The sequence below is a fragment of the Eleutherodactylus coqui genome, chromosome 13 (assembly GCF_035609145.1).
Source record: "Eleutherodactylus coqui strain aEleCoq1 chromosome 13, aEleCoq1.hap1, whole genome shotgun sequence".
In the NCBI taxonomy this organism is placed as follows: domain Eukaryota; kingdom Metazoa; phylum Chordata; class Amphibia; order Anura; family Eleutherodactylidae; genus Eleutherodactylus; species Eleutherodactylus coqui.
The window spans coordinates 70513652-70653557 of record NC_089849.1 but is presented as its reverse complement, the minus strand read 5'-3'; the positions used below and the strand labels follow the sequence as shown (position 1 = coordinate 70653557).

Genomic DNA, 139906 nt, shown 5'->3' with positions numbered 1-139906 from the left:
TCCTCACTCGCTAAAGAAAAAAACGTTTAGAATAACAGTGAAAACCGAATAGCGAGGAGTTGTGAACGACAGTGCTATCTCTCCCTGAGGTCTGACGCACACGGGCGGATTTAGCTGCGGAATCCGGAGCAAGCGTTTTTAGAAATGAGTCAACAATGCAGTTTAATCCCGCAAGTATTTATTTATAAGAAATGCAGCAATCGCATTGCAACATTTTTTTGTAATGAAAGAATACATTATAACATTTTTTGAAAATAAAACTAAAAACCGTGGAAGATTTCAAATGACGGCTCAGTGCTCTGCACTTTTCAGCACTAGAGCTGTCCACGGAAATGTAGCAAGACCTGGAGATTTTCCGGGCGTGCCACTAAAGGGGTTAAACAAATACTTTGCTATAAGAAACCATGGGATGAAATAGCATAATCTACTATACCACTTTTTTTTTTTTGCATGTTAACATATACCAGCCAGATGGAGGCCATGAAGACACTCTTTTGTCCTCTATCAACATATTTGGTATGTATGTTGCAAGCTTCCCCATTGTGCATGCTAAAGCTTACAACAAAACTTAAACGGAGCAGAGCCCAACTGTGGCATTGGCTATAATGGCATTCTGTAAATAAAAATGTCACTTAAATATATGCCATTATAGCCTTTGGGTGACTTAACCCTTTGCAATCCAATTTTGGATTCAGGGTTTCCTAGGGGGCTTTCTCTTTCTGCCATTATATAATGGTGCCATCTGCTGGCTAGAGCCAGTACTGCGGTATGTGACATGCTGGAGAGGCCCCCGACAACAGAGCGGCCAGTAATCTACAGTAAGAATACCCTGCCGGACATCTTCCGACATCAGAGCTGTACAGCCTTCAATCAGAATGTCTTCAGACGTCAGACAGTGGATTGGAAAGGGTCAAAATATTTCCAATTGGGGGTTCCACTGGTTATTCTGTGCTCAAGAATGCAGCAGAGCATAGAGACACGGCTATGCTCTCTCCACATGCCCACCCTGTGCAATGAACACAGTAAGGACAAGCACAATAGCAAGGAAAAGGCCAATAGCAATGAGGAAATCACTTGGCATACAGTAGGGTATTGTAGGAGTATGAGCACAATTCACTTTGGAAAAATTATTGTATTGGGGCATATGCCCTGGGTGCAACAAGGAAGAAAGATAGAGGGTGCTGACTGCCGCTGCACACTGATATGTTACCTCCATGGCTGCCACCTCTTTCCTGACTGCTCCTGCAACCTTGTATGGCACAGTAGAGCTGCTGCAGTGTTGCGTCTCCCCATCCTCTGCCCCACACACTAAAGAACTGGTTGCTGTCTAGATGTTTTAGGACTATAGGATACATACATGTATAGTGTGTGATTTATACCTTACATTAATTGGTAACATAGTATGTTACGCTGGAAGGAGACAATGTCCATCTAGTTCAGCCTTTTTCTACCACCTCTTGTTGATCCAGAGGAAGGGAAAAAAAGCCAATGAGGCAGAAGCCAATTAGCCCTTTTCCTCCCCGACTCCATAATGGCAATCAGAATAATCCCTGGATCAACGGGGATATGTGGTGGTGGGGAGGTGGTGGAACTTTAAATGTAAGGGGGAGGACACCAAATTGGATCTTTGCCTCAGGTGCAGGAAAACCTAGCTACCCCTCTGCAGTGAACCATATATGTGATTCTGGGAATACCCCTTTAAGGTTTCTTCTCCCACAGTGGTGTTCTCAACAGAAACTTGAACTTTAGCACCAGGTATCTTAGTTAAAAAAAAGTGCCATCAATGACACTTTTTTCCATTAAGTATATAGAACCACCAAATTCTACCGTTAAGCATATATTCACATGGGCAAGAGCGATATCGGGCCAAGTTTATCGTGCTTGCCAACATGAGATTTTCGTGGGCATGTCAAGTCTTTGGCCTCTTAATGACCGCCCGTACGTCTTTTGACGGCGGCCTTAATGGACTTTATTCTGATGCAATTGCCTTTTTACAGTGGCTGAATGAGAAGCCTGTGCCAGAGAGCCGGTGCAGTCTGGCAGCTGCTCAAACAACAGGGACCAGAGAAGCCTCCGATCCCTGCTGTCTAACCTTTATATGTCATGGTCAGTGCGACCGCGACATGTAAAAGGCTGACAGAGGGAGGGGGTTCCCTCTCTCACCCATCGGACCCCCATGATTTAGGGGTCCCAATGGGTCGCTATTGTACCTGGAGGCTTGAATATAGCCTCCGAGTCTGCCAGCTACGGTGGTCTATTAGGCTCAGCCTCTGGATGAGCTTTAGAGGCTTTATGATACACTGCTATACTGAAGTATAGCAGTGTATTATAAGAATGATTATGGTGATATTTAAGTCCACTTGTGGAACAGAAAAAATAATTTAAAAAAATAGCAAAAAAAACCCTGTCAAAACCCCACTTTACTATGTAAAATAAAATCACAAATCTGGTATTGCTGAGTTCAAAATGAATCAAAGAGAAATGATTGTACAATACTGAACCCGCACCGTGCACGTCATGAAAAAGATGGCAGGAATAGCTAGTTTTGCCTATCTCTCCTTACAAAAAACGGAATAGAAAGTGATCAAAATGTCACATGGATCAACACATGGTACCATTTAAAAAGTACAACTCATCCCCCCCAAAAAATAACCCTTTCATAGCACCATTGACAAAAAAAAAAGGAAAAATGTTAAGGGTTTTTAAAAAAATATATCTTTTTTTTTTTTTTTTTTTCTTTAATTGCTGCATTCAAAGTGGAGAAAAGTTGAAAAAAATATGTCTATACATAAATTTGGTATTGGCATAATCATACCGAACTGCAGAATTAGGGCTTATTCCGACGTGTGTATATCGGCCGGGTTTTCATGCCCGACTGACATACGCTGTCTCTCTCTGCAGGGGGAGGAGGCGGGCCGGGAGCAGTGCATCGCCCCCGATATACGCACGTCGGAATAAGCCCTTAATTTAACATATTATTTATACTTCACAGTGAACGCCTTTAAAAATAAAATTAAAAACCATGCCAGAATTGCAGATTTTGTTAATCCTGACTCTAGAAAAAAAATAGAACAAAAAGCAATCAAAAGTGCCCCATCAATGGAAAAAAAGGGGTTTGAGTGTACAAAAATAGCAAAATATGAAAACACTGAATAAACGTGCTGATCCAGAGAATAATGTTCTGTTATTTATGTTGTATTCTACAGAAACTCAGCGCTCAGATCTTTCAGACTGCCAGGGCGCTCTTACACGAGCGTTTTATCACGTTTACTGCACGCGTATCGCCGCACGTGCGACAGTATATGGGGATTTACCTTGGTATTTATGTGTGTAATATGTGCCAAGATAATGCATGCCGTGTTCTTTTTTGCGCGTGCACTTTGTGCGTTATGTGTGCAAGGCACCATTAAAGGTAATGTGAAGTTTGTTACCACGTATTATGTCGTAAAAACTGTGGACGTGAGAGCCCTCAGGTCAGAGGAATCAAACATTGCAGGTCAGAGGAGTGTCTGCGCTTTTCTTTTGTATGTGTTAACATCGCCCCCTAGTGTACTGTTGCTTCATTGCAGTCAAAAACCAAGTAAGGCCTTGTACATCTGCTATAAAGTAATTGAGAAACTGACCTGCACTTCAGCACACATTGACCTCAATGATACAAAAATGAATAAACTGATCACATATCTCATTTGGTCCTAACATTAGAACCACAAATTATGTAGTCCCCCCTCATGCCACGTAAGCAGCTCTGACCTGTCAAGGCATGATGGACGTCACCAGACCTCTGATGGTGTCTGGCGGTTTTTGGCACCAAGACATTTAATAGAAAATAGAATCATCCAGCCATGAGGTGCGAGGGTTACTATAGGAGAGACTATGGGCCTCATTTATCAAAGCTGTCTAAGGCCTCGTGTCCACGGCACGCACAGTGGAATCTCGCAGCGGTTTCCACCCGTGCCCACAGCCATCAGGCCAAAATTGTCATTATACTCATCGGGCCGGATGCTGCGGATCTTCCCTCCGTCGCGGCTGGATCTTCTTTCTTCTGCCCGGTGGATGTGCTCAGCTCGCCAGCAGCGGGCCGTGCGCATGCGCTGTGCACACTTTTAAAAAAAAATCTGCTCTATCACAGATCCGTAGCACAGCACAATGACAGCTGCGGGTGTGCCGCGGGTCTGGACTGCTTCCATTGACTTCAATGGAAGCTGCAGGAGATCTGCAGCAAAATGGAGCACGCTTCCCCGACAGCCCACTTGTACTCCAGACTGGATTACATCCTAGTATCAACCTCCCTCCTACTGACGTTAACCCAGATAAGACACATTCTGTGCTCATGGTCGGACCACGACATAGTACTAGCTTCCATGATCTGGTCACCAAACGCCCACATAAAAACCAGATAGCGTTTAACCCTTTCCAATCCAATTTGTATTCTGGTTTTCCTATAGGGCTTACTCTTTTTCTGCCGTTATACAATGGCACTATCTGCTGGCTAAAGCCAGTACTGCATGAGGTGAGACGGATAGGCTCCGACAGCAGAGAGGCTGGCAATATACAGTAAGAGAACCCCGATGGATGTCTTCCAACATCAGAGCTGTACAGCCTTCAATCATAATGTCTTCAGAGGTCAGACAGTGGATTGGAAAGGGTTAAATGAGTCACTGTTGAGAGACCCAGCGCTCTTGCCCCAAATAACAAAAGAAATCACTGAATATTTCGAACTAAATACCGGGCAGGACTCATCTCCTATTTGGACCTGGCTAGCGCATAAGGCCTATATAAGGGGCCAACTGATTAAAATAGCATCTAGACGAAAAAGGGGAAAAGGACAAGCACTCCTTACTCTAGAAAGAAAGCTTCTTCTCCTGCAAACACTGAATCAACAACATCCTTCCCTGGCAACGACTAAAGCCATAGAAGATACTAAATTACAGATCAATGTACTTCTTTCACAGCAGGTCGAAAAAGCTCTCCAATGGACAGGGGCGACTTACTATAAATACGCTAACAAACCAGACTGTCTTTTAGCAGCCAGTCTCCGACATAGAGCGAGAGTTAACAATGTCTATAAATTAAACACAACGCAGGGAAGGGTAACCTCCAACCCCTATTTAATATAAAACACATTTCACAAGTATTATGACACACTTTACAAGGCCCAAACAAGTAAAGTTCCACCCCCAGAAGCATCATTCTTAGGTGCATTGAATCTACCCTCCCTAACAAGTTCTCATCTAGCTCTACTGAATTCCACTATATCTGAAGAGGAAATACTGGACACTATAAAAAACCTTAAACTAGGAAAGGCTCCCGGCCCCGATGGCTTTACTGCCCTCTATTATAAAAAATTTAGAGATATTCTAGTACAACCCCTAAAAAAAATATTTCAAAACCTACTGAAGGGAAAGATCCCACCTAACGAATTCCTAGATTCCCAACTCACAGTTATCCCGAAGGAAAATAAAGACCACCTGTCACCAAGGAACTACAGACCCATCTTGGCTCAACCAAGATTATAAAATACTTACTTCCATTCTCGCCACACGGTTGAACCGCTTGCTCCCTGTTTTGGTCCACAGAGATCAGGTGGGATTCATACCAGCAAGACAAGCCTCAGATAACATATGTAAGGTCCTAAACGTCATAGATCACGTCTCCAAAATGAACACCCAGATGACTCTACTGGCGCTGGATCTAGAAAAAGCCTTTGATACCTTGTCATCGAACTATCTCCAATGGGTTCTTCAGCGTAATGGAATCAGGGGGCCTTTTCTTTCCGCTATTTCAGCCCTTTACTCAACACCCTCCACATTCCTGAAACTTCCCACCACAAAGGAAACCCCCATTGGAATCCACAGAGGGACTAGACAGGGCTGCCCCCTCTCCCCGGCCTTGTTTGCTTTAGCCATTGAGCCACTGGCAGTAGCAATACGCAATAACCCAAACTTGAGAGGGGTGAGGATGGGAGACTCCGAATATAAAATAAGTCTATTTGCGGATGACCTCCTCTTAACTCTATCCCAGCCTTTAACGTCCTTACCAAACTTAAAGGGGTTGTCTCGCGGCAGCAAGTGGGTCTATACACTTCTGTATGGCCATATTAATGCACTTTGTAATGTACATCGTGCATTAAATATGAGCCATACAGAAGTTATTCACTTACCTGCTCCGTTGCTGTCGTCCCCGTCTCCATGGATCCGTCTAATTCTGATGTCTTCTTGCTTTTTTAGACGCGCTTGCGCTGTGCGGTCTTCTGCCTGGTGAATGGGGCCGCTCGTGCCGGAGAGCTGGTCACTGCGTCGTCATCGTAGCTCCGCCCCATCACGTGTGCCGATTCCAGCCAATCAGGAGGCTGGAATCGGCAATGGAACGCACAGAGCCCATGGTTTACCATGGGAGAAGACCCGCGGTGCACCATGGGAGAAAACCGCAGTGCATCCCTGGGAAAGGACCGGCGGCCATCTTAAGGAGAAGATTTTTTAAACTCCTTATTTCGTCGGATCGGTGAGTAGCAAGCGGTTTAAAAACCGCTTTAATTTGCTATTTTATGCCTGGGGGTGACAGGGGGAATGGGGTTATTTAAAATTGTGATGCTTGCCGCGAGACAACCCCTTTAATGTGTATATTAGATAAATGGGCCAATCACTTGGGGCTTCGAGTAAACATTGACAAATTTGACATAGCCTTTATTAATACCCCAGATAACCTTAAAAATTAATTAACCTTAATTTTCAATTCCAACAGAAGCAACATTACATAACATGTATAGGTATCAACTTAACCACCTCAATTCAGACACTATATAAATGGAATTATCCCCCCTTAATCAAAAAACTCGTAGCGGATCTAGTAAAATGGGATAAACCCCATCTCTCATGGGTGGGAAGAATAAATATAATCAAAATGGTCACACTACCACGGATACTCTACCTCTTCAGATGCTTACCAGTCCCTATCCCTATGACTACTCTCCGCAAATTTCAACGCACCATATTTAAATTTATTTGGGCCAATAGACGCGCTGGAATTAGATATAAGGTAATGCACTGGTAAAGTCTGGGAGGTCTCTCGGTGCCTAATCTGGTCAAATACTACAAATCAGCACGAATAGCCCAGTGGGCAACCTGCCTGGCTAATGCAGTTGGCCCACTTTGGGTAGATATAGAGAAAAGACGCATAAACCCACACTCTATACTTTTCCTGACCTGGTCCACAAACCCCCTCCCCCCAGGACTGCTCCAGATGAGCCCCCTCTCATATTATTCTCTTCTACTGTAGAAGTACATGCTTCAAGTACAATCTCTCATCTAAAATCCCCCAACTGTTACCAATAATCCCTAATCCGCAGTTCGCCCCAAGTCTTGATCTATCCCTCTTTACATGGTGGAAAACTAATGGCATAACTACACTTAACCATTTCTATAACAAAAATAAACTTTTTACTATACAACAATTTATATCCACTTTCAAACCACCAACACAAGAATACCTTAGGATCAACCAGGTGTTCCACTTTATTCACTCCTTATCTATACCTCTCACACTCCCCCCACTCACCCTGTTCGAAAAAATATGTACGAGAGATCCCTCCCAGAGAGGAACCCTTTCAAACATTTATGGTATGTTAAATAAGCCTGAGGCCGAGGAAAAGTTAATGTTTATGAGAAGATGGGAGGAGGATTTGGGGATGGAGAGGTCCCTGGAGAGATGGCGGCAATGTTGCACCACGATCACGAAGGGCAGCCATCAAGTCTCTCTCATGGAAACCTCTGTCAAAATTCTCCACAGAACATACCTGGTCCCACAGAGACTACACTGCCTGTTCCCATCCTCCTCCCCGCTCTGTTTCAGAGGATGTCGAGTTTTAGGGCGCCCACCCACTGGCGTTTTTTTTCACTGCGAAATTCGCAGGTTTTTTTTTTCTGCAGGGGGTCTATGGGACTTGTAATGTAAAAATCGCGATCGCGCAAAATCGCGATTTACCGCGATATCGCGCGATCGCGATTTTAGCTTTGCATGTCCCATAGCCCAAAGACCCCTGCAGAAAAAAAAAAAACGCTGCGAATTTCGCAGTACAAAAACGCTAGTGGGTGGGCACCCTTAGGTAGCATGATTCATACTTGGTGGTCCTGCCCGGAGGTGGCGAAAATGTGGACACAAATACATAACCTGTTAACCCAGATGTTTATAGGTCCGATAACTAAGTTACCCACAGTTTTCCTCCTGGGGGATCGTTGCCCCAGGATTAGATTCAGAGCCCATAAACTCATACAGATTATTTGTATGGCCGCAAGGATCCACATCGCCTCTAAATGGAAATCGCCAACTCTTTCTTTTCCAGAGGTGATTAATAGAGTCTCTACAATTATGACATAAGAAAGGATCCACGCTATCCGGACGGATACCATGGCAAATTTCCTAACCACATGGCAACCTTGGATTAGCTATCTTGCCATCCCAGGACTGCATTACATTTCCTCCTCTACTTAAAAAATATTCCAACCAAAGCCGGCTCCAGATTTCTAGCATGCCCTACCGTGGAGATGATGTGGATCCTTGACGACCCCTTGGTTTACACCCCCTGTTATACCCTCTCCTTATACTATCATAGGAATAAAATGTTATACTGAAAGCAGAATGTACACTAAAGTAATAATACTCAGCCCCCTGTGCGGGGACATAAGACTATATGTTACTGTATTATTCCTGAAAATACCTCAATAAAATCCGTTGAAACAAAAAAAAAATGGAGCATGCTGCGATGTCTTCCGGGCGTCTGCACACCGGGAAAAACATCACATCCACATGCATTTATTTGCCCTGCGGATACAAATGCATCCCTATGGGCTTCTGGAGCTGCAGATCGCCCGCATGGTAGACACGTACGGATTTTATAATTAAAATCCGTACGTGGACATATGGCCTAACAGTAAGGCTGTATCCGCGTGGGCAACAGCGATATCGCTGCTAGAAAATAACTGCGGTATCGCTGCTATGTACATGCAATTTTGTAGCGTCAGTGATGCTTTTTTCTTGTTAAAGTGTAGCATTGCGTGGCTGCTACATGCGATTTTCTCACACGACAAATTGCAACACACAAACTTCCAATTTTTGTGCGATACGCTTTTTACATTTGAAAATCCTACTGACTTTCGCGTTGAAAAATAATTGCGTGAAAAACGCTAGAGTGTATAGGCCCTAAGACTAAGAGGAGGAGAAGAAAAATGTGGAATTAAAAGGTGCAACTCTCACATAAAAATATTCTAATGAGTTGTAAAGCCGATTCTTCTTTATTAAGCAATTTAAAGAAACAGCCAATATTATAACGCGTTTTGGAGATGCAACCCCTTCTTCAGAAATAACTGTAAGAAGAATTAGATAGGATTAATGGGGCGCAATGTGAATGACCCAATATACCATAAAACCAAATATTCATGAAAGGAATTCATAAATAATAATGCAGGCAGGGTGAATTGTGTCAATCAAATAAATATACCTCAAGTCAAAAAATGCAATAATTAATATCAATCATATAATATTCAGGCCTCATTGCTCACTTGTGCAGGAAAAAAATGTAAACTGTGTAGTATCTCTGAAGACAGGGATAATTAGGGGGGCCTAATTGGGATGGGTACATGGGGCAATAAAACTGGGTATCCCTCCTCCTCCCATGCTTGCTGCAAACCCGACACTTTTTGGGGGATATTTCTTGTCCTCAGTGGTAGGGATGGGGTGTAAAAAGTGGTGCTCTGTATTACAGGTAGCGGTCTGAATAACGCCGCACTCACGCAGCCGTAGGTGGAATCCGCTTGCGGAGGCCCGCAGCAATCCCAGCTGTTAGCCCGGCCATGGCCCTGCGTACGGCCACGTAACGTACTGCGCATAACTGTGTATTCACAGAGGCGGTCATGCGCAGTACAGTTTTTTTTTGTTTATATTTCCCGCGCCATCACTTAGTGATGACACGGGTACCCGCAGCCCGTACACAATGTATTTACGTATGGGCTGCGGGTATATCCGCAATCATAGTGCACAATGTCCTCTAAGTCGCGGATATCCGCGGTAAAATGACCATGCTGCATTCTGTTTTCTGCAAGTGGATTACATAATTCCAACACGCTAATGTGAGCGGAATTGTGTAATCCAGCAGATTACCGCGGATCAAATGCATGCAGAATCCGCAATTTCTATCTAGTCGTGTGAGACCGGCCTATGGTAGATCACTACCTTTTTATCATGTGACCGGGGACCGCTGAACGAGGCCACTGGTCACTGCTCCAGGCTCTCGGTGACCTTTGGTAGCCAGGTCAAGGAAATTTTAAATATCCCAGGCCCTCCACGGCTTCTGCGCATGTGTCCGGCATTTTGGAGGAGGATCACAATGCGGTTCAAATGTGGAGGCATCCGGTAAGAAGTTTCATCTCCCCTCACTGATCCCATCAGTGAGGGTAGATTAGACTTCAACTTTTTTTTAACTTTTTCGTGATTGCCATTATACATTGGATAACGGCGATCATGTGATTTAATTTGCTTCTGTCTAATCCCACAGTGCGCTTAGCTTATTGTTTTTGTAAGCCGATCATTTTTTTGCACAGAGGTTGGGTTTATATAAAGATAATGAACACCCTATACAGTCACATCCCAAATAACTAACTAGCTCTTACCATTCTTTGAAAGCGTCCTACCTTTTTTTTAAATTGTATTATGAACAAATTTATATAAACATATTATCAGGGGCGTAACTAGAGGATCAGGGGCCCGAGTGCAAAGGTTTAGCTCGGGTCCTCTTTCCCCCCACACCACTGTACCGTTACCTATGGCCTCAGTAATAATAGTGACCCCACAGTGGCCTCAGTAGTAATAGTGTCCCCAACAGTAGCCCCAGTAGTAATAATGACCTCTACAGTGGCCTCAGTAGTAATAGTGAGCCCCACAAGGGCCTCAGTAGTAATAGTGACCCCCACAGTGGCTTCAGTAGTAATAATGACCCCTACAGTGGCCTCAGTAGTAATAGTGACCACAACAGTAGCCCCAGTAGTAATAATGACCTCTACAGTGGCCTCAGTAGTAATAGTGACCCCCACAGTGGCCTCAGTAGTAATAGTGAGCCCCACAAGGGCCTCAGTAGTAATAGTGACCCTCACAGTGGCTTCAGTAGTACCAGTAACCCCCACATTGGCCCCAGTAGTAATAGTTTCCCACAAAGTGGCCTCAGTAGTAACAGTGACCACCACAGTGACCGCAGTAGTAATAGTGTTCCATATATCAGCCCTAGTAGTAAAAGTGACCTCCACAGTAGCCTCAGTAATAATTTTGACCCCCACAGTAGCTTCAGTAGTAATAATGTCCCCTATATTGGCCTCAGTAGTAATAGTGACCCCCACAGTGGCCTCCATGGTAATAGTGTCTCCCACAGTAGCTATATCGGGGTTCCTATATATTAGAACAAGTACTAAGGCTGCACCCATAAATAATACCCATAAAATATAAAAAAGTTCAATGGGGGCTTCACACTTTTTCTAGTAAAGTTATTGATTTCATGTAGTATTGTTTAATGCAGAGTATTAGGGGCCTGTAATATTGCTAGAAGTGTGAATGTAAATTAGTATATGCAGCGACAGAATATAGTTCATTATGATACAATGTGGTTATGTTGCTCACAATTGTTATATTGACGTGATTAAACCAGCGCAAATATGAGCTTGTTAACCAGATCCAAGCTGTGAAAATGCAAGAATTCAATGAATGGCTGAGCGCTGCCTGTGATTGGCTGAGCACTGTGAACAATCATAGGCAGTGCTCAGCTGTCATTCAATGAATGGCTGAGCACTGCCTGGGATTAGCAATCAGACACAGCGCTTTCAGAGAGCTTCAGAGCAGTGCCTGGGAGGCAAGCGGCAAGACGAGCCAGCGGCAGAGAGGTGAGTATGTATTTTTTTTGTTTTTTACATAAGCCAGGGATGATATTCAGGGAAGGGCTTATATTTCAAGCTTTTCTCAAAAAGTTACAACAGTGGTTGCCTGCATCCCATTGCTTTCAATGGGGCCGTCGGAAGCAGCGGCAGTCCCATTGAATGCAATGGGAGAACATTGTGCTTCTTTGCCACAGCTGTCGCAGGGGATTCTTTACTCCCTGCTGTAGTCCCCTCATCACTGAACACTGTGACAGTGCTGTCACAGTGTTCAGTGATAAGGGGACCTTTGTGGAGTAGCTACTCCAGTGAACGGGCAAAGTTTCATGTGCAAACTTTGCTGGTTCTTGCATGTTCAGAGCAGTGAGAAGCACATCACTTTCCACGCACATAAGCTTGCAAAAAACATACCTGTGTGAACGAGGCCTTAGGGTGGAAAAATTTAAGAAAAACAACTAATATAATGTGGTTGCATAAGCATGCGCACCCTAAAACAAATATTTTGTTGATGTACCATATAACAGCATTCAGTCTTTTTGGGTCGGTGTCTATCAGTGTGGCACATCTTGACTTGGGAATCTTTACCCACTCTTCCTTGCAAAAGCTCTCAACCCACAGATACTTCAATGGGAGTCAGGTCTGGGCTGTGGCCAGGCCATTACAAAACTCTGATCTTCTTCTGGTGAAGCCATTCTTTTGTTGCTTCGGAAGTATGCTTTGGGATGTTGTCGTGCTGAAAGGTGAAATTCCTCTTCATCTTCAGCAGACGCCTAAAGGTTTTGTACCAACATTGACTGATATTTGGAACAGTTTATAATTCCCTCCACCTTGACTAAAGCCCCAGTTCCAGCAGCAGAACAGCCCCACACATAATGCTGCCTCCACCATCTTCACTGCGGGTATGGCGTTCTTTTGGTGATGCACAGTGTTAGCTTTGCACTAAATATACCTTTTGTAATTTTGGCCAAAACGTTCCCCCTCGGTCTCATCAAACCAGAACACGTTCTTCCACAGACTTCTGGTAAACTTGATGCAGGTTTTAGTAAAACATAGCCGGGCTTTGTTAGAAAAGGCGTCCAACTTGCCCTCCTACCCCACAGCCCAGATATATGAAGAATACGGGAGATGGTCGTCACATGCACTACACAACCAGTACTTGCCAGAAATTCATATAGCATGTTGCCAAAAAACCCAACCAAACAAAACAGACTTTATATTAAACGTGTGACCATGCAGCCCCTGGAAAAAGCATCAACAATGTGGCCTCTTGGCCGCCTCCCGCACCAATTTTCTTCTGGTCTTTTCATCAACTTTTGAGGGACGTCCAGTTCTCAATAATGGCACTGTTCTGCCAAATTTAACCCACTTCTTGATGACCATCTTCACTGTGTTCCCTGGCATATGTAACGCCTAGGACATTTTGTGGTCATCGTCTCCTGACTGATACCTTCCAACTATCGAATCCCTTTGATGTGCTGTAAGATCTTTATGGCTTTTGCTGAAAAATACAGCTAAGAAAATGTCAGAAAAATCCTTTTAGAAGAGCCGAACTCTATATGGGGTAAATCAGAATCCTTTTACATAATGGCAGCGGAGTGCTGACTACTATTAACATGAGTTTAAATGTGATTGGCTGATTCTGAACACAATCACTACCCCAAATACAAGATCGTGTTCACACGTATGTGGCCACATGATTTTAGTTTTATTATTTAGATTTTTACACCCTAAAATATTTCAGTTTGGTTCTCCAGGAAACTATACAGATAATGGATCACATTAAACCTGAAATGATTCATCTTTCTCGGATTTTTAACATGACAAAAACATGGCATTTTAACAGGGGTGTGTAGACTTATATATTAGCCAAGTAGTATGTGGTACAGTATGTAACATTAGTGGAGTGTGCTCTTCTTCATGAACAAGTTTGCTGATTGATGGTGTTGCATTGATTGTGCCTTCTTGCTTTGGTCATGGTACTATAGCTCCCCATGCAGGTATTCTTCTCTCCTCCATCTGGGGAACCCCATTCTATGTCTCCTATGAGTGCATATAAAATTATAAATGTGGTCCCCAGGCCACCCCTCAATGAGAGCTGCTGCAAGAACAGACCCCACTGTGGTGGACTTAATGTGACCATGTATTACAGTCATTGATTGACTTTTAAAGGGGTACTCTCATCTGAGCCCTTGACCACATGCCTTTTCTTCTGTTTGCTGGCCAACGCATTCAGGCACTAACTGGTGACCGGTTTTATGTAAACAGCCAACTGCCTTGTGTGAAACCAAGGACTTGACTGGGGACTTCACCTATATAATGCCTGTGCAGAATACTAGCAACGTAGAGATATATGCCAGCACATTATGGAAAACTGGGCAAAGAAAAAGTATGGTAGAGATATCACAAGAAAAATAATATATAATAAATACTATTACAATTGGTACAATGATTAAGGTTAATTTAGTATACACAACATAAATTTATTTCATACATTTACTCTATAGACTTAAAGGAGTAATCCCTATACTTGAATATCAGGAAAACGAAGATCATGATGTAGTGGCCCTGTCTTATGTTGATGCACTGTGCAAAATTGTTTTATTTCCAGTCTGTGTGTTGCACAGCTGCAGCGCTTGAGAGGTTAACGTATGCAAAAATCCAAAGCCTGCATGTAAATGTATCAAGTCTGTCATGTCATGTGGTATGAGAGGAGATTATAAAAGTGAGTGATTGAGAGCCGGAAAAGGTTCCATCTTCTAAAGCTGCTAGAGAAAACACAGTTCCACCCTTGTGTGTTGAAGATGGAGGAAAAGGAGAGATTTCCCAATCTGGATGTGAGCTGGATGTGAGGAGAATGAGCCCCAAGAGAGAATTTTTGTGAGTAAAACTTTCCTTCAAGGCCAGTGCAGAGGTACTATCTACTCTTCTATTTTTCTATGTGGACGTCTGAAGTCTGGAACACAGCGTAGAGGTACACCCTTTATTTGTCATACCCACATGTCCCCCAAGGCTGGATGCAGATACTACCAGATAACAATCTCTGTTCACACATGTGCGTCTTTGAGCCTGTAAGAGCCGTGTGGAGGTACTGATTTCTAAAGTCTTCATTTGCCTGCATTGTGAAGTCTACAATTGAACTGCCTTGTATTGTTTATTCTTTATTCAAGTACAGTTTATGCCGGGCTCTGACCATTCCCAGAGACCCGTGGTACTTAAGAAATGTCTGTGGCTGAATTACTTATCCGCCGACGGTCATACCGGTGTGAGTGTTGGAATGGTGGCGTCACACCTGACAACTATCCCCGTTTTCCAGTTTGGTGGGCATTCCCTATCCTAGGGGAACCGAGGTGGCCTGCAGTGCTACTCTGGTTGGGTATTATTGTAGCTTGACGCCACCAGCAAGCACCTTACAAAACTCTGCTAATCCGGACCTAGAGGTGTGACAGGGGCGTTCCTGCCTGCAAGCCCTGTCACACCCCTAGCATCCAGTGGCGTCAAGGTACAATAATACCCCCAACTATAGCACCAATTATCTATGATCTCCTCAATTGAGTCATTAGACCTGAGGTAGGTTGTGAACTTGTGGACATGATATGGGTGCACAAATGTGGTGTATTACACACGTGAAATTGGCTTTAGTATTTGCTATGCCAAAATAATCTCCCAATTCCAAGCATTACCATCAGCTAATGCCAAGTTATGCAAGTAAAAAGTATACAATAAAGCTATAACATAGCCCAAATATTAACTAAAGTTATAGCAGATCTTGTCTATATGATATTACTATTAATGTTACTCCAATTTATGCTTCTACAACTAAATACAACATTTATAATTTCTCCATTTAAACTTTACATCATTATTATCTGTAGTTAGTTTTATAAACTGTGCAAACTGATGAATCAATTACTATTGAATTACCGCACAGATTAATAGAGTGATCAACAGTGACCTCCAGTGGTAAGAACCCAAACTGATCTTTGAAAAAAAATAAGTGAAGTTAAAGGGGTTGTCCCACGCCGAAACGTTTTTGTTTTTTTTCAATAGCCCCCCCGTTCGGCGCGAGACAAACCCAATGCATGTGTTGAAAAAAAAAACCGGATAGTACTTACCCGAATCCCCGCGCTCCGGTGACTTCTTACTTACCTTGCGAAGATGGCCGCCGGGATCTTCACCCTCGGTGGACCGCAGGTCTTCTGTGCGGTCCATTGCCGATTCCAGCCTCCTGATTGGCTGGAATCGGCACACGTGACAGGGCGGAGCTACGAGGAGCAGCTCTCCAGCACGAGCGGCCCCATTCAACACGGAGAAGACCGGACTGCGCAAGCGCGTCTAATCGGGCGATTAGACGCTGAAAATTAGACGGCACCATGGCGACGGGGACGCTAGCAACGGAACAGGTAAGTGAATAACTTCTGTATGGCTCATAATTAATGCACAATGTACATTACAAAGTGCATTAATATGGCCATACAGAAGTGTATACCCCCACTTTGTTTCGCGGGACAACCCCTTTAAATCTTCACAGCAGGACATATAAGGGCATCCTGCTCACTGCACGGACCACCCCAAAATGCCCCTTTTAAATATAATTTATCTTAAAACCTGAACCCTTTGAAGTTTGAATTAGAAGACTAATCAGCAAAAATTGCTATTCTCAGTGTCTCGGTATATATGTCATGTCTCCATCATAAATGGAAGTGGTGGGCAAGCGCCACAGCTCCTTAAATCTGATAATGCAGTTTATTGCACAATCATCCAAGTCATCACAAGTTCCCTAGTGAAACAAAAAGAATAAGAAGAATAAGTTTAATAAAAAAAGTATATATTTAAAGTTTAAAAAAAGAGTAAAGGACAATAGCTGTATAACTATCAGCACAGGTTTATGAGAGATCGCTCCTGTCAGACCAACCTGATCAGCTTCTACCAGGAGGTAAGTTCTAGACTGGACCGGGGAGAGTCACTGGATCTTGTGTATCTGGACTCTTGCAAAGCATTAGATACTGCGCTGCATGAAAGTTTGGTATATAATGAGAATGTATGTAAGCTAGAGATGAGCGAACGTACTCGTCCGAGCTTGATACTCGTTCGAGTATTAGGGTGTTCGAGATGCTCGTTACTCGTGGCGATGTTCGAGTTACTTTCACTTTCATCTCTGATACGTTGGGCCCCTTTCTGGCCAATAGAAAGACAGGGAAGGCATTACAACTCCCCCCTGCGACGTTCAAGCCCTATACCACCCCCCTGCAGTGAGTGGCTGGCGAGATCAGGTGTCACCCGAGTATAAAAATCGACCCCTCCCGCGGCTCGCCACAGATGCATTCTGACAGAGATCAGGGACAGTGCTATTGTGTTGGAGCTGCTATAGGGAGAGTGTTAGGAGTTATTGTAGGCTTCAAGAACCCCAACGGTCCTTCTTAGGGCCACATCTAACCGTGTGCAGTAGTGTGGAGGCTGCTTTTTGCAGTGTTGCACATTTTTTTCTTTTTGTATATCGGCCGTGCAGAGCATTGCGTCCTGCAGTAATTATACATACTCCAGGGCCAGTAGTGGTGGTGAGGCAGGGACAGAAGACATATATTGTGAGGCAGGAACAGAAGACATATATTTATTGAATATAGGCAGTGGGCCTTTCCCAAAACATTTGGGGAAAAAAATCTATTTGGGCTGCCTGTGACTGTCCTCAGTGTACTGGGTCTGTGCTGGGTGTAGTTGTCCTCCTAATTCATACGCAGCCAGCTAAGTGTTACAGCAGGCTTGCGCAACATTATTTCCTGGCTCTGTGTTGGCTGTTAAATCACCGCTGTATTCCAGTCCACAGTGCAACAGTCTGCAGTTATTTTACATACTCCAGGGCCAGTAGTGGTGACGCAGGGACAGAAGACATATACAGTGTATATAGGCAGTGGGCCTTTCCAAAAACATTTGTGGAAAAAAATCTATTTGGGCTGCCTGTGACTATCCTCAGTGTTCTGGGTCTGTGCTGGGTGTAGTTGTCCTCCTAATTCATACGCAGCCAGCTAAGTGTTACAGCAGGCTTGCGCAAAATTATTTCCTGGCGTTCCGTAAGCCAAGTCAGCCTCCAACCACAGGCCAATAAGCGGCACATTTAATTACAGCTTTCTGTTTCTGCACTACTGGTAATATACCATGCTGAGGGGTAGGGGTAGGCCTATAGGACGTGGACGCGGGCGAGGACGCGGAGGCCCAAGTCAGGGTGTGGGCACAGGCCGAGCCAGTGCGGTGGCCAGGGGTAGAGGCAGGGCCAGACCGAATAATCCACCAACTGTTTCCCAAAGCGCCCCCTTGCGCCATGCCACCCTGCAGAGGTCAAGGTGCTCTACGGTGTGGCAGTTTTTCACAGAGACGCCTGACGACCGACGAACAGTGGTGTGCAACCTTTGTCGCGCCAAGATCAGCTGGGGAGCCACCACCACCAGCATGCGCAGGCATATGATGGCCAAGCACCCCACAAGGTGGGACGAAGGCCGTTCACCGCCTCCGGTTTGCACCCCTGCCTCTCCCCCTGTGCCCCAACCTGCCACTGAGATCCAACCCCCCTCTGAGGACACAGGCACTACCGTCTCCTGGCCTGCACCCACACCCTCACCTCCGCTGTCCTAGGCCCCATCCACCAATGTCTCTCAGCGCAGCGTCCAGACATCGCTAGCGCCACTGTTTGAGCGCAAGCGCAAGTACGCCGCCACGCACCCGCACGCTCAAGCGTTAAACGTGCACATTGCCAAATTGATCAGCCTGGAGATGCTGCCGTATAGGCTTGTGGAAATGGAGGCTTTCAAAAGCATGATGGCGGCGGCGGCCCCGCGCTACTCGGTTCCCAGTTGCCACTACTTTTCCCGATGTGCCGTCCCAGCCCTGCACGACCACGTCTCCCGCAACATTGTACGCGCCCTCACCAACGCGGTTACTGCCAAGGTCCACTTAACAACGGACACGTGGACAAGCACAGGTGGGCAGGGCCACTATATCTCCCTGACGGCACATTGGGTGAATTTAGTGGAGGCTGGGACAGAGTCAGAGCCTGGGACCGCTCACGTCCTACCCACCACCAGAATTACGGGCCCCAGCTCGGTGGTGGTATCTGCGGGGGTGTATGCTTACTCCACTAAACCACCCTCCTCCTCCTCCTCCTACGCAACCTCTGTCTCGCAATCAAGATGTGTCAGCAGCAGCACGTCGCCAGCAGTCGGTGTCGCGCGGCACGGCAGCACAGCGGTGGGCAAGCGTCAGCAGGCCGTGCTGAAACTACTCAGCTTAGGAGAGAAGAGGCACACGGCCCACGAACTGCTGCAGTGTCTGACAGAGCAGACCGACCGCTGGCTTGCGCCGCTGAGCCTCCAACCGGGCACGGTCGTGTGTGACAACGGCCGTAACCTGGTGGCGGCTCTGCAGCTCGGCAGCCTCACGCACGTGCCATGCCTGGCCCATGTCTTTAATTTGGTGGTTCAGCGCTTTCTGAAAAGCTACCCACACTTGTCATACCTGCTCGGAAAGGTGCGCCGGGTCAGCCCACATTTCCGCAACTCCAAGACGGACGCTGCCATCGGTTTATTCTGCCAGTGCACCGATTGCTGTGCGACGTGCCCACACGGTGGAACTCTACGCTCCACATGTTGGCCAGGCTCTATGAGCAGCGTAGAGCTATTGTGGAATACCAACTCCAACATGGGCGGCGTAGTGGGAGTCAGCCTCCTCAATTCTTTACAGAAGAGTGGGCCTGGTTGGCAGACATCTGCCAGGTCCTTGGAAACTTTGAGGAGTCTACCCAGATGGTGAGCGGGGATGCTGCAATCATTAGCGTCACCATTCCTCTGCTATGCTTCTTGAGAAGTTCCCTGCAAAGCATAAAGGCAGACGCTTTGCGCTCGGAAACGGAGGCGGGGGAAGACAGTATGTCGCTGGATAGTCAGAGCACCCTCATGTCTATATCTCAGCGCGTTGAGGAGGAGGAGGAGGGGGAGGAGCATGAGGAGGAGGGGGAAGAGACAGCTTGGCCCACTGCTGAGGGTACACATGCTGCTTGCCTGTCATCCTTTCAGCGTGTATGGCCAGAGGAGGAGGAGGAGGAGGAGGAGGATCCTGAAAGTGATCTTCCTAGTGAGGACAGCCATGTGTTGCGTACAGGTACCCTGGCACACATGGCTGACTTCATGTTAGGATGCCTTTCTTGTGACCCTTGCGTTACACGCATTCTGGCCACTACGGATTACTGGGTGTACACACTGTTCGACCCACGGTATAAGGAGAACCTTTCCACTTTCATTCCCAAAGAGGAAAGGGGTTCCAGAATGATGCTATACCACAGGGCGCTGGTGGACAAACTGATGGTAAACTTCCCATCCGACAGCGCTAGTGGCAGAAGGCGCAGTTCCGAGGGCCAGGTAGCAGGGGAGGCGCAGAGATCAGGCAGCATGTACAGCGCAGGCAGGGGAACATTCTCCAAGGCCTTTGCCAGCTTTATGGCTCCCCAGCAAGACTGTGTCACCGCTCCCCAGTCAAGGCTGAGTTGGCGGGAGCACTGTAAAAGGATGGTGAGGGAGTACGTAGCCGATCGCACGACCGTCCTCCGTGACGCCTCTGCCCCCTACAACTACTGGGTGTCGAAGCTGGACACGTGGCCTGAACTCGCGCTGTATGCCCTGGAGGTGCTTGCTTGTCCTGCGGCTAGCGTCTTGTCAGAGAGGGTGTTTAGTGCGGCTGGGGGAATCATCACGGATAAGCGTACCCACCTGTCAACCGACAGTGCCGACAGGCTTACACTCATCAAGATGAACAAAGCCTGAATTTCCCCAGACTTCTCTTCTTCACCAGCGGACAGCAGCGATACCTAAGCAATACGTAGGCTGCACCCGCGGATGGAAGCATCGTTCTCTCTCACCATCCAAAACGGGGACATTTCTGCTTCATCAATCTGTGTATAACATTCATCCTCCTCCTCCTGCTCCTCCTCCTGAAACCTGACGTAATCACGCCGAACGGGCAATTTTTCTTAGGCCCACAAGGCTCACTCATATAATTTTTGTAAACAATTTTTATACGTTTCAATGCTCATTAAAGCGTTGAAACTTTCACCTGAACCAATTTTTATTTTAACTGGGCTGCCTCCAGGCCTAGTTACCAATTAAGCCACATTAACCAAAGCGATTAATGGGTTTCACCTGCCCTCTTGGTTGGGCATGGGCAATTTTTCTGACGTACATTAGTACTGTTGGTACACCAATTTTGGGGGGCCCTCGCCTACAGTGTAATCCAATAAATTTTTAGCCCACCTGCATTAAAGCTGACGTTACATCAGCTGTGTTAGGCACTGCAATGGGATATATTTATGTACCGCCGGTGGGTTCCAGGGAGCCACCCATGCCGTGGGTCCACAGGGAGTTGTAACTGCATGTGTCCACTTCTAAAGAACCCCAGTCTGACTGGGGCATGCAGTGTGGGCCAAAGCCCACTTGCATTAAACATGACATTACCTCAGCTGTGATGAGCACTGCAATGGGATACATTAATGTACAGCCGGTGGGTTCCAGGGAGCCACCCATGCTGTGGGTGCACACGGAATTCCCATTGCGGAGTTGTACCTGCCTGTGACTATTTATAAAAAAACGCAGTCTGACTGGGGCATGCAGACACCTTGACAGAATGAATAGTGTGTGGCACATAGGTTCCCCATTGCTATGCCCACGTGTGCAGCTCCTGATGGCGGTGGCACAGGATTATATTTCTCATTGCTTCTGTACAGCATTGTGGGCTATCGCCCCGCCCCTTTTAAAGAGGGTCGCTGCCTAGCCGTGCCAACCCTCTACAGTGTGTGCCTGCGGTTCCTCCTCATGGTAGACGCACTTATAAATAGACATGAGTGTGGCGTGGCATGAGTGCAGCTGAAGGCTGCGCAGGGACAATTTGGTGTGCGCTGTGGACACTGGGTCGTGCAGGGTGGGGGTTGGGCAGCATGTAACCCAGGAGAAGTGGCAGCGGAGTGTCATGCAGGCAGTGATTGTGCTTTGTTGGAGGTAGTGTGGTGCTTAGCTAAGGTATGCATTGCTAATGAGGGCTTTTCAGAAGTAAAAGTTGTTGGGGGGGGGATGGGGGGCCCACTCTTGCCGCTATTGTGGCTTAATAGTGGGACCTGGGAACTTGAGATGCAGCCCAACATGTAGCCCCTCGCCTGCCCTATCCGTTGCTGTGTCGTTCCCATCACTTTCTTGAATTGCCCCGATTTTCACAAATGGAAACCTTAGCGAGCATCGGCGATATACAAAAATGCTCGGGTCGCCCCTTGACTTCAATGGGGTTCGTTACTCGAAACGAACCCTCGAGCATCGCGATAATTTCGTCCCGAGTAACGAGCACCCGAGCATTTTGGTGCTCGCTCATCTCTAATGTAAGCGGGTAAGTAACTGGTCAGTGATAGACGGCAGAGGGGGGTTATTAATGGTACATACTCTGAGTGGGTCACTGTTACTAGTGGGGTGCCACAGGGGTCGGTATTGGGTCCTATTCTTATTATTTTTATTAATGACCTGATAGGATTGTGCAGTAAAATAGCAATATTTGCAGATATATAACTATACAGTAATTAACACGAGTGGTCAGAATTTGGCTGCAAGAGGATCTGGATAAGTTGGGGGCCGAAAATGGTGAATGAGGTTTAACACTGATAAATGTAAGGTTCTGCACATGGGCAGAGGAAATACATGTCACCATTACACACTATATGGGAAACCACTGGGAAACACTGAGAGGGAAAAGGACTTAAGAGTTTTAGTTAAGTATAAACTTAACTGGAGCAACTAGCGTCAGGCAGCTGCTGCCAAGACAAATAGGATCACCTGGCACATCAAAAGAGGTATGGGGGCACAATATGAGAACACTGTTCTTCCTTTTTACAAAGGTTAAAGCACTTTTTTCTCCCCTGTCCTCCTGCACACAGGACCTCCGACACATCCTATACATCTTTGGAATCGTGTCACCCCTAGGCATCCTGTTGTCCTATCCAGCCGAATTGACGAAGGGGTTCTTCCCCGAAACGCGTATTCCATTGCTGGTTTTTAATTTCTGAAAAAATAATAAAAAAGAAGTGCTTTCACCATCACACATTGGACCTTGATCTACATCTTCTAGCAGCTTAGAGTGTTGCGCCTCCATACCAGTTCTTTTCACATCCTTTTCGCTACACTTACGCCCACACTGGTGGAGCGTCATCTGGTTGGCAGCACCTCCACCATTCAAAATACTCAATCATTGAAAACTCTTTGTACTCCATAAATATTCCACTACCCTCACTGGGTCTTGCTCCACCCTCTTTTTTCATTTCTTTTACTTCCTTTTTACAAGTCACTGGTCAAACCACACATGGAATATCGTGTACAGTTTCGGGCTCTGGTATTTAAGGACATATCAGAGCGGGCAACTAAATTAATAAATGGAAACGGTGGACTACAATATCCAGAGAGGCTATCAAAATTGGGGTTATTTAGCTTAGAAAAAAAGACGGCTGAGAGGCGACCTAATAACTATGTATAAATATATCAGGGGACAATGCAGATCTTTACTTCCTCCTCTTCTGTTCACTATAGGAAAGTTTAAAGCGTCTATCGCCTCCATCACTATTCGGATCTGTTTTGGATTACACTGGAGGTACTTTCTATAAACTTCAGTTTCTCAACGTTAGCACAGTGTTATAACAGAATGATGTGATGTCATCAGTTTATCATCAAAAAGTGCACGTAACACTTTGTGACATGTATGTCTGGGGCTCAGGCATTACAATGTTTCTGTCACACAGAAGGTATGTTACACCAAACAGCCAATAACCAGTTAGTATTATTTATAGTACCAGGGTGTCTGGTGGCACAATGCGCCACTTACTAATGTAATATATAGTAAAGGGATTGGAGTGGTCAAAATATTTCTGTGCAAATAGAGAGCTATTAGCATTATTTACAAATTTGCTGAACAGTGCAAATAAAATGAAGACGACGATGTCAGTAAACGTACAAAATAGCAAAACCGATACTGCAACATTTATACCTGTGAAGCTTCTGAAGGGATTGGAGTTGGTAAAAAGTGAAATTGATGGATTGCTGTATTGATGTAGCGTTTAAGGGACCAAAGAGTTACAAATACCATACTGAGCCGTTCGCACAGTTTTTTGTGTGTTTTTATTTGATTGAAATGTAAAAAGTTTGGCACCGTGTTAGCCAGTAGAGCAAAACGCGATTGTTCCCAGCAAGAGAAACCAAGTAATCTTGTAGATATGATTCCTTTTAATTGCTAACAAAAATACATGATGTTATAGCGAGCTTTCCAACCTACTTAGGCCTCCCTCACACAGGGCGTTTGCAGAAACGCAGCGTTTTTCAACACTGCGTTTACTGCAGATTCCGCCCCGTTTCAGTAGCGTTGGCATACTTTATGCCAGTGTTTTGGCTGCATTTTCAGCTCTGCTGAAAAACGCAGCCAAGAATGTTGAAAAGAAAAAAAAAAGCAATACTCACCTAGCCGCTGCAGTCCGGGTCGCAACCGCTGGTCTCTGCCGCTGATCCGGGCTTCCTCTGCACTCCCAAGTCTATTGCCGTAGGCCAGGTTTGAGAACCCCGCCTCCAGCAATAGAGTGCTGTGATTGGTTGTCGGCGCTGGCTCGATGCCCAATCACAGCCCTTCATTGACTGTCTCAGCCAATCAGAGCTTGCCGACGCTGATTGGCTGAGACAATCAATGAAGGGCTGTGATTGGGCATCGTGCACGCTGACAGCCAATCACAGCACTCTATTGCTGGAGGCGGGGTTCTCAAACCTGGCCTACGGCAATAGACTTGGGAGTGTTGGAGAAGCCCGGATGAGCGGCAGAGACCTGGACCGAAGCGGCTAGGTGAGTATTACTTTTTTTTTCCTCTAACAAACTGGGACAGATTTTCAGGGTAGGGCTTCTATTGCAAGCCCTCACCCCGAAAATCGGCGAGCAGTTAACGCTGCCAAAAACGCGGCACCAAGTGTTGCCGCGTTTTCAGCAGTGCTGAAACCGCTGCCCATTCATTTCAATGGGTGACGCAGGGCTGAAACCGCCCGAAAATAGAACTTGCATCGCTGTCAAAGCGCAACGTTAGAAGGCGCTGCGTTTTCAGCCCTGTGTGAGTAGCCCCATTGAAATGAATGGGAGTGCTGTACAGCGTTTAGCGCTGGGCTGAAAAGGCAGCGCTAAATGCTGTACAAAACGCCCTGTGTGAGGGAGGCCTTAGGGTTCTACCTCAACCATAATGGAATAGATTAAAAAAAAAAAAGCATGCGTACATATATCTTCGGATCTATTTCATTATGCCTGAAGAACCCTAAGTAGGTTGGAAAGCTCGCTGTAACATCATGTATTTTTGTTAGCCATTAAAAGGTATCATATCTACAAGATTACTTGTTTTTTTCTCGCCAGGAACAATTTATATATTTTTTTATGAGTGAAATTGTGCGCCAGTCAAGGATTCACAATTAGATGAAGGCTGGACTGGTGTTGGCGGCATTAGCACTTGAGATTACATGATATCACGTTCAGCAGATGTGAAGATAGCGGTGAAGGACTATGCTTCAATGTTGTTGTTGGTCAGTGTGCACCGCCAGCTATGCATGTGTAAATTTGTGAGGTGTGATTTATTGGACTCTCCACACAGGTGTGCAGCTGTGTCACAACCAGCTACAAACTGCCAGACTGAGTACTGGTGTATCCATAGTAACTGAGGCTGCAGGGGTTTGTAGGAGGATCTAGTCCGCTCATAATCCCTCATCCAGTGCACAAGGATGAAGGACCTGTGATGACATTTACCATCGCGTGATCAGACTCTGCTGGTTTTGGACCTACGATGACATCAGTCCTGTGATCAGGGGCGGAGCATGTTAAGCAGAGACACACACACACACACACACACACACACAGAATTTGTTGTTAGCCCTTTGATCATCTTCAGCCACCGGTTTTAGTCCATTCTACCCTGACCCTATCAGCGTTTGTGCCTTTACTACAAAATTTCTGTACTTGGATGATCATCCATGTACACAGCAGGCTGCTAAAACTAAGGGAGGGAGATCCATTTAAGGGAACCTGTTAGCAACTGTAAGCACTAAGTTATGAGGCTTATAGTTTAGCTGACTAGGAGTCTGGGAAGCCGTTTCATTCTCACCTGCTCCCTCAATCCCAAGTAAGTCAGCACGCATCAGCAGCTTGACTCGTGTGTATGCACCTCCCATAGAGGTGAAAGGAAGATAAAGGCACAGAAAGAGTCAAGTTGCTGGCGTGCCCGGACTTTGCCGGGAATGAGGGAGCGGGCGAGAATGAAACCGCTTCCCAGACTCCTAGTCAACTAAATTATAGCACTGCAACATAGTTCTAGGTAGGTGTACAAAAATGCTGCAAAGTAAGAATGCTTTCAAAACTAGAAAATGTTAGTTTATTTTTTGTCAATTAACAAAATGAAAACTGGAGAAACAAAAAGAAATCTAATACACATCAATATTTGGGGCAATCGCCCTTTACCTTCAAAACATCAAGTTTTCTAGGTACACTTGCCCAAAGTCAGGGATTTTGTAGGATTATAGTCAGGTGTACAAGTATGGTTAACCAATTATACCAAAAACTTATATCATATTCATGTGTAGGTTGAAATATAGCCATTAACTGAGAGCTCTACCCCGCCACCCCCAAATCTTTTCACCCGAGTAGGTAATTACTCGAAAAAAGCGATACTCATTCAAGTAATTGCTCTAAACGAGCACGTTCGCTCATCTCTAGTTTTAAACTGTTACCTCATTGGTGATATTTTGAGAAACCAGGTCAGAATCTTTCACTAATACTTGCTAGTATTATCCTTCTGCTTTACTGTCGATACAAGAATTTTGGTGACCGTGAAAGGTAAAGTGATCTCATAACAGAAGCCGGAGGGCTTATTCACACTTGTCTTGTGGCTGTCATGCTGGCATTGTGGGTAATCTGGAGTTATTTAACAAGAGAGAGCCTATACAGTAAAGTGTACAGTGCTGAATCATAACTGGAAGAAGCTGTCATGTCTGAGCCAGGAGGAGAAGATGGAGAAAGGTAAAGGACTACAAACAGAGAAGCTATCACCTGGATACAATTGCTCATGGTATAGGGCAAGGGTATTTATATACACAGCGCCAAATTATTTGCGGATGGCGCTAAAGCAAGAAATGTCGTTATGGTGAAGATTTTGTAGGAAGCTACTGAGTATCTTTTTTTTTTTTTTACCATTTTAAGACCAGCCCCATGGAGTATTTTTAATAGTACAATTTAACGTACCTTATAATGTATTAAAAGCTTTTTTTTTTTTTAAAAGTTTGTGCTGTGAAAAAAAAATAACACAATTGCGCCATTGATTTTTGGTTTTACGTTTAAAGGCTTATTTTTTGTGGGGAAACCTGTAGTTCTTGGTACCTTTTTGAGGTAAATCAGACTTTTTGATCACTTTTTATTCAATGTTTTTAGGAGATTGGAAGCCCAAGTAACCACAATTCTACCATTTTTCTCTTATGAAGTTTACCAAGTGATATAAATACTGTATTCTAATAGTTCAAACGTCTATGAACTTGTCGATACTAATTATGCCTTTTCTTTCTAATAATGTGAGAAGGAGGGGGTTTAACTTTAAAATAAGCGAATACATTTTTATTAAATATATGATAAATGGTTTTTTTTAAATCCTATAAGGGGGTTGTAATCAGATGATCACTTGCACAATATACTGCAATACTTCTGTATAGCAGTATATTTTGCACTTTAATGTTTGGTCTATTAAACCCTGCCAGTGTCAGGATATAATAGACTTTAACACGTAGCAGCCCAGAGAGCCTACACTAGGCTCGAGGCTACCATGTGAACCCATTATCACCTCACTATCTTGGCGTGGGGAGGCTAATGGAGCATTTTGACAGCACCTGCCTCCAAACCAGCACCATTTGGAGGGGGTTTTATTGTGAATTCCTGTGCAGAATTCACCGTCTTATTGAGAAAGGGCGCATTCCGCAGTGGAGACCGCAATAAAATTTAAATTCCGCACTGAAAGTTCATTTCCGTACAGGTTATTTACGCAGCTTGTGAACGACTTCAAAATCTCATCCACTTTGCTGCTACTGTAAATGCAAACGAAATTTCTGTGTGGAGGATCTGCCTGTGTCACCAAGATCGACTGCTTCTCTCCCTGCAGGGAGAATCCAGCACAGCCCGTCTGACTCAAGAGCGCCGTTACAGCTCAGCTCTAAGTATGGGCCAATTGAGCATGCTTGTCCCGGGTGACCACTTCCAGTTCATGGTATCTGCAATAAACTTTTGATAGTGTTGTGGCCCTCAGTGCACTCCTGTAGTCTCATTTGTCTATCTCAGGCATAATCAGACTTTAATTAGGATACTGTGTGGGTAAAAGAAAATGGGTTTGTATTCTGTGATGTAAAATAAACAGCAATACAAAAAAAAAAACCTGTATGCTGTGCACCGCATTTTTTTTATTTTATTTTTTTGAATGCAAGCTTTATTTTGTTAAAGCACGTTTATTATGCAATTTTCCTTTAAGTGAGCGTTTACTGTGCAATATAGTGTCATGCAGAAAAATCCACGTGTAACATGTGGACTTTGATGCGATTTTGAAAATGGCTTATTTGTGCTAGTAATACTGCATCAAAATCCACATTTAAAATTGAGTAGAAAGGCTGAAGGGAGACAATGTCCATCTAGTTCAGCCTGTTTCCACCCCCCTTGTTGATCCAGAGGAAGGCAATAAAGCCCCAATGAGAAGTCAATTCGCTCCCTTGGGGAAGAAATTTCTTCCCGACTCCATAATGGCATTCAGAATGATCCCTGGATCAACGTTTTGAAGTTCCTATCTCACTCAAAGACCCGGATCAACAACCTCGCTGGTTACTTAATGTCTATATCCTGTAATATCATAGCGCTCTAGAAAGGCATCTAGTCCCCTCTTAAACTCCTCTAATCGATTTTGCCATCACCACGTCCTCAGGCAGAGAGTTCCACAGTCTCATCGCTCTAACAGTAAAGAACCCCCTTCTGTGTTGGTGATGAAACCTGCTTTCCTCTAGACGTAGCGGATGCCTTCTTGTTATACCTGGGTATAAACAGATCATGGGAGAGATCCTTGTATTGTCCCCTCATGTACTTATACATAGTTATTTGATCGCCCCTTAGCCGTCTTTTTTCTAGAGTAAATAATTTCAATTTTGATGCCTCTCTGGGTATTGCAGTCCTCCTTTACATTTATTAATTTAGTTGCCCTTCTTTGAACCCCCTCAAGCATTCTTCCTGAGCACCGGTGACCAGAACTGTGCGCCTGACAAGTGCCTTATATGGTGGTAGAATAATGTTCTCGTCCCTCGCTCCTATACCTCCTTTAATGCACCGCAACACTATTAGCTTTTGCAGCAGCTGACTGGCATTGGTTACTCCAGTTTAGTCTACCATACACTAGTACCCCCAGGTCTTTTTCCATCTCACTTTTCCCTAGTGGTACCCCATTTAGTGTATATTGGTGACATCCGTTTCTCCTGCCCATGTGCATAACCTTACATCAACATTGAACTTCATTTGCCATTTTTCTATCCAAGCCCCCAACCTATCTGGGTCCATTTGCAGCCGTACACTGTCCTCCTTTGTATTACCTTAGGTGGAACCCCAATCGCAGATATGAAACCACCCTAAATTGTTCTTGTTTTAACGGTTTGCAAAAGACTATGAAAGTTTGTAAATGTGGTAAATAAACCAAATTTACAATGGGAAGGTGAATTGATTACAACTGTAGGGTCACATAGGATAATGGACAAAACACACACAGCTCTGACTGGTCACTATGGGTAACAATGCCAGATTTTCTACTACAGAGATTAGTTTTGACTCGTGAATGCATCCTGTTCACAGCAATGTCATAAGGCAACATTATGCAAAGTAATTCAAACAGAGCCAGTGGTAGCTGAACATATAATTTATTGGTGTGCAAGGCAACCAAAATTGTTATTTCCTACAAAAATAGATTGCATGGCAGCCCAAATCACTGGGAAGCACAAAAACCCAATAAATTCAAGATACCCAACATCTAGGGCAGCTTACACCACATTGTACAGTATAAAAACATTGATCCTAAAATAATTCAATAAAAATATTAAAAACAAAATAAAAAATAAAATCAAATTTGGCCATCTTCTTCCAAGGAATGCACAGAGGGAAAGGTGTAAGGCAGTAATATTCATAACTTAAACTCTTTCCTGTAGGAATAGCTAAAGAGACATGTGCAGAATGAAGGGCGTATGGCCACAACGAGTCCAAAACATGGAGAAAAGCATATTGTCTTGTAGCTTGCTCTAATCCAAGGGCCTCAAAAGTCAGTAGTGTATTCACAATGGGTCGGCTTGAACCCAAAATATCAGCATATCAGACGTCATTCTGCTTTAAAAAGACAGATAAAACACAGATTAGTCTTGCAGACAATACATTTGGTAACAGTTTTAGTTCGATATCACAAAATACTTCAAAATGACCTAAACAAAGAAATGTAAAAAAAAGTTATTTTCCTGATTGGGGTTATTTTCCCAGTTCTGTTATCTATACCAAACAGTATTAAAAGGGGTATTTCAATCTTAGTCAAGCAGGATTTAAGGGGCTGGGATAACTGAAGCAGCTGAACTGATTATCCTATGCGGTTTCAGTAAAGGCCCATTTACACGTAAAGATAATCGCTCAAAACTTAAGGTCCATTAGCACCTTCATTTACATGTAAGTGAGCCTCCGGGAGCTGTATGCAGAGAACAGCAGGTGGTCTGTTCGCTGCATTCAGCTCTTTTGTTCTGCTGCGGGGCTGCAAGCTGAATACAATGTAATCAGCGCTCTCGTGGAGAATACAGCACCATGGACAGCAAAGACAGCATGTGGTCTGTGTTAGCTTCTCCCCGGCTGAACGATAAATTTTATGCTCACCTAAAAATCCTCGTTTAGCCGAAGAGTATAAGAAAGGAGCATTTACAGACAAGGATTATTGCTCAAACGATGGCTTTTGAGTGATAATCATTGTATTTGAATGGGCCTTTACTCCCATTTACTTCTAAGGGACATATGGAAATAGCACGGATCAGCTGTTGGAATGGTTTCAGTAACTGTCCGCTTGTGGCTGCGGTGTACAGCCAAGTATTACCATATTTGTCACAACAGACTGAGATGGTGGGACACAGAGTCCCAAGATGGAGTATGTCACCATATGATGCTCCATTTAGTGCCCATTAACTCCATATTATAGCTTTTTCTGTCTGATTTATACAGAATATGACAGAAAAAAAGCTGTATGCCTACACATGAAAGCACAGGCACTGTAGGGCCTCATGGAAGCCTATGTTCCCTTATTACAACTCTGTACAACTTCAGTTAACTTTGTAAACTTCATAAATATCCAAACTTGTGTAGATTCTCATTTTCCAAATACAAACAAATACGCTGTCTTTTTAGTGAACACATTACTAAAATATCACCAATGAACCCTTAAAACCATCTCAGAGTGAGTCTCCTAGAGTCTATACTGTACCTGCTCCATTACTGAGCCGGCCTCCTACAGCGATTTGGCGGGAGTTTCTTTCCCCATAACTCCTGCAAGAAAGATTCCACAGCTATTAAGTGACGAGATACCCTGCGTAATAAGCGGTTCTATCTATACTTTGTCAGATAATGCTATATATCAGGTTGACCCACAGAAAAGAGGAGGTGATGTGAGTAAATGTCATGCTGTGCGTATATGGCTAAAATCCATAATGAAAAAAATCCAACATGGATTTCAATAAAAACTGTGGCAACAACCCAAGCGGGAAATTGTGCCACAGCTTTTCATTACTGGGAGCATGGATCTACACAAGGATTAGCTGCTCATTCAACGGGGTTAGTCCACCTGTGGAAAATTAAAAAAGTGGATTCTGGATCAAGGAGGGACATGTCCCTTTGCTATGCAACACAGATTCCAAATCCACGCAGTACAGACCCTGCTGCATGTGAATGGATCACTTGTTTGATATATGTCTGCAGTGAAAATAATCCAGAATCATCATGGATTCTGCGATGTCTGCAGAAAAAAAAAAAGCTGTGTAATTAGGGTCTTAGAATTTTATTTCCTTCTACCCAAGCTAGGAAGCCATAAAAAAAAATGTAATGGCGATATATGATGTGATCAGATGTATCTGAACTCCAATCAATAGACTTAGGCCGTATTCACACTGCTGAGTGCAAGTTGCATCGGACATCACACGGACACCCTGTCGGTATGCTGTGTAATGTGGGGGACACAGCACGTTTGCACGTCCTCTCTCTTGTCCAAGAAGAAGATCAGAGTAGGACATGCAGCAAATTTCAAACTCAAGACTATTGGTCCAAGTGAAAAATGACAAGTGTGAATGAACCCATTAAAATGAATGGGTGCTTTTCCTGAGCAAGTTCTGTTCATCTCTAACTCCGACAGAACTTGCATTGGAATATCACTCTTGTGATTGCAGCTTTAAGAAGTACAGCAGTACCCAACACAACACCATCCACGTACATAAGCGTAGCATAGTCTGGTACAGCAGCAAAACCCCTTTAAGTGGACGACTAAAGCATGGAATATCAAGAAGTGTAAAAAATGAGAATTGCTACTGCTAGCATCTTAATCAAGTAGATCTACAGAGATATGGATAAGACACAAGGTGCACTTACGTTCGAGAGCCTTCTAGAGTACTCTGGATCTCTTTCAGCATGTCTGTAAGGATAAAGAACATTGTAGATACCAGTTAAGGTGTATTCACACACGACGATTTAGAAGCTGTAAAAACCGCCCCAAACACGGCATCAGTACAACACATAAGCTACGGTCAATATGATGTTTGGTGAGACAACCCCTGTAATGCCTTCATGAACACAATTGGCCATTATAAAAAGGTTTTCTGTATCACCCACGTCACTGTCTTACATGGCTGTGCAAATTAAATATTTAAAGAGCTGTTGGATTGCTGTGAATGTATTGCTCTCTTTAGTTACTCAACATGCATTAAAGGGGTTGTCCCGCGCCGAAACGGGGTTTTTTTTCCCAATAGGCCCCCCGTTCGGCGCGAGACAAACCCAATGCATGTGTTAAAAAAAAAACAACACGTTTAGTACTTACCCGAATCCCCGCGCTGCGGCGACTTCTTCCTTACCTTAGCAAGATGGCCGCCGGGATCTTCACCCACGATGCACCGCGGGTCTTCTCCCATGGTGCACCGTGGGCTCTGTGCGGTCCATTGCCGATTCCAGCCTCCTGATTGGCTGGAATCGGCACACGTGACGGGGCGGAGCTACGAGGACCAGCTCTCCGGCACGAGCGGCCCCATTCACCAGGGAGAAGACCGGACTGCGCAAGCGCGTCTAATCGGGCGATTAGACGCTGAAATTAGACGGCACCATGGAGACGGGGACGCTAGCAACGGAACAGGTAAGTGAATAACTTCTGTATGGCTCATAATTAATGCACGATGTACATTACAAAGTGCATTAATATGGCCATACAGAAGTGCTGAACCCCACTTGCTTTCGCGGGACAACCCCTTTAAGCAGTTTCATAAGAAAAATCAGGAAAATTGATTACATTTAGTGCAATGGAAAAGCTGAGGAGTGGGCCAAAACATGCAGTTCAGATGCCACTCACTTTTCAAAGGCCTTTCAAAAGTGACAGTTTGCAAGTCATTGTGACCACTCTACTATTCCCAGGAACTTAGTCAGGAGGCTGTCTAGTTAACAAACAACCCCCTCCACCGCCAGCGGAATCCACCGCTACACACAATGTGGTCCCAGTGTTTGTTGTGACAGTTGACGTCACTGAAAGTCAGGCGACTACTGCAGTGTCAGCGCTCACATCCTGAGTACCATAGCACCAGGCGTTCAGAAACGTGACACTGCAGCTTCTGATAGGCTGCAGTAGTCACATGATTACCTAAGACATCTGTCACAACAAACACCGGGACCACAGCGGGGCTGCAACGCTGGATTTGGCGGAGGGGCAAATCTAGTCCAGTTTATTATTTTAAAACATGCAGCCCTATTGAAAGGGGGTTGTCTAGTAACCGGACAACCTCTTCGAAAAAAAAACAAAAAACGGTTGACCTACAATTAAAAGGATATACTTATGACATTCACAGGTTATGCCAGAAAAGTGCAATAGATTCAATGATGACCTAATTGACCTGGCAGGGCGAACGGAAGGACAAGAGCGGAGCTGCAGGGAACTAGGATGAAAGAGTGTAGGCTACTTTATTATTTCTGGACAAGGCCAGCAAGCCAGTTTTATCCGGAAACCGCATTTAAGGGGTTAAAATAAACTGTCTCTCTTTGGTTTCATACATTACAAGTATGACAAATATAATGTGTTATTTATGGCCTTAGAGAGACAGGCTTACAATTAAACAGTTCTTTATTATCCTACAGAAGAGTAATTGGGTGTGTGTGTGGGGGGGGGGGGGGGGGCACTAAAACATCTATTAGATAAACAGCTCAGATTATAAAGTCTGATAAATTATAAGTTAGGGGTACAGCTGGGCTCTTCAATCTAGTGTGCTGCGCTCTGCAGACATTTTTTGCTCCCCATCAGGCGTCTGAACACTTGTCTGGATGGGTTACCTGAATATGCTGCTGGACAAATCCGCTCTCCTATTAGGTAAATAACAGTGATCAAAGAATACAGGGGACTAATTTATCCCCCCCCCCCCCCCCCCCTACCATTCAGCAGTGACTGATGGCTGACTGCTGTGTATCCATACATACAGCAGCCCAATCAATCATTTTGACAACTCTTATGAATACAGTACAAAACTTTTTGATCACTCCTAGTTTGCTTAATAGCACAAACTCTTTGGGGTCATTTTGGCTACCAGAGAAGTGGACCCATTGCCGTAATATACCAAGCCCGTACACAGGACAGGATAATTAGGGGAGGGATTTGCTTTAATATTTTCATTAAATAAATCCTAAAAGAGAAACCGCAGCAGAATTGTCGCCAGTTGTGGACCAATTCTGCACATTCAGCAGACAAGTCATAGTCTACACAGGTCTCTTACACAAATCTCTCCTGTGGCTCTTTCGTGCATTTTATAATTTTTTTCTCTACTTTAATTCGTACTTCCATCATTCTCTAACTTATGTGATGTTGTATCTGATTCTTAGAATTAGTTTGGTCAACGTCTTAGTCCACATTTATGTTGTAAGCCTTATTTATAGGATACATTGTATTATTCTTAATCCTAAAACTTAAGAGCAGCTAAAAACTGATACTATATGTAACATACGAGTAATTTGTTATTGAGGACTGAACCATTTATATTAACATATGTGCTGGTGCTGCGGCCGGGCATGCGACTGCCTGCTGATATGCATGTGTGTGCTGGACTGCGATCACACAAGGCTGACCATTATCAGACTGCGGTCGCCAGCATGTGCAAACCCATGTGCATTTGGCCACCAGTGCGAATGCTCGCATTCATGTCCGGCCTCTTTACTTTAAGTATGTTCCAACACTGTTAAAACCAAAAAAGCCTTCTTTTATCAAGCATATAACCTAGTGGGACGTGTTAAGTCCTCTGAAACGTGTTGAGTTTCCTGTAAAGACTGTATTGTCCTTTATATGGAATAAAAAATGTTTTAAAAATTACAAAACAAAAAAAATGTGAATCCCAATCTCCAGGGAATTGTGACCCGTGTGACAGATTATAGAATTGAGGAGGTCCGCTGGCTCTTGTAAACTCCTCAAAGTGGTGTCATTTTCCCTTTTCACCTACTATCCACTCGTACACCAAGTGTGCAGGATTCTTTTATAACCCTTTCTTTTCCCGCATCTGTGACACAGGTACCGGCATACCCTGGGCTCTTCATCGGACGCTCTCCCTGTGAACATGGCTCTTCACAGGGATTAGGTGGTAGAACAGATGAGAACCATATTGAAGGCAAACTAGGAGCAGCAGCCCGTCGTCGCACGGGCAGTCCACCCCTGGTGAACCCTATATATTTTCAGCTGCACCTGTCATTAATATAAATATACTCGCGGAATGCTGTCCTAAACCTCTCCAAGTCCTATCCTAATGCAGCAGGATGCGATTGTATGAATGGTATGAAGATCCCATTAACTGGCGCTCCATTTAATAGGCCACATCTACTAAGCACAGCAGTCATACACTGAAGACAACTGCAAGTTATAACATGGATAAAACCCTACTTTAGCAATACCGCTAATCGGTGATGCACCCTGCGGCAGTTTGGTCAATGTTCATGAAAACATTCCAGTGATGGCCGTAACAGCCGGATACTCACGCTCATCATTCAGCAGTGCGTGCTCCATCACCTGCCTCCGAGATCTGTGCGCTGAGAGAAGACAAAACCATTAGACAGCATTTACACGGGCGATAGTCACAAACTACTTCTGTGCCATTGCAAGAGGCACAAAACCCGCATGTGAAAAGGACCTGTCATATCAGAAGTGTATGTGCTGATCGTTTATCCATTTGAAGGGTTTTAATTTGAATTCCAGCAGATTTCGTATTCAACAATAAGCTCCTAAATATCCTATGGAATCTAACAGAATATCCTGATGGAATACAGACTATTATCGACAAAAGAAGACTACTCCAGACCTTTTGTACCAATAGAAGCGAGTTAGCAGAAATAAAAAGTCCTAAGGTCTAGAAGATACCACAAGTCCCAAATATTTGAATTTATTCACTATTTTCAGCTGCATATGTTCCAACGGATAGTCCGCCGGCAGAGGGTCTAAAAGTACAAACAGATTTTCCCCAATTAATAGTAAGACCTAACATCTTACCAAATATATCAAAAGATAGACATAATAGGGCCCATAGATTTATTCACATCTCCCGTATAAAACAAGTAGTCATCTCCATACAATGAAACACGTTCCTCAATTTATCCATGATGCAGTCAGACTATATCATTGTTTTATCAAGCCAGCCAGGAACTCCATTGCTAAGGCAAAGAGAAGAAGGGGGTACAGGAGACACCCCTGACTTGCTCCCCTAACACCATCTGTCCAGAAATACCCTCACCTCTTGCCCATAGCATTGAATAAAGCAATTTAACCCATACCAAAAGCTTCTCGTCACAGCCCAGCCTATGAAAAGCCCAAAGATAATTCTACTCAATGCTGTCAAGCGCTTTGGCAGAATTAAGTGAAAAGTGTTAAATGAGTCATGACCGAAAGTAATCTTTTCACAAGTACCTTAGCTAAAATGTTTACATTAGTAGTCAAAAATACTGGACGATAAAGAGTCAGGAAGAGGCAAATCATTATCCGGTTTAGTAATTAAGACAATTATAGCATCTGTCCAACCCAGGCGACTTCATTAGGAAGGAGGTTTCAAGTTTTACCATCCACATGTAGCAGCCCTTGTACCCTAATCTTACAGGGATCAGTTGAGGTCCCAGCAGCAAGACCGCCAGTGATCACACTTTTGACATACCTTAACAAAACCTCTAAGCAAATTCCATAGATTAAGTAGAATGTGTAGTGAAATATGTAAAAAGATCAGTTAAATGGATAATGAACTCTAGATACAATGAATGGGTGTTCTCCTTACCATCTGTACTGGAATCACTCCGGCTGGACATCCTGCAATGACAGGAAAACAGTATTTTATTCTCAGTCATTTGGTATCGGCAACTGCTAAACCCCAGGCTTCATATCCATGAATGATGCAACAAAGCAATATCAACTACTTGTGGAAACCACAATCTGTCCAAGTTACTTGCCTAGACCTTTCGTTTTGCCTTTCTGTGCTGCCACTTCTCTGGGACCTTCTATTTGCAGATGGTTCTGGTGGATCAACCTTGCATCGAGGAGCAATAAGCCAGCATGTGGACAGTGAGAAACGCTCCATTTCCGACGGAGATATAAGGTAAAATCCTTAAGGAGAAATGAATATGTATAAAGTCACATAAAATACAGCAACGCTACACATGGTTATCCAAAGTGAGAAATGGCTTTAAAGAATTGTGACCTTCAGAACGCAAGCTGCCACATACCTTGTCCGGACTTGGTGAACACACAGGATGCTATTCCGCTTACATCTTCCTTTCGGATACAGTCATAACGCACTTGCGGCTTAAGATGAGGCAGTGAAACTACCTGGATATCTCCTAGGTTGGTAAGAACAGTCAAGTGATTTTCAACATGTTCCTCTGCCCGACAACTGCCAAACGTGCACACCGCGGCCTTCCGCACCCGGCAACCTTCTGTGGCGGTCAGTTTCAGCTTTAATTTACTGCTTACTTTTGGCAGAGTGAAGACCTGTGAAATGTATCCGATTGTCAGATTGTAGCTGGTAAAAACCTTATCCAATCCACTCATTACCATCATTCCTACCTTAAACTGTTCTTCAGATATGACCAGCAATTGGTGGCTGCCTTGCATATCTGGGCTTTTTGAAAGGTCATGAGCAGCTTCAAGAGGTTCTGGGAGGGGAACGCTGTGACCATCCAGAATTAGGATCCCCACTACTGGGGCTCTGTGCATAAGTTGGATTTCTTTGACTGGAACAAAGCATAATCAGAGATGTTCTTTCTATAATCACGTAATCCTGTTCACAAACGTTACCCCCCATTGTCAAACTTCACAAAACAAATCCCAAATGAGGTCTTACTCTGTGATGCAGACACTGCCTCCTCCATCCGTCGCTCCGTTGGGGGGACGCGCAAAGCGAAAGCGTATACTGTGCCACCATTAGTTCCAGCCCATAATGAAGGACAATGTCGGATATCTGTGGAGATGAACTACAAATAACCAACCTAAAACCAAGCCATGGCATAAACACTTTTGAGAAATTGTAGTTACTGTGTAGAACAACACTAAGCAATAGCACTAATGACAAAAAACGGACAACTGCTGCAACCCCTTAAAATCTCAGTTCAACTCTCGAACCACCTCACTATGTTTAGCTCCATTGTGCGAACTACAGCCGTTCATGTTCCATAGTCACCCGTCTCATTTCATTGCAGTTCTGGAACTACAATGAAAGACTGAATATACAGAAGCGTAGACTTAGCAGAACTAATATTAAAGCAGTCCTTTGTTCCCAGGGACACATGTCTAGGGGCCAAGGTGGGGAAAATGATCAACTGGTGCCATCCTTTTGATGATATAGCCACCGATCCGCCTCTTCCTGAGGCCTCTCTATTCTTCCAACATGGCCAAGACACTCCTGTCTCTACTCTATACACACAGTGCATTGGTAGTCAGACGCTGCATCCTTATCGGTCAGCGCTGATCACATGAGCAGTGCTAGCCAATCAGAGTAGCATGCAATTTTATAGACTACCCCTTTACCTTCTGCATCACTCCATTATCTGTAGTATGTAAGCTCGTTGGAGCAGGACCCTCACCCCTACTGTCTCCATCAATTGATTACTTCATGTAACCGAGGTCTTGTTTTATTTCCCCTATATTGTAGGCGCTGCAGAATATGTTGGCGCTATATAAATAAAGATTATTATTACCCGAAGTAAACCAATCACTGGTGGTACAAGAATAGCAGCGGTCATCTTGGAAGTATGAAGATCTAGCAGGAAGCAGCAGGTCGGTGGCTGACGCAGTAAAAGGACAGCATCAGGTTATACACCCCCTCCTTCCTTCCATCACAGTTCCCATTAAGCTGCTCAGCAATGGGGCCGATTTAGTTCGATGCTGACAAGTGAAGGAGGAACCTACCTCCCCAGGCCTCTGCTGCAGCAGCACATAGTACAACAAAGGAGACTTGCATGCTAGAGCAGCAGAGAGCTGAGGACAGATAATCCTCTTTCACTGTCCACTGCCACCATAAAAGCTTCAGGGAGGGAGGAAGAAAGGGGCAAATGTCCTTCTCGGCTCCCCTTCAATGTTGCGTTTACATGTCAGCGCTCCCCCTTCTGCTCAGCTGTCAGGACAATGAGGGAGGGGGAGATAAGAGTGTCTGCAGGCTGCACAGTTGTCCGCAGGAGAGGCTGCTGATTTTACACCTTCTGAACTCCCTTTATTAAGATTGTGTGGTTATTAATATATAAAAGTGCAGAATTTGCACACATTTGTATGTAACATGTATATTTGTTGTGTGTGATCTGTGTACATGTATATAATGTATAAGTGTGTATGTGTACATAATGTAGCATGTTCACATCATTAGGCTTTCCATTTTCCCGTTCCATCATGGAAACAAGAGCCGCCCAAAGCACCCCATCAACTATAATGGGGTCTATCTGGTTTCCATCCTCATTTCCAGAATGCTGTGCTCTCGTCTGGTATCTGTCGCGATTCAGGCTTACAAAAAAAAACTGACGCAGCGCCATGTCTGTCCGCAGTTTTCGAATCATCGTGAATGTCCGTGTGACTTTTGCAGACAAAATTGTAACTGCGGATGCCTTACATTAGTGCTGTGTGCACATTTCACAGCTAAATTGTGTTTTCTTTGCTGTGATTTTTGAGAAACTGCAAAAAAAAAACAAAAAAAAAAAAAAAACGAACTTGTGCCGGACCGGGAGGGTTGCTTTTATTTACCGTATATAGAGACCACCACCACACTGGTCACACGTGTGTCTATCAGTTGCCTCTTCTAGGCAATTCTTTCAGTTTACTTTTGCATTATGTTTGCTAACTCCCCTATTTCGCCTTTACAGCTGGTAAAATGAAATGTATTAAATTAAAAAAAAAAGGTGGTCAATAACGGTTTTCTACCATATAAAGATGTGTTAATTTGTGTAATCGATGTAAGAGAACAAACCAATCAGGCAACTTTGCAAATGCTGCGCACCAGTTTACAAAGTTTGTTCTACATCTTTCGCCTATTCACAACCAGAGTTGCATTCAAAATTTTGCAGGTTTCTAATTTCACATCTCACGACTACCCCTGCTGGTTCAGTGGCTACAGGGAGTTTGCTCTGCTAGTTTACATTTCAGAAAGAACTAAGTTTTTTTTTTTACCATGCACTATACAATAATGTGATGAAGAAAAAGGAAACTCCCACATAATATATTGTTTAAGAGCCAATCAAGGGAATTCATTAAGACCAGCGTTTCTTAAACAGGTCTTAATATGAACCGCTGATGAAAGAAGATGCACATAAAACTTAAGTGTCCTAGCTTTTCAGGAAAAAAGGCATGTGCCAAAACTTACGACTTAAGCCCATTCTGAGGCAATTACCAAGGTTTAAAAAAAAATTTGCATTAAGAGTCAGCGCTGCTAACTAATTCCAGCAGCAACCACAAGAATTCAGAATGCAGCTTTGGGCTGTAATACATTTTGTAGCTCTACATAAGAAAACCATTTACGATTAGTCACCCTTTTGTGTAGGCTGTGTCCAGAGCAGGCCTTATGCTTTAACTTACAATGGAGAAGAAAAAAAAAAAAAAAAAAAATCATAAAAACTTCCTAGCCTACATAATGCATTTTCCATTCCTACTGGGATATATAGCTTACTGTCACGGATGAAGGTGTCCGCAAAATACAGTGTGCGCACAAACCCAGTGAAGGAATCTTCTGCCGATCGAGCTTCAATCTTGCGCTGTACGGGGGCCAGCTCCATGTCATGCAGGGCCTCACGCTCTAAGCGGTCATTTGCCTCCTGCACCTGACAAACAAGACAGAATAGGTCTGAGTAAACAACCAATTAACAGATGTGGGTGCAGCCTCCTGGATCTGCACCTATGTTCAGAATAAGAGGGGGGGGGGGGGAGGGATCTACCACATCATACCCCCTGGTGAGGCAGCCGCCGGCTGGGGTATCTGGACAGAGAATGAATGAGTGGTGCTCATGCTTGTGTCCCCTTGCTCAGCCGTTTCTCTAACTCTCATAATAGTGAGGCAGGTAAGATATGTAGCCACAACTTTGTTCATTCTCCGACCTGGATGTGGTTGCCACCCTACCGCCAGGCAGAACGGGTAGCATTCTCCATATACAGTGGGGGGGGGGGGGGGGGGGGGGGAGACGGAGTATTTAGTCAGATACCAATTGTACAAGTTCTCCCACTTAAAAAGATGAGAGAGGCCTGTAATTGGCATCATAGGTAGACCTCAACTATGAGAGACAACATGAGAAAACACATCCAGAAAATCACATTGTCTGATTTTTAACGAATTTATTTGCAAATTATGGTGGAAAATAAGTATTTGGTCAAAAACAAAAGTTCATCTCAATACTTTGTTATATATCCTTTATTGGCAATGACAGAGGTCAGACGTTTTCTGTAAGTCCTCACAAGGTTGGCACACACTGTTGCTGGTATGTTGGCCCATTCCTCCATGCAGATGATCTCAAGAGCAGTGATGTTTTGGGGCTGTCGCTGGGCAACACGGACTTTCAGCTCCCTCCAAAGGTTTTCTATAGGGTTAAGATCTGGAGACTGGCTAGGCCACTCCAGGACCTTGAAATGCTTCTTATGAAGCCACTCCTTCGTTGCCCTGACGGTGTGCTTGGGATCATTGTCATGCTGAAAGACCCAGCCACGTTTCATCTTTAGTGCTCTTGCTGATGGAAGGAGGTTTTTCACTCATGATACATGGCCCCATTCATTCTTTCATGTATACGGATCAGTCGTCCTGGTACCTTTGCAGAGAAACAGCCCCAAAACATGATGTTGCCACCCCCATGCTTCACAGTAGGTATGGTGTTCTTTGGATGCCACTTAGCATTCTTTCTCCTCCAAACACGAGGCATTGTGTTTCTGCCAAACAGTTCTACTTTGGTTTCATCTGACCATATGGAATTCTCCCAATACTCTTCTGGATCATCCAAAAGCTCTCTAGCAAACTTCAGCCGTCCCTGGACATGTACTGGTTTAAAGGGGTTGTCCCGCGGCAGCAAGTGGGTCTATACACTTCTGTATGGCCATATTAATGCACTTTGTAATGTACATTGTGCATTAATTATGAGCCATACAGAAGTTATAAGAAGTTTTTCACTTACCTGCTCCGTTGCTAGCGTCCTCGTTCCCATGGAGCCGACTAATTTTCGGCGGCTAATGGCCAAATTAGCCGCGCTTGCGCAGTCCGGGTCCTCTTCTTTTCTGAATGGGGCCGCTCGTGCAGGATGCCGCCTCCGTGTAGCTCCGCCCAGTCACGTGCCGATTCCAGCCAATCAGGAGGCTGGAATCGGGTTGAAAAAAAAAACCCCGTTTCGGCGCGGGACAACCCCTTTAAGCAGGGGGACACGTCTGGCACTTCAGGACCTGAGTCCCTGGCGGCGTAGTGTGTTAGTGATGGTAGTTTTTGTTAAGTTGGTCCCAGCTCTTGTTATTGACCAAATACTTATTTCCCACCATAATTTGCAAATCAATTCGTTAAAAATCAGACAATGTGATTTTCTGGATGTGTTTTCTCATGCTGTCTCTCATAGTTGAGGTCTACCTATGATGACAATTACAGGCCTCTCATCTTTTTACGTGTGAGACCTTGTACAATTGGCATCTGACTAAATACTTTTTTCCCCCACTAAGTGCCAATCCAAGAGGTTGGACCAGCATCTATCAGACATTTTAGTGTTGAGTTTATTTAATATCAGTGCAGTCAATATTACACTTTGCTTGCACATCAGAGATACCCAACAAACAAGATGCCACTATTACACTTTTGCACAACAACGTATCTTCCGTGTCTTGTAAGAAGTGGGCTGTGGGGTTTTATTGTAATTAGAAAAGAATTCATACTAAATAGCTGTCTAGTGTCCAGCTTATAATCACAGCACATAACTGCATAAGCATCATATAATTACCATATCCTGTGCATATGCCATAAATGCCGAAGTTGGGAATAACCGTTTAATTGAACACATGCTCTAAAAACCTTGATGCGTAGTCACCATCTATCCGGCTCCGAGACACTTCCCTTCATTGGTGCCCAGAGATGTCCTTTGTACAGTATATTTGTCTACATATGTTCCACCCTCCATGGAATATGCAGCGGACGTTGAAACACGTAGGAAGCCCATTATATTCCAGCGTTACATTTTTTTAAAGTTGGGATGAATGCTTTAAAGGGTATAAACAATTCACAGGATATGTGATAAAGGAATAATGGCTGGAGGTCCAACCGCGGTTACTGACAGGAATCACAAAAATGGCGCGTCATGAGTCACCCTAGTTAATGAAATGGTGGTATGACCACCGCTCTCATCCACTTCTATAGGAATGGAGGAGATAACAGTGCATCCTTGTTAACGAGAGGAATTCTGGGTGCACCCCATATATAATCCCTGGTACCCAACGATCAAACATTTATCACAAACTCTAGCCCGGGAATGAATGTCTTTACCTCTAGAAACTTTTTATAATCATTCCATAGTATAGATTACATCTCATTTAAAACAAAACAAAAAAACTTCTGTATAGAATCCAGTTCTTACTTTAGTTGCAACTCCATCCCTTCGCTTATTGACCTGGCTCCGCCGGATGCGCCTAAAAGATTGGCGCAAAGATTTTTTCAGCGACTTCACCCGTGACAAAGGCCCTTCCAGGGCTAGCTGGTCGCTGGCATGTAGTGTGCACCTTTAAAAAAACAGAAATGGTGGTTTAAAGTTGTACTGGTCGGTTAATAAAGGCCCTTCCTGGCTACAGAACTTTTACTTCTGGGCCAATGTTACCTCTGGGTGAGATGAAAGGATAAAACACTACGCCACAAATTATTTTGGTGGGTTTGGAGTAACATACGTTTTATGCAATACTGATGCTTTATTGCATGAACCATGAGGGAAGGCCTTGCTGTGACTACTGGGGAGTAGGGTGAACTTGCTTCAACTACTGGTACAGTGGAAGAGTGATCAAAAAACAGTTTCTACTACTAAGAGGGAATGTGGAGGGGCAGCAAAACTTCAACATGTCAACTTTGATACGTCCGTCAGGTTTTACACAAATTCCAAGGTTATTTTTTTTTGTTCGTGCAGACCCATTGTTAACTCCTAGACCTGGCTAGAAAGGTTTTAAAAAATATATAGGTTTTACGATTACTAGCAAAATTCCTTTGATTGTGAAGCAGCTTACTTAACCATCACTTGACACTTCCGCTGGAAGTCATACACTCCAAATCCATGACTGGTACCAAACGCTAGCAGCCTCCATTCAGAATGCAGTGCCAAGGAAGTAACAGCAGCAGGTGGTTGGCATTGTACCAAAGCAAAAGGCTGAAACCCAGCAGGGAAGCGCACTGGGTCCTGTCGTGCATGAAGCTGCTCATGGCCTTTCCAACGATACCCTTCCTGTTCCTGTAAGAGATCCACCAGAGTACGCTCTACCGTGTGCTGCGAGACCTCGTCATTCAGCTCATGGACAAGGATCTTAGGAGACAAATACAGCACAGAGCAGATATAACTATTATGATATAAAGGTCACATTATAAATAAAACTTCATTGGCAAATCTACGTCCGTAAATGTCCAATCTACTTAAATATCACATTTATCCTGCATAGTTGATACACTCAGGGGAAAAAAAATACACTATCAGAATTGCGGGTTTTTGTTTTTTTATTTTTGGGGTAAAAAAAATAAATAAAAAGTAGATCAGTCTAAGGGGGTAACAGTTAAAAAGCAGGCAGTCTCATTAAGACTTGGGGTCCCCTTCTATGAGCCGGAGTAGAACCCTCTCTGGTAGGCCAGCCCAATGATTTCAATAGCCAAGGACACCAAGAAGAAACCTTTAGCAGGATGCCAAAGCTAGACCTGTGGCGATTGGCTGAGGAGAAGAGAACTCCTTTAACTTTTGAAACAAAACAAGATTTTTAAAGACATGAGAGGCTTGTATTTACCACTGAATTTTTTTTATTTTTTTATTTAAGGGGCAATTGCTCTTAACCCATTTAGACCCGGCCTATTTTTGGCTTTAAGATGAAACATTTTCTTTTACATTTTTGCACCGCTGCTTTCCAAATGAACCTCATTAAAATGCATTTAACTACTTCCTGATCCCACTGGTAAGTTTCCTAATGCAATGGTTTGATTGCTTCTATAATGCTTGGGCATGCTCTATTTTGCAGAGCATTATTTCCTGTCTGTGAATTGACAAGCAGTCTATTTAAGCTGGGCCCTCGGCTGCCACGATAACCACTGGCATCCAGCAATTGCATCACAGGGGTCCCAACAGGGAAACAGAGGGAACTCCTTCGTTTTTTAAACTCCCAACCTCTGATTCCAGCCATTCAAGTAGGTCATCAGCCGGACATTACAGCCGGCTACCCCCGCTGATAGCACAGGTACCACTCTTATTTCTGCAACACCAGAACATACACCTATGCCGTGTTGTAAAAATGGGTTAAAAGGACAAATCTAAAATAAACTTGCCCATCCTATCAGTTTCAGTCTAGAACATGCAGAAAACCCTGCATCTTGTAGAAACCTTACTGAGCACACAGGTATTCATTTCCCCTGATCTCTTCCATTTGCAGTTGGCTACAGGACAGTGTTTAATGCTATTCTGTGCCTCCTATTGCGGACCCGGCTGCAGGAAGTGTCTGATTGCCGCCAGATAGAAATGTGAGAAGGAAGGTGGAATAGCTGATTGAATTCCTTCAGCGATGTGGATTATCTTAGCCACTCGGAGCCATTTTGGTTGAGCAAAAGGATCACAAATCCACTGAGCTTCCGAAAGTACAATTCTACAATACAAGATTTACGTTGCATTTTAGGTGGGCCCTCTCCAGGTTCACTCACCTGCCCGGCAGTTCCACCTATAGACAGGTAGCCACTATATTTACATAGGTAAATCTTCTGAATTCCCAGGCGGGGATCATCACTGTACGGGTCAAAACAGCCAACCTGTCACAAGTCAAAGGAGGAAGATGGTAATTATTTTGGTGTTGCCATTTTCACCAAAACAGACATTAAAACAACTTTTTGCTATCTTTAAATAAAAATAAAAAAATTCCAGCCCCTATACAAAGTACAAAATCACTTCAAGAGTATTTTTATACTCTCATGTCTTATGAACAGTTTCATAAAAACAGGTTACATATTAGTTTTCTGCTTAATTTTCAATAGAAATATATTTAAAATTAGTCAGGGAATTGCACTTACTTTCCGCAGCGGGGGCCATTCTTCCTCTCCCTGGGAGTTGAGGTTCTCATTTGGGTCCATGTCAGTCTGGAAGACTCCCACGGTGCTCATTTTGTACATCAGCTGAAGACAAATCCCAGAGGCATCCCAGAAACGCACAGTGCCATCCTCATGCCTGAAAATGAATAGATTGACATACTACTTACACATTTTATTGCTTTCAATATAAGAAACATAACATGCTTGCAATTCTGATACCTTTTAATAACTGACTGGAATACGTAAGAGGCCGACTCTTTAAAAGCAAGCTTTCCCAAATAAAGTTCTGGCATGGTATAACGAAGTATATAAAGATACACATAGGTACACAGTTTGTCTGAGCATGCATGTGATCTGAATGAGGAAAGGGGAGTAAGGGTATTTTTACACAACATAAAGGCAACGATTAGCGCTCAAATTTCACTCAAAGACAATCTTTTGAGCGATAATCGTTGTGTGCATTTACGCGCTCCGAGAACTGCTGTGATCTCGGAGCGCTCAGCTGGTGTCCCGCTGAGTGCTCTACATAGAAAGACAGCTGAAGTGCTGTCTTCTGCATACTCCACTCCTGCTGTGTTCTCCGAGCGGGATACCCGCTGAAACAATAGTATCAGCGATATCCCGCTGAGAACTCAGCGTGCGGCACTGATAAGGCTCATCAATGTCTTTCAGCTAGCTGAAAGAAAAACAATGAGCGAATAGTTAACGAAAACTGCACAATGGCCGCGCGTTTAGGCAGTGATTATTGCTCAGAAGACTGCTTTTAATAGCGATAATCGTTGTGTCTAAATTGGGTTGAACAAGCTCCAATTGATAAGCACGTCAATCAGTTTGTTTAATTCTTTTTTCACAGGCAGGGAATCAGCTTCTGGGGCTGAACGATCGTAATTAGGATTGAGCCCATGGACCAACTGTACATTTCCCCGAACAAACTTTTTTTTGGGTAGCTGAAAGTCCCCAATCAGCCAATGAACGAGCGTCCACTCCTTTGTCCCCTGATCAGGGTCTTTTACACGGTCCAATATTCGTATGAGCGAACGTTTGTTGCTGATAATCAGGCAGTGTAAAAAAGGGTTTTAATCCACTGCCAGCAACTTGGTCTCCCCAACAACAGAAAGATTGGGCATGTAGAAATCCAACTACCCAATGCTTCACTCATAACATCTGCTATTGGGGTAGAGCTCGGAGGTCCCCTACACATTAGATGGTCGATCGATTCTGCCTCAGAGTTTGGGTGATATTAATCCAATGTGTATGGCCAGCTTTGATCCTCAATTTGTCCACAAACGAGCAGTGCAAGTTTTACTGCCTCTGAATTGAGGTTCTTGGGGGCATCAGCTCTCTGACCTAATCTCTAGATTACACAACACAATATACATCCTTATGACAAATTTAGTCCCACGTTAATAAGGTCAAATTCATATTCATATACTGTCTTTAGGTTTTGAAATGACCTTTTAATAGAAACTTTTATATGTTTTGTCATGGGCTACAAAAAATGTTTAGCCACAAGTAAAGGAGTCTTTTTGTAATAAGATCTTATCCTTGCTTTGAGTTTCTGTCCTGTTTCTCCAACAGAGATCCCCAATAGGACATTTGCTGCCCAGGATAAAGTACACCACACTGGATTTAGAACATGTGACTGTCCCAGGGAACTTAGGTCACCACCAGAAGTACACGTTTGCCTTTTTTCCTCTGTATTGCAGCAGTTGACGTCTGGGTATTCAGGTGGCTCTGGCGATTTGATCGATTGAAGTAGGATGGTAACAGTGATTTCAAAGTGTCCTTTTAGGATGGCTTCTGTGATCTGCTCTGTCTGTTGGTCTGGAACAGATCCAGTTATATCCGATGTCCTGGCTGTAGACGATGGACATTTTAAATGTGTTTGGGGTGGAAGCGGTTTTAGTTGGAGGTATGTAGACCAATCCGCAGGTTCATTCTGAGTTGAAAGGTTTAGAATTTTGATGGAGTTGTCTAAAAAGTTATTTGTTTTAGTGAAATGAAACTTTCATGATACTTTATTAGTTGTTATTCCGAGTCTATAAGTGAGACTATGTAATGGAAGAAGGCCAAAAGGTTTGATGAACCAAAAAAGTCGCATTCCAATTTTGCCATGAAAGTGCTGGTGTATTGCAGTGCCATTTTACAGCCCATTGTATATTGTACTTCGCTAAAAGTTCATCCTTGCGTGGGATTGTGACACAAAAGTATTCCACAGCCATGATGGCACCATTGTAGAGGGAACCTATCGTTAATAGCTTATTTAAAAGCTTGTTGGTGTCCTACAGATGGCTGGTTGCATTTTTTACTATTGGTTTAAGAACACCCTCTACTCGTCCAGAGAATTTTCTTAACGAAAGCTCCCACATGAGAACGGATCGGTCTCCCTGCCTCCGGGATTCTAGAACAAGTTCAAAAGTTTTTCAATTCTGCAGACAGGACTGACTACTTAATACCCTCATATATTTAAGTTAGGTCTTCATCCAGTATAGTATGGCGATTCAGGCAGCTGTCTGTTACATGTAGTCTGATGTGTTCATGAGGACCATAAGATCATCTGGCTGGTTTTGTAAGGTATGAATAAGCCCTTTTTCCTGTACACGGACACTAAAGGTTTTTTTTTTTCTGTTTTCCAGGATTGAAGACTACATGTCTAAGGAGTCAATATATTTGTCCAAATTGGTGCTCTAGTCAGATTGGGGGTCCCCAGTCTTCCTTGGTTGGAATAATTGTCTTGCAGCATGGGGGTAGTTGAGTTCTCCCTCTGTTTGCATGGGTTTCCTCAAAATATTCCAGATTCTTCCCATACTCCAATAAAATATTACCGAGTCAGAGAGCAAGATCCAAAAAACTAGACTATATTCTTTGTGGAGTCAAATAAACTACAAAAGAATAGGATTAAAAAGAAAAACAAAAACACACTCACCCTGTTAATAGCAAGTCCCTTTGTCTTGGGGCTTCAGCCAAGTTCACCCCACCATCAACTGGCCATGGCTGTAATGAGAAGAGATAACATTTAGTAACAAAAGCCAATGGATGGTTAAATACAAGAACACAGTGCCGCTAGGAGGAGTCTACTGAATATGGACACCTAAGTAATGGCATTTAATAGGACCCTCTAAATCCATATTCAACTTGCTCCCTCTAGTGTTAAACTATGGGTCATGAGCATGTCATTGTTTATAAGGTGGTTGAAAAAAAAAATTCTGTTAGACTCCTTTTACATTTAAGACTGCCAAACGTGCACAAAAAGCATGAGAACTAGACCTCTGCACATGGGGTACCAAGACTGTCCTCTAATGACATGAGAAAATCACTGCTGATCTCCAACCCATAATCTACAGAGACAGAATGAGATCTTTCCAGATTTACTGACCTCTCATACAGCCAGTCACTGAACCCAAGGAATCTGATCAGAAGTGGAGTTAATGAAAGTACGTGGATTTTCATTGATCCGTTCACATTAGTGTGTAAACACAACATGTAGATAAGAGCGTGAAAAATATTGCAGTGTGCTCTATTTCACTGCATATCACGCAGCGTGAACCCTATTTTTTTCTATGGGTGCCATATTCAACTCTATCAATAAGCAATAAGCTTATGAGCAACGATACATATGCAACCCTGCTAAATGACAGAGTTGCAAACACAAGAAGTCACACTGTGAATGACCACGTGCGTGAGATACGCGGTCATACGCAGTGCACACGTTGCCATACACAGTGGTAGCCAGCTCGGCCGGCACCACAGAGACAGGTAACACACTGCATGACCCACGTAGCGTTTAACACATACGGTCATGTGAATGAGCCCTAATACCCATTACACAAAAAGCCCATGCTTATAAACAAAAGCTTGACTAATACCAAAGTTTAAATAGCATCTTCTGAAATTAAATGGGCATTAACCCTTTCCAATCCACTGTCTGACGTCTAAAGACATTCTGATTGAAGTCTGTACAGCTCTGATGTCGAAGACGTCCGGCAGGGTATTCTTACTGTATATTACTGGCCTCCCTGTTGTCGGGGGCCTCTCCAGCATGTCTCATACTGCAGTACTGGCTCTAGCCAGCAGATGGCGCCATTGTATAATGGCAAAAAGAGAAAGCCCCCCCCTAGGAAACCCTGAATCTAAAATTGGATTGCAAAGGGTTAATGACCAATTTAAATTTACAGCAAACATTAGGAATATTCCTGACAAATCCCCGCAGACGTTTCCTCACCATGTTGGAGTAATGTGTGTTCTGCTTTCTGCCTGCACTGATAATTCTTTCCCACAACTTCAGAGGAATAGAAGAGATATGGTAAGAGCAAGTGATTGCCGAGCAGTGTAAGGAAACCAGGTAAGGGCACTGAATTACTGGCCAACCAGGGGTCTGCAGATCTATAGCCACAAGCTCTTCTTCCGCCAGAACCAGAAGTGCCCGTGGGTCATCATGATCTAGATACAAAAACATTTACATTCAGAAAAACACATTAAAAAAGTGGTTTATGAGACTAGGAAAACAGATTTGATCTTTCACCAGTCTTGTCCATGGGTTGTGTGCAATATTGAAGCTTAGTCCATCTTCATGCAATACCAGGCACAGCCTATAAACCAGAGTAGCCCTCTTTCTAAAGCCCTTTTTTTTTTTATATATAAACACAACCACATACAACTTTATTAATACTAATCACATTTGCTCCTGGAGCTTTTGATTCAATATCAGTACCTCAATGCTGCTCTTTATACCCCCATTTTTCTGAACCCCAAAAACCGATAGTCTTAACTTACCAGCTGATGGATCTGAATTGCAAATTACTAAATGATCAATTATCCTGGAAGTGAAGTCAAATGCTATTTGTTGGCTACCATGGACCACAGAGATGCTGTGCCTGTCTCCATAGCTTGCCATTGGCATGCCACCTTGGAACACAATATATGGTGACCTGAAAGAAGCATGAAGCCATTTACTCGCGTCATCAAAATCACAAATCCTGAACAGAGTACTACTGCCAATAATGCCACATCTTTTACTCACCCTCTCCGCGACGTCACCCACGTTATTTTACAAATTGCTTTACAGCGGAAGGGACCTACGAAGCAAAATAGGAATTAGAATCAACTATTGCCAATGTCCGCTGCGGTCTCTTATATTTTTAGAGTGATTTACCATATGGCACTTTATTCTCCATGGGAGACTGTTGTATAGGATCACCAGTTGCTTCCCACTGACTGTAACTCCCATCGTTGTGACAACTTATAATTTGTTGCGCACCCCGACACCAGAAAATATTTTCCAGTTGCTAGGAAAGAAGTCAAAGAACAGAACGTAAGCGGTTATGAGGCTTCAGGTACATGTAATGTACACACTATGCATATGGGCCCTCCAGCAGGTACCTGGGTGCCAAGAAAGTGTTGCACACTGCGGCCAGTTGTTACATCCCACACCATCATAAGTCCACGACTGTAGCCAATCAGGATTTGGTCGGGGTTCTTCGGATGCTCTTGCAAAGCTTCCACCGACTCAAAGGGGCGTCTGCTAGCATACTCATCTGGAAGACTGCAAGTAAATGGGAAGTAGTATGAGCATAATTCTGACTCTTAGGTCAAAACAAACAGCAAGTAAAAAGTGCACCATGCCGCTTACCCACGTAAGGCCATCTCATGTCCAACGGTTTTCTCCTCCAGGACTTTCAAGGATGGTAGCGCAAGGGTGAAAACACTGCCCCCTTCTGTGCCCACATATAGGCGTTCTCCAGATGAGTGGGCAAGAACCACCTTGATCTGTGTTACACTAGGAGGTGCCCTGTTAACATATGAAGGACAACATTTAGGAAATCCAGGAAATCTCAGTGGGAATGGTGAGCGGTGTTAGGCCCTACTAATCTTATGATCTGACGATGAGTCAACGAGAAAAAAAATAAAACAGAGAACCCCTTAAACCCTTTCCAATCCACTGTCTGATGTCTGAAGACATTAGGATTTAAGGCTGTACAGCTCAGATATTGGAAGACATCTGTCGGGGTTCTCTTACTGTATATTGCCAGCCTCTCTGCTGTCAGAGCCTATCCAACGTGTCACCTCATGCAGTACTGGCTTTAGCCAGCATATAGCGCCGTTGTATAACGGCAGAAAAAGAGTAAGCCCCCTAGGAAAACCAGGATACAAATTGGATTGGAAAGGGTTAAAAAGGGTGCATTCATACACAGGACTTTGGTGCAGAGCCACACTAAACTTCATGTCAGAAGCTGTACCATTCGGTGCAAATTTTGACATGCATCTGCAGCAATTTCAGCCTTTCAATTGAAGGGATGAAGTCTGCTACGAACTTCCATCATAATCTGCACCGATTGAAGGAGAATATAATGCACAATTTGACATGAAATTTTGCCCATTTTTTCCACACCAATTCCACCATGTGAGAATGTACCCTAAACAAGGACCTGGCACCTCTCCTAACAGGTCTATCTAAATAAATACGTGTATTCCCTATGAAATAACAGTTATCAAGCATCGTTTATTACAATTCTGCATTGTGCCTTTCCCTTTATTCCCCTATCAGAAAGCTCCCTACTCTCTGCTCATGTTCAGCAGGTTCCCCTGGAAAGACAAACTATCCTCAATCACCATTCCCTATAACAGTCACTTTCAGGATTATAGAGTCTGGTTTCTGTAGTTTGCTGAGCTTGGTCATTTCATAGGAACAGGACAAGCTGGTTTTCAATGCCAGTCTAAACGTGCCCATGATTGGCAAACAAACAGTACAATCAAACTAGTCAGGAGTCACCAGGGAATATATGACACAGGTCAAACTAACTGCTTAAAAAACAAAAAAACTGTACAGATTCTTTACAAGGCTCTGTTCACACCTCATTTTCACCAATGGAAGTCTTCAGCATATGCCACTGTATATAGGTTATCTTGTCTTTTGTATAGCGCCAGCTTTTTCCACAATGCTTTTAAGTAATTTATTTATTACCCCCACCAAGCTGGACGGGCTGAGACAACAATGCAGGGATTGAACTCACAACCTTCAGGTCATGAGTGAGAGCATTTCTGCTGCCTTAGCACTCTGTGCCACACAAGGCTCTGACGCTATATGTTGACATTAGTCGTTGACTCAAATAGTGAAAAAGTATATCGTGCGGTAAACCTATTCCTTTGTCATACATTGGGGCTTGTGGACAGGTTACATGATTAGTATGGAGTTTTCCCAATACAAGCTTGAAACATGCAAGAAATAAGATGTGAACTGAGATTGAGCTGCCACTGCACATCTGCGGGCACAAACACATTCTCTTCCCCATTTCAGGCAGCTTTGTCTGTTTATACATCAGGCTGTAACAGAGTAGGTAAGATTAAGCGCAGGCCCACAGCGGTTACATTCAGGTTACTGAAACAGCCCTCCAGCCCCTCATCACTCAACAGTAAGTGGCAATGTAAAAAGTAGCTACTTCAATTCAGAGGTGCCATGTGAAGGTTTCTACACAGACATAGAAAGGGGTTCTTTACTGTAAGAGCAGCGAGACTATGGAACACTGTGCCTAAGGACGTGGTGATGACAAATTTGATAAAGGTGTTCAAGAGGGGCCTGGGCGCCTTTCTTGAGCGATACAATGTTAAATGTTATAATCATTAATAACTTCAGAAGGGTTGTTGATCCGGGGATTATGCCGATTGCCAGATTGGAGTCAGAAAGGAATTATTTCTCCCTTAAATGGGCAAAATTGGCTTCTACCTCATTAGGGTTTTTTTTCCCTTCGCTGGATAAACATTCGGGATTAACAGGCTAAACCGGATGGACAGAGGTCTTTCTTTGGCCTTATATACTATGATACTATATTGGTTCTTTTCTTCTACAGCTGAAGCCAAACAACAGTACAGCTCTCCAGGAGATCTCAGTTATGTCTGAACTCCCAAGATCCTGTTACATCATATGGAGGGTAAAAATCCTAAACTAAGGGAACAGTCATCGAGGGTGGGGAGTCTGGAAAGGTAGCAGATATTACAAGCCTTTATAGAGATCATATAGCTATTAAAAATAAAAGGTTCCTGCACACGTTTTCCACAGTGAGACACAAGGGAGCTCGTCTTGACGTACCCAGGTGGTCCTCGAAGAGTGAACTTTCTCTCCTCCTGCAGTTCTGATATCCCATCTTGCTGCCTCAGTGACCACAAGTGGAGGCTGTTGTCGTCCAGCAGTGTGATAAGTTGGCACTGAAAAAAAAAAAAAAAAAAAAAAAAAATTTAAAAAGTTCCAGATATCAGTAAAATGTCATACATACATACATACATATTATATAATTGAAGGTATGCGTGTGTGTCTGTGTGTCTGTCTGTCCTTTATGCATTACTACACCATTCATCCGATCGCCATGAAACTTTGGGAAGTTGTTAAGTACACTCCTGGGAAGATTATAGGCATAGTACATTTATGCTACGATAAATGGCGCGCGTGCGTCGTCGACAGTTACGACCCCCCGACATAGATCGTTCGATTTCCATCATAGCCACTAATTCTCTCACTTCCCGATGTTGTAGAAACATGAAATTTGGCACGAGCATTGATTATGTCATAAATAGGAAAAGGTAACGGGTCCCAACTCGATTATTCAATTCTAAGCGCCAAAGAATTAGCGTCCAAATTTTACGTACGGAATCTAATTTTCTCGCTTCCCAATGTCATAGAAACCTGAAATTTGGCACGGGCATTGATTATGTCATAAATAGGAAAAGTTAATGGGTCCCAACTCGATTATTCAATTCTATGCGCCAAAGAATTAGCGTCCAAATTTTACATACGGAATGTAATTTTCTCACTTCCTGATATACACTACCGTTCAAAAGTTTGGGGTCACCCAAACAATTTTGTGTTTTCCATGAAAAGTAACACTTATTCACCACCATGCGTTGTGAAATGAATAGAAAATAGAGCCAAGACATTGACAAGGTTAGAAATAATGATTTGTATCTGAAATAACATTGTTTTTACATCAAACTTTGCTTTCGTCAAAGAATCCTCCTTTTGCAGCAATTACAGCATTGCACACCTTTGACATTCTAGCTGTTAATTTGTTGAGGTAAGCTTGTGAAATTGCACCCCACACTTCTAGAAGCATCTCCCACAAGTTGGATTGGTTGGATGGGCACTTCTGGCGTACCATACGGTCAAGCTGCTCCCACAACAGCTCAATGGGGTTCAGATCTGGTGACTGCGCTGGCCACTCCATTACCGATAGAATACCAGCTGCCTGCTTCTGCTGTAAATAGTTCTTGCACAATTTGGAGGTGTGTTTAGGGTCATTGTCCTGTTGTAGGATGAAATTGGTTCCAATCAAGCGCTGTCCACTGGGTATGGCATGGCGTTGCAAAATGGAGTGATAGCCTTCCTTATTCAGAATCCCTTTTACCCTGTACAAATCTCCCACCTTACCAGCACCAAAGCAACCCCAGACCATCACATTACCTCCACCATGCTTAACAGATGGCGTCAGGCATTCTTCCAGCATCTTCTCATTTGTTCTGCGTCTCACAAACGTTCTTCTTTGTGATCCAAACACCTCAAACTTGGATTCATCCGTCCACAACACTTTTTTCCAGTCTTCCTCTGTCCAATGTCTGTGTTCTTTTGCCCATCTTAATCTTTTTCTTTTATTGGCCAGTCTCAGATATGGCTTTTTCTTTGCCACTCTGCCCTGAAGCCCAAAATCCCGCAGCCGCCTCTTCACTGTAGATGTTGACACTGGTGTTTTGCGGGTACTATTTAATGAAGATGCCAGTTGGGTACCTGTGAGGGTACCTGTTTCTCAAACTAGAGACTGTAATGTGCTTATCTTCTTGCTTAGTTGTGCAACGCGGCCTCCCACTTCTTTTTCTACTCTGGTTAGAGCCTGTTTGTGCTGTCCTCTGAAGGGAGTAGTACACACCGTTGTAGGAAATCTTCAATTTCTCGCATGGAATAGCCTTCATTTCTAAGAACAAGAATAGACTGTCGAGTTTCAGATGAAAGTTCTCTTTTTCTGGCCATTTTGAGCGTTTAATTGACCCCACAAATGTGATGCTCCAGAAACTCAATCTGCTCACAGGAAGGTCAGTTTTGTAGCTTCTGTAACGAGCTAGACTGTTTTCAGATGTGTGAACATGATTGCACAAGGGTTTTCTAATCATCAATTAGCCTTCTGAGCCAATGAGCAAACACATTGTACCATTAGAACACTGGAGTGATAGTTGCTGGAAATGGGCCTCTATTCACCTTTGTAGATATTGCACAAAAAAAACAGACATTTGCAGCTAGAATAGTCATTTACCACATTAGCAATGTATAGAGTGCATTTGTTTAAAGTTAGGACTAGTTTAAAGTTTTCTTCATTGAAAAGTACAGTGCTTTTCCTTCAAAAATAAGGACATTTCAATGTGACCCCAAACTTTTGAACGGTAGTATATATAAATGAATGTCTGTCTGTCTGTCCTTTATGCAGTACTACACCATACATCCAATTGCCATGAGACTTTGGGAAGTTGTTGAGTACACTCCTGGGAAGATTACTGGCATAGTACAACTATCCTACGATAGGTGGCGCCGTGCGAGCATCGTCGACAGTTATGCCCCCCAGACAAAGATCGTTTGATTTCCATCTCAAGCACGAAAGCAAAAGGCATTACGAGCAACGGGATGAGTGTTCAACCAGAAAATGATGCATCCGCCGAACGTTTCGCAAGACAATTGCTGGATATTGAGAATGCTGAGGTAAAATGAAAGCTGCGCTGTGATTGGTTGCTATTTCTTATACTGCTGAGGCAACATGAAAGCTGTGCTGTGATTGGTTGCTATATATTATACCGCTGAGGTAAAATGAATGCTGCGCTGTGATTGGTTGCTATTTCTTATACTGCTGAGGTAACATGAAAGCTGTGCTGTGATTGGTTGCTATTTCTTATACTGCTAAGGTAACATGAAAGCTGCGCTGTGATTGATTGCTATATATAATACCGCAGAGGTAACATGAAGGCTGCGCTGTGATTGGTTGCTATATAGAATACCGCAGAGGTAACATGAAAGCTGCGCTGTGATTGGTTGCTATTTTTTATATTGCTGAGGCAGAATAAAAGTTGCGCTGTGATTGGTTGTTATTTCTCTTACTGCTGAGGTAACATGAAAGCTGCGCTGTGATTGGTTGTTATATATTATACCACTGAGGTAACATGAAAGCTGCGCTGGGATTGGTTATCTAGATATATAAAAACGAATGAATGTATGTCTGTCTGTCTGTCTGTCTTCGCAGCAACGCGCGACGGGTAAGCTAGTAATGCCATAAATCTCAAGATCATATCAGTCATGTGGAAATTACAGACAAAAGAAATCCTGCATCATCACTATGCAATTGTAACCTAGTGTGATGAAATATGGACTGAATTTATACAGGCTATACAATTTACCTGAAAGCATACATTCCCACCCTTTACCCCCGACACCCTAGAACTATGAGCCACTTTATCTCCAGCTGGCGGATGGTAGAAACACTCAATGCTGCCCTGCGTGGAATTGATAGCAAATTAAAAACTAAGCCTCACTCCAATAGCTAAGACACGCCTACTTAGCTAGGACACACCCCTTTTAGACACACCAGCCTAACTTTGACTTGAATGAAATTTACCCCCAGAACAAAGGAGCAGAGGGGTACATTACTTGCAGTTCTTCTCTGCCCTTCTCTCCAATCTGTCAGTTCCAGGACTCATTTTCAGCTGTCCAAAGTGGCCAACTTAATCTTCAGAACACCTAATCCCCACAGCACATTGATCGTGTTAGACTACCAATGCACTGTACCTGCTCTTTAATTGGCCAGAGCTGCTCACATGATCAGCACTGGCCAATCAGAAAATGGTGCAGTGTACATTAGGTAGCTAGAAAATTGCAGCAGCCATCTTGGGCAGCCAAAAGGGGGGCCAATTACAGGCGGATCATAAGGACAGCAGGTAATACACCTCTCTAGAGGGTCGCTTAAACAAAAATTTCTACAATAGTATTTGAGGAACTTGCAGAAAACCCACAGTAAGCAACCAAAAGCAGGATACCTGCCAGAATGCTTCCCGCTCCCCCAAAAGAATAAAAATAATCACGGCAAGGTCCCTCCTCCCCTCATGTAGCCCCCTTCTGCAATGCACAATCTGCTGGCAGAACCTGCATTTGACCATAGAATTGCTGGATACTACACGCCGCTTCCTGCATGTGTCTCTGCCAACAGGAACAGATCCAGAAAGAACACCACTTCCAGCAGAGAAGTGACGTAAACATCTCACCTGGTTGGGAACAAAGCTGATCTTTATCACCGCGTTATTCTGCTCATGCAGATTCATGAACTCCACTCCAGGGCAGCCGTATCTGATGAGGACCGGGGCTAAGAAAATAGTGGTTTGAAATGAGACTCAATGTAACCTATATTTCATTTTTATACACCGCTATGGACATGGCTGAAATTATAAAGGGCAAAAGGATACATTTTGATGGCTCCAGAGCGGGTACCAATGGCCATGAGCCGTAGGGAGTCGCTAAACCCCAGGGCACTAGGCTGGTGAGGGAATCCATGTTCAACGGTCTACAATAAAGAGTTAGAAGAGAAAGAATTAATATGTGAACACAAAACTAAAGAGATTGAAATACAAAATGTTCACTTTCAATCAAGAGGGGTGTCCTTCCTGCATTTGTATATTATATATGTGCCCCATCCAAACCAGTTCTATTCCAGCCTGATGAAGGATCGATAGAAGACCCGAAAGCTCGCTGTAACATCATGTATTTTTGTTAGCCATTAAAAGGTATCACATCTACAAGATTATCTGGTTTCTATTCCTGAGAACAATCACATTTTGCTCTACACGGTACCAAACCTTTTTTTAGTTTGACCCCACACAGAAGTGGTGCTATGTATATTTTCCAGAATAGTGCGAATATTGTTCTCAGCAATTCTGAGGAGTGTTGTTAGACAATAAGAGTACGCAATTTGCAGTAATTCAAATTAACAATACAGTCATTACATGGGGGTTCAAAACGCACTACAAAATTCTACGTAACCGGTGTCTAACAAAGCTTCTTGGAAGCAGAGAATTTATTTTACATCCTACACCAAACAGAAGGCTCTGAAATCACATAATTATGTAACACTGCATATCTTTACAATAAAAGTTAATTGGAGCCTAAAAACAAAAAGGCAGAGAAAAGCAGTCAGTTGCATGCTGCAACCAAAAACAAATTTCATTTTGCAACCTGCGTTAGGTCTCCTCACAGGCGTATTAATTTTGGTCCTTTAAATAAAATTAAAAAAAAATTTAAAAAAAACAAAAAATAAAAAAACACATTTTCACTGCCTGTACTGACAGCTTTTTTTGTGCATGCGCGTTTATTTTACATCCTTATTCACAGTTTTGTTTTTTTTCCTCATTTGAAAAACAGTGAATAAGGACGTAAAATAAACGTGCATGCACAAAAAAGCTGTCAGTACAGGCAGTAAAAAGGTAAAAAAAAATAAATAAAAAAAAAAAAAAATCGTAAGAAAAAAATACAAACTAAACAGGACATTTTTGGGCTGGCGGGGAAAAAATAACAAACACAAACAAAAAAAAAAACTCACCTCTGAATACACCACTCTTGTTTTCTTCCATCTTAAAACTGAGCAGTTGGGCAGAAAGTGGGCGAACCTCATAGTCAATTGGGTTTATCAAGCGCTGTTCCGATTCCATCCAGACATAACCATTCGGCTGCAGGAATTACCCTTTCCTGCTTACGGAACAGAGCAGGAAAGCAGAATTCCCAATGCAGGTGTGACAGCACTTTAATAAAGCCCCTTTTTACAGTAAAAAAAACCTAAAAAAATTAAATTACACCCCTATTCTCCTTCGCTGAAATAAAATAAAGTAAAGAAAAAGATGTAATAGCCTTCCCCCACTTAGTAACTGCACTCTCATGGGGGCCCAGCTGAGGTCGCACTGAGATCCAGGCCCTGTAACAGCTGCTATGACGGTAGCTATACCCCTGCTGCGTTTAGTCTCAAATACACATGAAGCCGTTTTCAAAGCATACATGTGCCAGTTCAAGTGCCAATGATGCCCGCACTGATACAGAGAAGGAAGGGGTCACAGTGCTTATTTAGCACAGAGTCCCCTTCTACGTTTTCCCTGCACACTAGCGCCTTCAGTGATCTGCGGAGCAGGTAAACACAATGAAGGAGATGTAGGGCTACATTTACATTACTTCCCTTGGACCCCACCGATCAGTTATTAGCAATATGGCATCCTTTCACAAGAAGGGAATATCACCTTAGGAGCTGGGCAATAGTTTCCAGGTTTGGAGTTGACCAGGAAACAATTGTATGGAGTTGAGGTGGGCTTCCTTAAGGTAGTCATGCTTTCCTTCTATACTCCTAGAATGGTAGAGCTGGAAGGGACCTCCAGGGTCATCGGGTCCAACTCCCTGCTCAGTGCAGGAGTCACTAAATCATCCCAGACAGATTTGTCCAGCCTTTGTTTGAAGACTTTCATTGAAGGAGAACTCACCACCTCCTGTGGCAACCTGTTCCACTCATTGATCACCCTCAATTTTACGCCAAAAAACACCCACCATTTACATGGACCTTTGAATTCTTAGCATTGTTATAATGACAATGAACTGTCTAGAGATGTACTGCATATAGGTGGTGAAGGTAATCAACCAAACGACGGGCACTGGAAACTAGGGCATCCTAGCTCAGTCTCTGTATTAGTCCGCTGTGCTCACAATTTACATTTCTCCATAGGAATCTCATGATCTCTGTGTGATTATCTGCAAGAACCTCGGTGAGGTGGATTAGAACTAAAGCATCAATACGAGCTTAACTAGGACTACATTTAAAGAAAGAAAGAAAAAAAAAAAGGCTAAAGCCCACAAGCTGGCAAAGGAGCGTGGGAAAAACGATACTGGATATTCTACTTTCTGCAAGGTTTTAGTTCTTTTCTAAAATGACGCGTAATTCACCCGGTGCAGAATTACATCATTCCTCCGGCACAATAATGACTGGTTTGTGCTCCGGTTGTGATCATTAATGATGTTAGCCCTTTAATGAGATGGATTCAGTATTAGGGACATTCTGCAACCACTCACTCAACCGGTTTAACTAGAAAAGCAAAGTAAATATAATGTATGCAACTGTAATAAGGCGGGCCAGGGATCAAGTCACCAATAACACAAAGTGATGCAGCCGGGCTCTAAATCGTAGATGCGGAAAAACCATAGCAAGATTTCATTTTCTGAAACTGCTCTGAAAAAATGGAAGCAGTACGTTATTTTTATGTCCACTTTTCCCCCTCTGTACTTTAACTGTGTTAGGCCTTTTTCTTACGCCTATTAATACATTTAAGGGCGCCTTCACACTTGCGATCGCGATATCGCTGCGTTTTTTTCTCAAATGTCAATAGGAGTTTCTAATGTTAAAAATGCATCGCACAAAAATGGTAAAACGCAAACTTGCAATTGTTGTGCGATGCGTTTTTAACATTAAAGTGTCCTACTGACATTCGCGTAAAAAAAAAAACAAAAAAAAAACGCAGAGATATCACGATTGCAAGTGTGAAGGTACCCCAGGGACCACTTTTTCATTTATTATGTAATTATCACTCCTGTAAACAAAAGTCAGATAACATTATGTTGGTCAGTCATTTCCTATGTATCTTAAACTCATGAGATGGTCATGTGATATCAAACGTGGACCAGCTCAGGATTTAAGGCCCATTTACACGCAACGATTATCGCTGAAAAGCCATAGTTTAAGCGGTAATCGTGTGTAAATGCTGCCATCTTTCACTCTTCGGCTGAACAATGATTTTTAGGTGAGCATAAAATCCATCATTCAGCCGGAGAGAAGATAACAGACCACAAGCTGTTTGATGCCCATGGTGCTGTATTCTCCATGGGAGTGCTGATTACATTGTATTCAGCTTTCAGCCCCTCAGCAGAACAAAAGAGCTGTATGCAGAGAACAGATCCCCTGCTGTTCCCTGCATACAGGTTTCGGAGGCTCGTTTAAATGCAAATGAAGGTGTTAAGCTGCTAATGGACACTAATGCAAAACAATCGCTCAAAGCCTATCTTTTGAACAATTATCTTTGCGTGTAAATAGGCCTTTAGTGATCCCTTTGCATAAAATACTAATGAGCACTAATGCCCATTAGTACTTTATCAGTTTCATCTGCGTGCAAATGAGCCTCCAGGAGCTGCTTGTAGAACTCAACAGGTGGTCTGAGCTCTGCAATTAGCGCCATTGTTCTGGCATGGGCTGCTAAGAGAAAACGAGGTTTTCTCCAGCTCCTGTGGAGATAACAGCCTGTGGTCTGCTTTCTCGCAGGGGCTGGAGACAAAATACATTATCTCCTGCTCCCATGGAGAACACAGCGTGCAGTCTGAACGATGGTTATTAAGCCCACCTAAAAAGTCCTCATTCTGACAAAAAGCGCACGATTGTAGCATTTACATGCAACGATTATCGCTCGAGGCAATCTCTTGCTGGAGGCAGGGTTTTCAATTCGTTACCAGCAAGAGATGGTCTGTCGGAAGCTGACAGCTTCACCGAAGCCTGCAGGAACGCCAGAGAGCAAGCAACAGCAGGGACACAGACGGCGCCTGCTAGGAGAGCATTCCTCTTTTTCCAGGTAGTGCAAGTAGGGCATTTAGCACTGTCAAAAACACGGCACCAAATTGTTTTAAAACACTGAAACACCGGGGGGAAAAAATTAAAAATCACGGTGCTGAAAGGCATCCCGATCGAAGCAGCTGTTTGCGCCTGTGTGAGCGGTCCCATTAAAAACAATGGGAGCGTTGTACTGGAAGTAATGCAGTGCTGAAAGTGCCACGCTAATAGCATTAAGAGTGCCTGTGTGAAGGGGGCCTTAAACAGGGTGGCATTTAGATGACAAGCATCGATTGCTTTTTCTTTTTTTTTTCTAAGCCTACACAAAATATGCAAAGTTCAATGAATGGCTGTGATAGCTGAGCCACAGTGCTCATGAACCAATCACAGCCAGCCCTTTCTGGAGGCGGGGATTTTGATCCTCCAATCCAGGAAGGGTTGAGAGAAGACGAGTGCCGGTGTGAAGAGATGAACACGTGAGGGAAGACGACAGCACCTCTTAGGTGATGTATTTTTTTTTGTTTTTTTTTACTGCAGCTAGGGCTTATTTTCAGGGTAGAGCTTATATTTCAAGCCCCACCTGAAAATCCTCGCACACGGTGCTACAAAGTCGCGCAACTTTGTAGCGACACAAAATCGCGTTATCGCAGTGAGAAAACGCAGCGATATCGCTGTGATTTTCTTCTGTCAAAACAGTGTTGCCCGTGTGAATGCGGCCTTACACTACAATCCCAAAAGTGACAGTACAAGTAGAAGAGTCTAAATCTTGTCAATAGAAAACAAAAGTACTCACCACCACAAATGTGGTATATACCCTCGTTCTCCCTTTAATATTGCAGTGTGTGGAGGCACCTTTGGCTTCAGTGAGAATCACAGCATTGTACGAATAGATCTCCGGCACAGGAAGTCTATGTGATTTTTATCACATATGTAAAAAGCATCACCACAGACCCCCCCTGGGAGTTTTGTTAGGCATTTTGAGCTATGCCATGAGTAAAGAGCCAGCAGGCTGGGAACGCATAGGAAGGGACCTCCAGGACTCGGGGTCTGTTATGCTTTATATATCGGATGCTCAGAGATTATGTGGATTATAATGCCTGTGCTGGAGATCATTCATACAATGCTCTAGTTTCCGTAGTTTGCTGAGCTGGGTTATCTCATACTTCAGGAACAGGAAAAGCTGGTTCTTAATGCCAGTCTAAACTTGCCCATCACTGGCAAACAAAAAGGGCATTCAAGCTAGTCAGGAGTCGGCAGCACCAGGGAGGTAGGATGCACAGGTCAGACGAACTGCTAGAAAATACTAGACAGTAAACTTCTATACTCCCACTTATAATTGCAAACGAACCTTAGGAACAGTGAACTGAAGATATGAATCAGCTCACTTGTAAATTTGGTGGTTTGTTATCTGTACTACAGAATCTCTGCATTTGCTGTAACAAATCAGCTTTTCATGGTCTGACTTCCTGTGACAGATTCGGGTTTACTTTCAGCAGCCAATCAGAGAAGGAAGAACTGCAAAAGGAGGGGTAGATAAGCAGCCTGAGCCAATGATGAGGCAGGGGTGTGCGTCTCAGACTACCACAGACATTGTGGATCAACTATACTCACACATTACAACTCTACCCTAAAGGAGCTTAGCTAAAATGCAGCCAAGCAGGAAAACCTGAAGACCATAAATAGATGGTCATCATTCCCCATAAGCACTAACATGCATGTTTTTGAATGTATGACTGGACAGTGGCTTTAAATGGGGTTTTTCGGGGAATTACTACTGAGATGAGATATCTTCAGGATAGGTCATCAATAGCTGATCGGCTGGGGTTAGCCGCTAAGGAACCTGGCCAAATCAGCCGATTGGGTGGGTACCCGCTGTCTACACATGGCTACAGAACGGAAGCTGCTGCTCCAACCTGTATAGTGGCTGGTAGCTGTAACTGCAGCTTCTTTTAATTTTAATAGGAGCTGTGCTTGCAGTTACTAGTGGCAGCCACTACACAGGAGTCGCAGTGACAGCTTCTGCTCAGTACTCTTATGTAGCAGTGTTGAGAGCGGGCGCCTGATCAACCAGATCCTGAGCGGCAGATCCCATCCGATCAGCTATTGATGACCTATCCTGAAGATAATCGATAGTACGTCACTAGAAAACCCCTTTAACTATTACAAAGAGTACAAGACCAGTGTCCAAGTATCTGCCTTATGCATATGGCAAAAACACGTGTGCGCGCGCCCCCTGTGCACATGTAAACTGGAATCTTAAAATTCCCTTCTAGATCCAACTGGAACATTCCTGTGATTTAAGGGCCTTTTTCTGATAACACCATACTTCAGATTTGTTTCTTATGGAGAATACACACATAAAAACAGTTCTTTAGGTTCTTCAGAGCCTAATGTACACTGCAGGTTTGTGTAACAATTGCTTTTGGATAAAATAATCTTCCTCTTCATTTTGCTATAAATTAGTTGCTCCAGTTTCTCAGAAATCCTTAGTCAAGATTTCTCATGGGAGCATGAACACTGAGAAGCATCAGTGCTTTCCTCTGACAGGGCACACAATACACAGAGACAGGTCGCCTGCATGCCATAAACTAGGTCATTATCACTTCTTGTCCACAAGTAAAACACAGCCTGTAAGCCTTCCTTCATACACAGTTCTTTTGTGACGCTTTTTGTTTAAAGGCTTCTATAAAAAGAAAAAGCCATGATTTTACAGTAATGTGTTTTTTAAGCAGCTTTTGAGGCGAGATTTTTTTTTTTTCACTCTACACACGCAGCATTTCTCAGGCGTTTCAGGCATGTAGGGTATAATGCACAGCTAATTGACAATCCAGACCTGCACCCAGAATACTGATCTCCTGCACCCATGGTAATATAGTCCCTTATGAAAAGAAGAAAAAAAAAGTGTCCGGGAGCATCAATGTTTAACTGCTACTATTATTAGGAACAGTGCACCTCCGGAATATCTGTTCATTATAATATAAGTCAGAAACCCCTGAACAACCTCTAAAGGTGGAACGGTCATCAGAACACAGCATGCGGGTCAAAGTTAATGTCAAAGAATAACTACATTCAACTTTTTCTCAAATAGTACAGTATGGATTTTATCAGCTCACTCAGGGTATGTTCACACACCGGAACCCGCTGTGGAAGAATACCGCCTCCTCAATTCAAGTCAAAACCGCATTTAAAAAAAAAAAATAAAAAAATAAAAAAACACCTTTCACACGAACCCACACGTGGAAATTGCCCTGTTACTGGGCAAAATTTCAAAGCGGAAACTAAAAAAGTAGTAACATGTCCCTTTTGGATATGGACCCGCAGGGGGAGAGGAATGGCTGATAAGAGCAGAAAGGCATTTTCCTCCAAGATGGATTACAAAAACTCTACTATTGATTCATAAAAGGAAAAAAAAAAAAGTTTAAAAAAGTTTAGTTGCATTTTAAATGTTTTGCAAGAATTTTTAGTGTTTTTTTATTTTGTATGTCGCTACATTTAAAAAAAACTCCCTCATTCCTTACAGCTTTCACACCTAATAGTTTGATATTTCCTGTTCCGTAGAGATCACTCGGTCATCTCATTATCACAGGCAGGGTTACAATGAAAGGCAACACCTGTATAGGTCATGAAGGGTACAGTTTCTCCTTCAGAAGAGCACCTGGAAGGTGTGAGGAGATTAAGGCCATCCATGCTCCCTGGGAACGTTAAATATGCAAAAATGCCTCTCAAGTGCCCCCTATTGGAAGGCAGCATTCCTGCAAGTCAATGTCAATCCTTTTGCATATTCAAATTTCTCAGAGGAGCATGCATGGCCTTATAAGTCTCCTGATATTTTGTAGGTGTTCACCCTTAAGAAACTAATTCTAGGCCTCTCACCCAGCAACCTACTGCATACTGATGATCAGCAATTACCCTGAAACTGTCTTTACTTTGTTATCTTTCCCTTCTGAAGAAAATTTTGGCATTGGCTTCTATTTCTAGTAGTTGTTACAAGGCTTGTGAAAAGGTCTGCCACTGACTTGCAAGAAAGCGGCCTTCTAATAGGTGATGCTTTAGCGGTGTTCCATCTCTCTTGTGTATTCACTTTTATATAGAAAAGACAGGATTCACCAGAGGTAATGGACAAAGCTTACCTCCTCCCCCTCCCTGTACAATGACTTCTGTACATCACAACGCATGCCCATAACAGTTAACCATTAAAGACAATAAATATCTTCTGTCCATAGGTTCCTATGTCTCAAAAGCACATCTGTTAATAGTGCTCAGGCAGGATAGCAGCCCGCATCATCATTTACAATTTTTCGAGAAAAACACAAATAAAAATATTATATCTATATATATTTTTTTAAATAACTATATTTTTTTAAATTTGTATATATTTTTTATATATGCAACATCCATTAATTCAGCAGCATCGCCTGTCCAGTATTAAAGATTGGTGAAGACACTCGGAAATTAAATCTACAAGCTTTTTCCTATTGACAAAAACAGGCAAAGACTTCATACCTCATTAGTCCAAGTTCATACATAGGAGATCTAGGCAGATTCCACACAAAAAAAAAACAAAAAAACTCTACAATGTGTATGAATGAGCTTTTAGAAAACCACATTAACATTCCACAGTAAGGCCGCCTGCAGACGAGCGGGTTGGATCCGGCGGCGAGGATTCTCGCCGCGGGACATGGCCCGAGCGCCTGCAGGGACGAGCGCGTACTCACCCGCGCCCGGCGGCCCCGGATCTTTCACGTGCCGGCTGCCGAGCAGCCGGCGCATGCGCAGACTGGAGCCGGCGACCGGGTGTGTGACGTTTCTGTGCGAGGCTCTGCGAGCCCCGCAGAGAAATAGGACATGCCGCGGTTTGTTTGCCACGTGATATTTCGCACGGCCAAACCGCAGCCGTCTGCATAGGATTGCGTTTGTTAACGCAATCCTATGCAGGCTTTGAGCGGCGGAAATTCCGTCGCGGGATTTCCGCCAGTGTGCAGGCGGCCTAATAGTGCAGATTTACAGGAGGCGGGCCATTCTGCAGAAGATCCCATTTGAAAATAATAGGTTTCATATTAAACAGGAAATAAAAGGAGATTTCCATTTTCAGGTCAGCAATGCTTACAGGCGACAAGCACCTTTGAACACTTCTTTGTAAAATGTACATGCAATTTACAAAAAAAATAAATAAAAAATTGGCCATAGCGGTTAATCACTATAAAAATGAAAAATCACTAAAAGATTCTCAGTTTTTCTGGGTCTGCTCATGAATTGCATTTTTTTTTTACATGCAGAATCTGAAATCTATATTGTACCTGCTCTGCGCTGAGAAGTGAATAAGATCTAGGCAATACTCTGTGAGCTCATTAAATAATTAACCATGCAGTTTTGACAGGGAAGAATATTTAACCCCCCTCCCCCCACAGTAATGTTAAAATTGGGAAAACCCTCCGAAGCATAGAAACATAGTATGTTAGACTGAAAGAAAACACTGTCTATCCAGTTCAGCTTGCTTCGGCCCCCGATGTTGATCAAAAGGAAGGCAAAAAAAACCCCAAAAACAATGAGGCATAAGCCCATTTAGCCCGTTGTTAGAGAAAACAAAATTCCTTCCCAATTCCATAATGGCAGTTAGGATAATCCCTGGATCAAGGTTTGATAGTTCCTGCCTGACTCCAAGACCCGGATCAACAGCCCGCTGGTTATTTATTGTCTATATCCTGTAACGTCATAGCGTTCTAAAAAGACGTCAAGTCTAGAGAAGAGCGAGCCTACTCGGCCACGCCCCTTTTTCGCCCAAGTACCGCGATTTTCGAGTACTTCTGTACTCGGGCGAAAAGATTCGGGGGGCGCCGTGGGTGAGTGGGGGGGGGGGGGGGGGAGGGAGAGGGCTCCCCCCTGTTCCCCGCTGCTACCCCCCGTGGCACCACTCCTCCCCCGCCCCTCGAATCTTTTCACCCGAGTACTAAAGTACTCGAAAATCGCGGTGCTCGATCAAGTAATTACTCGAAACGGGTAGGTTCGCTCATCTCTAGTCAAGTCCCCTCTTAAACCCCTTTATGGATTTTACCATCACCAGGTCCTCAGGCACAGAGTTCCAGTGTCTCACTGCTCTTACAGTAAAGAACCCCCTCCTGTGTTGGGGATGAAACCTGCTTTCTTCTAGACATAGCAGATGTCCCCTTGTTACCGTCGCAGTCCTGGGTATAAACAGATCCTGGGAGAGATCCTTGCATTGTCCCCTCATGTATTTATACATTTGGTCGCCCCTTTACAATCTTTTTTCCTTATTGTAGATTTTACATATGTGTCTCATGCAGATTGTATTTGACACAGAACTCTGTTGCCTTAGAGGCATTTTTAACACCTTAGTGGTAGCTAATTTTAGCCTTCAGAAGCAGTAAATCGAACCCCTTTGTGTTCCAGTGGTCAAAACGTTTTACATCTTTTTGGCAGTGTAGTTGCAGGACCCCTTTTATTTTGCAGGACAAGTTCTAGTTTTCCTAAAAACAAATTTCGGATACATATAATTTATTACATTTTATAACTTTTTTTTGCTGCCGACAATGTAAGAAAGCAATTACATTTTTTTGCGATTTTTATGGGATTCAGGATGTGGTATATTATGTTACTTTTATTCTACAGGTCATTGCAATTATGAAAAAAAAACAAAACTAATTTACAGGAGTTTTACTATGTTTTACCATTTTAGATTTTTTTTTTTAATGGAATTTCCCATGTTGGATAAATGTGATTTTTTATAGTATGGGGCATTAGAGATGTTGTCACACCAATTATGTGTAGGGTTTTCTGGTTATTTTAATTTTTTCAAGGTAAAAAAAGTTCACATTTTTTCTGTAAACACGTTTAGATGATATGGTCAATGAATACAGCATCCACAGGGTTAAATTGTGTGAAAAAAGGATTAGATTAAAAAGTCCTTATCATTTCACTCATTTTCTGGGAAAAAGCCCATATATGACAATCAGAGAGTAAATATGCTTTTTGATTGACAGATTTTCTTTGTTGCCACTCTTCACTCCTCCCTCTCCTCTGCGCGCGCATGCTGTCAATTCAGTATTCCCGACTTCAATTCTAATGGCTGTAACTCTGGTTCTCTAAGGGCTACGAACATTCTTTAGGCATCGTTTCAAAACCATGAATCTTCGCTTTAAAAGGTCATGTGGTTAGCCTTGATAGTACTGAAGCAACAGCCATTTAAATTAGAATTTTCTCCCAAAATGGAATGTTCTTTTCCTGCAGAAAAAAAACGAGCCCATCCGAAACTGTTGAAGGCTGAAAAAAAATGTTTCACCTGCAAAAACTGCATGGCCAATAACCATGTATAACTCATGCAGGTGAAGCAGTGCCATTTTTTAACGTGCAGCACACTACCTGCTCATCCTTGGCTCAGAGAGCATTGTCTAGACTGGGTACTATCGCATGCACTTCTTAGCCAAGAGCAAGAGTAGACCTGTATCAGTTTCCAACCTCCAAATGTAACTAGTGCCCTCATTAAGTGACAGCAAAAATATCTTAAACCCAGTGAAGAATTAAGACACAAAACAGGTTTATTAGAGCTTTTACAACTTATGGGAAAAAAGTGAAATGTCTTTAACCCCTTCAAATCCACCATCTGAATCCTAATTGAACATGCACAGGGCAGCTATGATGTAAATACACGTCTTTAACTTTAGTGGCAAGTCTCATTGTATTGACCTCTGCCAGTAAAGATATTGAATCGGCAGTTTGCCAGTTTGATCCTAATGATGTGATAGGGAGTTGAAAATACCAGCGATAAACAGCAGCCAAAGTGAGCCAAATTACCAGCTAATAAGATACCAAAAAAAACAAAAAAAATTGGGCCTTTGTTTCCAGGTATTATAGTGATGAAACTGGTTTAAGTTCACATATTCTGTATCGTTATACAGGAGGAGTCAAAGATGATTTTTTTTTTAATAAAAATGTAGTTTTTCAAATTTATCACATCAAATTAAAAATAGAACGGACGAAGAAAGTTTGAAGCGTACAATATTTCTGCCCATTTTACTCTATATATGAAAAAAATGTTAAAAAAAAATATAAACACTGGCCTATTTTTGGTACCATATGAAAGCCACGAATAAAAAAAAAAAAAAAAGGATATTTAAAAAATATTAATCCTTAGGGCTTATTTACATGGTGTATGTACGCTTACATCTGAGCAGCTCTCCCCTTCCTTCCCCGGCTCTCTGCCTCTCCCCCACTCCAGTGTTTGCAATAGGAAGGGGAGGGGGCAGAACCAAGCTCCGCTCTGTCCCATTGCGGGCTGCGGACAAGGGGTGGGAGCTTAGCTCCGCCCCCATCACACCCACTCCCATTGCAAACAGCTAGAGGGGAGAAGAGAGGCAGAGGGACTGCTCAGATGGAAGCGTATTAATAAGCCCTTAGAATGCATGAATAAATTGACTGCTGGTCATTACCATTCCTCATGTTAATTGGGTGTTTCCCATCACATAGCTGGCAGGGATACTACTGATAAAGGACACTGTAATGCCTAGTTGTGCCATTCCTATTGTGAATGTATGAAGAAATTGACAACGCAGAGGTGTGTTTTTTAAGAAAAACACCTTTAGAAATTAATTTCCCCACAAAGAAATATTTCCCAAAAACAGCAGGCACGTGAGAGGAACTGATCGATCATTAAAAACTCGACATGGCCATTTGTGCATTTCTGACAGGGTTCTCAGCTGTATTACCACCACTCATGTGTGAACGGCAAATCCATTTTTCACTTGATAGTTCAGACAGCAGATGGTCACAGTGTGAGCACAACAAATAAATAATTCATATGATGAGATATAGGAAAACAGACAGAACAGATGAGAACAATCCCGGTAGCCGTGTATCCATATCAGAAATGAAGCAGTCTGCCAGACGAGTGTCTCCTTCCCATGTCTGATACACCGAGTGCAGCGCCCTACCGAGAAGTAGTCCAACATCACCTTGTTAAACTGGAACAGGTCCCTCTTCAGCCTCTCCCTCATAGAGTCCTGACCAGACCGCAGGAAGCGTTTCATCTCTGCAGCGCCCGAGCTCAGCAAAACCCTGAAAACACAACAAAAATCAAAATATTATTCCACGCACATGATGGGTGCAGAACCAGGACCATGGGAGGAAAAGGAAGTTATCTACAGATATGGATAAAAAACAGCTTTAATAGACAATACAAATAATGGTTAAAACACTTACTATAGGACAGCAGCATCAGAGCCATGGGCACTACAAATGATGTAATGCAGTAATTAAACACTTTCACACGTCTATCGCTCTTGGGAAACCTGATGCATTTTTCAGGAGGGTTCAGCTGAATTTCGCCGCTAAACATATAGAGCTTGTTGCTGAAATCTGTTAATCATTAACCTACAGACAGCTGCTCACACTGAACCTTCACCCCAAGTGGCGGCAGGGACAGGAGGCGATATTACCGGCCTCACTAACCAGTCCTCACCAGAAGAATATAGATTTTTATAACTCTAACCCTCTAACCCTCTAACCCTCTAACCCTCTAACCCTCTAACCCTCTAACCCTCTAACCCTCTAACCCTCTAACCCTCTAACCCTCTAACCCTCTAACCCTCTAACCCTCTAACCCTCTAACCCTCTAACCCTCTAACCCTCACACACACACGGTTGCAAGATCAACTCCCGCATAGTTCAGGTAGCCGGTTCAAGATTGACTCAGCCTTCCATGGTCGGTAAAATGAGTATCCAGCTTGGTGGTGGTGGGAATAAATACAAAAATTACCTGAATGCGCTGCAGAATAAGTTTTTTGTTTTGTTTTGTTTTTTTAAATCACTTTATAAGCAGAACATTTTCTCTATGTAAGCAACAGTGGCCGAATGCAGCTTCTTCCTGCTTAGATTACTGAAGGAAGAGCATAGTTGACAACCATTGTGCACCCTCTGAGACAGTCTCTGCTGGGAGGCATGGAGGAGGATGCAATCACGGATTGTCCAGAAAAAAGAAAAAAAAAAAAAAAAAACACACTATCTTGATACAACAACATTTGGCCTCATTTACACTTAATGGCCACTTTATTAGTGACACCCATCCTTTGGCCTTAAGAACTGCAGCAATTTGTGGTGGCATCCATCCACAGGTAACAGAGGACCCAGAGCGTGCCAAGAAAAATATTCCCGTTTATGAAAAGAATGATGGGCACCACTGAAACAATCCAACAGAACAGGGTGCAGCCAGATAGATACAAAACTTTCCATGTCGTAAACAGACCAACCAATCTAGAATTGGTGGACACACAAGAAAAAATTTTTTTTAAAGTATACCAAATTATTGCAGTCTTCATTGAAATATTAAACAAAGGATAGCCCTCAGTGTTTGTGAAATATTTCTATAAAGATTGTAATTTGTTAAACATCTTAGTATGTGCCACATCTTGATTGTGAAAAATCTGAAGGTAGCAGCCAAAGACAGGGAAGCATGGCATATGCTTAACCACAAAGTGACCAAAAGTCAGCAACGACTGAACGGATAGATCGTCAAGTCTTGATTGGTTACTGGTTTATGATCAAGATTAAAACAAAGACACATTCATTCCATCAACTGTTGACACCTGACAGGAAGGGTTCAGCAATTCATGCTGCTTGAAATTCTGCCCCTCCCGTCAGCATGGAGCAGCTGTAATCTGAAGTTATTTGATCAGGTGATGTTTTTGCACTACTACGTGATTAAAGTGGTTTTTCAGGTGAAAAAAAACAACTTTTGATTAGCAATCCTATGTGTATTGGCCGGTGCTTGTAACTGCAAGCGCAGCCCTCATTGAAATTAACACAGAGGTCAGAGTAGAGGATAAGTCATCAATAGTATTTTTCCTGGAAAAACCCTTAATTTTTGGGCTCCCTAACCAACTGGAGTTTTGCCCGTTTATCTACAGCACAATAACGCTGGAGGTGGCCGTCTGCTGTTATAGATCTGAGCTAAGGAACACGTTCTGCATGTGGACCCGTTAGTTGGAACACCAGCCTTGCATTCCATTGCAGTTGGCTTGGTTACGCGCCGCCTGTTTATCAGAATGATATTTGACATTCTCCTCTGACCCCTTCTCGTTGACGAGTTGTTTACATCCATAGGATCCCATTGTTCGATGATTTTCTTGATCACACCATTCTCTTTGTACCCTGTACACTGTTGCACAAGGAAACCCCACAAGATTGGCAGTGTATGAAATAGTGGTCCAGGCTAGCCTAGCAGCAATGACCACGTCACAGAAGCTATTCACATTGTGCAATGTTCCCATTCCAATGCGAATTCACACGAACTGATCTACCGAAAGCTTGCTCACTTGTTTTTGTTTTGTTTTTTTGCTGCACTCTGGGGCCACATGTCTAATTTCCATACAGGGAAGCTCTGATCGTGAAAGGATAGGTGCCTTCAATAATATAGCCAGTGTATAACAGTCTAAAAGAAAAACTGCATTGCCCATATCAGCACCCAACTTTCATTTACTAAATTGGGCAAATATGAAAACTGCACTGCGATTGACCAGATTATCCATTGCAATCAATGTTTCTTTTGTGCAGGCTTGATATTTGAGGCCCATTTTTTTGGCCACATTCAAAGGGATGGCAAAACATTTCGGTGAATTACTGAAGTAAATGCAATAGGGTTATATGGGGTTTATTAGCTTTCAGGGTAATCCACGGAGCTGCCCATTTCAGGGCGATCGCCCTGCATGTTGTTGCATGGGGCAATTTAGTCACTAGGGATATTTAGCAACAGGTGTCTGTTCCCTTCCCAGTTCACTCTCAAGAGGAACCTCCTGTGGACGGCTAACGGGTCCTACACAAGATTGTATTCAGCCATTTGGATGGGCCTACAGGAATGCCAAGATACACGGTAATTCCATCATTTCTACTGAAGCCAGATTGCCATAGGTGACTTTCATAGGGCAATTCATATCATATATACACATTATGGCGTTATGCATGTGGCCGTGATTAATAGTCATGTCTTGCATGCTGGAATTTTGATAATCACTTATTGCGGCATTTTTTAATTCTATTAAAAGTTAGGTTTTAAAATTTGACAATGTTCACCCCCCCCCCCCCCCACCCCCTTTGCATGAAGTAAATGGAAGCAACAAGGGTTTTTTGTGTGTGATGTCAAGGACAGATGAATAGCCCGAAGTGTATATTTCCATATAATGAGAGCTTCCCTTATACAACATTAAGGGTAGGTTCACATGTAGGAAAAAAAATGGTGCAGACTTCCTTTAATGCAGTTCCACTTTGGAAGTTTACTTTAAATGCCCGAAATCAGCGGTACGGGTCCGCGCATCACACAGCCTCATCATACATTTACAGTTTTAAAATTTTAATGAGAAGGATGCAACAGGTAGTCCGCCGGCCCCGTACAGCACTCTGTATTGAAGGCACCTTGATACAGAAGTCAGATAGGAAGAAGAATTCTTGTTAAAGTCACTTATTACCCAAGATACGGTGTGACAAGTATAAAAGGCGGTGGCACAAAAACCTTGACATTAGACAAATACATTGTGAAAGACTACGCAAACTCAGCAAACGTCCGTGCATGATGATCCGCTACTATAAATCACAAGGTATGGGTTATGTTAGCTGGTATATGTAGTGTATGGCTACATGCGGCAATGCTGAATACATGCAGCCCAGTACTAGTCCTATTTTCAGGATGCTCACATGATCCGTCAGGGCAGCTCTCATACTTCCACTCCTGCATGCTCTGTGCAAACAAGGGTCAGAAACGCTATCTTTTCTCCTTAGGGAGAGCAACTATACTATAAACTAAGTGAGGACACTCAAATGGCCACACACGCTCCTCTGGGTAATATGCAAATAAGGGAGATGGAATAAATCCTCCATAGTGCCACCTATTGAAAGGCAGCATTCCTTCAAGCCAAAGTCAGACTTTTTATACAAGCCTTGTTACAATGACCGGGAATTAAAAGCAAAGCCAGACTTCATGTACATACAGCTGTTTCAGGGTTTTGGCCCTTCATCAGTGTACATCTCCCTTATTTGCATACTACCCAGAGGAGCGTGCATGGCCATTTGAGTCTCCTCACTTCGTTTATAGTTGCTCTCCCTAAGGAGAAAAGATAGCGTTTCTGACCCCTGTCCCAGGCCTCTCACTAGCAAAGCCAGACTCCTACTGTACACCGATGAAGGGCAAAGACCCTGAAACAGCTGTATGTGCATGGAGTCTGGCTTTGGCCTGTACAAACAATACATTCACTTCAGTGCCAACATCCAGGAGAACAGGAGAAACTTCTGGATGCAACTGATACTTAGGCCGCCGTTACAAGCGGCATGGTGGTGGCAACATTTCAATGTGGATTCTGCACCGAAAACCTGACAAAAAAACTGCAATGTATGTAGGTGCAATTCATACATAAATCCCCATCCATACCCTGTGGAAAAAGTCAGTGCAGATTTGAAGGCATGGGGCTAGTAGCAGATTCTACCTACTAAAATGATACAAGTTCCTCAAACTCCCGTAGTATGCAGATTCAGGGTGCTTTTACATGGGACAATCTGTCAGGCAACCGATGCCAACAGGCTGTCCCAGCGGCGATCGCTCCTGTGCTTGTACACACGAACGATCATCACTCAGTGAATGGAGGTGGAGTGGTGCAGGGATCAATCCGGCCGGCCGCCTCCTTCATTAGTGGACAACTGCCTGATTTTTTTTATCATTGGATTTCACTTTCAATCAAACCAATGATGCATTACCTAGAGGTTATACCATTTTTGAATACAGATGGAACTGTTTAATCATCGTTGGCTTCTATATTCACCTAAATAAGCTACAGGCTATAAAAAAAAAAAATCTCAGCCTCCAGATGGCATCAGACAGGGAGCTGCACTGCAGGGAAGTGGCTGAAATACATAGACAACACCTCCACAGTAGCAGGCAATCAGGTGAAATCATCAGGGATGGAAAAGGGGTGTTTGACAGAGTGTCCCTTTAAGGAATCACTCACACCCGTGCACGTTAGCTGCATATTACATGAGTATTTTCTAAGTCGTGATACGTAGTACTAAAAGCCCACTAATTAAACTTGGTCATTCAGATCTGTGTTTCTCTCACGCACGTTCCCTTAGTTTATGATGCTTATCTGACCGGTTCCCTTCAAGTGTGGTTTCACAGAGTACTGCTTTTACAAAAAGAGGTTACTTCTTTTTTCGGAGTTTCTTCCTAAAAATGCTGTCACCAATAGTTACCCTAAAGCCAGTAGGGTAAATGCAGTACTAACAGTATGAGTTTTATTGGCGCGCCATCGCTCTCCACTTTCAGAGCACTTTCTTAAGGCCATAGCGCTTTTTCTCCCTGAAACACAGTAAGATCGACATAAGGAGTTTCCCAGACATGTTCCCTATAGGTATTTCTACAGGAAAAAAAAATGTTGCAAGTTTTGATGCACTTTAGTGCAAAAATTTTAAATTTTTTCACTTTATGCAGGGCTTGCTTTTTAAAAAGGGGGAGGCTGAGTGGGATGAGCACGGCCTCCTGTGTGCCAAAACATTTACTAATTATCTTACAGTCAGACTAGTTTGTTTAGACCCCCCATAAACAAATTCCTTACATACTTTTCATAGTTTTAATTACAATATAAACAAAAACGGGATCAAAGTAAATTAAAGAAAATGTGTGTGTTTTCCGGCCAAGTACCTTTTGTAAGGGCAGATAGTCTAAGAACGTTCGTTTCCGCTTATTGACCCAGGTGTAAACAAGGCACCGATAAATTGGTAATCACATCTTTCATGCAGCCCAGATAGAGTTCGTTCGTGTATGTATGTATGTATGTATGTATGTATGTATGTATGTATGTATGTATGTATGTATGTATGTATGTATGTTAAAAAAAAACGTAATAGTCTGTAGGAAGCACATCCGTGTAAACCGGCGGAGATATGTGGCTGAATATATGCACCGTGTGCGCGGCCCAAAGGATTTCACGCGAATTCATTCCTGTACCGGTTGCATCATAAACCTATGATAAAATAGGCCCTTGATGCTGTAATAGGACCTTTTCAGTTTTCATTCACAAAGCAAAACTTGATAATGTTTGGCGTATCATATTACTAGTATTTGCCAAGCTTTGCAGAAGAGTATCATTAGGGAATAAGCTCTCTTGAACTGGCTGCATATTGCCAAAATACTGAAAACAGTCAAAACTACTACACATCAAAACCAGACAAAACACAAAAAATATAAAAAAAACACCTATACATTTAGTCTTTTGGCTAGAGGGAAACCTTAGAGGACAAATTTCTTCCTTCTCATATCTGCTAAGCACAATATTGAAATTTTGGGACCTCCTCAAAAAGTATCTCTTGAGGGCCTATCTGGGCTTGCATCCCCCATTTTCGGCAACCCATAATTTTTTTCCCCAACAGACAGTATCCAGGTTACTAGGCTTTTCGAGATCTCAGGGTATACTGGTCACTCAACTACTCTCAGGTGGCACCATAACTCCCTTCCAGAGTACTATGGGAAGAGCTTCTTCCCCCAAGTGCCTGGTATAATTACAGTCAATTGGACTAGCTTAAGCCCCATTTACACGCAAAGATGATCACTCAAAATTCATTTGGAGTGATCATTTTGCCTTAGCTTCTAATGGGCTAATCAGCCCATTAGCCCATTAGTAGCCAACTAGCTTCATTTGCATGTATTTAGAGAACAGCAGGTGGTCTGTTCTCTAAATACATCTTTGCTCTGCCACGGGCTGCCAGCTGTGTATAGTGCTATCAGCGCTGCCTGCTGAGAACACAGCATGCCGTCCCCGTTCTTTGGGACGACAGCCTTTATGCTGACCTGAAGTCCGCAATGAATGAAGAGTGCACGGCAGGTGCACGATGGGCATGCATTTACACGCAACGGCTATCTCTCAAAAGCCACCATTTTCAGCAACTTATTAGTAGAAGGTTCATTACTTAGGGCATGGACTTCCTCTGAGTGTCTGTGTTGGAACATAAGCACCCCCACATCTGATCTCTCCTCTACGGGCTACACCTGAGGGCATCACACCCACACTACCTTCTTACACATCTCGGGGGGAGGAGGGAATTAGAGGTTTCTTTCTGTGAGGCCGATTGAGCAAAATCCTCACAAAATTGTCCATTTCCAGCCGACTCCAAGCAAACCGTTATAAAGTCTTGTCTTGATGGTATTCACCACTAGTCAGGCTCTGGTGTAGGTTACCTCATCCTTTCTGATTTTTGTTGTAGATGTGGTTCTTTGTGTGCTACCATATTACAATTACCAGCCAATTAAATAGCTTTGGGAGGACATTACAGCTTCATAGAAAAAGTTGTGCAGAGGGTCAACATACATCTCAAAGCAAATAGCTTAGTGTCCATGTTTCCGGGACAGATCTCTCAGATTTAGAAGCTTTTTGACATTGTTTCGCAGCTATGAGTCTGGTAATTCCCAAGTTTGGGAGGTCTTCTTGCTCCCAAATTAGAGAGAACTGGGTCAAAAAGCTGCGTGGCATCATGCAAATTTAGGATATGGTTACCTCAATCCACGAAATATGAGACTTTCTGGGATATTTGGGATCTATGGATTAGGTTCTAGAACTCCCCTCAATACCATACCTGGTTGGGTAGTGGTTCCCCATATATCTTCACGACTAACAAGTAGTCCAATGTGATCCCAGAGAAAAAAATGGAGACCAATTAGCTCCAGGTGGGAAGAGAATATCAATTAACTGTCCTCAGCCTTAATGGCAATATTGACTACCTACTATCTAAATTTTAGGGACTCTACAGTGATATGGTCTGAAATTTAGGTGATCCCCGCTGCTGCTCAGTGACTTTCCTGTTTACCTACGCTCGGACTATTCACTGGGAATTTTTAAAGTTATGCTTAATCTGCCTTAAACATGTATTGCTTCATCTTTGTTATTTTACCTTACTACTTCTCATATGTACACCTACAAGCATACATATACAAAGAATTCTAGATCATTTAATATATGTCTTTGGCTGTGCCCATTGCATTCAGAATGCCAGGATTCTATTTTTATTTGTGAAGCCCTTAAAGGTACGTTGCTATGTAGCAGAAAATATTGCGGAATGTTCTCAATGGCCATTCCACACCGAAATTCATACACGAAAATGTGTTAAAATGCGCCATAGAATAGAGGAGTGAAATCTAAAAAAAAAAAAAAAAAAAAAAAAAGGATCAAAATAAAAGTCTCTGGTGTGGATTTTGGCAGGTTTTTTGTTGCAGTTCTGTGAAAGGTCCATTGCAGACATTGCACATTTTCTGCTACATGGGAACGTACCCTCAGAGTTTGAAAAGAAAGGAAATATAAAAAGATAGCTTCATTAATAATGCTTACAGAACTTCGACAAAGCCGCAAGAGACAGATCCAATCCACCCGAGTTCCCAAATGCTTATAGCAATGGTGATCACCAATACAAAAGTGTAGCCAATGCAACCTATAAGTTATCATAAAACAGCAGCACTTGGAGGTATGTAATAAAATCTTAGTAGAGCCGTTATAAGACTGTGGCCACATTTCTCGTCAACCATAGAAATAAGCCCCTTTATTTCTCTCCCTCCTTTCCTTTTTTTTTTGGAAGACACAATAGCTTTGTCGCATACCTTATGTTCACCAAAGAGAAAAAAAAGCCAGAAGCCAGGTCAAACAGAGTCCAAAGTTTGCACCTTTGGGCCAAGTCTGCTTGAATCCCTTTCAGTACACATTAACTGGTACCCAAGTCAAACAGCTGGTTTTGGCGCGGGGATGCTACTGCCCCCAGGCACTTTCCATATAGCAGCCACTGCATGTGAGAAGGGATTCATATGAGTAGCCATCCTGTAATACAAGGCCAGCTGCAAGTCCACCAAGATTGGCTATAGAGTGGCTTTCCATCCCAAGTCATAGAAGCAGGTCTTGAACAGAGGACCCCACAAATATGAAGAGGGATTGTCATCTTAGCACCGCCCTCCTGAAGGGTCCAACACATCAGGTAAGCAAGTCTAGTAATCCAATAGCATAATTGATGACTTTTACCAATTGATTTCCAAGTCATCTTTCCCAGTTATTGAATAGCTCCAGAATATAGTTCAGCGTTAATGGATTATTTATGTGCAATAAGATATTACTAGCGCACATGTACATTTATTTTTAGGTAAAATGAATTTTAAAATCCTTGATTTTATCACCGGAATTACAAAATGGTTCTAAAATAATAAACAAAGGGCATGAAGTAGGTCAAGACCCTGGTGGCTGCCGCTCTCCAATATAGTCAGACAAATTATTCTAATAGTGTGAAGAAACAAAGACTCCTCAACCTCTTTACTAAATAAGTTATCCTGCAGCCCAAAACACATCAGCGCCCTCTATAGGAAGTTTTGCACAACACCGGCAAAGACTTCCGATGCATCCAATGACAGCACTGAGCGTGACCGCCCCCCACAGTAGACAGCAGCTCGATATTAGTATATTACTACCGATTTACCCAACAAAACTGGTCGGATCTGAATGAATTGTGGATTCCATTACTTTTGCCAAAGTTTTGGCCCGGAGCTGCGCATTAGCATTCACCAAGGATGCAGGCCTGTAAGAATCAGGAGATTAGAGGGTTTTTTTTTAATCAGGTAACAATATCAAAGTAATAAAAGCTTTATCTGGAAGGGGGGGGGGGGGGGGGGAAGGGGCGACTCTTGCCTGAAGATCTCCATTAAAGTTGTATGATAAACCTGCAGGAGAGCAGCTTTGTGTTTCCATAAAACTTTAAAAGAAGTTCCATGAACACCCGGAGCTTTATCATTAGGCCTCTGAGCTAGAACAACCTATATCTCCAAGATCAATGACCACTCCAAGTATTTTGACTCCTTCTGGACTTGAAAACAGTAATGTATTTTAAAAAAATTCAGGTCCCCTTCTCTTAAGGCGCGTTTAGACAACGATTATCGCTCAAAAGCCATCTTTTGAGCGATAATCGTTGTGTGTAAATGCAGTTTCCGTTAAGCTGTATCCCACTCCCTGATGACAGGCTCGGTATGAAGAACAGAGCGGTGCAGCTGTGTTCTTCATACCCCGCTCAGAGCGCTCGGCTGTACAACAGCCAGGCGCTCTGTGCAGAAAACAGCTGGATGCAGAAGACAAGCAGGGACACCACACTTGTCTTCTATATCCTCTGCTTGCAGTGCAAGGTTATCGCTCATGAGCATCTTGAGCGATCTTGCGCTGTAAATGACAGCGATAATCGCTCAAAAGATATCTTTTGAGCGATAGCCGTGTCTAAATGGGCCTTTAGGATCATCAGATTGTTAAATATTTTTTAAAGTCATTGCTTATCTTAATAGGATCTACAAATCACTGAGCCCTTGGGCTACTTGCACAGCAGCGTTCCTCTTGCAACACACAGATAAAGAAAACGCAGAGGGCAGCTGACGCCTGGACTCCTCACAGCCACCAAACTGAGATGTCCCAGTGCCAGCTGCAATCAGTGTAGCTCCTCCTGCATTTTGCAGGGAAGAAATGCTGCAGTGTAAAGACCACGTTCACAAGGGCACATATCATGCTTGCCAATGTGAGTTTTTCACGGCAATGCGAAGAGTTTATTCAAAAGCACATCACTTCTGTGAAATTGCGATCCTTATGCGAGTTTCACGTAGGTCAAAGGATCGCAAGTGTTTCCCATTGATTTCGTTGGAGTGCCATGCGAGGTCTTTTAAGGTGGGCAATATTACTGTTTCAGCCATTCCTTCCCAAATAAGAAAAAAAAAAAATGCATTTTTCTTCTACACGATAAATAAAAGTCAACACTAAGAGGCCTCCTGTCCACAGGCGATATTTTATTATGTTATCCGTCGCGATAATCCGCACCCAGATAAACTATGGAAAGTGCGTGTACTTGAGTGGAAGTCTGCCACGGTTTTCCACGATGAACCCATCATTATGAAAATCGCAGTGACTTTAGTGTTCTCCCACGGCGGAAATCTACTAAATTAAAAAGTTACATCCTTGGACAGTCGCCTAAATTGTCTTAATTGTCAGTCCGACCTCCTTCCATTTGGGAGATGGAGACGTCAGTCACTAGGCAGAGGATGAGGTAGAGAACAAATGGGAGAACACCAGGACCAGTCCAAAAAAAGCAGGCTACTCTTCAGGTAATTTGTCGCTGATTTACATGTAGCACATGAGGCGGAAAAACAAGAATTTGGGGGAACGGCAGCTATCTGAACCTAACCGTATGACTTTAACCCCCTTCACATAGCCCATCTACTACTAGAGATGGGCTATGTATGACTAGGATCATGGTCGACGCGCTTTATTGCCAATCTAGGTTTCTTAAAAACGGTAGGAGCTGCCCACGTAATCAGATAGTACCTTACGCCTGAGGCTACCCTACGTATTAGGCAGGTCTCACAAAGAACAGCGGGTCTGGATGATCAGAATCTTATGTGCAGAGCTACTCTAAAAGCCCTTGGACACAGCCCAATTATCAGGAACGACCATTCATTAGCCTGAATATTGGGCCATATAAGGGCTCATTCACCCGAGCATGTATACACAGCGCATTTACGCACACTCATTCCCATGAATAGGACCCATTGCTTTCAATGGATTCATTCACATTTGCATCTTCCCATGTTGTATTTTGGTTGCGTAAATAAAACATATCCCATCTTTGTGCGTATTCACGCAACCACAATCCACTCTACACTTGAATAAATGCACCCCAAGGTTGTGGGGTTTTTTTTTTTTTACACACAAACGAGAAAATGGCGCGTGTTTAGTGTATTGCGAGATGCACAAATGTCACACGAATATGAACCTTATTCTTTTGAAAGGGGTCATATATATGAGATTTTTTTCCCCACATTGCAGAAACACACAAAAAAAAGTGGCATATCCTATCTTTGGTTGTTCCCCCGGAACGCCTCGCCCACTGTTTTCAATGGGGCTGGAAAAAGCATTGCATGGCGTGAGAGATGCAATGGGAAACGCTTGCCGATTCCCACTTCCCTGAAGTGGTGCAAGGCGTTTTTGATAGGGAAATCACAGGCTCGATATCGCTCTCGGCCATGTGGAATTAGCCTTAGACACTGATCAGCTAGTGGAACAAGCAAGAACAAATAGACGTGCTTGTTGATTGGCGCTCATTATACCGCACAAAGAATTCAGGGGACATAAAAAGACCTTTACAGGCTCAACATTTTTTTTTTCTTTTTTTATTGCTCCTGTGGGGGTTTTCTAGCTTTTAGACAATTCCCTTGAAAGACCACAGATGGCTGCAGAAAAAAGCGTAAAGGCAATGGGTCCTGAAGCAGGGACTCTTAGCAGCCAGCTGGTATCAGGGTTTATGTATTCATCGTGGTCTTGTCACTTTGTATCTGGACTTTGATGTGATTCTAAAAAAAATTGCAGCAAAGAAAAAAATAAATAAATAAATTTATAAAAAAAAAAAAAACACGTTTGAATGTACCTGCATATAAAAAGTTGGTGTAACTGCTTAAAAAGGATAGATACTCAATGCCCAATTAAGTGAATTCTCAATGAGTCCATTAGAGGGGTTGTCCAGTTGTAAAGTATTAATGGCCTATATTTAGGAAACATTGCCAGTCATACCAACTAAACACAACACATTGACCGCCAATCCCGGCTAAACTGAGATTAAGACATGTTCATCAAACGCCACCATATAGATTACAACCGGGCATTCTTGCTCCCATCCGTCATTTTCCAGAAGAACACCACCAACACAGAGGAGAAGGTAAACATGCAAAAATGTAGCCATGGTAGCCTATATGGCAGGCTAAATAGCTACAAGTAGTCCAAGATATCAGCAAGTTGTGTTTATCTTAAGCTCCATTTACACGCAATGATTATCGCTCAAAATTTGCTCATAAGCCATCGTTTGAGTGATAATTGTTGTGTGCAAATTCTCTCATTTTTCGCTCTTCGGCTGAACAATGATTTTTACTTCAGCATAAAATCCATCATTCAGCCAGACAGAAGATAACAGACCGCATGCTGCGTTTGCTGTCCATGGTGCTGTATTCTCCACGGGAGTGCCGATAACATTGCTTTCAGCATGGAGCTCACAGCAGAACAAAAGGGGCTGAATGCAGAGAACAGACCACCTGCTGTTTTCTGCATATTACTTCCATTTACATGCAAATGAAGCTGATAACCTGCTAATGGGCAGTGTTCATTAGCAGGTTATGCAAAACAATCACTCGTTCTTTTGAATGATCTTTGTGTGTAAATGGGCTCTTACTTTCTCATCTACAATAGCCTGAAACAATGGACAATTGTAAGGACCAAAAGCAGATACTCAGATCTTCTGGCAAGTACAATTTCAGTAATAATGGGGCACTGGAAGCGAAATATCAAATAGAAAAGAATGCATGAAAACTAATGCACCATTCGTTCATCGTTGACTTTTAGCAAGATAAAACTCAGCAATAACTCATATCAGCGCCGCACGCTGAGTTCTCAATGGGATACCAGCTGATAGCATTCTTTCAGCTGGTATCCCGCACGGAGGTTCCAGCGATAGTCCAAGAACAAAGCAGTTCCTGCAGTTCTTGGCGCTATCAGCTCAGTGGGACACCAGCTGAGAGCTCCGAGAACAAAGCAGCTGTTTGCATATATAAAGCAGCTGCTGTTCTCGGAACAGTGAGCCACTCTGCCTGCATTAAACTCTTAAGTAGCTAATCAGCTACTTAAAAGTTTATGCAAAGTATAATAAAAACTCAAAACGGTCACTTGAGCGATCATCTTTCAGTGTAAATGGGCCTTAAGATGGCCTAAGAGGAGTATGGTTGAGTCTGCAAAACAAATGTTCACTAGACAGTTGTTTCCTCAGCCCTCAACCTACTTCTATGTACTACATTCACAGCAAGACCCTGTAGACTGCTACAGGTGGTGCACTACGTCACCATATAACTGATTGTACTGAGCCAATGGGCGCATGGGTCCTGAGGCTATGTTCACACCACATACGGTAAATAGGTCTGGTGTATACATATCGGGGGAATGGGCAGGAGTCCACTGGGCTTTACACATTAGTTTTTATTAAGAGATGCCATTATTTTCTGTACGCAGTGCCAGCAAATTCTGCAACAGACAAACTTGCTGCCCGGCTGAACTTGTATGTTATGTTATTGGGGGCCAGTCTTGGACATGCATGTTCAATCCTAGGCAGCGTCAGGCATGGTGGGTTTGTTCCTAGCAAAAAATATGTTTTGCACATGATTTTGGAGTGAATTTTTGCAAATGTGTTCTAAAATTCCCTAGCAATTTATTTATTATTTTTGCCATGTCCAAGCTTATTCTAAAGGCTTGTTTATATGTAGCCATTACTGCTAAGTGAAACTGTCCCCCAGAACACTGCTTCCAGGGGGGAGTACCTGGGCACAGTACTGTGCAAGAGCATCAGGCAGGTGTGGGAAAAAAGGATGCAAAACAAGAAGGCTTTCAAAAATAGGAGCGTTAATTAGTTTATTTAGTCAATTACAAAATGCAAAGTGAATGAACTAAAGACAATCGGTATTTGTTAGGACCACCTTTTGCCTTCAAATCAGCATAAATTCATCTAGGTACACTTGCAAAGTCATGGATTTTGTAGGATTACTAGTACAGTCATATGAATGATTAAACCAATTATACCAAGCATTTCGATAAAATTTCATATTTAGGTTGAAAGTAATTAGCCAAAACAGAAAGAGCTGTGTAGGAGCCTTAAAACTGGGTGAGCAGTCCAATTCTGCTACAAAGATGAGGTTGTGGAAGACAGTTTCAGGTCACAGGTCATACTCCAGGGCAACACGGAGCACAGCAATGAGACAATACTGTATCAGCAAGGACTCTCCCAGGCAAAGATTGCAAACCAAACTGATGATTTGGATTCAACATGTGGAAGCCCGCAGCGGAATCTGACCCTGCCTGCGTCTGAGGACAGTGCTTACCTACCTAGGTCTTCACTATGAATGTGTGCGGAAGTGCCGACCAGCGTGCTACTGCACACGTGCAGTAGAGATTATTTTTAAAAATCTCCTACCTTCCTGCGGAATCCTCGACCTGTCCGCAATACAATTGCGGACGGGACACGAATCGGACAACTTCCATTGACTTTGATGGAAGTTGTCCATGCGGAAACCACAGCAAAATGGAGCATGCTGCGATTTGTTTTCCGGACAAGAAGGTCCACAAAACAAATCCGCATGCTTTAATTAAGCTGCGGACGCCCATGTCTTCCTATGGGTGGCTTAAATTGCGGATCGTCCGCACGGATTACGCAATTCAAATTTGCCCGTGGACATTGGGCCTAATTGAGTGTCTGCAGGCAACAGTGAAGCATGGAGGAGGTTCAGTACACGTTTGAGGCTGTATTTAACAAATGGAGTTGGGGGATTTGGTCAGGATTACTGGTGTCCACAATGCTGAGAAATACAGGCAGATACTTATCCATCATGCAGCACCATCAGGGAGGTATTCTGCAGGACAACGACCCCAAATATGCAGCCAATGTCATTAAGAACTATCTTTAGCGTAAAAACAACAAGTAGTCCTGGAAGTGCTGATACGGCCACACAGAGCCCTGATATCATCATCATCATCCAGTCTGTCTGGGATTACATGAAGAAAGATTTGAGCGAACTACATCCACTGAAGACCTGTGCTTAGTTCTCCAAGATGTTTGGAACAGCCTCCCTGCAGACTGCCTCCAAAAACTGTGTGCAAGTGTACTCAGAAGTATTGATGCGGTTTTGAAGGCAAAGGGCGGTCACACCAAATATTGATTTCTTTTTTGTTCAGTCACTCTGTATTTTGTTAATTGACAAAAATAAACTATTAACACTGTTTTTGAAGGCATTCTTGCAAAGGTTTTAGGCAGGTGTGTAAAAATGCTGCACATTCCTGCATATGGGCGTATTTGCATTGCGGAGTCCGTGGCGGGCATCTGCCTCCAGAATTTGTGGTGGGCATCTGCCTCCAGACTCCGCTGCAAATACAGTCCCTAGTATCCAATTGCAAAACACAATTTTATCTCCACGAGCGGAGAATAGATCGCAGCATGCTGCGATTTTGTGCGGGTTACGCACGTCCAGCTTCCATTGAAGTCAATGGAAGCCGTCCGTCCCGCAGCACTTCTACAGTTATCACTGTGGAAAGTATTGCAGGATACGTGTAACCCCCCCAGCGCCAGTGGCTACTGCGCATGCACGCTGGAGTGCCAGCCGGCACATCCGCAGCATGTGCAGAAGCCGCCGGATAGGGAAGCTGGGGGGTCACTGGCCGGGCACCGGGCCGAACTCCGCTGCGGGAATCCCGTATCCGGGGTCCAACCCGCCCGTATGCAGGAGGCCTAAAGAGTATGCGATGATTATTTCTCTGCCAGATTTGGTAAGACAGAGGGCCCTACATGTGGCTTTTATTAAAGCAGCACTAACGTGGCCGAATACAGTCTCTTCTTCCTCTCAGACCTGTGTCACCCCCAGTCCCATCGTAGCCCATTACAATGACAAAAAGTTTATATTGCTGTATATTACATGATGCACTAAATTTGATTAGGCTATTTACATTGGTTCAAAGGCTTTTCAAGAATAGAAACGGCTTGTCATCAACATGAGAACCTTGTAAATAGCCATGTTCACTCCTACCGACCTGAAGAAGGAATTCCAGCTATTTTTTTACAGTCTATACAATCTTGGGACGAAAAATATCTTTGGTCTCTTTCCCAAATGTGAATAAGAGCACATCTCCTACCTCTACTAACCTACTAACTTATCACATGTGGACCGATATCCTAAAAGCCCTTTTACACACAATCATCACTCAAAAATCATTCAAAGTGAGTGATAATTGTTCATCGAGAAGCCAAAATATCGCTCACCTGTCGTTGGCGGTTGTTTAGGCCAGTGTTCCCCAACTCCAGTCCTCAGGGACCGCCAACAGGTCATGTTTTCAGGATTTCCTCAGTGTTGCACAGGTGATGTAATTATTGCCGGAGCCTCAGACATTGCCAGAGGTGTTCTTACCATAGGATGTCCTGAAAACATGACCTGTTGGTGGTCCCTGAGGACTGGAGTTGGGGGACCGCTGGTTTAGGCTGACTTTTTGAGTTCGCTTTGGCGGCAGCCTTTCCACGACTGATCTGCAGCTGAACGCCTACTGCACCCATTCTGCTGCAAATCAGCTCTGTGTGGACACAGTTTAAAGGGGTTGTCCCGCGAAACAAAGTTGGGGTATACACTTCTGTATGGCCATATTAATGCACTTTGTAATGTACATTGTGCATTAATTATGAGCCATACAGAAGTTATTCACTTACGTGTTCCGTTGCTAGCGTCCTCGTCTCCATGGTGCCGTCTAATTTTCAGCGTCTAATCGCCCGATTAGATGCGCTTGCGCAGTCTGGTCTTCTTTTCTGAATGGGGCCGCTCGTGCCGGAGAGCGGCTCCTCGTAGCTCCGCCCCGTCACGTGCCGATTCCAGCCAATCAGGAGGCTGGAATCGGCAATGGACCGCACAGAAGACCTGCGGTCCACCGAGGGTGAAGATCCCGGCGGCCATCTTCGCAAGGTAAGTAAGAAGTCACCGGAGCGCGGGGATTCAGGTAAGCACTATCCGTTTTTTTTTTTTAACCCCTGCATCGGGTTTGTCTCGTGCCGAACGGGGGGCTATTGAAAAAAAAAAAAAAACGTTTCGGCGCGGGACAACCCCTTTAAGGTTGCCTTTACATGGACAGGTCATCATTCATCCCAGCAAACAACGGCCCAGTTTGTGCGTTCGCTCAGTCAGTTTGCTGTACCAGTGAATGAGAACGACAGAACGATCAGTGTTAAAACTGAATTCACAAAATGTTCGAACAATGATTTTTATGCTTGCATGGAATGAAAGAAAAAAAGTGCATTACCGTTCAGCATTCAACCGTTGGCAGTATACACTGAATGATTGTTCATTCTCGCACAATTAAACATTGTGTGGTATGCAGAGAAAGAGCATGCCACGATATATTTCTCATGTGTACCAATACAGTGTCCACATATACCAATGAAAGTCCATTGACTCCCTTCACTACATATCACGAGTCCGTGCAACGCACGAGTAATACAGTGAAAACACGGTCATGGAAGTGAACCCCAAGTTTGAGCCCCATAAACTACATTAAGGAGCTCAGACGTGGCGGATGGGGAAGCTGCGTTTGATACTCACCAGGTGCCCCTTTCCAGTACTGCGCCCTCGCATGCACAGTGCAATTATTTTTTAGGCAGTGGTGTACGCACTCTGCCATTCATTTCTATGGGCCAATTCACATAGCGTATTTGCGCAGGGTATTACATGGCTTTTACGCTATGCTGAATCTTGATTGCTTTACATTGGGCCATTCAGATGTGTATTTTTTACGCTACTTTCAGTTGCATGAGAAAAAAAAAAAAATTGTAGGATGTGTTATTTTGGTGCATATCACACACCATTGAAGACAGTGGGGCTGCGCAAATACACACACAACCTGTATATATTCACTGCATTTCTGCACAAGAAATGGTGTTTTTTTTTTTTTTTTTAAAGCATATTTAGAAAACCGCAGTAAGGCCAAAATATGCAATGAAAATGCGTTTTTCAGTCTGTGAATACGCTGCATATTCTCATACCAAAATACACATCCACCCATGTGAACTAGCTCTATGGAAGAACGCACGCAGAAGAGTAACACTGAAGTTGCCGTACGCACACTGAGACACGGTGCTGGAACTGGGGACCTGGCGAGTACCAAACAGCTCCCCGTTGCCACACGTTTGAGCCCTATAATGTAGCTCATGGGACTCAACGGTGAAGACAGGTTCCCTTTAAATAGGGAAAATAGGACAGTTCTGACATTTATTTGCCCTTGTTTCATCAGAGTTTCACTAGTAAAAGTTTCATCCTTCCGAGATGATTCATGGATACAGGGTGTGTGGCGGCTCCTGTCTTTGGGAGCTATACTATGTCGCCATCCCTGTATGAGAAGCTGTCAGCTGTCCCTCAAAAGGTCTGACAGTCCAAACAGTACAGACTATGTAGGGACTTGACACATCGACATGAGAAATAGAAACAATTGTATACATTTCCAGGAAGCATAATAGAGGAACGATACAATGCAGTACTCGAAAGAAAAAATTCCTTCAAGGGATTCTGTCATCAAGTTCTTTTGCCACTAGGGGTGCTGCATTTCGGAACATTAACCCGAGGACAGAATCCCTTTGTTATTTCAAGGGAAGTGCAAGCGTTAAAAGAGATGGAACAATACCTCAGACACGTCAGGGGAGGTGAAGGGTTCTTGAGGCCAACGAGTGGCTGTAAACTATCACACAGGACCGATGCCAAGTTATTCTCTGTATTACATCTTCTTAAGAATGTTTTCTTGATGGGCCAAGAATGGACCAATGTTCCCCGTTTTAGCACTTGAAAGAGATTTCAGCTTTTGTAATAGTTTGCATAATTTTCCCATACAAGGAATCCTGGTGGAGGAAGCCTCTTCTGCCCTTGTACGGAGGAAGCTCTGCACGACTAGGGAAACCAGCTCCAGTCTGCAGTAATGGCAGTATGTTCCCACCTGGGTCATACACCCTGTGCAGTTTCACTGCCGGTATGGCAGGAGTGGCACAGAGCCAGCAGCTCAGAGGTTTCTGGGTGTGTTTGCACTTACAACAGTGGGTGTAGGAGCTGGGAGAAGCCGAGACGTTCTGTGACCTGTAGACGATCCACCGTTTTATACGGGAAGAGGTGTGAGCTCAGGTGGTTCTGCACCGTCACAATATCCTAATATTACAACTGCCCACTCCTTCACTAAAGCGTCTTCATTCCTAGTAAACTTATATTTATACACAGCGGCTTTTTTAGTTACAGTTTAATCATAAGGCAAGGTCTAATGGCTATGGACATCGTTGGGAGGCAGTTTTTGTTTTCCACTTAAGTATTTTGAGGTATCCAATTATTTTTGCAATAAGGCTTCATTAACAATTTTGAACTGTTTGTTGTCTGCAGCTTCTACATAACCCGATATATAGACACTGCAGTAGAAGTCTCAACAGGAAATCTGTCAGATAGGACTGATGCTTAAGCCCCTTTTACACGGGACCACTGTCAGGCAAGTTCAGTGCCCGACAGCCGTCCCAGCAATATAAGGCCTGTGCTTTTACACAGCAGTAATCATCGCTCAGTGAATGAAGGAGTCAGAGCGGGCCGGAGATTGTTCTATCTAGCTCTCACCTCCAATCACAGTAAGCAGACAGTCGTTCAAAAGATGGACGGCCTCTTTACACTGTACAATGCAGCGACAGATAAATGATATAGTTCAGGTCTGCATGAAAGATACGATCAGCGATTTATTGCCGATCGTTCTCTCGCTGCACGCGGTGACACTGCGCAAATATTGTGCAAACCTTTTAATCCAACAAGCGACTTGCACAACAATCATGCCGTGTAAAAGGGCCTTAGGTTTCCCTCTGCTCTCTTCTTCTAAACTTTATCAGCAGCTAATTTATGACCGCGGCAATGTTTGTCTTTGTTATGGCCGTAAATTAGCAAAGAAAAAAAAAGTGCAGGAAAGATAAAAGGCTGAAAACCAAGCAGTCAGTCCAGCTTCACTGACTGATCTATTGAGACGTAGGGCCCTTTTACATAAAATAATTATTGTTCAGTTAATTGCTGGATCGTGTAAATCCTAAGAATAGGCCATCAATAATAAATCGGTGGGGCCCAGGACCCCTACTGTTCAACTGTTTGCCGATGCACACATGCACTGACCTTGCTTGGATATTACAGGCAAAGTTCCTATTCACTTAAAATGAAACATGGGCTGTAATACTAAACCTGCCCACTGCAGTGGGGACAGCACTGTCTGCTTCATGTACAAGTCAGCCATTAGGGCTCCTGTCCATGGGCGAATTTTCACTGCGTTCCCTGAGGCGTTGCTATGGAAAGCGCAGCCTCCTGTCCACAAGCGGAGAATCATAGCGATTCGCTGCTCGCGGCCGGCAATTCGCAGCATGCTGCGAATTGCCACAATTCTCCACGGTGAGCCTATTTGTCAGATAAGCTCACAGTGGAGATCCGTCTGCTGGCTCCTGCTCCCAGACGGCGGCTCCCATGGCAGAGATCCGCCGTGGGATTTCACAATGCCCGTGGACAGGCAGCCTTAGTGTACCAGCATGCCAGCCCAGAGAACAGCGGATTGCTGAGGATTCTAGGTGGCAGATGCAGATGGGCCATCAATAGGTTACAACTGAATAACTCCTTTAAAATGGGTTCCGTTATGGTGTCCATCATTTCACCCCCCCCCCCCCCCCCCCAAAAAATAAAGCTGCGTGCTTCTCCAGCTAATATACAGATGCTGCAACGCAAGTGCGAACAAACCCTTATACAGAGATATTTAGTAAGGATTAGGGTGGACACTCACTGGCGATATTTTCTTTCTTGCGCTGCGAGAGCACGAGAAAACTCTCGCCTCGCAGCGCAAGAAAGACACCGGTATAGAACCAGCATATCGCTAGTGCTTTCAATGGGGCCAGTGGCAGCAGCGCTAGCCCCATTGAAAACATAGGGAGAATGCCGCAGTCTTCTCCCACAGCTGTGACAGGAGTTTCCTTCATCCCCACGAAGGAATCCTCTGCTACAGCTGTCACAGCTGTGGCAGACGTCCACGGCATTGTATCCCATTGCTTTCAATGGGATCGGCAGCAGTGCCGATCCCATTGAAAGCACTGCTTTCTGCCAAGCCTCGCAGTATGATTATCGGGGAAGGGCTTGAAATATAAGCCCTTTCCCGATAATCAATAAGTGGTTAAAAAAAATTTTTTTTTTAAATTACTCACCTCTCCGGTGCTCAGACGCATCCTCTGGCTGGCTCCCCTGCACTGCTGTTAAGCTCTTTCAGCAGGCGGGGATTTAAAAATCCCCGCCTCCTGAAAGCGCTGTGCTGATTGGCTGAGGGCTCAGCCAATAGCAGCTAGTGCTTAGCTATTGGCTGAGCGCTCAGCCAATGACACATAGCCCTTAGCTATTCATTCATGAATTACCACTTCTTGATTATTATCGGCAAAGGGTTTATATTTCAAGCCCTTCCCTAATCATATTGCGGGGCTTGGCAGAAAGCAGTGCTTTCAATGGGATCGGCAGCAGTGCCTATCCCATTAAAAAACAATGGGATAGAATGCCGTGGACGTCTGCCACAGCTGTCACAGCTGTGGCAGAAGTCCACGGCATTCTACATCTCTTTTCAATGGGGCTAGCGCTGCTGCCGCTGGCCCCATTGCAAAGACTGGCGATATCCTGGCGTGACGCCGGTTTTTTCTCGCACTGCGAGACTTTACCTTTACTCTCGCAGCGCAGGAAAAAAAAAAAAAACGCCAGTGGGTGTTCACCCTTATATAAGGAAAAAAGTTACCACAGTAACATACCGTTAGAGCGTATTCACACAGCCGTCCGTGTATTATGTAACGGGCAAAATGTGCAGCAGAACAAGTCAAACTTTGGATTTTATCATCCAAATCATATTGTAAAATGTGCTAATTCCCCAAATCCCATTCCCAGGCCTCGTACCGTGTTGTGGATTATCAGATAAACGGAAGGATCGTGCGAGGAGCGGTGAAGCAGCGATCGGATATGGTTTGCTTGACATGCATTTACAATGAATTGTCGTCAATTACTGTCCCCTCCAATCAACTCCCCTGCAACTCCTTTCTAGTCAAATTGTTACTACGCCCGTTTATACGAAAGGATTTGCCGCAAACGTTTTTTAGGTCTGCATGAAACGATTTATCGCTGATTGGTGTAAACGCATGCAGCGGCCAGACTAAATCATCAAGCCAAAGCACTCAGCGATTATTAGCTTTGCACCTGTGCCATGTAAAAGGTCCTTTACATTACAGCGCAGCTTCCATGTTTTAAATCCTGTCCCCCCCCCCATGTGGCCTGAGCAGCTCCTAGGCTGGGCTCATGTGAGCTCCCCCTTCCCATTGTCCGCGCTCCAATCTCCGTTGACAGCTGTAGCCCTGCCTGGTTTAAAGGGACGTTGCAGAGGCTGCCGGCAATGGAGCTTAGTGATCGATTGGGTAGAGGCGAGTATATGCTTATTATCCTACTCAATGGGTGAGGGCAGGGGCATATCTATAGGGGATGCAGGGGACACGGTTGCACCCGGGCCCACAAGGCATCTCTTCTCCATAGAGGGAGCCCTGTATTATGAATAAAGCAATATAGTTTGGGGGCCTGTTACAGATTTTGCATTGGGGCCCAGAAGCTCCAAGTTACACCTCTGGGTAAGGGGGTTTACCAAGATGCTACAACTCAGACAACCTCTTTAAGGTTCAATTCCCATCTGTGTTAAGGCTATAGTCATATTTCCGTCACATGGGCCTTACAGGTAAGAGCATGCAGCACATGACCACTGAGATAATCACATAAATGGCATGAAGCTGCTGCAGAAGCTTCCGGGACTGCGGGGCATTTAGAAGATGATTATTTTCTCTCGAGCATCGTAATTTGTTTTTAATCTAAAATTTAAAATACCATTTTTTTTTTAAAAAGTAAAAAAACTGTTCCTTTTCTACCAAAAGAGGTAGAACACGTTTCTGTATTTAAGCTCTTCTGAAAGGATGAAGTGGAAGAAAAGAGGTGCCTGAATAGTAAGTGTGGGACAGAAGGGGCAGGAAAACAAGCCGATGATTCAGAAAGGAGATTTATGACTCCTACAGACAGGAACAGACAATGGAGGGTAAACAGCAGGAGGAATAGGAAGAACAGACAGAGCCGTCACCAAATACAAGACGCAAACCTCAAAGCTTATTACTAGGGACCAATACCGCTCAGATGTTCTAATATCCACAATCATTTGTGGAATTTTTTTAAGAGTCATGTCAGGTCATAAACGAAGGCCACAAAGGTGCGAGAGAAGCAGAAGCCTCTGGCAGTACAAGGGTTAATGTGAACGGTGCTTTCAGATGGAGAACAAAACACCCTGCGATGAGCCATTCACAGATGAGCCATTCACAGCGGCCCTAGCAGATGGCACCAGATAACATCAAGGAGAAGAGCTATTCTTCACACAACTCCTCCAGCAGATCACATCTCATCTCTGGCTTTATAGAAGAATTAGAAATTATCCGAAAACCCACAGAAAACGGATCTGTCCGTGGAGGATACTCCGTACAGTACACGGACACACGTGTAAGAGGGTCACATGTAGAAGCGTCCTCTACAGACTTGTCAGCAAAGCAACAAGTGCCTCGATCACCCCGTGGAGCTGCTTGGGGTCGGTCCCCAAATCCGCTACATTGTATCCTTCTACTGACTACAGTAACCTGCAAATGGATTGTGAAACAGATGACTATCGTGGCAGACTACAGGCAGCAACCGCAGACAACCATTTACAAGGCTTTCAGATCAGAGTCACCTAAAATCAGCCATTTGGGACAACTTTAATCTTACATGTGTAAGAAGCATTAGGATGCCTGTATCTAGTGTGGCTCTCCGATGGAAATGATCATCATCGGCGACACGGACATACCCAGGTGCCGGGCAGCAATCAGCAGAGATCCGCTGCGTACATACGCCCAAACACCGGCCATACTGTATAGGACCTTTCTGCGGACTTCCATCAGGTTAAGAACAAACTCACCTGACCCATTCACACCGGAGGATCTTCTGTCCCTTTTCAGTCTGTAGCCTTTACCCATTAAATTGGCATATTCAGCCTTTTAATACACAGACTGGCATCATAGCGTGCGCCGTTTTATTCTGCATAGTCCATTAAGGTCTATGGGTGTGTAAGAAATAAAAACGAGAACATGCATTAAGGTACCTTTACATGGGATGACTGTCAGGTGCATACATGCCTATGATGACTGTCAGGTGCATACATGCCTATGATGACTGTCACTTCTGTGCTTTCATACAGCAACAAGAGGCGTTCAGTGAATGGAGGCAGAGATCTCTTCCAGCCGCTCCACTCCTTCCACTGCAGTCGCTCCTAGATGACTGCCCGTTTACACAGTGGACCGTTAATTACATATGCCCGTGTGAATGAATCTGTAGGGCAAGGACAGACCGTCCGGATGCGGTCTCTGTTACCAAGCTGCTGCAGATGCGTTTTTCCACCACGTTTAAAGACCATGGAGTTACCCCATTGTCCGGTATAACGCATCAATGAGCCCAGCCACCAGTTACTTGTGACAGTTGTCATATCATGGATTAGGCGGCTGCAGATACACATATGGTCTGTATGGCTGTGTACACATGGAGCAGCCGAAATGCAATTAAAGCTAAAAACAGACTTTTTGGCACCGTTTTCAGTATGTCCACTTTAGAAGTTGTGGCAAGAGCGCACGTCATTGTCCTGACGCAGGTCCCATTACACTGTTTATACAGCCCAAGGGCCCATTTATTGGGTGGGTTTTAGTCCATGTGCTGTCGGTGTATTTCTTGCCATTCCCAAAATTACTGCATGTCCGAGTCTCATCCGTTAGCCTGGACGAGATTAAGGCATGCAGGGAATGGAGTCTGAAAATCGGAAGTGCAGCATCCGCGCCGTCCATTTTTAGTTTTTCTCTTTTGCACCTTGCATACAGCCATCTGAACACGGCCTCAGGGAACATTCAAGATCAGGAGAATTGTGGAATTTTCCACAGCTGAAGATCTGGCCCATTCGTCTGTTTAGGGACATTTTGGTGGCAATCGTGTAAATTTTTGTAAATGTCATACAGATCCAAATAATACAATTGCAGAAGTCTGCCACATGTGAATATACCCTCACTACAGTTTTCCTACTGCCCTGCAGCCATAAGGGACAATGAGCAAGATATAAGCAGAACACGCTGGTTTGCAGACCCGACAGATACTACAGACACTGGCACAACCGGAGGCATCTGCGCGCGTCACTGACTCAAAAGCTGGCAAGGCAAAGAGAAAACTACCTGCAATTTGTAGTTGCCCTTCCCTAAAATCCATCCCAACTCCACGCTTCGTCCCTTCACCCTCCCAGCAGGCTCCCATATTGTGGAAGGAACAGATAGATTAAAAAGCACTGAGCAAAGTCCACCTAGAACAAACAGCATATGTCCCGGCTTCTCTATTAACCACTGGGAAAGGCATTCGTTCAGCTGAAACCTCTAAAGGCCCATTTACATTCACCACTACCCGCTTACTTCAAGCAATCTTAGGGTACTTTTACACGGGCCGTGAGAAAGGGGACCCCCCCCCCGTGAGAAAGGGGACCCCCCCCTCGCCCCGTGGGAAAGGGGACCCCCCCCTCGCCCCGTGGGAAAGGGGACCCCCCCCTCGCCCCGTGGGAAAGGGGACCCCCCCCTCGCCCCGTGGGAAAGGGGACCCCCCCCCTCGCCCCGTGGGAAAGGGGACCCCCCCCCTCGCCCCGTGGGAAAGGGGACCCCCCCCCTCGCCCCGTGGGAAAGGGGACCCCCCCCCCTCGCCCCGTGGGAAAGGGGACCCCCCCCCTCGCCCCGTGGGAAAGGGGACCCCCCCCCTCGCCCCGTGAGAAAGGGGACCCCCCCCTCGCCCCGTGAGAAAGGGGACCCCCCCCTCGCCCCGTGAGAAAGGGGACCCCCCCCTCGCCCCGTGAGAAAGGGGACCCCCCCCCCTCGCCCCGTGAGAAAGGGGACCCCCCCCTCGCCCCGTGAGAAAGGGGACCCCCCCCCTCGCCCCGTGAGAAAGGGGACCCCCCCCCTCGCCCCGTGAGAAAGGGGACCCCCCCCCTCGCCCCGTGAGAAAGGGGACCCCCCCCCTCGCCCCGTGAGAAAGGGGACCCCCCCCCTCGCCCCGTGAGAAAGGGGACCCCCCCCCTCGCCCCGTGAGAAAGGGGACCCCCCCCTCGCCCCGTGAGAAAGGGGACCCCCCCCTCGCCCCGTGAGAAAGGGGACCCCCCCCCTCGCCCCGTGAGAAAGGGGACCCCCCCCCTCGCCCCGTGAGAAAGGGGACCCCCCCCCTCGCCCCGTGAGAAAGGGGACCCCCCCCCTCGCCCCGTGAGAAAGGGGACCCCCCCCCTCGCCCCGTGAGAAAGGGGACCCCCCCCCCTCGCCCCGTGAGAAAGGGGACCCCCCCCCCCTCGCCCCGTGAGAAAGGGGACCCCCCCCCTCGCCCCGTGAGAAAGGGGACCCCCCCCCTCGCCCCGTGAGAAAGGGGACCCCCCCCCCCCTCGCCCCGTGAGAAAGGGGACCCCCCCCCCTCGCCCCGTGAGAAAGGGGACCCCCCCCCCTCGCCCCGTGAGAAAGGGGACCCCCCCCCTCGCCCCGTGAGAAAGGGGACCCCCCCCTCGCCCCGTGAGAAAGGGGACCCCCCCCCTCGCCCCGTGAGAAAGGGGACCCCCCCTCACCAGTGTGAAGCAGCCCTAAGATTGAAATCCTATGCAGTAGATTGGTAATGTGTTTCAGGTTAAAGGGGTTGTTCTAATAGCAAGCACACAGATTTTTTGCAACCTCATTCAGATGACTAGGACAGTATGAAACAAAACAAAACATATTAACATAATACATATTGTTATTATATTCCAGCGGTCTCTGATTAGACATGCTGCACACTCTATTATGTGTTCTTCTTGCTGGCTTCATGTTGGGGTTTCAGATTTGGGCAAGCGCTCTCCCTCGATTAGGTGAAGGTCTGCTTGACAGGGAGCCCAGACCTGCTTTTCGGGTTATCAGTCTACAAGGGTTCATATATGGAAGTCCCCTGGCAACTCTGGTGAGTATCTTTATCACCTTTTAGTTTTGTGTTTACCATTCAGATGAAAGGAATGGCATATTGTTTATAACACCACTGAAGGTTACTGCAGCAAAATACAAATAAAGGAACTGAGCGAGCCAATAAATATCACCAACAACTAGAGAGAAGTAAATATGGCCACTAGCCCATAGAATACTAGTAGATCCATTCCGCCACCACCCATAGGATCCCAATGGAAAACACATTGTAATTCACAAGACAGCTCAGTTAGAGCTGATCACAGGAACCCCCACCAGGAAGACCACCTACAAGCACGGGCCATGCAGGACCCTGCAACCTGAGATGAAGTAGTGCAAACCAATTCTACAGGTTCAGTAGTAAGGCCTTCGCATTACATTGTGCGAGTCATTGACTATTTTTGTATGAAAAATACAAGAGAAAGTATCCTATTAGAAATGCAAAAAAATATAAAAAATGTCTCCATACGGCTGAGAAACCCAGCCCAATATTGCGCTTTTCCACGTGCGTTTTACCCACGGATGCAAGGAGTTTTTTTGTTTCACACGGGTCTAAGGATCGGCAGGTGCACCCCATGTTTATCAATGGGAATCATCGCATTCAGGAGCGCATTGCATGCGACGTATTTCAAGGGAACGCGAACAAGAAAAAAAAAAAATATAGGACATGCAGCAATTTCTTACCCCCTCGCTGCATGGTTGTGAAGGGGAAAAAAATAAGTGACCAATCTCACATGAAAGACTACATTCAAAAGGAACTGTCAAAAATGTATTAACACCCAAGCGATTGGTGCAGTTTTTATGCTTTCAATGGCGCGTATTTTGACATGTCTTTGATGCAGATTCCCCATTGGTTTCTGTGGCTGCTAGGTGGGAACTCACCTTTAAGACCCTGCGTTGTATGGACTCATAAAAGGGCTACGATAGTTATGTAGAGGCCTTGTGTACCTCTATCCGAACCGGTTGGATGGAAAATAAACATTGTATGGTCTATTGCAGTGTTTCTCATCTCCAGTCCTCAGGACCCCCAACAGGTCATGTTTTCAGGATATCCTATAGTAAGAACACCTGTGGAATACTGAGGAAATCCAGAAAACATGACCCGTTAGGGGTCCCTGAGGACTGGAGTTGGGGAACACTGGTCTATGGGACTGAATCAGGCTTTGCCGTTTGGGATGACAGGGGTGCCTGCTCCCAAAGCTAAAGTCTATGTCTGCCCCCCAAAAGCATTTTACAGGTTGAAAACGCATTCTGAATCATCTTATCTTCATTTTTACAATTAGAAATGTTTCCATGGAAATTCATATCTTTCTAACAACTTCCCCATAAATAAATTAAAAAAAGTGTAGTTAATTTTCCAGGCAGTTTTTGATTGTCATTTCTACATGCCAACACCAGCAGTGTGACGTTCCCCTCCCTTTAGTGTCTGTCCACCGCATCCTTCTGTGACTACAACTCGGGACCATGAAGCAGGATGAAGCATTGGGTCTCTACATAATAAGTCAATGTTTTTACAGAGTAATGCATATCCAGTCATTACCGTGGAATTTACAGATGTCTGTCCTTGTACTTCCAGACAGGAGTTGACATTGCTCGCCCAAATAAACTCTTGAGACACCACAAGAAGTCACTGCACCGGCATCTTAATATGGGGCCAACTGGAGTGAGGTGGAGATAAGTATATACTATGTGTAATGTCTAGTCAGGCCAAGCAGAAACAGCTGGCAAATGAACACGTGAGTATCACAGCGCCCATCTAACGCAAGCCGCAGCACAAGTTATGGATGAAGTGCTCTTCTGAGTTCTGACCCACCTCTTACACCAGTTCCTCCTGGGTTACTGTGTATCTGCATAGATCCATCTCATGGAACATCGTTACAATAGACTTAATCCATGAGAGTTGACCCATTCAATATGACCCTTTGCTGTTTACTTCCAGGGCAAGCAATGATCACACAGGTAGTAGCTTGTTACACAGCGCTTCAGCTGGCTCTATGAATCAGATAACTGTATGCCAAATCTTCAGGCAGCCAACCGCTATTCCCACTGACCTCCCCAAACTCAGCCGAGCACATATGTCTTCTAAGCCATTGCTGGACACATCTGGCATCGGAAATCCAGCCAATTCCCTCCCCAACATCTACCATTGGAGAAGAGAGGACGACCCCCATACAGACTGGATAGTTGGCGGGGTCGGCTGACTGTGTACCCCTAGCACCCAACTGACCTTGATGACTTCTAACGCGGTCTATCATGGTTGGTCACGGTGTCTGCTGTTTGGACTAGACATAATATAACTCCAATCAGTCTTGCCCTGTGGGCTCTTCACATGATCAGGGTAGATTTTTATGCCCAGGGAAAAAAAAAAATACGAAGCTCCTATTCAATAACAGCAAGCAGAGATCTTAAAATCTTTTCTAACGGAAAGCATTTGTTTTCTAACTCCGTTGTGGGCACAGAAAAACTGCCTTCTTGCCCGATGGATCCATCCTATGACAGAAGTGAACGGACCCCATTAAATTTAATGGGTCTGTCCGGATTTCATTATGCTGTTATAGGAACATTGCCTTATCTATGATGCTGCATCTGTGACTACAAGGAACAGGCTTATCTCCCTGCAGTTTGTTATGGCTGCATATCACGCTGCAGGGAAAACAAAAAAAAAAAAAAACACACACACAACTGGACAAATGTTATCGGCAAAAGGATTCCGGTTACATTACAAATATACATTGGTTGGTGCCACCCACCATGCCACATATGGACACTGCAGGGTAAAACCCACCTTCTACAATAATTTATTAAAGAGCAATTGCTTTTTAAGAGAAAAAGAAAAAATTAAACCAAAATATTTCACATGTCAGAGTGACATGTCAAAACTTTTGAGCAATCAGTGTTTGGCTGTTGAGACCTAAGGGGATCGCTTAAATGCAGACAGGTAGCTTACATGGCAGAAGGCAGACAGCACCGCTAGCAGCAGAGAAAGGAGGGCATCAAGGAGCTTACATGCCAGAAGTACGACAGCGGAGAGAACGGCCAGCACAGACAGGAGCTTAGCCAACCAGCAGCTGTGAGGGTACCCTTTACCTCCCCCAGGACAATCCCAAGTCTCCACCCATTTTTCTAGTGGAGACAAGATGCACCATTACCAAGTGCAACTACTAAGCCAAGCAACACCCAATTTGTAACAGCCAGACCCCCGTGCTGACGTTGCTTCGAGAGACAGTTAGGAACCAAGAATAAATGAGTTTAAAGAATAAACCCCTCTTTCCTGTTGAGCCTCATACCGGCATATCTGACCATGTTAAACATTACTAGGCTAATATGACCTATTTTTGTCTCTGGAGATTGCACGGCTATAGGCTTCTGTTTATGTTCCTTTGAGCTATAGGTGTGGCTGAAACAGCAAAACCCACTAATTAGTAATGGATCACATACTTTTAGCCATGCAGAGTACATACAATAGGATAGAAGAGGAGGAAGGGTTACATTTTTTTAAATATGAAGAATATAACTAGAAACATCCAAAGCCGAGCAGGTTGTACAACACCAAACCTTAAATTATCCAAGAACCCTCACAATTATGCCCAATATAACGAGCTGCAGGTGTCGGGGCACAGCAGAAATAGCAACATAGTGACAGTCGGTGGTGAATGCCCTCAGCATAATACTTAGCGATACAATGTATTGATTTTGCTACAAATGAGGCATCAGACAGCTTGTGAGTACAGCAAATACAACAAGATTTGGGTAAAAGCTGAATGGGTCTCAGTGAAAACCCTGCAGCCACCCGAGGTGGAGACAACTGTGTGTCACCCCTACGGGCTATGACATCCCTTCTCCAAACAGATATAAATGGGGAAGCTTCCTAGGTGGAAACCGTCATCAGGACTCATGGACCAGCCGTTCTGCCATCTGATAGTGGGTTGAAAAAGACCTATATGGTCAAAACATCGCCTATTATAGGATTACGGAACAATAGAGTTTGGAAAAAAAAAATGTCACCCCTTATGCGGCCACCATTGACTGTCTTACCATATATTCGTGTGACACCGGCCAAAGTAGTAAACTATAAGGGCTCGTTCACACAGCCGTACATTGTATATTTTACAAGACCAAAAACACTAAAACCACCTTTGCCTGCGTATTTCGACCAATTCACTGCAGATTTCCACGCACACAAGAAGGTATGCAGAAGGGCCCATTGATTGCTTTCTGCCCATTCGCTTCAATGGCTTATCACGGTGTGTAATATGCGCCAAAATAGGACATACCTCATTTTCTCATGTAATTGAACATTGTGTGAAAAAAAAGCACGTGACGTCAACGGGTTCTTTTCACTGAATTACATGCATAAAACGTGGCACAAATAACGCCCGTGAGAACGAGCCCCTAGGCCGCTCACACCCACCGCTTTTAACTGCAATTAGCTAACCGCGGTACAACGCGCCCGTTGATTTCAATAGGTCTTCTCAGACCTGCGCTTGAACACAAAAATGGGGTGCATTGAAAAGCGCCAAACGCTGACATGCATTCAAAACCGCCACTCGAAAACACGGTAAAATGCCAGTTCTGAGCGGCGATTAACTGAACGTATATGTGAGCGCGGCTTTAGTTTGTTCACGTAGCACATCTTTGCAGCAGATTGAAGATGAATCCACATCAGACCTGTGCCAGCCATGTACCCGGTCACCTGAATGCGAATTCACGGCGGTCTATATGGCGCAGATTAGTTTCTGTGCATGGATTTCAAGTGCATATGGGAAAAATTAAAGTTACGTGACACGGATTCCACATCAGATCTGCTCGGGATGGGTGCTGGAAAATTTGCATACAAATTTGCCCAAAGGAATAAATCGGGATCTGCGGCTCGGCCGCGGAGATCGAAGTGGGATCTGCGGCTCGGCCGCGGAGATCGAAGTGGGATCTGCGGCTCGGCCGCGGAGATCGAAGTGGGATCTGCGGCTCGGCCGCGGAGATCGAAGTGGGATCTGCGGCTCGGCCGCGGAGATCGAAGTGGGATCTGCGGCTCGGCCGCGGAGATCGAAGTGGGATCTGCGGCTCGGCCGCGGAGATCGAAGTGGGATCTGCGGCTCGGCCGTGGAGATCGAAGTGGGATCTGCGGCTCGGCCGCGGAGATCGAAGTGGGATCTGGAAAAATCCAATTCGGATCTCGCTGTCTGAGTGAAAAAAAAAAAAAAGCCCGTGTGCAAGTAGCCTAATATGGAGCCATTGTAAATCTCTGCTTCTAGTCACATGTCAGTAGTTAAAGCCCCCTGTGTTTACAAAGCATGTGTTTGATGGGCATGTGTTTACACGGCAGCATGGACCGCTTCAGTCCGCTTTCCCCTCCATTAGTATGATTCGCCATTGGGCAAACATGCAGTAGAAACACAGCGGACAATACAAACAGTGGATGAAACACGGATGACAAGGCTGCTGCGTCACCTGTAACACGTGTCACACTACGCTCCCCTGACACTGGCCTTCTAGTGATTGGCACTGGCTACACTGCGCACCCAGGAGGATTGGCTCCACAAAGGAGGAGTATTCATGCAGGTCTGCAGGTGGAGGGGGTGCAGGGTTTCCATAGGTTGCCCCCACAGTTAGAGCAAACGCATGTGACTGGAGATGGCCGGTACTAAGAAAAAAAAAAAGAAAGTTTGCCGTTTTACCAGAAGAGGCGCCACACCTGTCTGTGGGCTGCTTATGGTATTGCAGCTCATCTCCATTAAGTCAGCTGTGCCCACCTTGCATTGGGCAGCACATGGGCACAGGTCTGCAGACAATGAATATTACATGTCCTTCCTCATCCGTGATGGGATTTGTGTCTGAAGACCCACGGGAATAGCCTCACACGTAATCAGGTCTGTGAAATCCACGGACGGCGCGCAGATGGGGATCGCGCCCGTGTGAATGGGCCCCAAAGGGAATATATGAAATAACTCTGATAACCCCTTTATGCTGCAACACAACCTGAAAGAAATGGCGCGGTCTCTGCAAAAACAGACCCGTTTTTCTAGTCCTGGACAAACCCCGTGTGGATGGAGATGCAGGTCACGCCGCGGACAGCAAAGGGGGGCAGTAGCGGAAATGTCTTTTTAATACTTTTCTTCCGCTTCGACAACTGGTGTACTTGGTATTTACGTAACGCCAAGCCTCTCCTTGGCCGCTAAGGCCGCGCTCACGTCGGCGTTTATTTGCTGTGAAATACGCAAAACTAAACCTTCGTGTATTTCAATGGGGCGTCCCATAACGAAGTGAAGGGAGAGCGCGAAGCACGAAGAAAATACGCAATTACACGCAAAATACTGTTGGCTTTTTTTACCAGGAGGGGAATAAAACGTGACGTTTAAACAGGTGCAAAAAAAGAAAAAAAAACGCGCACAAAGACGCAATTCTGCACACAGTAAAAACGCTGCATTAAAAAATGCAGCATTTTCCCATACGGTCGTGTGCGCGGCCTAAGGCTACTCTCTCACACGCACTTTTCACTGTGGTTACCGCCGCAGTAGTTGCGTTACAACTCGCCCATTCATTTCAGTGGGGCCTCGCAGAGATGCACTTAAACGCTGCCTGCCCTATTTTGCGTTTTAATGCGCCTCACCAGCATTGAGGATGACGGTCAGACGGCGTAACCTGCGCCAAAAAATTGTGACAAAATCACAGCGTTTTGCGAAGCTGTATGTGGGAGCGGCCTAAGCGTCCGTTTAGACTGGAGATTTATCGTGCAAGGTCAGAATTGGCGCTCGCAGTCCGTTTATAGAGCAGATACAGCGCTGGCTCATTCCATCCTCCATATTCGCAGTACAAGTGTTGCGAACGACGGAACGAGCGCCATTTAAAGCAAATGACAAGTGACAAGCCGACGACCATCTTCACGCCTGCGTAGAAGATTAGCGAATGAAAAGCGAGCGGTTATCTTCGCCATTTGGTCGTTGGCCGCGTTCAGACCAGACATTCACTTCCGCTGGTCTGCGCCATAATGGGTCTAGATGCCCCTCAGACCCCCCAGAAGAGGACGACCAGGCAGGACTCCGGAGTGACCCGACGACCGGGAACGAACACCCCACAGCTGACACTTTCCACAAACTTTTGCAGCCACTGCCAGCAGCAGGCTGTGCCCCGAGCAGAGCGCCCCCTGCCGCAGCCTGCAGTACTGTCGCTGACAGGACAGGTGACACTCCCGCCCACCACACACCTGTTGTACCAGGCAGACCGCGGCGGCCACACCCGGGCACCCGGCCAGCAGAAGCCCATACAGGTGCCCCTCACAGCAGCGGGCATCAAACAGACACTTGTGTGCCCCGCCCCCCACCAGCGCCCTGCAGCCCCGCACATCACCCGCTCACCTCTGACCCCTCCGGACTCTCGCCCGACTTTGCCTCTCACCTTCTCCGCGTCCAGCAGTTCCCAATCCTCGTCCCGCGGGAGGCGCCTGGGCCGCAGCCGCTTCCTGGTTCCCTCCACCGGCCGGGGGCCGGCTAATTACATATTCATGACATCCTTACAACATCTGACCAATAGAAAACAAGACATCCTGCTCCCTAAGCCACGCCCCGCCAGAAAGCTGACGTAGCAGGCCGCGTGTCCGGCCCTTCTTCTCATGAATAATGTATTACCTAGCTTTCATTGATTCTTCCGCGCACCTGGTCTACCTGAGACGCAATGCTTAATGGAACCGCCCGTAACATTGCGCGGGGAAAAAAGGAATCCCTGCAAGTGTTATACCTACATAGACTGTTGGGGGCGGCTCGTCCCTGGGGAGAAGTCATCAGGTGCTCCTTACAAGGGTGGGATATGAGTTCTCTACTCGTCGGTTCTGTTCTGGTTTCTTGAGATACTTCATTATTTCATAATTTTATTGTACTTGACAGCCAGAGATTAACATATATTTCTGGCCAAAGAGGGAAACGACTGGAGTGAAGGAAAGAAGAATGTATGAACTTATTTCAGGCTGACTAAATACAGGCGGAGGTTTAGGGCAAAAGTGGCGCGACGTAATGTTAAAAAGTTCGCGTTGTTAAAAGCTGCCCCTTTTTCATTGGAAGGGGGGATCATAGGGATCTAGGATGCTGTTAGTCCACCGCCATCCTCACTGCATCCTAGATCCCTATGATCACATGTCCCAATTTTTAAACAATGCGAAGAAGTTTAACCTGTCGTGCCGCAAGTAGCGCAACAAATGTTTTTACATTATCCATGCCCCTTGTCCAGCAGAATTGCACATTTGCGCACCTCCCATATACTTCTATGGAGATTTTGCCACGTAAATGTTCCGAAAAATGGAGCATGTCCTATTCCTTTTGCACACGCAAAAAAAAAGGAAATATGAATGACCCCATTGAAATCAACGGTTCTATTCTCTGCTTATTGCGCACACACATTTTGCATGTGCTTGTGTGGAGGGGTCCTAATAGTAGACCACTAAATAATAGTCAACTGAATACAGAAGTGTAGCAGCACTGGATACATTATATGGTGGAGCAAGCCCATTAACACTTGATCCAAAAGTCCTTGTAATACATATAGACTGTCCTACCAAGTAATTGGACACCTGAGCAAGAATCAAAAGTAGTATTTTTTCTATATGTTAATGCTTAGTGGGGCTCCTTTGGCCCTAATGACATTGGATACTCTCCTTGTCGCAGTTTCTGCTAACGTCTGATACACTTCAGCTGGTATTTCCCTCAATTCATCCTGCAAATGTCTTTCGAGTTCTCTCAATGAAGATGCATCAGCCCGTCTACAATAGTGCAAGGAGCCTCAATATTGGACAGTTGAGTAATGGAAGAAGATTCTATGGAGTGACGAATCCCGCTATTCAGATGGATGTACCTGGGTGTGGAGGACGCCTGGGGAAAGCCTTATGCTAAAGTGTGTTTACCAACAGTTAAGAGGGTTTTCCAAGTTATTGGTGGCAGCGGGGTATACAGAGGACAGGAAGAAAAAAAAAACAATACTCTCCTCCACTGCCGCCATTCTCCCACGCCACTCTTTCCCAGTCCGCCGGTTTTCAAGTGCTGCAGCAGTCACGTAGGTTGCTTACCCACGTGACTGCTGCAGCCAATAAACGACCAGAAAGGGATGTCACTCATGATGTACCGTAAACCTGTCGGGGGGCTTCTACATTAATAGTAAGAGGACCTGTGGAGTGGTCCGAGTATCCTGTAGTGAAATTACTTACTGGATGACTTTCCTGGCGGAAGCTGATGGAAAGACAGAACCCTTGAGATGCACGGAACTGTGATAGAGAGGGTCCTTGAGATGCGGTGCCAGTGGGAAGGAGACTGAGCCCTTCAAGCAGGGCATAAGACAGTTAAGAGGGTTTTCCAAGTTATTGGTGGCAGCGGGGTATACAGAGAACAGGAAGAAAGAAAAACAATACTCTTCTCCGCTGCCGCCATGAGACTGAGCCCTTTCGAGCAGGGCATAAGACAGATTTATACCAATACACCTGCTGAGATCCTGGTGGGGGACTGTGTGAAGTGACTTAGTCTTGCTGGTTATGGTCTCTATGAGACAAAGAAGAACCTGAAAAGAAAGTAAACTTTATTTGTTCAAGTAATCTTGAAGATATGATACCTTTTAGTGGCTTAAAAAAATACATGCTGTTAATGCGAGCTTTCGGACCTATGCAGGGTTCTTTTTCCAACTTAAAGGAAATAGATCCAAAGATGCATGCATATTTATACAAACATACTTATGACACGGCACAGACATGAATGTGATTAATTTGCACTTAGAATACCACAACAGAAATACAAACATCTTTAAATAGTCACTGATAAAGATGTGAAGGTTTTATGGTCCCTGAATTAGTGTTAGGGGGTCACCAGTGTTATCTGTGCTATAGATGTCTCATACTTCCCAGTCACACATGAACCCTTTAACCAATTTCACCCTATGTTCAAAGTGTCAAAAGTTGTTAAAAAGTATCAAAAACTTCAAGCGCGGATCACCACACAATTAAACAGAGAAAGACAGAATTCCCTGTAGCCGAGCACTTTGCTAGTCTTGGACACAACATAGAAGATATGAAAGTTATTATACTGAAAGGCAATTTCAAGTCACAGCGGCACAAAAGAATTTGGGAATATAAATTTATAACAGCTTTTGACACTTTCAACAGAGGGTTAAATTCTTCAAGAGGGGTCATGCGTGACTGGGAAACCCAGCGTTTTACCACACACTCATGTGAGCCCTTTGATAATTCATTGGGGGGTCATTTATCAAGGCACTTGTGCTAGTCATCAGGCTTATAAAGGCAGCTTTTTCTGGCGCGTGCCTTTTTTATACAAAAATGTAAAACTTTTTTTAGAAGTTACGCTGAACTTACCACTTTTCACAAAAGTGAGCATGGTTTAACGGGAGGGGGTATGACCTCCACGGACAACAGATGTACTAAAATATGCACCAGATATTGCCATGCATTACAGTACAAATCTACAGCAGCTCATAACTGGCATAGAGTAGGAGCACGGACAAGCAAAATAAGTGCCATATGTATTAAAAGGCTTGCTCACTTCAGCAAACTTTATGTGAAGAAACGCTTATGACATTTCCATCTTAATACATTTGGGCCATTGTGTGTACTGAAACCACCAAGATTGCTGTGCCTTATTTGAATTTAAGCATAAGCTGTATTGACAGTTGCATTCAGTAAAGCAGAACTGATCCTCATGAAGGAAGATGCCCACATTATAGTTCTGCACATACAGATTTTGCAGAATGTTCCTTGCTTCCCAATGCTATACAGAGCTGAATTTTTGGCGTACATCTGTCAACTTACTTAAAGGGAACCTGTCATCACCTATGAGCCACATAAACCATGTTATGGGGCTCACAGATGAGGGAAGGGGGAGTCTGGTGAGCTGTTTCATACTCACCGGGTACCCCGTTCCAGGCCTGTGTCCCTGCAAAGTTGGCGCACAGAGTGACTATTTTCCGATGGCTATGTGTATGCACTCTTCCATAGAGATGAATGGGGATGTGCACAGAGAGCAAGTTACACTGTGTGCATGCACCAACTATGTTTAAGCACAGCGAAGGAAAGGGGGACCAAGAGAGTATGAAACACAGCTCCCTGTTCCCCCACCTTCAAGCCCTAAAACATAGTTAATGGGGCTTAAAAGTGATGACAGACTCCCCGAAAGGTTAAGATTCATACAATTTCCAAGATGTATGGAGATTAGAGATGAGCGAGCATACTCTCTAAGGGCAATTACTCGAGCGAGCATTGGCCTTAGTGAGTACCTGCCCGCTCGGAAGAAAAGATTCGGCTGTCGGCAGGGGGCGGGGAGCGGCGGGGGAGAGCGGGGAGGAACGGGGGGGGGGGGGGGAGATCTCTCGCTCCCTCCCGCAACTCACTGCTCACCCGCGCCGGCAGCCGAATCTTTTGCATTTAGACACAAAGATGATGGCTCAAAAGATGTGGTAGTTCACAGCAGGACACGAGCTAAAAGAATCTTTTCAGCGCTGCCGACTGTGATAGCCTGCACCGCTGATAAGACTTCATTGCTCAATTCTAGAAAACTAGAATTGAGCGAGGAACGAAAACTGCACGATGTCCGTGCATTAAGACGCAACGGTTATTGCTCAAAAGACGGCTTCGAGCGAATTTTGAGCGAGAATTGTTGTGTCTAAATGGGCCTTAGTGTGTGTTCTCTGAATAAACTCTCTTTGCTCTGCCGGCGGGGCTGACAGCTAAGACAATGTAATCAGCTGTTATCAGCTCTCCCCAGGCAGAACACAGTGTGTGGTCCATGTTATTAGCTGTTCTGCTGAATGACGGATTTCAAGTCGAACTGAGTTACGTTGTTCATCAGAAAACTGAAAGATGGGCACATTTACATGCAATGATTATCGCTCAAAAGATGGCTTTTGAGCGATCATCGTTGTGTCTAAATGGGCCTTAAGTCTCTGTACACATTTGTAGCAGATGGCAAAGCACTTCAATATCTACCTATGAAGACAGATACTGCAAATCCCTAATCAGTGACTGCTAAGCGGAGATGTAAAGACTTATAATGTAGTACAGCACTGCATCAGTTGTATCTCTTAGATCATTTCTGCAATTCATTGTTGGTTTTTCGACACGGATGAAAGGTATGTCAGGGTGTAGCCTCATTTACATAAAACACAATATGTGGGACAATGCACTCTGTAGTTACACAATCATTAGCTTCACAGGTATAATACAAGGCAGTGTATTATGTGTTATCAGCAGCTCTTTGTCCTGTCCTCTCACACTGCAGATAGAAGAAAAATAGTCTTGTAAACTAATTCTGTTTCTCCTTTATTGTTACGTTTTGCTAAAACAGGATCAAATCCAAGCAGAAGGGCTGGGTGTAATCACACGGTGCAGTCAGATTGCTTTCTTTAGAGAGAATTTCACAAAATTGCCACAAAACCACAATATGAACACACTCTGTGAAAACATCCATATAGAGAATGTGTCCATCAGTTACTCCAATGCGCTAAGAGAGGGATTAAAAATAATGACCTCTTCAATGGTGCGCTATCCAGCTGCCTACTTAGCCTACCCTTGTCCCACGCCTGATGCCTGCCATATTTCAGAGGTAGGAGAATAGATTGCCTCATGGATTCGCCATACGGAGGCACAAGGAGTGCCTACAAGACCATAATATAGACCCATAAGAAGTCCATATACCGCTGTACAGTGTCTATGGATACAGCTTTGTTATGTACATGGGCCCTTACATTGATGAAGGGGTTTTCAGTGAAATATGGTAGAATATAAATTATAAAAGATTATTCCATGGAGTTTACCATCTGAGTCTCCTTTGTCTATTTCAGTCACTTTCATGCAGTGCAGCCTCCTGTCTGATGCTTGTCAGACACCATTTTGATGGTGAGATTTTTTTACTTTCACTTTCAATCGATGAATCCGCCCAGCATTTGGTAATTCTATACCACTTTTGCCTCCAGGGGGAACAGTTTATCCTTATTTTCTATATTCATCTACATGTGCTCCAGAACACAATTATACAGTCAGGAGGATGAGCTGTGATCTTCTCTATTATAATTGTGCGACAGGAGCCTATAAGCATCATCAGTAACTGTGAAAAAAGTACAGTGTACTGTACAGCGCCCGAGGAGCGGGACACGGCCTAGGAGACAGTGGGGTAGAGTTTGGGCCTTGTCATGGTGGCTCTATCGTCTCCCACCCAGAGGGTAACCGGTGACACGTTCAAGGGCTGAGGGCAGGTTAATAAACAGAGAACCGAATACTGGATTACCTTAGTTCTGTTTTGTGTCACGTGTGACACCACTGTTCCTTCTGCCGTGGGGGAATTCCTGAATGGTGGAGTAAACTCACCCTGGTGCGGCCTCCGTGGGGGAATTCTTAGTTGTCGGAGTAAATCCAGACACACACAGGATTCTTTTAAGACACAGCCTCCGGAAACGGACAGGCTACTGGTCGCTTTACTTGAGATAACTTGATTACAACTTCAATATACGTGCCAGCAGGAAAATAGTGCAAAAACGTCAAAGTGGTGTGACAGAGTGGACTCACGGGTATACAAGAGAAACCACAGTCTCGTTATCTGTGGGTCCTGATCTCAGCAACACACTCTCTTCTCTCCAACACTCTACCGGTCAACACTCACATTTAATAAAACCAGGTGGGCTGCATGGCAGTTCCTCACTTTCTCTCTCTGGCTGGGTTCACACAGGGCGTATTCCCGTCGGAAGTCTCGCGGTTTGGCCGCAGCAAAAACCACGAGATTTCCGCCGGGAGAACCGCCGCGGAAAAAGCCGCGGCAGCTTTGAAGCGGCCCGGCCGCTCGCTTTTCCATTGCGGCCGGCGCTCCATAGAGGAGAGCGCGGCTGCGACGAAAGTAAACAAAAAAGAAAAGTAAATAGACATGCTGCATCTTTTGAAACTGCGGCTGCAGCGGCCGCAGCCGCGGTTTCAGCCGGACTTGCCGCAGCGGATTGGCCGTCCCATGTGGACGAGATTTCTGAGAAATCTCGTCCACATGGCTGGCTAATCCCGAGATTAGCGTCCGCGGGCGGATTTGCCGTGGCGAAATTCCGCGCGGCAAATCCGCCCTGTGTGAACCCAGCCTTAGTATGGAAGGAGTCCTTTCATATCTTCTGGGTACAACAGGCCCAGGGCAGGCTGTGTATTTCTTTCAGCCTCTTCCATTCTGGGCCACACAGGCTGAAGGTGCCTGTGTGGTCCTCTTGCAGATCTCCCCAGAAAACACTCTTCTTGCAAGCCCAGAGCAGAATCACCTCTTGCACATCTTGCAATCACATATATCACACCAAGTCATATGACAAACAAACAGATACATTTTCCAGACAGTCCCTTTCAGTGCTGCAGATAGGCAATACACCTCAATCACACAACACGAAGGACACTGACAAAACAACACTGAGCATACACACTTTTGAGGAGGGGCCATGTTGTACCAGGCCGCTATACCTCTATCCTCCTCTAAGCAGTTTTTGAGCTAGATCCATGTGACAGCATCACTAAGACTACAGAACTGACTAGAAAATGAATCCATAACCCCAAGTAGATCACAGACTGAACATGAGTCAACAGTGTGATGCAGCAGCAAAAAAGGCAAACACAATTCTGGGATGTATTAAGAGAATCATAGAGTCTAGATTACATGAGGTAATTATCCCCCTCTACTCCTTCTTAGTCAGACCTCATCTGGAATACTGTGTCCAGTTCTGGGCACCCAAATTTAAAAAAGACATATACAAACTGAAGCAAGTTCAGAGAAGAGTTACCAAGATGGTGAGCGGTCTGCAAATCATGTCCTATGAGGAACAGTAAAAAGATCTGGGAATGTTTAGCTTGCAAAAGAGGAGGCTGAGAGGAGACTTAATAGCTGTCTACAAATATCTGAAGGGCTGTCACTGTGCAGAGGGATCAGCCCTATTCTCACAAGTAAATCAGCCATTACCTATTATCATATATATGGGGGTTTATATCTGTTCTATATGCTTGAGAAAGGGGTTTATTATACGCCAAAACGCGTTGCATTATACTGGACTTCCTTGTATTTTGTATTGTAATTTTAGTTGAATTCTTGCAAAAAATTAAAAAAGTGCCTATTGGCTATTATCAGTGATTGTCCAGCCGGATCCTTTGGATTTAGGGATTAAGCACTCTTGTATGAGAGATTCCCCTGCATATATTCATTTTTGGATGATCAGTGTCACAATTGCAATGCTTCACTGCAACTTCAGCACAGCAAAAGCGCATTAAGTTCTTTAATTTTTTTTATTTCTCTATATTCTCATTTGTACAAGGAAAGACTAGAAGCAATGGGATGAAACTGCAAGGAGGAGACACAGATTAGATATTAGAAAAAACTTTCTGACAGTGAGGGGATCAGTGAGTGGAACAGGTTACCATGGGAGGTGGTGAGTTCTTCTACAATGAAAGTGTTCAAACAAAGGCTGGACAAATATCTGTCTGGGATAATTTAGTGATTCTGCACTGAGCAGGGGGTTGGACCCGATGACCCTGGAGGTCCCTTCCAACTCTACCACTTTATGAAATAATGTAACATGTTGCATCATTTGCTTTGAGAAAATTTCAGTTAGCCTGCCAGAAGCCAGGATATCCCCATAGTTAATGGCATGCATCGGATCCAGCGGTTTTGATATTTCCAATGTTTGGCTCCTATAATCTTGCTGTACAATAGTAATCATATCAGAGGCATACGCAAGTATGAATGAGACCTGAGGGCACGTTCAAACAGATTTTCCCGACATGGATCTGACAGTTTAATCCATGGCAGAACTCAGAGTCTGAGCCTTGGAGTTCTGCTGCTGATTTTAATACGGATCTGCACAAGGATTTAGCTCCAGTTAATGAGGCAAATCCACATGTGCCAACCCAGAGTGGATTTCACATGGAGGTCTGAAGCTCTCAGACCTCATTGTTGGATTATGAAAGCTGCCACTTTGGATGCCAATGATCAGAGGCGTAACTTGAAGCTCCGGGCCCCGATGCAAAACTTGTAACAGGGCCCCTAACTATAATGCTTTATTCATAGTACTGGGTTCCCTATATGCAGAAGAGAGGCCTTATGGGCCCCCTTAGGCTCCTGGGCCCGGGTGCAACCGCATCCCCTGCATCCTCTATAGTTCTGGAACTATCTTTTCTGGCTGGCGTAAATGCGCCCAGCTGGAATGCGCACCATATGCGCTATCTTGACCGGCAGGGCGCTTTTACACAGCGGAAAAATCACCCATCTGAACACATGCATTGGAAACTAATGCATCAGATGGGTTGCATATATCAGTCGCATTTTCACGGTCTGTGTGAATGAAGCCTTAGGCTGGGTTCACATAGAACGGAATTGCCGTGGGATTTCTGTGCGCACCCTCCTCACGGAAATTCTGCATTTACAGTCGCAGCAAAGTGGATGTGATTTTGAAAATCGTATCCACCTGCTGTGGAAATAACCCGCACAAAACCTGTGCGAAAACTGACTTGCGGCAGGAAGTTAAAATTCGCAACATGCCAATTATGTTGCTGTCTCTGCTGCGAAATTCATCCCCTCTCAGTGAAGGGGTGAATTCTGTACAGGAATTCGCAATAAAACCCGCTTCAAAACCAGCACCAAATGGTGCGGGTTTAGAGGCAAGAATTTTTGCCGCAAATGTGCTGTGTAGAGATGAGCGAGCGTACTCGGTTCGGGTGTTTTTGCACTCGAGCACCGCTTTTTTCGAGTAACTGACTACTCGGACGAAAAGATTCGGGGGGCGGCGTGGTGGAGTGGGGGGGTAGCAGTGGGGAACAGGGGGAGCTCTCTCTCCCCTCCCCCCTCACTCCCCTCTGCAACCCCCCGCTCACCCCCGGCGCCCCCCGAATCTTTTCGTCCGAGTAGTCAGTTACTCGGAAAAGCGCTGCTCGAGTGCAAAAACACCCGAACCGAGTACGCTCGCTCATCTCTAGTGCGGTGTCTCTCCCATTGACCAGAACACAGACAGTGGTCCATGTGCTGTCCGATGCGAGTTGCAACCAAGAATCTCGGGCACAACTTTTAAAAAGTTCCTGTGCAAGTAGACTAATTTAGAAGTAAACTAACTTTGAAGTGCAAGTGGAAAGAGCTGATACTCATTGTCAGGCCACAGCAGGGGACATCTGCTTGTGCATTCATGCTTGCTTGTTATACTGTAGCTTATCAGTAGATATACACTAGATATATATAGTAGATATACACTAGATATAGTCAGGACTATTTGAGCTTCACTGTATAGCCTGCTTCTAAGTGTTAATATTGTGATAGCTATTTACAGGGATTACGAAGTTTAAACAGAAGGTGTTACCTAGATGTTTTATTTTCTGATAGTAGGACTTTATTTTTCTGCTGTCTGTACATGACTATGGGGGTGGCCATCTTTCCTGAGCTACATTTAATAGCATTTAGAGATGCTTTACAGCAGCTTCATGGGCCATTCACACAATGGACAGGAGGAGACCTATTGACTTGTATGGAGACTGTTCTAGACATGCTCTGTGACGTGTGTAGAGATCATTTTACTGGGAGGGAGTAGATAGTTGCAGTTTAGCATCCATTGTGAATGGTGGATCCTGTGTTATCTACATATACGAGGTGTTACCTGTCAGTGTAATCCTGCCTGTGATATTAGTGTGATGAGGGCTGAAAAGTTTTCTCTACTGATCAGGATGTGATCTTTTAACCCCTTAAGGACATGGCCTATTTAGGCTTAAGGACGCAACGATTTTTTGCAGATTTTTATCTCCATTTTTCAAAAGCCATAACTTTTTTACTTTTCTGTCGATGCGGCCGTATAAGGCTTGTTTTTTGTGTGGTGAACTGTAGTTTTTGATGGTGCCATTTTTGGGTACATTGACTATATTGTAAAACTTTTATTATTTTTTTATGATAACAGAGGGAGAAAACGCATCAATTCTGCCATAGATTTTTTTTTTACAGCGTTAATCCTGCAGCATAAATGACACAATCCATTTTTTCTGCGGGCCGGTACGGTTACAACGATACCAAAATTCTTATACTTTTTTTTAGGTTTTTCCACTTTTCTGCAATAAAAACCCTTTTTTTGGAAATCCTTTTTTTTTTCTAAATCGTTGCATTCAAAGTCCTGTAACTTTTTTATTTTTCTATGTACGGAGCTCTGTGAGGGCTTATTTTTTGCAAGACGAGCTGTAGTTTTTATTGGTGCCATTTTGGAGAATATACGGCTTTTTTGATCACTTTTATTGCATTTTTTGGGAGGCAAAATGCTAAAAATTAGCATTTTGCCTCTGTTTTTTGCGTTTTTTTTAACGCTTTTTGTCATGCAAACTAAAAAGCACATTCAACTTATTGTACACATCGTTACGGACGCGTTGATACCAAATATGTGCCATTTTAATTATTTTTACCTTTTTTTATGCTTATATGAGAAAAAGCAAAAAAAAGGTGTTTTTTTACATATTTTTTTTACATTTTTATTATTTTATTTTTTTTACACCATCCATGTCCCTCTGGGGGACTTAAAGCACAGCACTGATGATCGCTGTGATAAGGCATGGCAGGAGTTCTGTCCTCCCATGCCTTATCGCTTATACAACGATCATAGGCTCTGGCAACAAGAAAGCCGGTATTTGGCGTCCTGTTGCCATGGCAACAGGCCAGGCTCTCAGCGATTATATCGCAAGAGCCCGGCAACTTCACAGAGGGAGTGTGCTCCCTCTGTGAACCCTTCCCATAGATCGTGGCAGGGAAAGGGTTAACAGCGGGGGGGGGGGGGGGGGGCGCATCTCCAATGCACCCCCGCTGCTGCAGCGGGAGGCCGGCTATCACTGACAGCCGGCTCCCGCTGCTATCCCTATGACGTAAGGGTACGTCATATTGCCTGTTTACTCATAAAAGATGTCCAGTTGCTCCCCCTTCATTCAGTGAATGGTTATCGCTCCTGTGTAAAAGCACAAGAGAAATAATAATTGGGAGGGCTGGCAGGTGCTTAAGTGTCAGAAAGTCCTCCCATGAAAGGGTGCTTTCATACTGGTGGCATTATTCTGTCCGGACACACCGCAAGATGCAGCTTAAGCTCCCACCGCATGCTTCTGCACCAAAGCCTGCAGGGCTAACTGCTGATATTGATGTGAAATTGTAAGCAGATTGAAGCCATTTTTAATTTTGTATCAAAATCTGCAAGTAGCCGCGTGGATTTGGGTGTGAAACGTACCATGTGTTGCAATACAGATTGAAGGCCAACTCCACTGATCAGTGTGAAAAATGCAGGGTTTTTAAGAAATATATCAATTGTAACTCAAAATGAAAAAAAAAAATCAAACATTCTTAAATATGTTTCACACAAAAATATGATTTATAGAATAGGTTACTTTCTGATGACACCTTCAATAGCTGTTGGCAGATCACTAGTTTGGCCGACCGCTATCTCTTTCGACTCCCCCATTCTCGGCTCAGCCAAGCATCCATGTGTTTCCAACAGGCAAGGGGGAGTAAGGGTGCTTTTATATGGAACAATTATCGTGTGCAAATGAGATAAAGCTAACGATAATCATTCAGTCTTCATAAATGCGACCAAAAGATGAACGGTAATTGTTCATAGACATTGGGGACACTCTGGCTGCCCTTTTACACACATCAGCAGATTGTTCTTTTTGGTCAAAGGGTCTCTGTCTTTTCAACAAAATTTGCATAAATCAATAGTACAAGCAAAGATTAGAAACTTTGTAATATATCTTATTACAGAAAAACCTCTTTCTTCATTTATCAGACACTTCTTGTTTAACTTGTACTGATCACTCACTCTCAATTCACTGTTAAAAACCCATCTTGAGAGAGGCAGAGAAGAGAAGGAGTATCAGCGTCACTGAGTGAGCAGGCTACAGCTGCTGCCCATAGAAGTCTATGGAAAGGAGAGAGATACAATTTCAATATGAAAATCATGTTCAGATTTACAACATAATTTTTACACGGTGTATAAAATTAGCCTAAGGGTGACATCACAGGTGCTAGTTTCCATCAAGTAGCTCAGGAAAAACTTAACAATTATAGATTGAGCCTGCAGTGGGGAAGATTGGTGAAAAATTCCATATACAAGTTATCTGATGCCCAGAACTGCACACATGAAAGCTTATTCTGAAAAGTCATCTAAAATGACAGGTATGCTTTAAATAAGCAATGCACCTTCAACAAAATGTCAAGGACTGCAGTCCGGGTACAGGAAGTCCCTGGGACCTGACCGCAACACCTGTCCCTACCTACTTGCTCCCCTGGGCTAACCCCCAGGGCCACAACTGGGCGATGGTCCCTACACTCCTCTAGGGATGCGCGGCAGGAGTGGTTACAAACACTGAGACAAACAACACAAAGGCTGGTCAAGAAATTCGGGCTGGCAACAGGAGGGTACACAGTACAAGGGGTCAGGCAAAGGCAAGGTCAGGATACACGCAGTAGTCAATCTGGAATTCAGTCAAAAACAAGGAACGCGAGTGCTGCAGAAAAACAAACAAACACTGGTAAAGACAGGAGGTAACAGAGGCGTTTAAATGCTGTCAGAACTCCCACCCCAGCAGCTGACTGGGGCGGAGAGTCCTGACAACCACAGGAACCAGTCACGGGGCGCCGGGAGAACCAGCCCCCCAGCAGAAGCATAACCAACAGACAGCCTAGCCACCCGGGTGTCATGGCAATGGGACACGGTGTGGGGTGGCACCCGCTGTGCCCCTAGCAACCCGCCGGCATCCAGGATACCTACGGCCAGGGGAGGTCACAAAGACCGGAGTTCCCCTGCCTCGTACCCCTGCAGCCCGGTTGCCAGGACCGGCGGTGAAAGCACGGAGACCCCGAGAGCCGCCGGTCCTGATACAAAATTTATATAAATCAACAGTACAATTGAATATCAGAAACTTTGTAATATACTTTACTCAAGAAAAATGCCCTTTTCTCCAGTTACCGGACTCCTCTGCTCTTCGCCCTGCCTCCAGCACTTTCACTCTCACTGCAAAAATCCTTCTTGAGAAACCTTGACGAATTTTCTGCTCATTGAGGGATCAGGTTACATGCTACCCATGGAGAGAGGATGGGCAGAGGGAGATGCAGAATGAGAGAGACAGAGATGTTATTGCTGATAGTTCTAGTGAGTTTTTTAACTGTCTAATGCTCGTAACTCCATGTCCTCCATGCTGATGCTGCTTCACAGGGTGTGCTACAGTGAGATGTTGAAGTAGGATATCCACTTCTCGAACAGGATCTCCTTTTCTCTGTGTGCAGTGTATGGAAGACATCACATTAGCTAGTCTCTGACAGTGCAATGCAGTGATACAGGTATATTCTTGTGTTCCAAATCAAGGGTTAAGTGCAAGCCACTCTGAGAATCAGTGACAGGTGACACAGTACTTGTGTAATCCCGAATGATTCTGTTTATTTGTTAACAAGCAGAATTATTTATAGGCCCTTTTAGACAAATACATTGAAAGCGAGGCTAGAGGGCACCTGAAATACATATGCATAACGTATTACGATTCTTTATTATTGGTTACTAAAACTTAGTATGTGCTGTTTGCTAACTGTCTCTGAAATCGTAAATTTGTTAATCTATAAGCATTCCTGAGTTTGCACGCTGGTAATGTTTGCCAATAATCAATCAGTTACTGTGCTTAGTTAAGGCTTACATAGTTAAATATATTTGTGTGTATATTTTATATAGAATCAGATGAAGAACTCTCTATCATCTGTTTTACCATTTGCTAAGCAGACTGGTCATACAACGTGGGTACATTTCTAAACAAAGCCCAGCTTCAATCACGCCGTCTTCTCCTGAGTACACACTTGTATGAGCGAAGGTCAATCGCAGCTTTTCTTCTTGAGGCCTTAGTAACGTTGTAAACCTCTGATGGTCCTGTTCATGTGCCAAGATATGTGCGTAAAATAAGTTACAAAATGGAATGGAGAACAACATGGTGTACAGCAAACACTATGGCTTCTCTCACAATCTATTTGTCAGTTTTTACTGATATGGTGAGTATAGAGATGAATCCTGCAACCTTGGAAGGATGGAGGGTTGAGTCAACCTCGAGCCAGCTACTTGAACCAAACAGGGATTGAACTTGCAACCTACAGGTCGTGAGTGAGAGCTTAGGACTGCATACTGCTGCCTTAACACAAGGCTCTAAAATGGCCAGATATAGATGTATTCCTCTTCTGAAAAGTTATCTTAAAGTCTGCATATGCGTTAAAAAGATCTGGAGAACCAAAAAGGAAACTACTCAGAATGTTGTATATAGAAAAAAGTCATACTCTTTACTTCCTGCTGCAGCAATGACATCCCAATACATATGACTGCTGCAGGCGATTACTGGTTATAGCAGGAGTTAGAAAGCAACGGGGGATTTAGTGGCATCGGGATGGGAGCCACAGAGGATCAAATGAGCTGTGACTGTTTTTTTTAAGGATTTCATAGCATTCTAAGCAGTTTCATTTTTTCCCCTCTGAATAACCCTTTTAGGTCTCCCAATTACTCCTCTATATCATTCTGAATCTTAGGAAGGTCACACAAAATAAAAGCCAGCTATATGTACGTTTTTTGGCAAGAAAAGATCAAAATATGTCATTTCCAAACTGCTGTTGAAAGCTGCAGTGACGTTAGGGTGTGTCTGGTATACCGCCAGAAGAGTCACTAGGGCTCCTTTCATGTGCGGTTAGCAGCTTTATCACCATTGTTTCCCTTGTTATCTAGTGCTGCATGTTAGCAGCTTCATATTGTAGATTCTGTGTCACTTTAATCTCTTCGTATTTGTTTGGAAACAAGAAACAGCATTTAATGTGTCAACGATAATGTATGTTTTTGTGTCATCAGGGCTGAAAAGAACAAAGGCCAAATAATACACTAAAGGCAAATAGAAAGACACATTGTACAAATGGGGTGTCTTTACATGCTGGGAAGGTGTGGAAGATGGAGCTATCCTAATATGCAGGGGCGTAACTATAGAGGGTGCAGGGGATGCGGTTGCACCCGGGCCCAGAAGCCTTAGGGGGCCCATAAGGCCTCTCTTCTCCATATAGGGAGCGCAGTACTATGAATAAAGCATTATAATTGGGGGCCCTGTTACAGGTTTTGCATTGGGGCCCAGAAGCTTCAAGTTACGCCTCTGCTAATATGTGAATATGATCAATAAACCCAAAGTCTAATGTATGGCCAGGACCATCCACCAAAAACTCTGCAGCACTTACCCGTCTAAATAAGAATAAAGCCTCCTGCACACAGGCGGATTTGCATTGCGAAATCCGGGGTGGGATTGCGCCTCCAGATTCTGCAGCAAATCCAGCCTATAGCATGCTATGAGAAAATGCGATTTCCTGCCCATAAGCCGGAAATCTATTGCGATTTTCTGCTCACGGGAAGAAATCACAGCATGCTGCGATTTTGTGCAAGCTATGCATGGCGGCATACATTGAAGTCAATGGAAGCCGTCCATCCCACAGCCATTCTGCAATCATCATTGCAGAATGGTTGTGGCAGCCGCGTCATAGCCATAGCGACGGCGCAGCATCCTCTGTACTGTGCATATACGCCGGCCGGCACATCAGCAGCAGGGAAGAAGATGGCAGAGAGTTAAGCTGGCTTCACGGGCAGTTCACAGGGTCAATCCCCGCTATGGGAATCCCGCCCGTGTGCAGGAGGACCCAAGTGTGATTGTGATCTGTGAAAAACGGAACCATTTTTTGTGTGAAGCGATCGTTCAGTTTTTCTCATTCATTCATACAGTGAACTGAACAATGTAACCATCCTGTTAAAAAAATAAACAATTTATCTTTGTTTCTAGAATGACTGCCTGAGCAAACAAGCAATAGTCACATGTAAAAGCACCTTAAGAGCCCTTTTTGCCCGGACCGATAATTGTTCAGATTCCCACGATCTAGCGAGAATCTGAATGACTCATTCGGTGTGAATGCATGCGCCGACCAAATGACGAACGAAAATTTGTTTGCTCTTCATTCATCGTTAATTTCCTGCATGCATAAAAATTGAATGATAATCAGCCCATGTGAACAGGCAGTCGTTCGTATATGAACAACTGCCTGTTTACTGTGAGTAGAGGCAGGCAGGCTAGGATGATTCACTGAGCTCCAATGCCCACCTCCATTCACTGCGTGATGATGGTTCCTGTGTAAAAGCACAGCTTCTTAGGCGCTCTGCGTCTGACTGGTCATCCCGTGTGAAAGGGCCCTTAGGGATCTGAAGACAGAGTCAGTCTGCAGCTACTGCACACAGTGATATGTAAAAGCTGCAGGAGCCAAAATGGTGCAAAATGTTTAAGTGAACCCTATTGCAAAATGAATTGCAATTCAAAAACACATGCATTTAGGGAAAAAAAATGCTTCCAAAGATGTTCATAACCTTTACGTCCGTCTTTTATTTATATAATATATATTTTTTTTATGTTCTTTTCATTTGGGTGTTTTGTTTTTATTTTTACTTTCTTTACCTTTAAAGGGATTTTCTGGGACATAAAAAAAGGTTAAACAGGCTTAAAATGAAGAGAAGTTGAATAGTCACTTATCCCTGCGGCTTCCTGTCCAGCGTTGTAGCCCTGGTGCCCATTACACGGAACCCGAAAGAAGCTCTAGAAACTGAAAACCTGTCAATCATATCCAAATGTCCCAGCTAAAGGACTCCAAACCCCTGAACCTGTGTGAGCAGCACATTATCAGGGCTCTGGCCTAAATAATTCACCAATTGCAAACACACACCCATCAGGTAATTTAATAATTGGCGTTCTGTGATAGGAAGCACCCAGCTAATAGTGACCAGTGCTATATAACGTGCCAATTCACTGATGTGTGGGGGTAACTGAAATGCCCAGTTTGTGATAATCTAGTGTCGCCTGCTATACACACTGCACTTTTTTTCATTTACTTTTATTTCTCTTTAGAATATATTGTGGACTGTGTCTCCCTCTAGTGTAAAACAACCTTATTGCTCTGTTGGGGTGTATTCACATGGGCAATGTTCAGGCTCAAGTGGTAATTCACACCAGAAATAAACCTATCAACTTCTGTTCATATAAGCGATTTTCCTCTTAGACTGGTGGTCCAAGTTAGAAAAATCACTGTGTGCCATTTTTGGGCTATTCTTCCTCAAGAATCGCCCATTATTGCCTATGGGAACATGAAAGAAAAACAAAATCACATCGCACTTACACACCAAGGGATTTGCATGCAAGAACAATGCAATTTTTACCATTTTAACTAGTGAAAGCACTTGCTATTTTTTTTACAAAATATGCATTTTATTTCCACGTATAAAAGAAAAATAAACTTTTACATGTAATGGAAGCATCAGATAGAAGGCAAGGAAAGCAATGTTGGCCCAGGATGAGATGGTGTACAAGCCACTAGATGCGCCGCATGCAAAGTTTTTTTTTGTTTTTACAGCTATACACAACTTTGGGGTTTCTTTGGCAGTGGGATGAACTCAATGTCACAACTATATAAAAAGGGACTTTGCCTAAGATTTGTTGTCTTGTACTATATCCAACTAAATGTGCTGCTGTCAAGAGTTGGAGACCCTGTAAGGGCTTATTCAGACGACCATATATCGGCTGCATTTTCACGCTGAGACAATATTCGGTGTCCTTGTCTGCGAGTAGGGGGGGAGGCAGGAGCAGAAACTGAGCTCCCCGCCCCTTCCCTGCCCTCGCCACTATTTTCAATGGGAGGGGTGGGATGGGGGTGGGGCTAAGCGCAGTCACTTAGCTCCACCCTCCTCCCGCCCCCTCCTATTGCAAATAGTGGTAGGGGGTGGAGAGAGGGCAGGAGCTCAGTGCCTGCTCCTGGCTCTTCCATCCTTTCCCCCCTGCAGACGAGGACACCGTATATCGGCTTGGTGTGAAAACCCTGCCGATATACGGTCGTCTGAATAAGCCCTTAGGGGGAAGGGTCATCCCCTTTATACAATAATATTAAAAAAAAACTAAACTTCAGGATATTAAACCCCACAGAATGAACGGCATTCCCAATTATTTTTGCAGCAAGGGAAAAAAAATTCTTTGCAAAAAGAGAAGTCAGACACCTGCATGTCCGACTGTCCAAACTGAAACAATGTCAATCTTCTAGTTCAAATAGGTTTAACCCTTTCCAATCCACTCTCTGACCTCTGAAGACATGATGATTTAAGGCTGTACAGCTCCGATGTTGAAAGACATCTGTCGGGGTTCTCTTACTGTATATTGCCAGCCTCTCTGCTGTTGAAGCCTAACGTGACACCTCATGCAGTACTGGCTTTAGCCAGCAGATAGCGCCGTTGTATAATGGTAGAAAAAGAGTAAGCCCCCTAGGAAAACCAGGATACAAACTGGATTAGAAAGGGTTAATGCGTAAAAAATGTAAAGACTTTGTTTTTTTCCTGTCCACCATTCAAGTCCTTTAGTGTTGCAGGGACTTCCGCATGTTAAAAAGATTAAAAAAAAGTCGAAGTGTTTCTGGTGGCAGGACCCCAGTGCACTGAAGAAGCTTCATAAGAATCAGAACCACCAGTGCTGGTGACAAAATATACAGCAAGATAAGTGTCATTCTTCACAAAAGGCAAGTTCTCCGGACTGTGACAGAATAAAAAAAACAAACACCCTCCGTCCCAGAGTAAGCGACCATCTTGATATCTTTCCTGTATTCATAGTCTGCCAACTCTCTTCCTCCACGTCCTCCTCTGTATCCACCACGGAAACCTCATGGGGCCCCATATTTGCCTCCTGTAGGTCCACCTCTCTTGTCACCTCCATAGCCTCTGCCACCATGGAAACCCATACACATACCCAATAGCACTTTCAAAGTCTTTTTCAAACTTCATGGGGCTGTCTCTTAAATCTACCTCGGCCTCCCCGATGACCACCACGACCCCCTCTCCTGAGCTGAGGTGCACCTACAGTACTGGCATGTCTCTTGTTGGGGTTGTCTGTCGTTCCTGAGCAGGTCTGTATCAGGCCTTGAAGTTTTGTGTGCGTCCACTTTACTTCGCTTTGCATTCTCCAATGTCTTTTGGCTTGTAGATGGCAGAGATCTGGAAGCTGCAGGGCTTTTTCTACCTGTTGCCACATGTGCCTGGGTAGCGGACGTAGTCTGAACATCTTGCTCAAGTGTTGGGCTCTTCCGTAAGGAATCTAGCAAAGGGCTTGTTCTTCCTTGAGATAACTGTGATTTTAGAGCCCTCACCTCTTGATTGAATGACGCGCCCACAGAGGTGGTTGGGGGTAAAGGAGCAGCTGTGGTACTGTCGGCACCAAATGAGGTCAAGGAGTTTCCAACTCCAACAGATATAAACTCCGGGGGCACGGGAGGACTCAAGCTAAGGGTGCCCACCCACTAGCGTTTTTTTACTGCGAAATTCGCAGCGTTTTTTTTTTTCTGCAGGGGTCTTTGGGCTATGGGACATGCAAAGCTAAAATCGCGATCGCGCAAAATCGCGATATCGCGGTAAATCGCGATTTTTACATTACAAGTCCCATAGACCCCCTGCAGAAAAAAAAAACCTGCGAATTTCGCAGTGAAAAAAAACGCTAGTGGGTGGGCACCCCTTAATTGGCTATATGCTGGCATCCTGCTGAATGGAGCAGAGGAGCTTACGGTTTGGAACGAAGATACTGCAGAGGATCCTAAAGATGACTGGACTATTGCAGGGTCTTGAGGCAAGGTGCACTGTGGTTTGCGGAGTTTGCACACAGTAAGGTCCTTAATATCACTCTCTCTTAATATGATATACTCAAACACTTCATCTTGAGGTGGGATAAGCCGGTCTGTAGGTCGATCTTCTGTTCCGAAGGAGCAGACTTTGGCCAGGGCCATAGTGTAGTTCTCGGTGTCGATGGTGTACAGGATGCCCTCATAGCGGATCTCGGCCTTGGAAAGGAGGCTGATCTTGCTGCTGATGTACAGCGTCCCGCCCCATATGGTGACTCCCCGCCGAATGGATGCAGGTTGTGGTACCGCTGCAGCTCCTTTTGCTTATTCCTCATGCAATTTTCTTTATGTGCGTGAAGATCTAATGCACATAGATGCAATGCGGTTTTTATGCAAAAAAGCATCGCAAGTGCAGGAAAAACCCAGTTAAATAGAGTGCAAGGTAGGTTTGATTATCTCGGATCTATATCACACTGGTTCATGTGAATACCACCTAAGGCCTCTTGCACACCGTCGTATGCATTTCCATACGTGCGCCCGCCGACGCTGTAAAAACGCATGAACGGGTGCGCAAATTTAACGTTTGTGCGCCTGTACAGACGGAATGAGCCTCGGCGCATATATGGAAGAGAGAAGAGGAAGGGAGTTTAGCAGTCATGCTGCTAAACTCCCTCCCAACCTCCCTTCTTCGGCCGCTGTCATTGGCTTCCATAAGAGCCCATGCAGCGGCCGACATATTCCGGACAGAAAGATAGTTCCAGGACTATCTTTTCGGCCCAGCGTGAAAGCGCACAGCGCTATATTGACTGTCCGGGCGCTTTTACGCCGCGGAAATACAGCCAAGTGCTGTGATGCATTGGAATGCAATGCATCAGATCGTAGCGTGTATTGGCTGGCTGTAAAAACAGCGGCCGATAAACGCTTGTGGGAAAGAGCCCTTTAGAGAAACAAAATATTCTTCTAGATATGATACCTTTTAATGACCAACAGGAAGAAATGATGTTAACTAGAGATGAGCGAGTATACTCGCTAAAGGCAATTGCTCGAGCGAGCATTGCCTTTAGCGAGTATCTCCCCGCTCGAGACGGAAGATTCGGGTGCCGGTGCGGGGGAGCGGTGAGTAGCGGCTGTCAGCAGGAGGGAGAGAGGGATCTCCCCTCCGTTCCGCCCCGCTCTCCCCCACAGCTCCCTGCCCGCCGCCAGCACCCGAACCTTCCGTCTCGAGCGGGGGAGATACTCGCTAAAGGCAATGCTCGCTCGAGCAATTGCCCTTAGTGAGTATACTCGCTCATCTCTAATGTTAACCCTTATGTCCGCACCTGAGTACCCGCTAGCTGATTCTTCATGACTTTTCTCTTGTTTGTTCAAAGATTTCTTCAGGCGGCTTTGGATCCTCACGATTTGACCTTTTTTGGATGGAAATATCATTTTACCAGAATTTTTAAAGCATGTAATCATTTTCAAAAATGGAGTTGAAAATAACGCTCCCCAGTCGCACCCGGGGTGCCCGTGTACCCATGCGTATTTTTATATGATGAATGAATTTTTAGCTTTCTAAAATGGAAGGAATATTAATCTAAACATTTTATAAGCATTCTTAATGATAATATATAACTTTTATTTCAATTATTTAATTATAATGACTAATTACATGCTTATTGAGTTAACAACATTTTCGCAGAGGATACATTTTGTCGCAGTTACGGCGTGCTCGTTGCACACGGGTTTACTATAATTCGCACAAGATTTTTTTGTTTTTCGGTGTTTTCTGATAGTTTGTTGATGGCAAGCGTGGCAAGAACCAGCCACAACCTTTCGACCAGTTCGATCCAACTGTGACTGAGATGTCAAAGTTAGTGAAACCGTGAAAATCGATCAATCGCAACCGCTCTCAACTGCCAATTTGGTTTCATAATTTGTGATAACTTGCTGATTTTTCAGAATGATCTTCAATAGGTACAGCAAGCTCCTCGCTCAACTGTCTCAAGAAAAGCCGTCTTTGGTTAGTTTTCTTCGGAATCATTTTATTGTTTTCGTAATAAATAATGTACTTGGCTAAAAATTCGCAATGTCAATAATGTTGTAAAAAAAGGCTCATGGCCATCTATTTGTACGCCGATGCGTGGTATATCTCCTAACATTGAGAACATTGGAACTATTGTTGGAACATTGAAGAATAAACCGTATATTCCCAAAATAAGACAGGTCCCTAAATGCAACCTCCCTTACTGATAGAGATGAGCGAGCATACTCGCTAAGGACAATTACTCGATCGAGCATTGTCCTTAGCGAGTATCTTCCCGCTCGACAGAGAAGGTTTGGCTGCCGGCGCGGGTGACAGGTGAGTTGCGGCAGTCAGCATGGGGGAGAGGGGGGAGAGAGGGAAAGAGAGATCTCCCCTCCGTTCCTCCCCGCAGCTCCCCGCCCGCCGCCGGCAGCCGACTCATTGCTCCCGAGCGGGCAGGTACTCGCTAAGGGCAATGCTCGATCGAGTAATTGCCCTTAGCGAGTATACTTGCTCATCTCTACTTACTAACCTTCCTTACTTAGTTGTAATATGATAATGAAAAATAAAGTTTTTAAAAGCTCATTTCAGTAAAAACGGGAGACAGCTATCACAATAAATAACTGTATTTATGTCTGTTTACACTTTCTAGAGCAGCTGTAATGCGCGTGGGTACCCAGGTACCCCTGGTGCGTACATAAGGGTTAATAGTGTAAGCTTTCAAGTCTACTTAGATCTCTTAATCAGGCAAGTACGATGAAACTGGACTGATGTGCAGGTGGAACCAGGTTGGCTTCAGCGACAAACCCAGGCTTAGTTTGGGCACGGACTATGGCTGTGTTCTTGTTTGGAGACCTAGGTGTGAGCAGCTCAAATGCTACCTTTGCTGTGGAGCGGCACACTGCCTCCTGCTGGTGTGATGGTCTGGGGGCAATCGCATATGACAGTCACCCCTCTAGTAGTGGTACGAGGGACAATGACAGCTCAGCCATATATTCAGGACATCCTGTAGCCACTTGTGTTCCGCTCATGGCGGCTTCCAAGAGGCAGGAGGATAATGCTCGGCTGCACAGGGGGTCACAGGGATGTCCCCACAACATTGTCACACTTCTGTGGACGCCTGGTCACCAGATTTATCGCCAATAGAACTTGTATGGGACCATCTGGGACACCAACTTGATAGCCTATAAGTTTGCACAATCCAGAGGCTAAGCTGCAGCAAATGTGGAGCGACATGTTGCAGGATACCATACAGAACTTGTATGCCTCCATGCTCCCCTGTATCACATCTTGTATCCAAGCTAGAGGCTGCCCAACAGGGTACTAGAGCCTCCATGCTCCCCTGTATCACATCTTGTATCCAAGCTAGAGGTGGTACAACAGGGTACTAGAGCCTCCATGCCCGCCTGTATCACATCATGTATCCAAGCTAGAGGTGGTACAACAGGGTACTAGAGCCTCCATGCCCACCTGTATCACATCTTGTATCCAAGCTAGAGGTGGTACAAAAGGGTACTAGAGCCTCCATGGCCGCCTATATCACATCTTGTATCCAAGCTAGAGGTGGTACAACAGGGTACTAGAGCCTCCATGCCCGTCTGTATCACATCTTGTATCCAAGCTAGAGGTGGTACAACAGGGTACTAGAGCCGCCATGCCTGCCTGTATCACATCTTGTATCCAAGCTAGAGGTGGTACAACAGGGTACTAGAGCCTCCATGCCCGTCTGTATCACATCTTGTATCCAAGCTAGAGGTGGTACAACAGGGTACTAGAGCTGCCATGCCTGCCCGTATCACATCTTGTATCCAAGCTACAGGCAGCCCAAGAGAATAGAGAAATCTCCCTACAAGTGTTCAGTTTTCCGCAATAAATTCTCCTTCTGCTCTGATATTGTAATCACTTACTTATATCAAAGTTACAATCACACAGAGAAAGTTTCATTTGATTCCAACAACTTCTTCTAGGGGATGGATTTTTTTTTGATAATGAGTGCATTCTACATTCCCCCTCATGTTGTCAGTAACATCGCTGACGTCATTAATTGGCTGTGATTGGTTAACTCAGCGCCGGCTTTCAATGGCCGATGCCGGTGCTGGCTAGCCAATCAGGACATTATTTTTGCTGGAGGCGGGGAATTCAAGCCCTGCTTCCAGAAAAAAATGCTCTGCCAGCACGGAGAACATTCTGGCAGCCTGCAGGAGCGACTGGGACCTGCAAGTGCACCGGAAAGCCGGCGGTAGGGGAGTATTGGTGCTTGTTTTTTTAGGTGTAGTGTAGTGTAGTGAGGGGTTATTTTTGTGTAAATTTATTTCCCAGAATTTTGGGTGGGAAGTAGGGGATGTGTCTTACGGTATATGGGTTGGAGGGGATACTATTACTACTGAGGGGGTCACTACTATTGCTGTGGGGGGGTAATATTGCTGAGGGGGGTTACTATTATTGTGGGGTTATTATTAGTGAGGGGGGTAATATTATTGTGGGGTTAATATTACTGTGTGGGTCGCTATTTCTACTGGGACCACTGTGTGTGTGTGTGGGGGGGGTGTCACTATTTCTACTGGGGCCACTGTGGGGATCGCCATTTCAACTGGGGCCACTGTGTCAAGTGATGCAGCTAGCGAGGCTGCGATCACTAGAGGCCACTGGGTGCCCGGAGGTTAAATATTATGCTGTAATAAGCCATGCTCCCAAGTCACACCCCCTTTTTAAATCATGGCCGGTATTTTTTTGTGACAAAGGTGGCAACCCTAGTTCTAGGTTATTCCTCATACTAGATTGTGATCCAACCGTGCTAAATATTTTCTCTACTCAGCACCTCCACTTCTTGACTGAACCAGAGTTTCCATGCGGCTCCATAGTATTATGCCACATGGCGGGTGCTGATTGTTCTCATATAACACAGAGAATGACAATTTCCTTCATAAAACCATTGGGTTACATAAACTACACAATGTATCACCGCGCATTCCATTCACTATGGACTTGGGGAAGTAAAAGAAGTGTCGCCCATAGAACCAGTGATGCTGCACCGGCCACATGACAGTGGAAATGACGGGTTGCTCTGGATAACATTAATCAAAAGAATAAGAGGATTTACAGAGGAAGAACATTTTCCATGAGACTGCAGAAATGTAACGTAATCCCAGTGACAACAAGCTGCTCTGATATTTTGCAGTAATGACTCTATAAACTGCATATCCTGGTAGGTTATTATTTTCCAGGAGCCCATTTGGTAAAATTAACATGAGTCTTATTGTTTTCATTCATTTATCATATGAAATTCCCCATTGTGTTTGCATATTGGATCTGTCAGTTTATAAAATGAGCAAAGCGCCATAGAAAATTAAAGAACTACTGAAAAGCAATAGAAAAAATGTATTTTAATTTGATGACACATTCATACTCTATTATTTAACATACCCAACCACAATCATCGGACATTAAAACCGATTTGTTTGGATGGCGTGTCTTAGCCATGGCGGCATGAAGGCACACTTTTGCAGAGCTCTGTGACTCTGGCGCTATACTTTTCTTCCAACCCAACTATTAGTGGCTCCCAGCCCAACTGTGATACCTATTAGATGGAGAACATTCTCCTCTGTTCACTGGGCTTCTTTTGGCCTACTCCAGCCTGACGAAGAGGGATGGATCGTTTTCTACAGACTGCAGGACCTATTGCAACTTCTAGCTTGCCGTCTAGGTCTTCTCCTTGTGCTGCTCAGCGGGAACCTGATGCCTACCCCTCTGACCATGGACCGGCAGTGGCGAGTAACCTGCTCACAGCTTGTACTCCCGACACTGCCACTCAACCCACTGTGGCCCACTCATCTCCACCGCAGAGACCCACACCATCTGGGCTCAGGGCCTCCTCCTTCCCTCCCAACATGGCAGCAGACATGCAAGCTGAACTCCATATTCTGCACACGCTTATCCGGGCCTTTCTTACAAAACAGGACCTAGAAGCCCTTTTACAAAGTATAGAGCAGCCCCAATAAAGATTAGTCTGGAATATACATTGTGTGATGGGGAATAGGAGTAGACATTTTTTTCATGAAACATAGCAGCCTACAACTCCTCCTTGCGGCATCTTTTGACTCCATCACTTTCTCATACCATGCTCCTAATACCTTATGTTTAGCTTTGCCTGTCTTTTCCCCATGGCAGTGGTCTTTGAACACCTCTTTGTTACATGACGTTCACCAAACCATTGTTGAGTATTTTGCCCCTAACAGCTTCACAGAAGTGGATCCATGCATGGTCTAGCAAGCACAGAAATGTGTGGTTCAGGTAGCCTTGTTGAAACATGGCATGTGGCTTAAACAGGAATGAACATGGGCTATTACAAGCCTTCTTGGGGAAATTACTGGCTTGGATTTCTCTCACAAATGAAACCCTCCTGCTGGCGTTTTAACCACTCGGACCTAAAAACGTGAGGCCCTTCATTTGTTTTTACTCAATAAAATTGTAAGGCTAAGCTAGCAAAACGTCACTGATAGTTCTACAAATATGGCAATAAATGTAGAGTCACTTGCTAGGGCTCTACCTTTATTGCCATATTTGTACCTCTATTCCCAAGATCCACTCATCATCTCAAGTCCTCCAGCACCTTCCCTTGGAAATTGTGATGGTATTTAACCCCTTCATGACACGGCCTATTTTGGGCTTAAGGGCGCAACAATTTTTGGCGGATTTTCTTCTCCGTTTATCAAAAGTCATAACTTTTTTATTTTTCCGTCGACGCGGCCGTATGAGGGCTTGTTTTTTGCGTGGCGAACTGTAGTTTTTATCGTTGCCACTTTTGGGTACATAGACTATATTGTAAAACTTTTTTTTTTTTTTTAATGATAGCAGGGAGAGAAAACGCATCAATTTTGCCATAGATTTTTTTTTTTTTTTTACAGCGGTACTTATGCAGCATAAATGAGACATTCCATTTTTTCTGCGGACCGGTACGGTTACAACGATACCAAAATTCTTACTTTTTTTTTAGGTTTTCCCACTTTTCTGCAATAAAAACCCTTTTTCTGGGTAATCTTTTTTTTTTCTAAATTGCTGCATTCAAAGTCCTGTAACTTTTTTATTTTTTGATGTACGGCACTCTATGAGGGCTTTTTTTTTGCGAGACGAGCTGTAGATTTTATTGGTACCATTTTGGGGTACATACAGCTTTTTTGATCACTTTTATTGCGTTTTTAGTGAGGCAAAATGCTAAAAATTAGCATTTTGCCTCAGTTTTTTAGCGTTTTTTTAAGCGTTTTTTTCCGTACACAGTCAAAAGCATGTGCAACTTATTGTACGCATCGCTACGGACGCGACAATACCAAATATGTGGGATTTTTTTTTTTTTTTTTACCTTTTTTTATGCTAATCTGAGAAAAAGCATTAAAAAATGTTTTTTTTTACATTTTTTTAAATTCTTTTTTTAATCTTTGTTTTTCTTACACTGTTTGAGTCCCTCTGAGGGACTTTAACCACTGCCCTGATGATCGCTGGTATAAGGCATGGCAGAGCTACTGCTCTGCCATGCCTTATCGCTTGTACAGCGATTATAGGCATAGGCAATACAGGACGCCAGTGTCTGGCGTCCTGTTGCCATGGTGACAGGCCGGGCTCTCGCCATGACATCGCGAGTTCCGGCCGGAGACACAGAGGGAGCCGCGCTCCCTCTGTGAACTCTTTCCCTGCCGCGATCTACTTAGATCGCGGCAGGGAAGGGGTTAACAGCGGGGGCGCATCTCCGATGACCCCCCGCTGTTGCAGCGGGAAGCCGGCTGTGACTGACAGCCGGCTCCCGCTGCGGGATAGCACGGGATCATATGTGATCCCGCGCTATCTCCAGGACGTAAGTTTACGCCCTGTTGCGGGAAGTACCAGGCTGCCAGGACGTAAACTTACACCCTGCAGCGGGAAGGGGTTAAAGACTACTATTCTGCCAACATCATGACTCTCCATCCTGATTTTTGGCTTCAGTGTCCGGACACTCTTCAACCCTTTGCAATCCAAATTTTAGGTTTTGGGTTTCCTAGGGGGCTTTCTCTTTCTGCCATTATACAATGGCGCCGTCTTCTGGCTAGAGCTAGTACTGCGGTATGGGACATGCTGGAGAGGCCCCTGATAACAGAGCGGCCAGTAATATACAGTAAGAATACCCTGCCGGGCATCTTCGAACATCAGAACTGTACAGCCTTCAATCAGAATGTCTTCAAAAGGCAGACAGTGGATTGGAAAGGGTTAAAGTACATCTGCAAAGGTTTTGGAGGTTCCCATGTTTGAGAAGGAACTTCTAGAAGCTCTTAAAAATTCTCATTGAAGTAAAGTGCCCAATCATGATGGCTTTTCTCGCCCCTATTACAAGCAATTTATTGATATATTGAGTCCCCACGTCTTATCTTCCTTTTAACTCTTTTGTCCATGTCTCCTGTTTCCCAAGGGATTCCCTAAGAACACACATCTACGTTATTCATAAATCCGGTAAAGACCCTATTCAGTGTTCAAGCTACAGACCAGTTTCATTGCTTAAAAAGTCTGTCACCTAAATTTGGCCTATAAACCCAATATACTGTTATGCATGCACTGTCATAAGGAACCAAGCATTACCTTTTTTGTTAAACTGTCACCTATGTGAAGATATCGGCCAGTAGGTTTCTCTCGTGCCATATGCCAATGAGCCCCAGACCATCCGATGGGCAGTTCGCCTCTCTTCCAGCCTTTTCTGCTACAAATCGCCCCTTTCTTGCTCAGTGACGCCTCCAGCTTTTCGCACCTCCAATGCATTTGCGCCGCACCGATGACGGCGCATGCACGTGATGTCAGTCCAGTCTGAGAACAAGTCACTGCGCATTTGCCCGATCGCTCACTACAGCGCATGATGTCTCCAGCGGGAAGAATTGGAGGCATTAATCAGTAAAAAGGGGTGGCTTTTAGAAGAAAATGCTGGAAGCGAGTCGGAGCGCTGGCAGAGCCAGACCGCCCATCAGTCAGTCCAGGGCTCATTAGCATATGGCATAGGAAAAACTTAGTGGCCAATATCTTCACAAAGAAGACACTTTGGCAAAAGAAAAAAAAGTAACACTGGGCTCCTTACGACAGCGCATACACAACAGTATATTGGTGTAATAGGCAAAATTTTGGTGTCAAATGCGGAAGTCACGTTACTAGCCAGGATCACCGTACCCAGGCTAGCTCCACTTCTGGGAGACATCACTCACCTGGACCAAGTGGGGTTCATGACCAGGCAGGAGACCACTAAGACCACTAAGGCTCCTAACTTGATCCATAAAACACACATTTCAAAACTTTTACTCTTACTTCTCTCGCTTCATACTGAAAAAGCCTTTGATAGAGTAAATTGCATATTTATGGAGGAATCGCTCTGTCGTTTTGTCTGAAGGTTCAATATGCTCAAACGGATTTCTGCCCTTTTCTCTGAGACTACTGCGAGAGTCCGGGTGAAAAGGGTTTTGTCATAGGATATTACCATATGGAATGGTTCTTGCTAGGGTTGCCTTCTCTCCCCTTTACCAGTCATACTTACTTTGGAACCTTTTCTGTGCTATGCTCATGCAAACCTGCCCATCTCTGGGGTCTTTGTGTTTAGCTTTGATTATAAAAGTAGCAACATACGCTGACATCTTGTTTTTCCATCACCAATCCTTCAATTTCCCTTCCAAGCCTACTGCGAGAGTTCCGAGAATATTCTCAAATTTCCAAATTCAAAATTAATTTCTTTAAATTTAAAATGCTTAATATATCCCATCCCTCTTAACTTCAAAATCCATTAGCATCCTCATTCAGCGTTAGGCACTTTTTTTTACCCTGAAATCCTCAACTCAATTATTCCTTAAACTTTCCCCTGTTATTGAAATCAATTCAGGAAAACTGCACTCAGTGGTCATTTGGGATGTTCACTTAGTTCGGTAGGAACCAATTCTTTAAGATGAATATCCTCCTCCAGATCTTCTATCCATTTCAAGCTCTTCCCATTGAAATTCCTGCTACTTTAATTCCTTCACCTCTCTCTTTTACATTCAACATTTTATTTGGGCGAACAAAGCGGCATGTTTTAGATGTAGACGGAAGGATAGGAGTGACCTTGGGCTTCCAGACTTTAAAGCTTATTATTTAGCCTTCCTTTTGGTCAGGGTCATAGATTGGCATCGACATGTTCAGTTGAAGCCTTGTGTTCTTATTGAGCAGAGTTTCTCTGACATTCCTCTTCCTGCTCTCTTGTGGTTGCGTCCTTCCGGTTACTTTCCCTACGTTTTCATTCCTCTATAGGTGCCATGCTTAGCTGCTGCACATCTACACTTGCCCGTTCATTGATAGTCCACATTCTTTTTTCTGTCTGTCTGATTTAAAGATCAAAATTTTCTCCGGGACTGCAAGACCCAGTCTACAGATCATAGATTTCGTTAGGTCCTATCAGGGTCTACTTTTTGTGAGGGTTGTGACTGGTTTTCTGCAGACCAGTTGGCTGCGATAACAGATCAGCTTCTACAGCTTTCCTACTTTCTACATTCTTTCCTGTCTTGGCATTTCTATTTCATCCTTTGAACTGAGCCTCTTCAACAATCTCTCACACGCCTATAGGTTTCAGTTATTACCTCACCCCCGTTATGTACTTACTACAATGGGAAGCTGAACTTTGTCTCTCAATAGACCCCCGAAACAGTGCAGTCGTATTTTTATGCTTACCCATCAATCTTTCATCAGTTCCTGCTCTCAGGAGGCTAACTATAAAGTACTCTCTCGCTGGTATAGGGTACCTACCCGCCTAGATACCCTTTTCCCAGAGGTCAGCAAGGTCTGTTGGAGGTGTGGAACAGAAGAGGGGACTTTTCTTCACATTTCTTGGTCCTGTTCAGTCCTTGGCCCTTTTTGGGATAGTGTTCAAGAGGTTGTCCGAAAGATTACTGCTTTGACGTCTAGTCTTGGTCAGGCTCTTTTCCTTCTTTATCATGAGACTCCTCTTTTGACCTACAAACGGTCTATCCTCCGTTTGCTTGTGGTGACTGCCAGAGCGTTCATTCCGCTACTATGGAAACATCCAGCTACGCCCACCAGGTTTCTCTGGTTCGCCAAAATAAATGGTGTCATGCATACGGAAGACTAGACTTATTTTTTGCGCAACTCAAGATAAATTTTCTAGAACCTGGTTCTACTGGTTGGAATTTCAACGAACTTCTGACTATAGGGATTTCATGTGTGACACTTCCTGAGCCCGTTTATAGACACCTACTGGACAACAGTTGAGAGTCTAGCCACTAAACCCTCCCCACCTTTTTCTTGGCTTTTGCATTTCTCGCTGTCCTGCTCTTCAGTCCTTTTCCTATTTTTCTTTAATAATTTATTTATATTGAAAACCTGGGAATGGAGCTGAGGGAAACCCTCTGCCTTCCCACCTGTCTTGACCCATTGTGAATTCCTTAATATCAGTACTACATCATCTTCTTCTTTCTGGTGCGCAGGAAGGCTATACAAGTCAATTTATGTATTTACCTATTCCTGTTTACATAATGGTGGTGCAGGGAAGTTCCCCCACTGGATTTCTACCCTTAACCCTTTCCAATCCGATTTGTATCCTGGTTTTCCTAGGGGGCTTACTCTTTTTCTGCTGTTATACAACGGTGCTATCTGCTGGCTAAAGCCAGTACTGCATGAGGGGACACGTTGGATAGGCTCCGACAGCAGAGGGGCTGGCAACATACCGTAAGAGAACCCTGACGGACGTCTACCAACATTGGAGCTGTACAGCCTTAAATCATTATGTCTTTAGACGTCAGACAGTGGATTGGAAAGGGTTGTTATAAATAAAGAATTTATAAAACCAATTTGCTTAGCAAGTTGAAGGAGC

General features: G+C 44.3%; 1 protein-coding gene and 1 pseudogene across 4 annotated transcripts; both read right to left on the bottom strand.

Moving 5' to 3' along the window:
• Positions 1-29898: 29898 nt before the first annotated feature.
• LLGL2 (LLGL scribble cell polarity complex component 2) lies at positions 29899-107882 on the bottom strand. Of its 4 annotated transcripts, none has more exons than XM_066587499.1 (26): positions 107764-107882; positions 72618-72720; positions 59495-59592; positions 59297-59378; positions 55101-55216; positions 52647-52805; positions 52397-52559; positions 52170-52302; positions 52038-52092; positions 51791-51945; positions 51240-51457; positions 49944-50011; positions 47000-47153; positions 46637-46741; positions 44974-45266; positions 44340-44481; positions 41420-41570; positions 38615-38731; positions 38338-38504; positions 37998-38262; positions 37725-37878; positions 37553-37584; positions 36273-36323; positions 32655-32697; positions 31501-31562; positions 29899-30374 (listed from the first exon to the last, which is right to left on the bottom strand). In XM_066587499.1, exons 2-26 carry the CDS (start codon positions 72690-72692, stop codon positions 30367-30369), a joined length of 3066 nt encoding a protein of 1021 aa, XP_066443596.1. In that variant the 5' UTR covers positions 72693-72720; positions 107764-107882; the 3' UTR covers positions 29899-30366. The 4 variants fall into 4 exon arrangements, with proteins under 4 accessions (XP_066443596.1, XP_066443595.1, XP_066443598.1 ...); XM_066587498.1 differs by having other exon boundaries at positions 107724-107854; XM_066587501.1 differs by having other exon boundaries at positions 29899-30371; positions 107724-107854.
• Positions 107883-109554: 1672 nt separating this feature from the next.
• LOC136587395 (protein LSM14 homolog A-like) lies at positions 109555-129473 on the bottom strand (annotated as a pseudogene).
• Between the last annotated feature and the right edge of the window lie 10433 nt (positions 129474-139906).

What these genes read in the sequence shown, in the direction of transcription:
- LLGL2 (XM_066587499.1), bottom strand. Translation starts at nt 72,692, where the DNA reads ATGAAACGCTTCCTGCGGTCTGGTCAGGACTCTATGAGGGAGAGGCTG. An exon ending in CGCTCTGGAGCCATCAAAAT is followed by an intron (nt 59,379 to 59,494) that starts GTATCCTTTTGC and finishes GGTCCTCATCAG; the next exon opens with ATACGGCTGCCCTGGAGTGG. An exon ending in GGCAGTGTCTGCATCACAGA is followed by an intron (nt 38,505 to 38,614) that starts GTAAGACCTCAT and finishes GCTTTGTTCCAG; the next exon opens with TCAAAGAAATCCAACTTATG.